This window comes from Pinus tabuliformis, chromosome J, assembly GCF_031772625.1.
Source record: "Pinus tabuliformis cultivar Carrire ecotype Pingquan chromosome J, CPIR1, whole genome shotgun sequence".
Classification (NCBI taxonomy): domain Eukaryota; kingdom Viridiplantae; phylum Streptophyta; class Pinopsida; order Pinales; family Pinaceae; genus Pinus; species Pinus tabuliformis.
In genome coordinates, this window is record NC_142295.1 from 260,451,787 (window position 1) to 260,595,965 (window position 144,179).

General features: G+C 33.9%; 3 pseudogenes; all 3 read right to left on the bottom strand.

The window, feature by feature from the left end:
- Window positions 1-17,467: 17,467 nt before the first annotated feature.
- Window positions 17,468-19,721, bottom strand: LOC149226768 (uncharacterized; annotated as a pseudogene).
- A 1,083-nt stretch (window positions 19,722-20,804) lies between these two features.
- Window positions 20,805-101,545, bottom strand: LOC149226769 (uncharacterized; annotated as a pseudogene).
- LOC149226770 (ubiquitin-conjugating enzyme E2 2-like) lies at window positions 55,655-56,662 on the bottom strand (annotated as a pseudogene).
- Window positions 101,546-144,179: the final 42,634 nt, after the last annotated feature.

The following is a 144,179-nucleotide window of genomic DNA, read 5'->3' on the forward strand; positions in this document are numbered from 1 at the left end:
GTTATATATTTATTATATTGTTATGTTCATGTATATTCTAATATTATAACAGTAAAAAATATTAGTGAATAATTGTGTTAATAAAGTTAAAGCTTTTCTCACATTAGTTAGGCCAGGTATTAAGTTTTATTTTTTCTTTTAATTTATTCAAGACATTAAGACAATGTTTATAGCTAATGGGGAACAAGCAATTGTGACTCAGTTTGTCCAGGTAAAGCATCTATCTGTTATGCACTATAATGATTAATATGTGTGGTATGTGTACCTGCACAGAGACTAGTGATTTATTTTATAGTTAATGGATATATGTTTACCATTACAATAACTCTTTCAAACCATCACATAATGTAAAGCAATATAACATCAACAATTTTGGGGATGAAAAACTGATCAATTTCCAACAAACATAATGTAAAGCAATATAACATCAACAATTTTGGAGATGCAAAACTAATCAATTTCCAACAAACAAACAAAAAAATGACAAATGTGAAACTATTTAATGAGCTTCCACCTCAACCTTTATCTTTAATATCGTCCTCTTATTCTAAGATTAATAGGATAATTTAATAGTATATAGTGGACTTTGGAGCACCCTAACAATTGTGAAGTTTTTGTTGGTTCTCCATGATTTGCTACCCTTTTCAGTGATGTGATTTATACCTTATTTTCTTGGTGATGTGCTCTTTTCTTCCCTTTTTTGTGATGTGCTTTATACCTTATCCATTATTAGGTGCAAATTCCAAGTATATATTCTGGAAATAATAAAAATGACTGATTAATGATATCAATAAATAAAAAGCATGCCTCCCATATCAAAATAGAGAAGAAACCTTCTATATTGGCCTTTCATTAGAAATGAGAAGAAACATCAATAAGGTACAATGTGTCCTACCAAATTGCAGAATCGAAAGACTTTAAGAGTCTTCACATAAGAACAGGCTATAAGAAACTATTAATGCGGTTTACTAAGTAATAACAAGGAGATTGTTTTCCCCTTGAACTTTCAAGTATTTTACAATCATTAGAAGTGAAGAAAAAAATAGCACATCAAATATGGATCTCAAAATAAACTAAAACCTCTTTGATTTCAAGCTCCCATCTCTTTCAAGGGCATGTGTTGGCATGACAATTGGTAATTGTGGTTTTGGGTTATGACCCATGCAAGGATAACCATAGAAATTTGTTGACATAGATTCAATTCTTTTTACAATTATCTACATAGTACTAGAATCCATTAAGTTTGTTTCATGAACATTTCCATTATAATTTTCATTAACAATGTGAGAAAACTTGTCAAGCAATGCCCCACCTTTCCACAGGAACACCTGTCCATCCTTTGCATTGTCTTCCTTAATTTATAATTAATAGGATTGGAGGTCATGAAATCTGCTAGGTAGTGGAGTCTCCATCTCCACTACCCCATCTCCAGTGCTCCTGCAGAGCCTTGAAAATATTTCTTGGTGAAGTAAAAATTTAAATCCTCAATTGTCAATGGGGACATTGATATCTCAAAATATGGAGATAATTAAAAATCTGAATTCTAATAAAGAAAATTGATTAAAAATAATACCAACCCCACAAAACAAATGAATCCAAAATCAAAACCTCAATAAAAAGTGGGAAAAGACCATATTGAACCTTTAAAGCTAAATATGAAAAATGGAAAAGGACCATATTAAACCTTTAAAGCTAAATAACTTAAACCCTTGGAGCGAGTGACATACCTAATTAGTATAGGCTTCTTGCAAGGGAGTGTATTGAGTGTTGCCACATAAATTGGAGGTCCATGGAGAATATTGTATTTGACTTGCATTCACCTCTACACCTTGACTGTAGGAAGAAACTATAAAGTTATCATAAAGTATGGTTGGCCTCAAACTTTTCTTTGCAACTTTATTTTCATTCACAGTGTTAAATTGTGTGAATCCATGAAAATCATCTGAACCAATTATTGATGATTCTTTTAGAATGATCATGTGGCTTGATCAATATGAATATGTGAGTAGATATTTTTTTATTGTCCATTTATTCCATGGCCGTCATATTTTGTTACATTCATAGAGTGTACCATCCTTTAGTGAAATATCTACACTCTCATTCTAAAGTTGCATTTGTTTCAAGACACTAGGGAGGCTACAATTTGCCACTCTACCACAGTCATTATGTGCATCATACTTAATAGATAGAAAAATAGAAGAAACAAAAGAAATAGAAGGGGTATAGGAGACAACATATGATTCTTGCGACCAAAAGTGTGGATTTTTGGAGGAACTACATGAAAATCTCTCTCACTAGAGAGACTTCTTGTTATTTGGGATTTCTGGTTGACAGACAACTCCATTTAAATACTTTTTTATTTCTTTACAAAAGATAATACTAATTAAACCTTTATATAAAGCTATTTTCCAAATAATTCTAATCACTTTAGCAATTTCATCACTAAAATATGGCTCCCTCTCCAAATGTGACCTTTTTGAGTTATGAGCTAAATTAACAATTTTAGAGCTTACAATTTGAGTATCCACAGGTTTCAATAAACAGTTAATCATCTCTACAGAAATTACTAGTGTACACTAGTTCCCTTTAACAACCTCATGTTCCAATATTTCCCTCTCGGACATCCTTTAACACCTGGAGGGGTGTCATCCTCTAACCTCTTCAGATCAGCCATCAGTCTCTTGAGTCTCTTCAGGAACGTAGTAGACTTACTGCCTCTAGCCATCCTAGTTCGCTAGATACCACAATTACTATGATGCAAGCTAAGAAAAGCACACAGTTACTGGGCTTTGGGAGGGAAGAAATGTTAAGAAGAATAATGATTAATGTATCTGGTATGTGCATAGAGACACTAGTGAGTTATAACTAAGGTATATATGGTTACATCAAAAATAAAATAAATTATATATAATACATCACTTATAAATTTATTATTTTACGATATTTTATTAAAAAATTTAATAATTAAATTTAAGGATGCATGATATAGAAATAAATGGTAAAAAAGTTTGAGCGTAAGACTAATATAGGTTAGTCTTACTATCATAATTATTGGTAGCATGCTCTGCTTTATAAAACAAATAAAATGTCATTTTCATAGAAATTTAATATAGACCCTCATAAAATTATTAAGTTATATAGGTTGTCATGTATAGTGTTTAAGAATATGTGCTTCCTCCTAAGAGGCCACAATTTCAATTAAAGAGCATTGTAGAGTATGTTTACTTTTAGACTTTAACAATTAGATTGCTAGAAGTGGGTCTCTTGACACACAAACATGTGTCCCTGCTGACACAAACAAAGGGGTCTCATACACCTATTTGGTATCTCCTTCTATTTTCACCTTAAAGGTTGCTGGTTGTTATTATTAGTATCCCATTAATGTTAAGGATAACATGTTGTGTCAAATAACATAAATAATAGAATATTTTTATGGGAAATTCATATTGTTTAATCTGAATCACTTTTGTTATATAATTCAATTTGATATATCACACTTTTTCAACCTAATTGGATAAATAGACATGAATATTACCACATTTGTGACTCATGGGGTTAGAATTTATTTTATGGTTCCTAGAAAATAAATGGTCAATACAAAAAAATGGGAAAAAAAAATTTGTATGTCAAGCTAAGTTAATTGAACTCTCATCCAAGAAAAAGTCAATAATATTTTCTTACCAAGAGTTAATAGAGTTTTTTCCAGCTAATTCCATGGTTGAAACCTCTTAGAATTAAATAAACTTTCTATCTAAAAGTTTAAGAAAAAAAATCTGAAAAGAAAAATCTTAGCCAAATCCACACATTTGAGTTGAGAAATTATATTCCATTCAAAACACTTGTACTAAAATTTTGCATTCTAATTAATATTTTCTATAAAATAATTGGTAAAAAATAATTTATTTTTTGGACAAACTCTCAATCCAGACTTGAGATTCTAATTTAGATATCTCAACTCAGTTTAAATTCTACTTCAGATCTCTAGAATAAGAATTTATATTTTAATTAAACTCTCTCAGCAGTATGGAATTCTAGTTATACCTCTGGCAAAAAGAATTAAATGATATAAATAAACAAAAATCGAAATATGGGTAGTCATTCGGCATAGCCGGAGAAAACGACAGTGGTTTCTTTTACGCCGCTGAAAACTAGAGTAGTTGCTTTTTCCCGGCCATTGAAAATGACAGTAGTGGCTTCCCCGAGACGGGAGTTTGCATCGTCGTGGAGCAAAAGTGTTGCAGTAACCAGATCCACCATGTTTTTCAAGTCTAATCCCTCACCATAAACAATTTTTTTAACCTTGAACCCTGATTGGATCGCAAACTGAAGACCTAAGCTACATACCTGTTGGCTAATGAATGACGTCGGACTTGCGGTGTTTTTCTGATAGGTCGTCGCTAATTTCTCATCATTAGATTGAATTATATGTCAAGAGGGAATTTTACTCTAGATTAATCACTATTTTAATGGTTTGATGTGTAACCAGCAATTATATTTCCAAAATAAAGAGATATTGTGCATGCCTATTGAGAAATGACGATCTCATTAATTGCTATGGGAAATTATTCTATTTTTTTTTTTTTTATATTAACCATTGTAGATTGACTGCTTGCTTTCTATGGTAATTTACTAAACTTTTTTCCATTCCAATTTATTCAACTTGTAATTGTAAGGTATCTATGTAGAGTAGGATATTTTGTTGTGACTCAATTCTTTAAGTTTTTTTTTACCTTATTTATTAGTTATGGTGGTGAGTGTTTCCACATGAACTTATTTTTTTGTGACCCTTGCTTATAATTTCCATGGTTGGGGTTCCTCCTCGGAGAGATTAATGGGCCTTGTGTCTACATCCAATTCTACCTCTTCTCCTTATTTTTTCACATAAAAGTATAACCCTTATCATGTAAATAATTTTAATACATGTCTCTTGACTTTTTAGATGCCCTTGCAAAGATGGATGTGAAATATTATGTTGATCCTTGTCAAATAACTGTAGTCCCTCTCACTTGTTTAGAAATATTTTATGTTTGTGATTTTCCTTGTAGTTTGTAGGCTGTAAAGGATGTAACACTTGTGTATATAGGTTATAAAAATTTTTATATGATAGAATTTTGTCATGCCTACAATTGTATCTCCTCTTGTAATCTTATTTTATTCAAGTAGCATAATTTGTGTATGGTTTTTTCTTGTGATGGTGATTGAGTTCATGTTATTTTATGCTACTATGGTAACATATATGTATTTCCATGTTTATATAATTGTGATTTTATATAACTATAAATTTTATTATTCATTTAAAAGTATAAATTTTTATATAACTTGATGTGCTTGTCATGATGGGTGAGGGCCAAACAATGTTTTTGCATGAGTGAAACCCCCCACACTATCCACTTGTTGTTGGAGTACTTCTTTTCATGTAGACAAGTGGTTACTCTAACCATGTATGGGCATCAAATAGTACAAATTCCCCAAGTGCTACATATGCCAACATTAGTTTAGCCAAACTTGAATAAATTTATATTATTGTAGAATCTAGTTATAACTTTTTACTTTGTTTGCTTTTTACAAGTAATTGAGCCTTGTTGATAATTTAAAAACACTTGGAATTAAGAGAATCTAAACATGTTGGCTTGAAGATGGTTATTCTACCTCCATAGATGAGTATAAATAGAAGGAGTTTGATATGAAGTGCAAAATTCAACAAGGAAGTCAACGAGAAAATAAGTTGAACCAGAAGGGAGGAAAATATAGATTTTGGTCAAACTTTTCCCTAGCTCTCTCTCACACATGTTGTAGTGGCTGAAGTTGTAGACTTACTGGAAGATCCAAAATATTAAAGCTATGGGTATAAATTGTGAGTTTATGATTAGTCTATTGACTTGGTTTGACTTTGACTTAACTCAAACCAAAAATTATCTTTCCAAAACAAATATATTGTGTATGACTATTGAGAAATAAATATCTAATTAGCTTTTATTGGAAATTATTCTTCTTTTTGCACATTTTCCACTCTAGATTGACTGCTTTCTCTCCCAATTTACTAAACCTTTTTTCCATTTATTCAACTATTGTAAGGCATCTATGTAGAGTAGGATATTTTTTTGTGCCTCAATTCTTTAAGTTCTTTTTACATTATTTATTATCTACGACCTTGGGTGTGTGTCCACATGAACTTGTTTTTTTTGTGACCCTTGCCTATAATTTCCATTGTTCAGGCTCCTCCTTCCAGAGACTAATCGACCTTGTGTCTACATGGAATTCCACATCTTCTCCTTCTTTTGTCACATACAAGTATGACTCATATAGTGTAAATAATTTTAATCATTATTTCATTTACAAGTTGAGGTACTTTGCATGGGGACTTGACTTTTTAGATGCCTTGCTAAACTAGATGTGAAATATCATGGTGCTTCTTGTCAAAGAATTGCAGTCCCTCTCACTTGTTTGGACATATTTTATGTTTGTTATTTTCCTTTTAGTTTGTAGGTTTTAAAGGATTTAACACTTGTGTATATATGTTGTGACCATTGTTATATCATAGAATTTTTGTCATGCTTAGGATTGTATCTCCTCTTGTATTGTTACTTTTTCAAGTAGCATAATCCTTGTATGGTTTTTCCTTGTGACGGTGATTGAGTTCATGTTATTTTCTTCTACTATGGTAGCATGTACATATTTTCTATGTGTATATAACTGTGACTTTATATAGCTATAAATTTTATTATTCATTTATAACTATAAATTTTTATATGTCATGCTGGGTGAGGGCCAATTAATGTTTTTGCATGAGTGGAACCTCCCTCACCATAGACTTGTTGCTCCATTAGCTAATACAAAAGAAAAAAGCAGTACCTAATACATCACATTTCTCTTGGGATTACTTCCTTTTTTGAGGTATCTAAGTTGTTACTCCAATAATGTAGGAACATGAAATAGGAAAAATCCCCCAAGGGCTATATATGACAACATTAGTTTAGCCAAACATGAATAAATTTACATTATTTAGAATCTAGTTATAACTTTTTACAGTGTTTTCTTTCTAGATTGTTGTTTGGGTAAAAAGGGTTATTCAACCTCCATAGATGAGTATAAATAGAAGGTGATATGCCTCCTTTGTAAATAATTTTGATCTACAATCAAGGAGTTTGATAGGAGGTGCAAAATTCAAGAAGTAAGTGAAGAAAGGCAAGGTGAAATTAATTTAAAGCAAGAAGGGAGGAAAATCAAGATTTTGGTGAGGATTTTCCCTAACTCTCTCTCACACATTTTTTAGTGGTAGAAGTTGTAGACTTACTATGGGTCCTAAATATTGAAGCTATGGGTAGAAATTTTGAGTTTATGAAGTTGAAGGGGTTTTTCCCTAGCATTCAACGTAATTTTTGTGCCCATTCTCTTTATTATTTGTCCACTTGATAATTGTTTAATTAAGAATATCTAATAAATAAATAAAAGAAAATAAATAAAGTTAACAAGAAAATATTAAAATTAAGGAACAATTGATTTAGTTTATCTTGCACATTGCATTCTCCAACAATTCCTTGTTTTGTAGGGATTCTTATATATATTCCTCGGATATTAGTCTTCTCAATTAAGTTCTCCTTTCTCTTCTTTACTGTATTGATCTCACATATTAAAACAAATCAATATAAAAGATTATTCAAGGAAAAGACCTCGCATTATAGATATGCTTGATATTTAACATGGGATGAAACATATTTTTTTGTACTTCCATCATTAACCTAAAAATTTATTTAGGCAGAAACAAAGAAGTATACCAAAAATAATGCAAGTACTAGCAATTTTCATAGTTTCCATTTCTACTTTTTCCACATTACCATAGAGCCTAGTTTCCATTTCTACTTTTTCCACATTATCATATAGCCAAGCTAGACCTCTTCCACAAAGGGTCCTGACAAAATACACAAATCAAAACATCACATGAAGTAAGCCTCATTTATATTTTATTTTCAATATCATATTATAGTGACATATATTTATCTATTATTTCATGGTAATTTAAATATGTAATATAACTGTAAAAAATAAGGTATCCAAGGTTTTATTAATATAAAGATTTTAAAACAATATTAATTAAAGGTGAATTTGATTAACTCTAACCATTTTCTAAATAGTTTATAAAGTAATTGTATTCAAAAAAATAAAATAATTTTATTACTTTTTATTTTTAGAGGTGAACTAGAAATGAAAGTAGTTTTTATTTTTCCTTACATGTATATAGTGTCCAAGAATGAGTGTGTGAACAACAATAACAAATATTTCAAACCCTAGATATACTCAACAATTGCCACCTCATCCAAGGTTCACTAATAAGGATATAGACAAGGAATTCATTATGATTGACAAGTATTACACTCATATTTCTAGTATGGTTAGAGAAAGTGATGCATTTTCTATCATGGAACTAGAAAAACATCTAAAGAAAGTTCATTATAATTTATTGCAATGCAATAAATAGAAAAACACATTAATACCACACTAAGTAGAAAAACACATTAAGTAAAGAAATGTTAATACCACATTATTTTTCAAAGATGGCAAACAAGATTTCATATCCCTCCAATATAATCATTTGGTCATAGCAAACTGGGTTGCAGTTGAAAGAAGTGAAGAATAGAAAAAAAATGACAATGGAAGTTATTGATAAAATATCAAGATAATATTCTTGGAAATTTTCCGCTTACACATTATTAAAAGAAAAATTGTTTATATATAGATGTGTAATTATAAGTTATATTAAGTCTATTATGTTCTCCTAGATAGTTACCCAATTGGACGATAAATTAATCTCATAGGTATATATGTTGTCTTGAATTTGAAACAAAGACTTCTTATATTGTGATATTCATGTATATTCTAATATTATAACAATAAAAAAATATTAATGAATAACGTTATAGGTAGTTCATGACATATTAAATTTATAAAAGGGGATGCTATATTTTCAAGAATAGCTGATTGTTAACTATGAAATTCTAGTTTTTGATAAGAAATGTTATTGATCTACAATGTTATATTATTATTCAAATAAAGTATTTTTTTGTTTATATTGTTATGCTTTTACACTGTAATTTTGTTATATCTTTTAAATGTAGCATCATAATTTGACTTCGTGGTTGAGAATTAAACCACATTCTACCTTTTATACAATTGGGCTACTGATTTAGGGCTAAGATGAAATATATTTTTAGATATAGAGTCTCTACCATTTCTAGTTCTAATTTAGATCTCTGAGTCCACAGTTTAAATTCTACTTGGGAACTCTATACTAAGAGTTTATACTTTAGTTAAACATTTTGATCTTCTAGTTAAACCTCTTTGCTAAAAATTTACATGATATAAATAAGGAAAAATTGAAAAACTGAAATATAGGTAGTCATTATGCCTAGCTGTGGCATGCCTCTGTAGGGCACCTTGTATCGTGTACCTGCAAATTATGTGCATGCAACCTTCGGTGCCTTCAATCATATGTTTGCAGTTCGGACACCACTTTCACTTGTTGTTCTCTACAAGCAAATTCAACTCTGCATTTATAACACCCAACTGAAGGGCAGATTCTTCACAAGTCATGTCTGTGTGCCAAGGAATCTTACACTTAATAGAAAACCAGCGGTAGCATTTCTGTCATTTTGTTGCTGTTATTGTTAGAGAAGAATGTGATGCGGAAGAAAAGGGAGACGGAACTTGCGGGCACTTTTTAAATTCTGATAAAGCCATCAAAAACGAGCAATCAGTACATGGGCAATATACTTTCTCTGAATCTGCAAATTTTTTCCTCTTCCAAGCCATTTAGAGGACAAGAATTTCTCACAAACATCTATTGTGAGTTTGGAATTACACATGCGATGTGGGCATTTAGGGACACCACCATAATGAGCCATCATGGCTTTAACGTATAAAGTCAAACATCTAAAACAATATCTATGATGGCAAAACATATTTTTGTGCATCACATTCACATTCACATCGTCAAAGCACATATTGCATCCCTCCTTCACCCCCGATTGATGCTCAGCATTGGTATCGGGCTCGTCACTACCCGTGGCTCGGAGTGTTATATCCATGTCGAAATTCTGCGTTGCTTGTTCATGACCTGTTAGAAGATAATTGTAAAACCCCTCCCTTGTATCTCTACCTGTAGTGGGAAGATTCATGCAAATGACGCTGTTGTTTTCTTTTTGCTATTCCTCACTCTTCTGTTTCTAATATTCCCAGCGAGATTTCAAGTTGGAGATCTTTCATTCACGCGTCTCTCAATTGTCACTTCTCGATATCATTTCTATCACCTGAGATTTGTCCACTCAAGTAATGGTAGGAGCTTGAAAGTTTTATAAACTGAAAACTTTACCAACCCATATAGCTAATTTGATAGTCAAGGGAATATCTAAGCTTAGAAGGCTTGAGCTTGACATTATGTCTATGGCAGCACAACAATGTCCAGAGCAAAGAGAGCTCTTTCGACTAGAAGAACACAAAGTTTGGTATTTGGAAGAACACAAAGTTTGGTATTTGGTATTACAAATTGCAGAGGTATGATTTATGACGAGAATGGTTTTGAATGATTTCCAATTATTTTGAGAACGTGGTATTTTCCAAAAAGAATTGGATCCTTATGTCTACATTTTATTTCTGTATTGTAATTTGTAAATGAACACAAGTGCACATATCTTATGTCTTAAGGTTATGTGACTTTGTGCATATATGCCCACCATACTAGAGAGATGACTAGTTTATTTAGTATATAAGTGGTCAGAAATTAAGCTTTGAAAAGCTTGCTTACAATTTGTCGAGAAGATGAAACTAACATAAGGAGTGTGACTATTCACAAAATTCTCAAGTATCATCATATTTAATATGATATAGCACGTCCTTATGTTTTTAAACACCTGAACAATAAATAAAAATGAAGACCATGTTTGCTTTACCGTATTAAAGGATAGAATCATTGATTTGTTGGTTTAGAATGTGTGATGGTTGCACGATGAGAATTGAGACAATTACGGAGTCTCACATATAATATTGTTGATATGTCACTGCTATCATACAGACTCTTTAGCAAATAGGTTTTGACTATAAGTAATATCAAATGATGTCCAAAGGGGAGCCTATTTAGTATATGGTTACTAGAAGTTGTTTTGGTATGCATAAAATATTGCTAAGTGAAGAAGTACCATGTTATTAAGGTTAATAAGTTACTTTTATTAAGACCCTTTTCAAGATAAGGAGCTTATAATTTTATCATATATCAAGAAAGTTTCAAAACTTAAGCTATAGTTGAACATTCCTATGAGGACACAATGACTATATGTCATGATTGGGAAGTGATGATTGCAGATATTTATAGAGAATAATTAAACAATTGGCAACCATGATAAGGCATGGCCATCATATTAATACATACTAAATCTTGATAACAAACATGAATGAGTATTTAAGTACACAAATACATGGATGCCTTAAATATAGAACTCATTGTGGGGGTGCAATGAGCTGCATGGATATGCTTGCATAAGTGATGTAATTGAGGTCAAATAATAAATTTTGTTTATCTTCAAAATGATTAAATGAACCTCTAAAACGGATGCCTCTCTATAAAGGCAAAGTGGAGATTTAATCATTGCACCGATGTTAATGATATGGTCAACATTTTATTCATATTTCTTCTAAGATGGCATGGATGCTATGCAAGGACAAAGGGTAATACAATACAAATTCATTCAGGTAAATTAGTAATGTCATCACCTCATTCTAATCATATTCAAAATCAAATGATAAGTTGTATGGTTTCTAGTTAAGAACATAACTTAAGGAAAATTAAGTTATGCTTAAAAGATCCCAAGAAGGGATAGAGGATGTGAAAGAAAAGTCTTTTATAAGACTAAATACCTTAAAGTTCTGGCTGCGTTGATCAGCTCACATGCAAAGTAATGATGTAAATTACTCTGGATATGGTTTGTCAATAGATGAATTATTTTAGTAAGAAAATGATCCAATTACACATTGTTTGAGGAAACAAAATCTTATGAGGACATTATGCATAAGAATGCATAGGTTTGAACCTGAGGGGTTCTAGTTAAGTAAGTTAATAACCTAGATATGAAAGAGGCATAAAGATCATATCAATTCATGGGATGATATTGTGAAGTAGGTGTAAAGATGTAATACATATATTGTATATGGAATCATGCATTAATAATGATCAAGATCTTTGTAACCAAGTAAGGTATACTTGGAAATTGAACATGGTCAGGTTGATGCATGACGATAATTCATGGTGGCCTAATGATTGTTGCATAAACCATGAACTCATAACTCATCTTTGTGTTTAAGGGTGATTTAAGGCACTAACGTGTAAATACCCTTGGGTCACACCTCACATAAAAATTTAAAGGGTGTGAAGTGATTAATATTATATATTTCACTTATAACCTCTATATGGGAGATGTATGCAGATGCATATTGTTTATTGAATGATGTATGCATGACAACAAGAAATAGAGGTATAAAAAGGGAAAATGGTCAATCCTATGACATAATTTGTTTAAGTGTGGAATAATTGCTAAGAACTAACAAAATTGTTCTCATTATCACAAGACTTCAAATATCTATGATAGACTGAGGATCATAGTCAATAATTTACCTTATGGTACATTTCATTGTTGTTAAAACCTCGTACAAGTGATAGATTTAATCCCAAAAATGAAAGTTATGGGTATGATTGAGTTATAGTATGTATGATAACTGTTATGGTACTATTGTTACATGACATCTGAAATTGATTTACACATGACATGAAATTTTTCTTAATTACATAGACGAACCATGATAAATGAATGTTGGTAGGATACTAAAATGGTGGAAAAATATGCAGATAAAGTTTATGTCATGCAGGTGATACCATGAGGATGGTATTATAGGCTATACCACAACTGAACAATGTACAACACTACATATAGGACCATATGACTACATATGTTACAAGTTTGAAAAATGAAATGTGTATTGGTGTGTATAACATACATTGTGTGCAGGTATGCAGTAGTCATTAGATGGATGTCTTGCCACGTAAACAAACTTGGAGATTTCCCTTAAGAAGGAAAGTAAGTTTGGTATAGGTAACTATGGTTCATCACAGTTTGGCATACATACAATTATAATGAATATATGTATATGAAAATATATTGTGATATGAAATAATCTGTTATGACCTTGTAGGAATATTAATGTGGAAAATATGCTAACTGATGTATTGTATGCAGAGAGACTACAAGAAGCAGGTGTTCAACAAGAACACAAAGGCTTGAAAGAATGCAAGCAGAGGAAATGCATTCTTCAGATAAAATAAACGATAGGAAATAGTTGCTTTAATAGTAACAGATTATGATATTTATCATAGTTAAACTTTGCATCGATACATTCTCACAAATGATTTGAAAAAAATACGTGACACATAGGTATGGAAAGAGAGATACTGGTATCATTCCTTCAGACTGAGGTAACTATGGAAGGAGAGATGCTTGGAGCACTCCTCATGGCTGATGTACATCGGAAAATTTGCATCAGATGGTAGAGCCATGAAAGCTATTGATTTGGAAACCAGCTACCTATGAATGAGGATATGATGCAACGATACACCGAGGATGGTGTAAAATTTAACAGGGGGAGTATATAACACCCCTCCCTCGTGTATTACATTATTTTATACCTAAGCTAAGTTAAAGCTAGGTATGATATCCGCCCTTGTGTGTTAAGGGTTGTAGACCGAAGTTGAGGAAATCTATGTTTGATACCCTCCTTTGTGGGTTAAACTATTCTACACCTAAGCTGAGGAAAGCTAGGTGATATATAATGTGAAAAGAAAATGTATTATTAAATAAATTAATAAAATAAATCACTTGGAGGGTGGAGCACCAAGAGAGATGAGATGATTGCAAAATCCCATGAGGAATGGGATAGAGATGAATCTTTCATGATAAGCTTCTAGATGTGATTCTAGATAAGCTTGGATGGATTAGATATCCATCACATGGATGGGAGATGAAGATCTATCGGACATTAAATCTTTGTGGGAGATAAATGAAAGATTTTATGTGGAAAAGCATCATGGGAGATAAAGACGAGCTTTTTCAGATAAGACCTAGGAAAATGGAAAAATCCATAAAGCAGGACACCGCTAATGGTAACTAAATCATGAAAGAAGCTATTAAATACCTAGTGCATCAATCAATTGAGGACATTTGATACTTGGCAAGACCTTCAACTTGGGGGGAGTGAGAGGTGATTCATGGCTTGGTGGTGGTGCTCCTCCCTCCAAGTGAGATTCAGTTGGTTTCAAATGTGTGGAATTTGTGTATGATGTTTCTTCCCTTTCTGTCTTAATTTCAATTAGCTTATGAAAGAATTTGTATAAATTTTCTAGCAATGAGAATGATTGAAGGAATTACGTGTGACTATTATAGATGAGTAGATTTACCTATACTCATGGCATTTATGAGATAATGTTATATGATTGCAAGTGACAATTTTGGCATAACAATGAAATTCTAATTTAGGTTGTTAAAGGATCAATGTGTGGACCTTATTTAGTATTGGTATATCTAATCCCTTGTTAAGGTAAATAGTCATGCTTGAGACTCTTATTGCCTCTGAAAGAAGAGGCTTAGTAGGTAGTTGTATTACCTGGGCCATGGAGTTATTTTTACTTATGATTAGAATTTACTTGTGACCATTGTACATAAGAAATGTGGTGGCATTTGTTTGAGTTGATAATGGCACGATGTTTATATTAATGATCTCATTAATGATTCTATGAAATTAACTTCATGATGTGGCCATATATAGATTAATGTGTGGGATAACTAATAGCATGAGATGTGGGTGCATGAAAACCAATTAGGGGACAATTCCCCTAATTGATATAATCAAAGATTTAGTATATTTTAAGCCATGCATGTCAAACAATGGTATCCTAAGGGGCTAGTCTAGAATATTTTGCATGTTACATAAACAAGTATATCACTAAACCATTTGAATATGCATGTGGATTTAGGATCATGATACCTAGCCATGTGGCCAAGCTAGTTACATTAACTTTAAATTATTGTTCATTAATGCATGTGTGAGATCGTCAAAGAGGGTTGCTAATTCCATGTTGTATGACGAAAGATTGAGTGACATAATGTCTTATAGATGAAAAAATCCACATCATAGATCCACCTCATATATGTAATAAAGATTATATATCGACATGCTCAATGTACTCTTTGCAAGAGTCAAATTTTAACTGTAAATGAAGAGATCGTTAATTGAATAGAGCCTAAGGGCGAAATTGCTGGGTAGGCAAAAGAGGTTCATTACATAAATTCGCACAATTTAGATAGGAGAACTATTCATGTTGTTAATTTTCCAGCAACTTTAACATTGAAAGATGAAGGTTAAAAGAGATAATAACTATGAAATACATATCCACCATTAAATTTGAAATGTCCCTTCCAATTGCAAAATATACACACTTAATTACAATGTTTTTATCTTTTGCACCACCAAACCTATTGCCTACACTATATATATATATATATATATATATATATATATATATATATATATATATATATATATATATATATATATATATATATATATATATATATAACTGTTTATTAATGTTTTTTAAAAAATATTAGATCATGTTGTATAGTCACAATATATCATCAAAATAAGGAAACAAATTTTTCATTGTTCAAATTCTAGAAGCGAAAATAAGTTATAGCCTTCTGCATATTTTTTTACCAATGCTATATGAGAGGGTTATAAGTGCTTCAAAAACCAAATGACTAGTAGTAACACCATGTATGTCTAATTTATTTTCAATCTATTTCCTATCCTCGACAACAAGAGAGGTTTGTTAGAAAGAATTTCATATTCAAATTCTTGCTGGGAGAAAAAGTTAAAGCATGTGTTACAGGATTTGAATTGTCAAACTTGAATCCAATTGGAGAGATGAAAGCCACAATGATGCTGAAAGACATGTTCCATAACTGCCCAACCTACTAGATCAACAGATGGACAAAACAGGTAAGGTGAAGCACCTCCAAAGAAACCTAAAATGATACACATATTTTTTCCATTGATTATAGCACAAGTATCCTATTAATTTGGGGAATTTAATGAGGAACATTTTTGTATGGATATTATAATGGAACCAAGGTAGGAGCAAGGTCTTTATTTATATATGTGCACATTTTCATACATCCTAGCCCACAGGCAGGGAACAATGGCATATAACAAAGCAATTTCGCCAAAGGAAAGTTGTGAAAATACTCGAAGGATGACTTAAGTGAATGAAATTTCACAAAAAAAGCATCGGTCAATACATGGATTGATGATTTAATTAAGTAAAATTAAGCACCAGAGTCTATATGGTAGGAGTCGACCTAAATATTTGACAAGTATCTATGTGAAGAATAGAACCTATTACTAAATACATGAACATTTACAACAAAAATCCCTTATCTAGACTAACCAAGTTACAAGGCCTAAAGCCTTTCCTCATATTGTATCTAAGAATTTAAAAAAGAGGCCTTGATGATCTCATTAAATCTTGATTCCTTTTTTTGATTAAATAGTTTCATGGAAGAATGATCTCATTACTCACTAGAAACAAAATAATAAATGGGGTATCAGAGACACCTGTAAGACTCATTATTTTCATGATTAAATCGAAAGCTATGTCGAGAATGTTGTCAATATGATGTATGATATCTTAGAATGTCATCCAATGAATCAGTTAAGTTCAATGTATTTCAAATCAAAATCATGACAACCAATATGGATCAGAGGTAACACGTGTCAAAGAGAAACTCAACTCCATGATTTACTTTCTTTTTTCTATATTACTTACAAAATCTATGCTTATGCAAACTCTACAAATTACAATGACATGGTAAAAGTAATATTGAGAGATATTTTCCCTACCCTTTGAATAATGGAAAGGATAAAAATCATAGGATAAATAATGTATTATGAAAAATGGCACTCAATACAAGGAAAATTATTGCAACTTCCATAAGCATAATTTATATTCCCAACATTTTCTACAAGCTCGAATGCCTCTGAAGGGACAAATTAGATTGCTCCAAGAAGAACACATTTTTGTATATTTCCCTCAAGATTAGGTTGCAACATACCATAACCCATAGAAACCACAAAAAGGAGAAGCTCAGAGACAATTTCCTTAACATACATAAAGGTGATTGCATTAAAACTCGCATATTCAAAATACCACAAGGTCATCTACAACATTCCAAGGGATATCATTGTTGCTATAAAATTTTGAATATGTAATATATCATTTTTGAAGCACATCTATTGGAGAAAATAGATAAGTGCATGCTCAAAATTAAAATACAAAGAAGCTCCAAATCGGGTAAGAAGGAAGTAAAAACTTTCATCAAGAGACAAATGGCAACACAGAATTACCATTCAAGGGGGTGAAGTAATTCACTTCCAAATGGTGTTTAATGTTAGGAAATTTGAGCCTCACATAGTCACCCCTTAGCATGTAAGCATGCTTTTCATAATCCATGCCCACCTCCTCTGCATTATCAAAAGTCCCCAACCATAACCTTAAATCAATTGAACCTTTATTAACTTGATGGAATGGTAGTGGGAGAAGACTCTATGTACCAACGTAAACTTAGGGGGTTCAACGTGCTGGAAATATGGCCACAACACACATTTGTATATACATTTATTTTTCTGAAAATCTTGAAAGCAATGCACCAAGATGCTAACACCCCTTGCTAATAGCTATATGCAAAACAATTCCAAAAAAGGCACATCTGTTTTGAGAGTGCCATTTTTTGGCATATATGACGATCTATACTCATGTCGCATGTATGGTATGTAACATGTTACTTCTATTAATATAATATCAATTAGTGGATAGATGAAGATAGCTTGGAATGTTGGGTGTGGAGCCTGATTATCTTCTGTATTGAAAGGTTTCAACTAGATTTATACCCAAGGAAGATTGTACACCCCTCCATGTGGGGGGGTTTTGGGGGGGGCCATCCTCCCTGGTTGGGGGGTTCTGGGCGAGTGGTCCCCCGGCGAGGGTTTAGGGGCAGTACCCCTGAAGCTAAAAATAGATGTAAAATTGCCTTGTAAAAGTATAGTAATTTCTAGTCAATCTAGGCCGTTTATCTGGTGGATAGTTTGACAGTAGAAGTTATGTTTAATTTAGGGTTTTTTCCCTAGAAGGCAACCCCTCAGTATATATGAGGGAATTGTATTGTGTCTATGTATATCTGTATTCTAAGTGAGGAAGAGAGAGGATATTGAGTGCGAAGAGGGAGTTAGAGTGGATCTGCTATAGGTTGTATCTCTTTAGTTTGCTGGATAATATAAAAAGAAGGTTTGTCTGTTTCTCCGTGGACGTAGCCCAAACAGGGTGAACCATGTATATCTGTGTCTCTCTTGTTTTATGCATTTTTTGTGTTTTTATTTCTACAATATTTTATGTGTTCCATTGCTTTGTAATATATAATTTTCTAACATGGAAAACAAAGCATGACTAACTCACTTGTATCAAAACAACATACCTTATATTGTACAACTCATCCATGTATTCTTGTTGGATCCGAGTGTAGATTTTTTACATATACAAACATAATTTCTAGGTACAAATTTCCATTTAAAATTCAAGCAAATGTTTATAACCTTAAATATAGTATCTTCAAGGATGCTCCCACGTTCAAATCCAAAGTCTTAAAATGGCACCTGTCATATATATTGGAAGAAGAACTTTCTTTAAGATAGGTAGCATATGGATTCCCTTGTTTTACCCTTATCTCAGAACTGCTTAGATTATCTTTCAAATCTAACATGCAAGAAGGAAGTAGAAACTTTTAGCAACACACAAATAGCAGAACAGAATTACCAGTCGAGGGGTGAGGGAATTCGCTTCCAGATGGTGTTTAAGGTGACGAAAATTCAACCTGCCATAGTCACCCCCTAGTGTGTAGTCACCCCTTAAACTCAAAGAAGCCATCGCCATGGCTTCCTCTATAGTATCAAAAGTCCCGAGCCATAACCTGGTTCTATTTCATAGTAGCCTGATCTCTGCAACCCATTTACCCGAGTGGCGCTTCCTCTCACCTCTTTAAATCTGAGCCAAATTTGACAGGTTGCTGCCATGAAGCTTCATGGGTTGAGCTCTGAGACTCAGATGGTTCCGACCCATTGGTGGATTGAAGAAGCTACTGGTGTTTGAAGTTGTTGCAATTGAAGTTGCTGTTGTATTTCTTGAATCTATGATTGATTGAATGGATTCTCCGCTGCACTAGTTATTCCGTTGAAAACAAATTGAGCGCTATACCAGGCCATCAGATCAGTCGAGACCATTTGAAGGTAAATTGGGGAAAGATGATCATGAATAACACAAGACTTTAGAGTTTTCGTACCTCTCGAATTCTTAAGTTGTTCTAGGCATCCAAACCCTCCAACCTCGCATCTCCATTAGAATGATAAGAAAAGATACATAGAGAGTCCTCGAAAACGTCCTGCATGTGAGCATTGAAAACCCCCAAATTCTGGTCTTGATAGACAACATCATTATTCTTTGTATATGCATCCCATACTGACCAAAGAGAGCCCCAATTCTCATATGCATCTAAAATCTCTAATGGAACTAGAGCACCCATTTAGCAAGATGCATAGATGAAGTACTGAATGCGCTTGGGAATGTTTGAGGACTGATCATGGGAGGTTACAAGAGTTACAGAGTTTGATGTGTGGGAGATCTGGAAAGGACATTTTGTCCTACAGCCCATGTTCAACTGAGGTTGAACTAGGTTAGGTTGGCTAGGGAAGGATATTAGGTTATTTAGGCATTGAATGTTTCTATTTGTAATGGAGCTGAGTGAACTTCAATGTAAAACTAGTTATTAGAGTGGCACAACTGAAGCGTGGTGGACCCATAACTCATAGGTCCCAGGATTGAAACCACGCTCTGATACGTTTGGATCTGCGCAAAACAATTTTACAATAGCCCCATAAATTTTTTCTTGTTACTTCTACATAAATGGAAGGAAATTAAAATACAATTTTGAAAACCAAAGACTGATAGATGTGAGATTGAAACACCCTAACCCGTTTACCATGATGAAAAGAAACCTTCTTCATGATTCTCAAATAGGAAACCTTCTTCACGATTCTCGAACATATGCTCCTCACACTTTGTCTTGAACTGATTCTTGCTTTACGTTGATTTTTTCATAATATTGTGAAATGGTCATTATTGTAGTCCCAATAAAATTCCAAACAAATGAGTTGCAGTTCTTTCTCCTACAAAAGTGCGTCACTAGTTGCAGGTCCACATCGAATGGTATTCACAACCTCATCTTGTAGCTCTTTGGCCGTTTTGCAAATGCATTCCCCTCTCGATTTATTGGGTATTTTGATCTTTTGTAGTTGGGTTTTCTCTATGACTCTCCATGACCTACTCTCGCAACTTTTAAAATTTTAGTGCTTTGAGTTGCCTCTATGGATTTTTTGTAAATCCAATAATTTCCTTGCCAAAATCTTGAATTTTAAGCTTCACCTTCATCTTCTGTGAGTCCATGGACTTTGTGTGCGTGTAAGCTTCAACGTGGAAGATATGTACTCGCATCATTGGTTTGCCTCATTTATTCCTTGTCCTCACTCATGCCCTCAAAATGTGATTGATGGTTTTGGGGAAGATTAGAAAGGAAACTTGTAGTGTATGCACATCAAATTTCTTCTCATTATTTATCTTTATACATGTTTTCAAAATGTTGTTTCAAGTTTTGGCAATTTGCTTGTAGCTTGGCATCAACAAATGACGGCAGCATGAAATTACCAATCGAGGAGCGAAGGAATTCACTTCCAAATAGCGTTTAAGGTGAGGAAAATTGAGCATGGCACAATCACCCCTAAGCCCCCTTAGCCTGTAAGCAACATAGTCACCCCTCAACCCCCTTAGTGTGTAAGAAAACTTGTAATAAGCCATGGCTGCCTCTTCTGTAGTATTAAGAGTCCCGAGACATAACCTAGTTTTGTTTCTGGGTAACCTCATATATGCAACCCATTTACCCGAGTGGCACTACCTCACACCTTAGTAAAGCTTAGTCAACTTTGACACGCCACTACCATGGACTGAGCTTTGGCCATTGCCGTGGGCTAAGATTTGGGAGCAAGAGGGTTTCGACCCATATGGTGGATTGAAGCAGCTATTTCTATGAAAACTCGCACACCATACTAAGCTATCAAAGTGGCTGAAGCCATATTATGGTAAGTTGGAATAGTCGAGTGCCATACCATGCCATGAGAGTGGCCAAAACCATTTGATGGTATGACGAATGAATCTGATGGTTCAAACTCTTTTGATTGTCTAACATTTAAATCAAGGGTACAAGAATGTACACGTAATCTACAAGGAGAGTTTTTTTCAGAGGGGAATGCCTTACGACTTAATTAAGACATCAAATATCACATGGGAGTTCATATGAAAGTGGAAGCCTTACTACTTGATAATAAAATATTTTTATGGAAAATTAATAAGGTTTAATAGGAAAAACTTGTGTCATACAATTCAATTTGATATATCACATTTTGTCAACCTAATTAGATAAATGGAGATGAATATTACCACATTTGTGACCTTGAGGTTAGAATTTATTTTATGGTTCCTAGAAAATAAATGGTGAAAACAAATAAATGGCAAACAAAATTTGGTATGTAGAGACAAGTCATGGTATGTTTATTAAACTCTCAACCAATAAAAAGTCATAATATTTTCTGGTTCAAGAGTTAAAATTTTTATATGGTTAGATTTTTTTCTAACTAATTCCATGGTTGAAACCTCTAGGATGAGAGGCAAATAGGCTTCCTACCTAAAGGTTTAGGAAAAAAAGTGAAAACAAAAATCTTAGCCAAAAGTATAGATTCTATCCACAACCCTAGGTTGAGAAATTATATTCCATATTCCGTTCAGAACGCTTATGTTAAAGTTCTAAATTCTAATTAATATATCTATCAAAAAATTGGTAAAAAACAATTGCTAGAATAAACTCGCAACCAAGACTTGAGATTCTAATTTAGATATCTCAGCTGAGAGTTTAAATTCTACTATCCCTAAACTAAGAGTTTATATTTTAGTTAAAATCTCTGAGAAGAATATGGGGTTCTAGTTAAACCTCTTGGCCAAAAGTTTAAATGACGTAAATAAACAAAAATTAAAATATGGGTAGTCATTCTGCATGGCCCGCGAAAACGACACTTGTTTTTACCCTAGCTGTCGAAAACTAGAATAGTTGCTTTTTCCTGGCCATTGAAAATGACAGTAGTGGCTTCCCCACGACAAGAGTTTTCATCATCGTAGTGGGTAAGTAACGAGATCCAACATGCTTTTCGAGTCGACTCCCTCACTATAAATATATTTTTCTTACATTGAACCCTAATTGGAACCCAAACTCAAGACGTAAGCTAATGAATGACGTCTCGCTCTCGGTTGTCTCTCTCGTAGTTTGTCACTAATCTCTCATCATATCTCATCATTAGATTAAATTATATATCGAGAGGGAATTTTACTCTAGATCTATTACTATTTTAATGGTTTGATCTGTAAGGAGCAATTATCTTTTCCAAAAGAAATATATTGTGCATGTTACATTTTATTGCAAATTCTTTTTTCCAGGGGTGGGGTGGGGTGGGGTGGGGTGGGGTGGGGTGATGGGACATTATCCATTCTATATTGACGTGTCTAAATCCTTTCAGTTTTTTAAAGTTATTTATTATTAATTAGCTATGGCTTTAGGTGTGTGTACACATGAACTTGTTTTTATTGTTACCCTTCCCTATAATTTTCATTTTCTAGGCTCTTCCTTGGAGAGATTAATAGGCCTGGTGTCTACATGGAATTTTACTTCTTCTCCTTAATTTCTTAGAGACAAGTATGACTCATATCATGTAAATAATTTTAATCAATTTTTTATTCACAAATTAAGGTACTTTTCTTGTAGACTATACTTTTTTGATGCCCTTGAAAAACTGCATGTGAAATATTATGGTTCTCCTTGTCAAATAATTGTAGTCACTCTCACTTGTTTGAAAATATTTTATGTTTGTGATTTTCCTTGTATTTTGTAGGTTTTTAAAGGATGTAACACTTCTGTATATAGGTTGTAACCATTGTTACCTTATAGATTGTTCATGCCTACAATGGTATCTCCTCTTTTACTCTTATTTTATTCAAGTCGCACAATCTGTGTATGGTTTTTCCCTGTGATGGTGACTCAGTTCATGTTATTTTATGCTATTATGGTAAGATGTATGTATTTAGATGTGTATTAATTGTGATTTTATATAACTATAAATTTTAATATTCATTTATAACTATAAAAAAAAATTATAACTTTATGTGCTTGTCATGTTGGGTGAGGGCCAATCAATTATGATTTTATATAACTATAAATTTTATTATTCATTTATAACTATAATTTTTTATATAACTTTATGTGCTCTTCATTATGGGTGAGGGCCAATCAATGTTTTCGCATGCCTAAAACCTCCTTCACTATCCACTTGTTGCAGGAGTAAGCTAATACAAATGAAAAACTGAGGACCTAATACATCAACTTTCTCATTGGAGTACTTCTTGTTTTGAGGTATCCAAGTGGTTACTCCAACAATGTAGAGACATCAAATACTACAAATCCCCCAAGTGCTACATATGCCAACAAGAGTTTAGCCAAACTTGAATAAATTTAGATTATTGAAGGATCTAGTTATAACTTTTTACTATGTTTGTTTTCTACAAGTATTTGAAACTTGTTGATAATTTCAAAACACTTGGAGCGAAGAGAATAAGAACAAGTTGGTTTGAAGAGGGTTACTTGACCTCCACAGATGAGTATAAATCGAATATCCTCGGCCTCATTTCGAAATAAGTTCAATCTACAATCAAGGAGTTTGATATGAGGTGAAAAATTCAAGAAGGAAATCAAGAAAGGAAAGGAGAAAATAAGTTGAAGAAAGAAGGGAGGAAAATCAAGATTTTGGTCAAGCTTTTCCCTAGCTCTATCTCACACATGATGTACTCGCCAAAGTTGTAGGCTTACTACAGGCTCGAAATATTGAAGCTATGGGTAGAAATTCTACAATTCTGGAAGGGTTTGACTCTATTGACTTGGTTTCACCTTGACCCCTAATTGGTAGAGCTTCTTGAAGGTTTGACTTGTTGGTGTTGGAGTCTTTGGTATTGAGGTTTGGGTCTTTTTTTCCTCATTTCAAAAAGATTCTTTAAGAAAAGAAGAGATTTTCTAGGTTTTCCACTTCAAGGATTTTTCCCTTAGCTTTCATCCTAATTTTTGTGCCCACTCTCTTTATTAGTTTTCCACTTGATAATTGTTTAATTAAGAATATCTAATAAATAAAAAAAAGATAAATAAATTTAACAAGAAAATATTATAATTAAGTAGAAATTGATTTAATTTATCTTCCATATTGCATTCTCCAACAATTCCTTATTTTGTATATATATATATATATATATATATATATATATATATATATATATATCACATTAATTTTCTCACTTCAGTTTTCTCCTCTCTCTTCTTAAATCAAATGAGCTCACATACAAAAACAAACCAATATAAAATCTTATTCAAGTAAAAAAGGTGGCATTATAGATATGAGAATAATAGATATGCTTGATATTTCACATGGGATGAAACATATTTTATGTACTTGCATCATTAACCTAAAAATATATTTAGGACGGAACACAAAAGTATACCAAAGATAAGGCAATTTCGAGCAGTTTTCATAGTCTCCATTTCCACATTTTCCACATTACCATAGAGCCAAACCAAACCTCTTTCACACAGCGTCTTCCTAAAACGAAACAAAGAAAATATACAAAATAAAACATACAAAATAAAACATGACATGACATAAGCCTCATTTATATCCTATTTTCAATATCATATTATAGTGACGTATATTTATCTATTATTTCATAGTAATTTAAATATGTAATATAACTATAAAAAGTAAGGTTAAGTTTTTATTAATATAAATATTTAAATGTAAAATTTTTTAAAACACTCTTAATTAAAAGTGAATTTGATTAACTCTAACCTTTATACAAATAGCTTAAAATGTAATTGTATTCAAAAAATAAAATAATTGTAATATATTTTTTCCAATCTAAATATTTTGATTAAATTAAAGTGAGTAATTTAATTGATATGATAACACTTGAATTTTAACATTGTTAATAATTTTATTATTGTGCTCTTTAATAACGAGTGATTAAACATTTTCCCAAATTTTAATTCGAAGCAATAAGTAAACACTCATCACTCTCGATTTAAAGGAGTACCTACTAAGTATATGATATACATTTATAGTTTGGAAATTTCATATTACTAGATTTTGTGTTTTACATATATTGGTTTTGTGATATACATTACCATATATATATATATATATATATATATATATATATTTGTGTGTAATATACATATTTTACAAGTATATGAATTTTGTATGGAGAAGTTTAGGGAAAAATATATAAATGCATTAATCATTGTCATATACAAAAAGGAAATAGAAATCAAATATTATCATTGAGACTCGCTCTTTATAGTGGTGAGTATTTTGTTTACACAAGTAGAGCTTTGTATTGATGGATGTGATAATAATGAAAATATTTATGAAGTGATTATAGAGTACCATTTTCTACATCACTGATGATCATAAACATGATACATGTTTTTTTATAACATTGTTCTGATATTCTTTATATGGATTTATGGAGAAGAAATATCACTTTTAAAGAAAATTGTATATAGTCAAATGGTTGTGTTGGTCAATTTTGAAACATCATGGTCATTCCTATGGTTTTCTCACCTTCAGAAGAGAACTAAAATTCCTCATAAATTGTAACGACCCTCCTTAGCCTACCTGGGAATTTTGCCCCTAGGCCCCTTAAACTTGGGATTTGATCTCACTACAGTTAGAATTTAATAGCATTCATTAGTACAGTAATCTAAATTAGTTCATGAACACTATTATTGAGCTCCATCATTAAGCACAATTTTATAAATTTGTAGAAAGAAACTATTTCTCTCATGTAATCCCTAACATTCATTGTTTATGTTTGCCACCAATATTAATTAACTTGAGTCTAATGCATTTAGTCCATACATGCATCAGAATCATAATTCGACAATCTTACTCAACTCTTATACAATAGGTAGGAGGCTAAGCCAAGCTCCTTGAGTACACATGTAATAGCAAATTGAACTATCATAGATTATACCATGAAATGCATGCATCTATATATTGTACCCATTATCTGCCTAGAGACGTAATATAACATTATATACAAACTATGTTCCTTTAACATAATGATGATTAGATTTAGGGTCAATGGACATTTTACTCATCCACATGCACAAGAGTGAAATCAAATACATGAACATAGATATTATCTTATACAATATGTGTAAAGAAGTCGAACACCTCAATTGAACCTAAATCATTTATCATGCATTCTTATCATCGCCCTACAGCTAGACATATATGTTGAACAAATTAAAGTAATATCCAGGAGAAGAAACAACATATAGTACATTCCACGCAACTAACACCAACTAAACCTCACTTGGAGGGAGGAGCACCACCACCTAGCCATGAATCACCTCTGATCCCCCCAAGCCAAATATCTTTCCAAGGATCAATTGTCCTCCATTGATCGATGCACTGGGTATTTAATACCCTCCTTCATGATTTAGTTACCATTAACGACATCCCACTTTATGGATTTTTCCATTTGCCTAGGTCTTATCTGAAAAAGCTCGTCTTTATCTCTCGTCTTTATCTCCCACAATGCTTTTCCACATAAAATCTTGGCTTTATCTCCCACAAAGCTTTTATGTCTGATGGATCTTTATCTCCCATCCATCCGATGGATATCCAATCCATCCAAGCTTATCTAGAATCACATCTAGAAGCTTATCATGAAAGATTCATCTTTATCCCATTCCTCATGGGATTTGGCAAGCATCTCATGTCCCTTGGTGCTCCACTCTCCAAGTGATTTATTTTATTAATTTATCTAATAATACATTTTCTTTTCATATTACATATCACCTAGCTTTCCTCAGCTTAGGTGTAGAATATTTTAACCCATAAAGGAGGGTATCAAACCTAGCTTTCCTCAGCTTAGATCTACAACTTTTAACACACAAGGGGGGATATCATACCTAGATTTAACTTAGCTTAGGTATAAAATAATGTAGTACACAAGGGAGGGGTGTTACATACTCCCCCCCTTAAATTTTACACTGTCCTCGGTGTATCACCACATCGTTTCCTCGTTCGTCGGTAGCTGGTTTCTAAATAAACAACTTTCATGGCTTTGCCATCTCATGAAACATTTACGATGTACATCTGCCACAACGAGTGCTTCGAGCATCTCTCCTTTCATAGCTACATCGGTCTCAAGGAGTTCTCCGAGAATCTCTCCTTCCATAGGTGCCTCTCACACATTCTTTCAAACCATTTGTGAGAATTTATCCATGCAAAGTTTAACTATGATAAATATCATAATCTGTTATTATTAAAGTAGTTATTTCTTATCATTTATTTTATCTGAAGAATGCATGTCCTCTACTTGCATTCTATCAAGCCTTTGTGTTCTTGTCGAACACCTACTTCTTGTAGTCTCTCTGCATAAAATACATCAGTTAGCATATTTTCCAGATTAATATGCCTGCAAAGTTATAACAAATTATTTCACATTTCATATACATATATTTATTGAAATTGTATGTACGCCAAAGTGTGATTAACCATAGTTACATCTACTAAACTTACTTTCCTTCATTTGGGTAACCTGGATGTTTGTTTACTTGGCTACACATCCATTCAATGAATACTGCATACATACACACAAGGTATGCTATACACACCAATACACATTTCATTTTTCACCCTTAGCTATTTATTCACATTAAATAGCCCTTTTCCAGAAGCGAAGTTATCTATTTATGAATTTTTTTTTGAATCATGAAACATTTCTTTATGTTGTCTATACACCTTATTATTGCAATGAGGTAGGATATCCTCTCAAAATTTCTTGGTACAAATAAAGATATGAATCTATATTAAGTAGATTGCTAAATATCATTTAATTGACCCAGGGGTCCATACCATTTGTGCTACTTCATCAATTACTATGGTTTGCACTCAAGGATACTTATAAGTTCCATTAGACATATCCTTCAAAAGATGCACATGTTCTGGAAATTAGTTTAAGTTACATTTCCCCTTTAACCATACTTTCTTCCAATCGAACAATGAGTCACATTGTAAGTAAATGCATTAATCAAAGGATTAATTTTACCACAATTTTTACAGTTATATAGTGTTTATACAAGGTCTCACCATTCTTTACTTTTGTATAATACTTTTCTAGCAATTATACCATTTATCAATTATTTTTATAGCATGATGACCTTAGTTTAATCTCTGACCAGAATCATAGTCTAGTTTTGTATGCCACTCAAGTAATGATATCTTCCACCATTTGCATTACTTGTTATTAATTTTAACAAAATCGAACAACCTTACTTTTAAGGTATTTTCTCCTTATTGCATGCTATAACATTTTTGGTTATAATATTTTTCCTGTCAGTAAGATTAATAACTTTCAATTTCTTTGTCCAACATGACTCCTAACATAGTCATGCATACTTTCCTATTTACTATTGGCATATAACCTTCCCAATATATAACTTCAATATAGTTCAATCAATTTCAATCCCCTGCATGTAGGAAAAACAAAATTCCTACATGTTATGCATATATGTAAACATTGATCGCAACATACCATTGATTCTGCAGATCACAACTATTCCCAACATATAAGCAAAAAGACATGCATTTTATCATCAGGTCAATCATGTTCTTTCCTTCTACAAAACGTACTCCCTTTTAATAGGCATTGGTGTAACCAATATCTTTATGATTGTTGAGCACTCACTCAACATGTAAGAGGCTATCAATACCATTCAATAAATACAATACTCTTTCAAGTCTATAATACTGCACACACATGTGCTTGCATGGTAAATTCCTATAACTCATTAACATGCATGGATATTAAGCATGTTTCTCTCCAACATGTTCATCTTAATGACTACTTAACCAACTATGGTAAAAACATGTACAACAATTAGGCTAGTTACAACCATGGATTTCCTCCATTATATAATATTCCTTTCAGGTATTAGGTAATATTTGTTTTTATTCAACAATATTTATTTAAATTTATTACCTAATATAATTTTCCACTATTCTTTAACCGATACATGTTATGGTTTTTGTTAGAGGTTTTAAGAAAAATTTCTCTAATTTCTCTTCATTATGAACAATACCAATTTTTCGCAAGTTTTTCTCTAGTTTCTATCATGCATATATGTATTTTACCTTTGCTTCTGAAATTATAATCCATATGACTAGTTTGGCGATTTACATGTAAAATCATCCTGCGAAGATAAACTAGAATTGACTTTGCTTATTTATAGAAATCATTATACATGGTGATTTAATGTATAAATATTTATCCATTAGAAGCATACTATGTTCCATATTAAACATAGTAATGATCAAGTTTTGAAAAATAGGTCTCACCCATCCATATACATTCAACATAGAATTATTTTTTCTTACACATCATCATCCATGCATGTGTTATCATAAGTAGGATAGTTCTAATGAGTGTGATAGCAATTACTCCCTATTCCACTTACCACTAACTCAACTATTTGATGCATTAAAGACACATGCTCTTTATGGTCATCACAAGCATGTAAGTACAATGACTCTTTAGTTGAGCACAAAATCCCAACTTGGAGAAAGACATGCATCATGGTATGCACCTCACAAATTTCTTCCAGGTCCCTTCTTTTAAGTAACATGTAGGATTAGCCAACTAGTATCAATGTATATCATAGATAACTGGAACCGTAGGTTATACCATACTGATTTTTCATGTACCCTCATCTTAGGCATGAATGTTTTTCAGGTTAACCATAGATATCATTTGTTTTGTAATGATGACTACATTTGGATTTAATAGATGTTTATATACATCCCATTCAAGAGTATCCAACTAGGATAGAATAAGAACATCACTTCTTAACTAAGTTTGGAGATTAATTGGGAAAGAAAACAAAACCATGTCCATGTTCATAATTATTAACCAATTTCTTCTGTTAATTGGCTTCCTTGAGTACACAAGTTGACATTGTAATAAAATCTAGAACGTTGTATAATTTGAAAAATTATTGCCATCCACTATAATAGAAATTGAAGCTCCATCAAGCATAAATTGTCCTACATGAGGCACGAGACCACTAGCTGTCCCTGGCATTCCTGGCAGGTTCTTCATTGCAACCTCGAAAAATATTTCTTTACAATTGAAAAATCTCCTATAACTACACCTCATGATCAAGACCACTATTGCAAGACTTCTACCAATATCACCTAGAATGAAGGTTCATCTGGAGAAGCTAATGTGATATAGTGCAAAATTTTCTGGAATATATGCTTCCAACTAATTATTGTGGCCATCGCAACAAATTCCCCACAAAAATATAAAAAAACTTCAACCTCAAAAATTCCTTGAAAATCACACCCTTAATTGCAGAAATTATTTCATAACATCTCAAAGAATCATGGAGAAAATGACAGGCTTATTTCTATGACTGTAAATTCTTCTCGGTGCTGTTAGTATCCAAATAACCTAATAGCATTGTCAAAATAGGGGCTTCTGCAGTGAAACTCTCCATGCACCTCTATCATAGAACTTGTTTCTTCATTTGACAATATCACATTTCTCTGTTATAGTTACTCCAATCTTGCTACTTTCCCGACAATGGATTTGAACATAAGCGATCACACAGGCCTGCAACACTCGGAGTATAACTTCCTTCAGAAATCCTAGATGAAATATAAATCATCCATTCTGACCTACTTTTCACTGACACTTTCATAATATAGACTCATTTAAAATCAGGCGGAATGCTATGCACTATTTTCACCATAAATGTCACAAAATGTACAAAGTTTTGGCCTAAGTTGTTGGAAATGATTATTTAAACCGCACAAAACTACACTCTTTGATCTATTTTCCACTGGAAGTTAAGAATACGGACATCTTTAACATCAAATGCAAGGTTGTGGACTGTTTTCACCTCAAATTCCACAAAATGTACTAGTTTTCACCCAAATTGTCTGAAAGAATACTTTAAATTACAGAAGGCTGGGCACACTGAACAACTTGGAATGGTTCAAACATAACCTCCATCAATATACTCCCATGCTTTCCAATCAAGACAGAACTCTCGCTTAAATGAAGTCCAATATTTCTGACAACGGCCATTCCAGCATCTAAATCAAATGTTAAAATGCACTTAAGATAATCATTGGAAAAAAAAACATAGAGTAGACCTCAATAACAATGATACTCTAGCTCAAATTTTACCAAAGAAAGTCCACTGAAATCCTTGAAATGCAACAAATTGGATGATGGAGCAGGGTTTGATGTCTGATTCGTCGGCTTCCCATTGAAGTCCTAATCGATAACATCACATTCATGAGTGACAACTGATAAAATAATATCCTTGAATCCCTCCTTTTCTTCCCAGGCTATTATTGAAACTTGGTTGGTGACATCGATGATCACAACACATAGATTCCCCTAGCATAGGAATTGGCTGCTGCAAAATAGTCGATCTGACTAAGAGACCCTTTGCTCAGAAATTTTTCAGTGGTAGTCTACAGTTCATATGAGAATAACAATAAAATTTCATGCATTTCATGCAATGTAAAACGATAATCACTACCCATACACTCTTCAAATCCTCAAAAACTTTACTGCAAGAAATGTTGAGTATTTGATTTTCTGGAACTCCTCGTTGATTTATCTCGGGCAGTTGTAAGCACAAACAGTTGCTGTGCTACGCTACCTCTTCACAAACTGAAAAAAGCAACTGGAAAATTATAGCCAACCCATCTTCGAAGTCTACATTTTCTCTTGTATTTATGTTCATGGGAGAATCAAAATTAGAATACATCATCCACTCACTTGATCAGCGATCACTTTGCCTCAGAGCAACCCGAAAGGCGTGATTTTTTTTTTCTTTCAAAAAGTTAGAAAATCAATATGAAAGCCACTACTTCTATATTGGCAAGGCTTATACGCTGATTTCCTTTATCTCTAAACTTTTTCCCACTTTCACCAGTGCAATCATGGATACATTTCTATATCTGTAAGAAAAATGTTGGCTTTTTACCTCTCCGGATCATTGGATGAGGTCAAGCTCAAGCGTTTCCCAAGCCACAATAAGGTTCAATATGTATTGAACATATACAAGTAACAGAATGAGCCTTTTCTAGCATTCTTGCCTTCTAATTTTTCACCAGATAATAGCTTGCATATGTGGAATAAGGATAACCTTCATTAGCAAGTAGAGAGGCAGTTTACGTTGATTTCATTGAGAAGGTGGAATCCAGTGCCCTATCTACACGTCATGTGTTATAGCTTTTACCCATGCATCCCATTGGGAAAATGAACTTAAAGAGCTTTTCCTCGATCCCACGACACTTGTGATAAACATTCCTAACAGTAGAATTCAAAAAGAAGAAATAGTAGTATTGGTGTACATCCTAAATGAGAAACCTTCTAATCGGTTTCGAAAATAATGGGTACTTTCCCCAGTAGCACATGAGGAATAAAACAACATGGTCAACACATCAAGTTCTTCGTCACTTACTCAAAGCTTGAGCAGTGACTCCTGGAATTTCGTAAAAGTCGTTCGAGTGGTCTTAGGAACTTTCGATGCGTGTGTGTTAAGGTTTGGGTTGATCTCATGTAGTTGTGTGATAATTTTAATGACTGTATGTGCTCTTTGTCCTATTACAACAACTCTGTGAGGGTTCTATCACCTTCAAGATTCGGGGTCCGCCATCTTTGAACTCAACGATATATCTAACACATGGTTCTTTGAATCTGTTCACCATGATCACTTGGTTGTGCTATCCTCACCTATAAAACATTGCCAAGCAACCCACTCACCATGGGCTACTATTTTTGTGTATGAATTCCAGTCTATTGACGGTAATGAGAGTGCATGCAGATAAAATTTCTTCACAGTATATCATAACCAGTACATCAAACACCAAGCTAGAAGAGAGGACCATCCCCACGATGCATCATCCGTCCTCTAGCGACCATGCAAAATGTAAAAAGAATTAATTAATTTAGTTAGACAGGTCTTTTCCTCTAAAACTACCATCTGGCAGTCTTCATAACAAGCACAGAAGCCTCTGTCTTCCTTTGTATTACTTTTTCCCTCAACAGGATAGAGATTTGTCTCACTCCCATAATCACAGCATGCACATTTTTCAATACAACCTCAACCAGTGGATTTTTGATAGGTAACGCAGCCATCACCGTCTTCGAGAGGGCAGAGACAACTCATTTTATTTGCCCAAGGATTTAATGTGATGCGTGAGGGGAAAACATCCATTTCCTACCATAAACCACATACACAGTGTAGTCAAACATTCAAGAATGGCTTGTTAACGACTTACTAGAAGTCAAAGATAAAGTACGCATGAGGAAGGGTTCTACCCAGCGTCTGGGCGAAGTACCCAATCTGTCCTTCGTGGTAGAAATTTAGAGTTCACACATCTAATAATGAAGATTAGTCAAGATCACGAATTTGTCTATATTTTTCTTGACATCCATTTGAACGAATAATGAATTTTTGACCCATGAATATTGACGTTAATATTGGAATCCTAAATTCCCTGACAAGAAATCATGTTCTACGTTTCAGGCTTCACCCTTTAAAAATTTTGGGGTTAGTTTTCTTATAGGAACTTTATAATCAAAATTCATCAATGGAATTCTATGGAGGTGGATGAGTCCATAGGCCTTAGTATTTGATCCTAGGCTCTGATACCATTTGTAATGAACCTCCTTAGCCTACCCACGAATTTCACCCCTAGGCACCTTAAACTTGCGATTTGATCTCGCTACATTAAGAATTTAACCACATTCCTTAGTACATTAATCTAAATCACTTCATGAACACTATTATTGAGCTCCATCACTAAGCAAAATTTTATAAGTTTGTAGAAATAAACTAGTTCTATCATGTAATCCCTAACATTCATTGTTTAGGTTTGCCACCAATATTAATTAACTTAAGTCTAATACAGTTAGCCCAGGCATGCATCAGAATCATAATTCGATAGACTTACTCAACTCTTATACAGTAGGTAGGAGGGCTAAGCCAGCCTCCTTGAGTACACATGTAATAGTTAATTGAACTATCATAGACTATACCATGAAATGCATGCATCTATGTCTTGTACCTATTATGTGCCCAAAGACGTAATATAACATTAAATACAAACTATGTTCCTTTAACATAATGATGATTAGATTTAGGTTCAGTGGACATTTTACTCATCCACATGCATAAGAGTGAAATAAATTACATGAACACAAATAGTATCATCAACATATATCTTATGCAATATGAGTAAATAACTTGAACACCTCAATTGAACCTAAATTATTTATCATGTATAGTTATCATTTCCGTAGAGCTAAATAAATATGCTGAACGAATTGAAGTAATATCGAGGAGAAGAAACATCGTAGAGTACATTCCATGCAACTGACACCAATTAAACCTCGCCTAGAGGGAGGAGCACCACCACCCAGCCGTGAATCACCTCTGATTCCCCCCGAGCCAAATATCTTTCCAAGGATCAGTTGTCCTCCATTGATCGATGCACTTGGTATTTAATACCCTCTTTCATGATTTAGTTACCATTAGTGGCATCCTGCTATATGGATTTTTCCATTTGCCTAGCTCCTATACGGGAAAGATCCCCTTTATCTCCCATGATGCTTTTCCACATAAAAGCTTTCATTTATCTTCCACAAATATTTTATGTCCAATGGATATTTATCTCCCATCCATTCGATGCATATCCAATCCATCCAAGCTTATCTAGAATCACATCTAGAAGATTATCATGAAAGATTCATCTTTATCCCATTCCTCGTGGGATTTGGAAAGCATCTCCTCTCTCTTGGTGCTCCACCCTTAAATTGATTTATTTTATTAATTTATTTTAACAATACATTTTCTTTTCATGTTACATATTACGTAGCTTTCCTCAGCTTAGGTCTATAACCTTTAACACACAAGGAAGGATATCATACATATCTTGAACTTAGCTTAGGTTTACAATAACGTAGTACACAAGGGAGGGGTGTTACATAAATTCAATTTATTTTATATGGGCCATGGAAAACGAGAGAACCATAGTGATTGGGCATGTTTAAAACATGCACTTAGGAGGCATAAATTGTATGGAGAGAGTGATGTACATAGGCAAGTGTGTGCGTGTGTGTATATATATATATATATATATAGAGAGAGAGAGAGAGAGAGAGAAACACATGCTACTTTTACTTACATGAGATTTTTTGTCAAGCAAGTATTTTTAGAACATTTCAATAAGTGATGCTGATAGATCAATGCCATATAATTTTCAACAGTGCTATGGAATAATATGTTCACACTACATTAGAGGTGAGAAAATGAAAAATATATTATCATCTAGAAATGAGAGTAGTTTTTATTTTTCCTTACATGTATACAGAGTCCACTAATGAGTGTGTGAACAATGATAAAAAATATGTCAAACCATGGATACACTAAAACATTTCCCCCACATCCAAGCTTGACTAATAAGGACATAGACAATGAAGCCATTGTGATTGACAAGTATTACAATCATATTTCTTCTATGGTTACACAAGGTGATACATTTTATATCATTGAACTAGAAAATAACAGAGAGAAAGTTCTTTATAATTTATTGCAATGCACTAAGTCAAAAAGCACATTAATGTCACAGTTTCATGTTCCTTCAAATTCTATATATGTAGTTGGTTAAGTGGTGTTAATGAAGCATTTCTTTGAATAAGTAAAGAAATGTTAAGACCACATTCTTTTTCAAGATTACAAAACGGATGTTACATGTGCTCAATATAGTCATTTGGTCATAGCAACGAGGTTGCACTTAAAATAAGTGAAGAATAGAAAAAAGAAATGAGAATGGAAATTAACGATAAAATATTAAGATAATATTATGCAAAATTTTCCACAAGGAAAACTGTTTATATATAGATGTGTAAGTGTAAATGATATTGAATCTATTGTTGTCTCCTAGATAGTTACCGAATTGGACCATAAATTAATTTCATAGGAATATATATGTTGTCTTGCATTTAAGGAAACACAAACTTCTTATATTGTCATATATTTATTATATTGTTATGTTCATGTATATTCTAATATTATCACAGTAAAAAATATTAATGAATAATTGTGTTAATAAAGTTAAAGCCTTTGGCACATTAGTTAGGCTAGTTATTAAGTTTTAAGACATTAAGCCAAAGTTGATAGCTAATGTGGAACAAGCAAGTGTGACTCAAATTTTTCATTGTTTTAATCCAAACCCATTTGGTCTTAATGTATGTAGTTTGTCGAGGTAAAGCATGTATTTGTTTTGCACCATAATGATTAATGTATGTTGTATGTGTACGAGACTAGTGAGCTATTTTATAATTAAGGTATATATGGTTACCATTACAATGCACAGGTGAAATAACTATTTCAAATCATTACATAATGTACAACAATATAACGTCAACAATTTTGGGGATGCAAAAGTGATCAATTTCCAACAAACAAACAAAAAAGTAACAAATGTGAAACTTTGTAATGTGCTTCCACCTCAACCTTTATGTTTAATATTGTCCTATTATTCCGAGATTAATAGGACAATTTAATAATATATAGTGGACTTTGGAGCACCCTAACAATTGTCAAGGTTTTGTTGGTTCTCGGTGATGTCCCCTTTGCTACACTATTCCATGATGTGATTTATACCTTATCTTCTTGGTGATGTGTTCTTTGCTTCCCTTTTCCAGGATGTTCTTTATACCTTATCCATTATTAAGTAGAAATTCCAAGTATGTATTTTAGAAATAATGAAAATGATGGATCAATGATATCAACGAAATAAAAACCATGCCTCCCATATCAGAATAGAGCAAAAACCTTATATATTGGCCTTCAATTAGAAATTAGAAGAAACATCAATAAGGTACAACGTGTGCTACCAAATTGCAGAATCGAAATACTTTAATAGTCTTCAAATAAGAACATGCTATCAAAAAATATTGATGCAGTTTACTAAGTAGGAACAAGGAGATGGTTTTCCCCTGGAACTTTCAAGTACTTTACAATCATCAACAATGCAGAAAAAATAGCACATCAAATATGGATCTCAAAATAAACTAAAACCTCTTTGATTTCAGGTAGGCATCTCTTTCAAGGGCATGTGTTAGCACAAAAATTGGTAATTGTGGTTCTAGGTTATGATCCATGCAAAGGATAACCATAAAAATTTGTTGACATAGATTCAATTCTTTGGACAATTGTCTAGATAGAACTGGTCTCCAGTAGGTTTGTCTCCTGAACATTTCCATTATAGTTTTCATTAACAATGTGAGAAAACTTTTCAAGCATTGCCCCACCTTTCTAGAGGAACACCTACCCTCCTTTTCATTGTCTTCCTTAGTTTATAATTAATACGATTGGAAGTCATGCAATCTTGTTGTGAATAATTCTTAATTTGTTATGTAAATTGTTGACAAATTAGTTAGCATATTTTGTGTTCTCTCTGCAAAATTAGGGCAGTAAATTGTTAGGGTGGTGAGTGCTAGAAATTAACTGTAGTGTGAGTAGATTTGTTTTAGAGTTGATTGATAATAATTTTACTATATAAGAATGTAGTTAATGGTTTAATCAATATATGAGATTTACACTAGTTTTGAGCTCACATAGTAGTTGTGTTTTATTTGTTAATTTCTTTTTAATATATTTATTTTTTCTTCATAGTTATGTTGGCTTATCAGCTGGCTTAAAGAAGCCATTCATATTCTACAAGTTGTATTAGAGTAGGTAAAATTGTTTTTGGTTGAATTTTTATTGTTGGAATTTCACCAAAGTTAATCATGTTGAATTCTAACCAAATGTCAGTTCTAGAATTTGATGGGAATGATTATGATTATTGGTGCATTAGGATGCTAACCTTTTTGTTTGGAAAAGAGTTGTGGGATATTGTTGAATCAAGATATGAGGAGCCAACTGATTGGAATTCCCTTACAACCAATGAAAGAACAACAAGGAAGAAAGGTAGAAGAATGCTCAAGCTTTGTTTCACATTTAGATATCTCTTGATAAGAGATTATTTCCAAGAATATGAGGAGCAAAAACTGTGAAAGATGCCTTAGAGACTCTACAAGAAACTTACCAAGGTAGTGATCAAGTTAAGGTGGTCAAGCTTCAGACATTGAAGCGAGGGTTCAAGAATTTGAAGATGCAAGAAGTCGAAAGTGTGAGTGACTATTGTGTGAGAGCCAAAGATGTGGTCAATAAAATGGCTACACTTGGAGAAACTATAAGTAATGAAGTTTTAATTAAAAAGGTATTGATATCTTTAATGCATAGATGGAATCATGTTGCCATAGTCATGGAAGAACGTAAGGATTTGACAAAACTACAGTTTCATCAATTGGTTGGATCTCTGATGTCTCATGAAGAAAGATTGAAGGACACTTTTTAAGGTGTAGAGAAAGATTTTTCCTCTAAATTACAAATTACAAAGAATGAAGATGCAAGCAGCAACAATACCGAAAGCAATCAAGGTCAAGGTAAATGGAAAAGTGAAAATTATTCAAGATGTAGAGGAAGAGGTGGCTCAAGTGGAAGAGGTAGTTTCAGAGGAAGTGGTACAGGTAGATTTTATAAGAGAAATGTTCAATGTTACTATTGTAAAAAGGTATGGCCACTTTGAAAGAGAATGCAGATTGAAAGAAGGTAAAAATGCTAATTATGCTCAAGAAAGTGGTGAGTATCCTCGAGATCACTTATTTTTATCTTATGCCAAAGGTGAAAATACTGGTAAAGTTGTTTGGTACCTAGATTCTAGATGATCTAACCATATGACACAGAATGAGAAGTTGTTTTCAGCAAAGGATGGAAGTTTCAAATCCATGATCCAACTTGGTGATGATAAATAATTGGAGTTTCCTATCAAAGGAGCCATGGAGGTCCAAACAAAAGAAGGTATAAAGGGTATTCATGACATTTACTATACTCCACAATTGAAGCATAATTTGTTGAGCGTTGGGGAGCTATGTGAGATAAATTATAAAGTAGTCTTTGAAAATAAGACATGTACTATCTATGATAAGAATACGGAAAATACGGTGATCATTGTTGTTCCCATGACAAGAAATATGATGTTTCCCTTGAGGTTTGATGAACATAACAACAATCTTGCAAATATGGCTGATGATGATTCAAGTTGGTTATGGCATATCACGTATGGGCCTTTAAATTTTCAGAGTATGAAGTTTTTAACCTCACATGCATTACTTTCTAGTTTTCCCGAAGTAGAAGAGAATAAGGAGGTTTGTGAAGGATGTGCTAAAGGAAAGCATGCAAGGGAAAGGTTTCCAAAGGGAATTTCATGGAGGGCTCATCACCCACTTCAGCTTGTTGATTCAGACATATGTGGTCCTATGCAGACTAAGAGTTTGGTTAAGTCATCATATTTCGTCACTTTTATTGATGACTACTCACGAAATTGTTGGGTATATCTTTTGAAGGCCAAAAGTGAAGCCCTTGATACATTCAAGAAGTTGAAAGCCCTTGTAGAAAATGAGAGAGGGTGAAAGATAAAATGTTTGCGGATTAACTATGGAGGATAATTCTTCTCAAAAGTTTCGAGAGCTATTTTGATATGAATGGCATAAGGAGGCATCATACTACAACATACACACCCCAACAGAATGACATAGCTGAAAGAAAAAAACGTACTGTGGTTGAAATAGTAAGATGCATGTTACAAACTAAGGGATTGAACAACTCTTACTGGGGAGATGCAGTTGCTACATCAGTGTACATCCTCAACTGTAGCCCCACCAATGCATTGGAAAAGATGACTCCTTATGAAGCTTGGTATGAAAAAAGGCATAATGTTAATCATTTCATAGTTTTTGGTTGTTGGCTTATGTGCATGTACCTGATCAGAATAGAAAAAATTTAGATGCAAAGAGTCAGTTATGTATTTTTATTGGGTATAGTGAGACAATCAAGGCTTATAAATTGTATAATCCTCTAAATAACAAGCTTATTGTCTCAATAGATGTAATTTTTTATGAAGGGGGAGTTTATGATCATCAAAAAGGCCATGTTGAGAAGCAAAATCTGTTTTGAATAATGATATAATTGTTGATAATGATCATGAACAACCAACTAATCTTTCTGTAACTAGTGGCTTAACTCCACCAAGCAACCCTTCATCAATTTCTTCAACATCAAGTTCAAGTCCAACTTATTCTCGAAGTTCTACATGGAAGGTAAGAATATTGAGTGATATTTATCAAAGTAGTGTAAATCAAGCACATGAAGAAAGCCTAATAGATGAGATAGTCAATTTTGCTTTGTTAGCCAAGGCTAATTTTGAACCATCATGTTTTGGAGATGCATGTACTAATGATGTTTGGATGCAAGCCATGCAAGAAGAGATGGATTCAATTCAAAGGAATGACACTTGGAAGTTGATAGAGCTTCCACATTACAAGAAAACGACTGGCACCAAATGGGTCTATAAGGGTGATCCTACCCTTTACTACACACAAGAAGGTATTGATATTCTAATCATAAGTTTGTATGTTGATGATCTATTGTATATGGGTAATACTTCTAAAATGAATGATAAATTCAAATTTTCTATGATGAATGAATTTGTGATGAAAGACCTAGGCATCATGAAATATTTTCTAGGAATGGAGGTTTATCAATGTAAGGATGAGATTTTCATTTGTGAGACAAAGTATGCACATGATATGCTAAATAAATTTGATATTCTTGATTGTAATCCATCCCCTACTCCAAGTGCTCATGGAGAGGCGTTATGTAGAGATGGTGCTCATGAGAAAACTTACAGAAGTATTGTGGGGAGCTTGATATTTTTAACCCACTCAAGGCCTAATATTACATATTCAGTTTCACTTGTTTCAAGGTATATCAAAAATCCATCTAAAATACATATGAAGGCAACCAAGAGGATTTTAAGGTATGTGAAAGGAAGTCTAAATTTTGGTATTCATTACTACTCTTCTGAAATTTTCAATCTTGTTGGATTTAGCGATTCAGATTGGGGATGTAGTGTTGATGTCTGTAAGTACACAATTGGAAATTGTTTCTCTTTTGGTTCTCGTTTGATTACATGGAGCTAAAAAAAAAAAGCATTGTTGTCCTCTCATCAATAGAAGTGGAGTATGTTGTAGTTACCTCAGCATGTATACAAGCTCTTTGGCTCAGAAAATTTTTGGAAGAAATTGAAGAAAAACAAATTCAACCTACGATGATTTATTGTGATAATGTAAGTGCCATCAAGTTAGCAAAGAATCAGGTTCATCACACCATGACAAAGAATTTTGACATGAAATATCACTTCATTCTAGATCTGGTACAAAAGAAGGATATTGAATTGAAGCATATAAATACTCGACATCAACTAGCAGATATCACCAAAGCAGTTGCAAAAGATCAGTTTTTAACACTACAAGGTAAGATAGTAAATCCTCATTAATCATTAAGGGAGAGCATTGGGAATAATGCTTAATTTGTTATATAAATTGGTGACAAATTAATGAGCAGATTTTGTGTTCTCTCTGCAAAATTAGGGCATGGTAAGTGCTGGAAAGTGTAGGAAATTAGTTGTAGATTTGTTTCAGGGTTAATTGATAATCATTTTAGTAATAATTTTACTATATGAGAATGTAGTTAATGGTTTAATCAATATATGAGATTTACACTAGTTTTGAGCTCACAAAGTAGTTATGTTTTATTTGTTAATTTTTTTTTATGTATATTTTCTTCATAGTTATAATGGCTTATAAGCTAGCTTAAAGAATCCATTCCATATTCTACAAATATGCTATGTAGTGGAGTCTCCATCTAGTAAAGTCTCCATCTACAGTGCTCCTTCATCAAAATCTTTCTTGGTGAAGTAAAAATTCAAACCCTCGGTTGCCAATGGGGATGTTGACATCTGAAAATATGGACATCATTAAAACTTTGACTTCTAAAAAAAAATTGCTTAAAAACAATACCAACCCCACCAAGCAAATGAATAGAAAATCAAAACCTCAATAAAAATTGAAAAATTCCAAAGGACCATATTAAACCTTTAAAGCTAAATAACTTAAACCCTTGGAGCAAGTGACATACCTTATTAGTATATGTTTCATGCAAGGGAGTGTATTGAGTGTTGCCACATAAATTGGAGGTTCCTGGAGAATATTGCATTTGACTTGAATTCACCTCTACAGCTTGATTGTATGAATAAAATATACCCTTATTATAAAGTATGGTTGGCCTCCAACTTTTCTTTGCAACTTTATTTTCATTCACAGTGATAAATTGTGTGAATCCACGAAAATCATCTGACCTAATTATTTGTGAATTTTTTCACTGATCATCTGGTATGATCAGTATGAATATGTGAGCAGATCTTTTTGGATTCAACATTTTTTCCATGGGTGTCATATTTTGTTACATTCATAGAGTACACCATCCTTTAGTGAAATATCTACACTTCCATTCTAAAGCTGTATTTGTTTCAGCACACCAGGGACGTTACAATTTGCCATTATGCCACACTCATTATGCGCATCAGGCCTAACAAATAGAAAAATAGAAGAAACAAAAGAAATAGAAAGCATATAGGAGACAACATATGATTCTTTTAACCCAAACTTTGGGATTTTCGGAGAAACTACATGAAAAATCTCTCTCACGAGAGAGACTTCTTCTTCTTTGGGATTTCTGGTTGAGAGACAACTCCTTCTAATCACTTTCTCAATTGCATTCCTAAAATATGGTTACTTGTGCAAATGGCACCTTCCTAAATTTTCAGCTAAATTAGCAATTTTAGAGCTTACAATTTCAGTATCCAATAATTTAGAGCTTACAATTTGAGTATCCACATCTTTCAAATCAAACAGTTAATCATCTCTACAAAAATTACTAGTGTACACTAATTCCCATTAGCAACATCATGTTCCAATATTTCCCTCTCGTAGATATCCTTTAAGACCTACAGGGGCGTCATCCTCCAACCTCTTCAGATCAGCCATCAGTCTCTTCATGCCGCAGTAGACTTACTCACTCCCGCCATCCTCCTTTGCTAGATACCACAACTACTATGATGCAAGCGAAGAAAAGCACACAGTTATTGCGCTTTGGGAGGCAAGAAATGTTCAAGAAGAATAAGCAAAGAACTGTTATGTTTGTTCGTGATAATAACCATGTGAATCCCACAACTCGTTTTCCCTCTATTTATAAACATTTATTTCCCTTGGCGTTAAGTCCTTACATCAATATCGTTTTTTGCATTAATAAAGTGAAAGTCTTTGGTACATTAGTTAGGCTATTTATTAAGTTTTATTTTTTCTTTGAAATGTTAAGCTCCATTGATTTTTCCATTAATTGATGCCTTGATTTATGGAATTGCAGCTTTTCTTAACTTATGGAAACCAACTGCAGTAGTTTCCTTAAGTTAAGAAAATCAACTACAATTACTAAATTTATAATTGGGAGCTACTAAAGTGGTCCATCACTTTGATCTGATCTCTACCTTGATTTGTGGTTTTTCTAACACATAGCTTTTAGAAGCTTGATGGAAGCTTAGCTATATATTCGTCTGTTTGGTCCCCAAGCTCATATCTCAATCCCCTTCAGTTCTACACCATCTAGCTGAGATAGCAGAACTTGGAAGTGCCTTCAGATTAGTTGTCTTCTTTCCTTTTGCATGCGCAACTGGAGCGTGGTGTTTTAGAAGGAAATTGCATCAACATTTTCACCAATGGCTCGAGGTAATTCGTATCCCTGGGCATTAAGATTCAGTGATTCTTTTCAGTTCTTTCCGCATGCAGAATCGCTGTTTATATATTAGTTTTCTAACAGTTGGTATCAGAGCCATTTTATCTCTGCCTTGGATTCGAATACTTTGAAATAGGTTGTTCTTCAGCTCGCAGCTTAGAATCGTATAAAATATTTCCCAACACGGGAACTTCAAATTTTTTTTTAATTAATGGTGCAAATCAGGATTCCGTCTTTATTCTTGCGTGTATGAGGATGTGTTTTTGCGTCTACTGTTAAAGTCAGTAGTAGGCTGAAGAATAACAATAACAACAACGATATATTAATAAATTAGATGGATGCTCGGAAATCAAATCTAAGGGTGTGTTTCAAGGTCAGCCAGTCAAATTGGCATTTAAATTTTTTCATCATCATGATGATCATGAAGAGGCGAACCGAAAGCACAATGTCTCTTATGTTTATACCACCGGACCGGACAGGTTTAGTGTGTACATGATTTTCAAATAAAGCGTAATATAAATATTTGAAAATATGGGTTGCCGTTATTAAAGGTTGAAATCTCTGCATAGTGGGTGATATGTATTTGATTCTTTTTACTGTCTTAAACCTTGTTCTGTCTCATAAAATGTTGGAGGTTGGATCCGTAATTTTGACTTTGCCGTACACATTATCTCAAATGGGCTACGACTTAGGGATCAGATTTCAGATTCTATATGGCGCTGTTTAATTGGGACTGCTTTTGGTGGTATTGACATTCGGAGCATTATTAAACTGAATCTGTGGAATTTTGGAGCCTTACCCATTTTGGTTATCAGGGTTTCGGAAGGCTTTTCCATATTGGGTGATTCTATTTGGGTGCTAGCGTTCATTAATATTTTGAATTTGTTCGCCAAATTGTTTGCCAAATACGTGTTCAATTTCATAATCCCTCCAATTCGGGAAATAACCCCTCAATTTCAATTCCTCTACTAGTATCTCCATATTTAACTTAGTTTAGCACAATAGAAGGCATGACTGCCGTGATCAATTTTCTGGAAGTCCGGAAATCGTCTTCCTTTTCTGTTTTGTGGTTCGGAGGCAGGCCATCTCACTCTATTTCAGTTTTTTATATCACAATAATGTTACTATAACAATAATCTTCAACATATATTCGAAGATTGTGTTTTATTAAGATGGTAACATTTGAGTTTTTTAAATCACAATAATGTTAATATATTGTGTTTATGAAGATTGTGTTTTGTTAACATGGTAATAAATATTTGAAGATGGTGTCTTGTTAAGATGTTAGTTTGACCATAATATTAGTTATGGAAAATAGTAATTGGATTACTAAGATGTAATTTTCTATCGATGTATGCTTAATTAAATATCGAGGGTATAAGAAAATGGTATATGCAGAGACTAGAATTTAATAATACATGAATTACAACATACATATGGTATGAGTATGAATTCAAATCGAATGTGTCTGGTATGTGGAGACACTATATATTTGGAGATAAAAGAAGTGGCTTGTAATTCGAAAGGAGTAATTGAAGCAGAGGGTTTACGGTTGAAAACTGCCTGTAGAGTATGTTTATATAAAACATTGTGGTAACGAAAGTTTTACCTCACATCTCTACAAAATATTTTGCATGCAAAATAGACGGGAATTAAAATAACTTCTACTTCTTTTCCCTTATCCTGAGGGAAAAGGGCTGCCAAATCGCTGCGGTTGACTAATCACTCTCAACAACCGAAAACCTGTCTACAGCCTAAACTTGTATCTGAGTATTTTTCTACTCTTGCCGGAGGGTTTGGATGCCTTTTTTTTTTCTTTCTCCACACTCGCACACTGAGTGCATGTGGTGGGGTCATCATGAGCATATAATTGACATATTTTAATATATCAGACACATGATGGTATAGTCTAGTACTTCTTTTAATGGTTTTGAAACCTGTTATATGCGTGTTTGCAAATTAAAAGAAATAGTTATACATTCTTATATATTTGAATATTTGAAATAATTTAGTTTTGAATATTTCAAATTTGCAGTTTTATTTCCAAATTGTTTAGAGCCCATTTTGTAATTAATTTAAGAATTAGTCTTAAATAAATTATGGGACAGTTAGACTAAGGAATGTAAATTTGATTTTGCTGGAAAAACATTACAGTTATATGGAGTTTATTAAAATGTCATTTTGACTTACTCCTTTCAGTAAACATTATTTTTCTCTCTGGTTAAGTTTTGGTTATACAACATAATAATGTCTAGTGATCCATATAATTTTAATTAATTAAAGAATAGCCACAGCATCTTTAATTAAATAAAATTATATATTTTGTTTGATAAGATCACATAAAGTTTATTTAGACATTAAATTGTAATTAATTACACTGAATATAATAAATTTTATCCCACAGGAATCTTTATTATATTTATGTAATTAATTAGGATAAAATTTCATAACCTACCCACAAGAGTTATGAATTAATAAGTTTTATCATAAAGTTTTATTGAATTTGTTTGAATTAAAAATTTAGCACACAGGCAATTTTTATGTCATTTGATTCAATTCTTTTGAGCATGATTTACATTGGTAAAGCATGAAAGTTTATTAAGCCTCAATTTTGACATAAGCATGTGTTTTTTAATGCAGTAGTACAACCTGCAAATTTCTCTGAAATTCGTTGTGACATTCCTGAACTTAAGGGAGACAACTACAAGATTTGGAAGGAGAGGATTCTCCTTCATTTAGGGTGGATGGACATAGATTATGCTATCAGGAAAGATGAACCATCGGCATTCACTAATACCAGCACTGCAGCGGACATCGCGCTTTATGAACGATGGGAGTGATCCAATCGTCTAAGCATGATGTTCATTAAGACTAAAATTTCAGCTGGTATTCGAGGTTCCGTTGATCAGCATGAAAAGGTCCGAGACTTGTTGAAGGCCATTGATGAACAATTCGTCTCTTCAGAGAAGGCACTGGGAAGCACCCTAATCATGAAATTCTCATCCCTAAGGCTCACTAGTGTGAAAGGTGTGCGCGAGCACATCATGCAGATGAGGGACACTGTGGCTCAATTGAAGAAACTCGAGGTTGAAATATCGGAGTCCTTCCTAGTGCACTACATCCTGAACACCCTTCCGCACCAATATGGACCTTTCAAAATCTCATACAACACACATAAGGATAAATGGTCAATTAATGAACTCATGACTATGTGTGTTCAAGAGGAAGAGAGACTGGTGATGGAACTCGGAGAGAGTGCAATGCTGGCAACGCGTGGAAAGGGCAAATCTCAAGCCAATCGGAAAGGGAAAGGTAAAGCACCTCCCCAAGCTGATATCAAGAAGGTTTCCAAGTGTTTTTTCTGTAAGAAGAAGGGACACATGAAGAAGGAATGCGCCAAATATCAGAAATGGCTTGCAGACAAAGGGTTTGCAGAACCTAAGGAAGCCAGTGGGAAGTGAGCAAAGCATCTTATCAGGAAACAAGATGGGCTCGCATGTGGAAGCTATAGGAACATGTTATTTAGCTTTAAGTAGTGGTTTTGTTTTGGAGTTAGAAAAGACCTTTTATGTTCCAAGTTTTTCTAGAAACTTGATCTCAGTTTCAAGGCTTGTACCTTTTGGATATTCCTTAAACTTTTCAAAAAATAATCTTTCAGTCTATTCTATAAATCTGATTATGTTGGGAATGGTATTTTGTCTAATGGTCTTTACTGCATTAATTTACAAAACAATGTCACATATGATTCAATGCATGTTCACACTGGCACTAAAAGATGATGGTTATTAACACTTCTTCATTAATAACACTTCGTCATTAATGATTGATAACACTTCTTCATTAATAACACATCTTCATTGATTCCCATCTAGTCATGGTGAGCAATTGGTTTGCAAGCTCAAGAAGTCATTATATGGTTTAAAACAAGCATCCCGCCAATGGTATTTGAAATTCCATAATGTAATTTCTTCTTTTGGTTTTGTAGAAAACATTATGGATCAATGTATATACCTGAAGGTTAGTGGGAGTAAAATTTGTTTTCTTGTTTTATATGTGGATGACCTTTTTGCTAGCAACCAGTGATAAGGGTTTGCTACATGAAGTGAAACAATTCCTCTCTAAAAATTTTGATATGAAGGATATGGGTGAGGCATCTTATGTCATTGGCATTAAGATCCATAGAGATAGATTTCGAGGCATCTTGGGTCTGTCACAGGAAACCTATATTAATAAAATTTTAGAGAGATTTCGGATGAAGGATTGTTCACCAAGTGTAGCTCCCATTGTGAAGGGTGATAGGTTCAATTTGAACCAATGCCCGAAGAACGACTTTGAAAGGGAACAAATGAAGAACATTCCATATGCTTCTGCTGTCGGAAGCCTAATGTATGCTCAAGTCTGCACAAGACCTGACATTGCATTTGTTGTGGGAAGGTTGGGACGATGTCAGAGTGATCCAGGTTTAGACCACTGGAGAGCTGCAAAGAAAGTAATGAGGTACCTTCAAGGGACCAAAGACTACATGCTTATGTATAGACGGACGGACAACTTGGAAGTAACTGGCTACTCAGATTCTGACTTTGCTAAATGTGTTGATTCACGCAAATCAACATCAGGATACATTTGCCAAGCAGACCTTGATTGCCACTTCCACTATGGAAGCCAAGTTCGTCTCCTGTTTTGAGACTACTTTTCATGGTGTATGGATTAGGAATTTCATTTCTGGGCTTACAATTATGGATTTTATCTCTAAGCCATTAAGAATATATTGTGATAATTCAGCTGTTGTTTTTATAGCTAAAAAAGTGGGAGTCGAAATAAACACATCGACATTAAGTATTTAGCTATAAGGGAACGTGTTAAAGAAAAGAAAGTGGTCATTGAGCACGTCAGCACTGAGTTAATGATTGCTGATCCTTTGACTAAGGGCATGCCACCGTTTAAATTCAAGGATCATGTATTGAATATGGGACTTGGTTCCATTATGTAGTTTTTCATTGTATGGACAATGTTATTTAATGAAATTCTTAATTATTGTGATGTTTTCTCTCATATTTATGTGCACCTTAAGTTGATTTGAGAAAATTCATTTAAGGACCAAGAATAAACATAAGGTTTATTCATTAAGATATTGTTGCCACATAAATTAGAATAAGAATAAATGCATAGTAATACATGGAAGATAATACTCGTCATTAGAGAACTTATCGCCATGATTCATGTATCTATTACTTAATACAGATTATCAATGGTTTTTAAGTTGAGACAATAAGTTTGGAAGTTTGGAAGTGGGAGAATGTTAAGCTCCATTGATTTTTCCATTAATTGCTGCCTTGATTTATGGAATTGCAGCTTTTCTTAACTTATGGAAACCAACTGCAGTAGTTTCCTTAAGTTAAAAAAATCAACTACAATTACTAAATTTATAATTGGGAGCTACTAAAGTGGTCCATCACTTTGATCTGATCTCTACCTTGATTTGTGGTTTTTCTAACACATAGCTTTTAGAGGCTTGATGGAAGCTTAGCTATATATTCATCTGTTTGGTCCCCAGGCTCATATCTCAATCCCCTTCAGTTCTACACCATCTAGCTGAGATAGCAGAGCTTGGAAGTGCCTTCAGATTAGTTGTCTTCTTTCCTTTTGCATGCACAACTAGAGCGTGGTGTTTCAGAAGGAAATTGCATCAACATTTTCACCAATGGCTCGAGGTAATTCGTATCCCTGGGCATTAAGATTCAGTGATTCTTTTCAGTTCTTTCCGCATGCAGAATCGCTATATATTAGTTTTCTAACATGAAATTATTCAACACATTAAGACAAAGTTATTCAACACGTTAAGACAAAGTTGATAGCTATGTGGAACAAGCAACTGTAACTAAAATTTTTTAATTGTTTAATCTGAAACCATTATTTCCTAATGTTCGTAGTTTGTCCAAATAAAGCATGTATCTGTTTTACACCATAATGATTAATGGATGTGGTATCTTTAAGTGTAGAGAGATTAGTGAGTTATTTCATAATTAAGGTATATATGGTTATATCAAAAATAAAAAATAAATTAAATTATATATAATACATTACTTATAAAAAAATTATTTTACAATATTTTATTAAATTTTTTAGTAATTAAATTTAAGCATGCATAATATAGAATTAAATCGTAAAAAAGTGTGAGTTTAAGGTGAATATAGGTTACTCTTAGGATTATAATTATTGATAGCATGCTCTCCTTTATAAAACAAATAAAATGTCATTTTCAAAGAACTTTAATATAGACCCACAAAATTATTAAGATATATAGTTTGTCATGTATAGTGTTTAAGAATATGTGTTTCTTCATAAGAGGCCACAATTTCAATTAAAGAGTATTGTAGAGTATCTTTACTTTTAGACTTTAACAATTAGATAACTAGAAGTGGGTCTCTTGAGACACAAACAAAAGGGTCTCATACACCTATTTGGTATCTCCTTTTATTTTGACCTTAAAGGTTGATGGTTGTTATTATTAGTATCCCATTAATGTTAAGGATAACATGTTGTGTCAAATAACATAAATAATAGAATAATGGGAAATTCATATAGTTTAATAGGAATCACTTTTCTTATATAATTCAATTTGATATATCACACTTTGTCAACCTAATTAGATAAATAGACATGAACATTACCACATTTGTGACCTTGGGGTTATAATTTATTTTATGGTTCATAGAAAATAAATGGTGAATAAAAGAAAATGGAAAGCAAAATTTTGTAAGTAGGGATAAGTCAAGCTAAGTTTATTGAACTCTCATCAAAGAAAAAGTCAATAATGTTTTCTTGGGGAGGAGTTAAAAATTTTATGTGCTTAGAGTCTTTTCTAGCTAATTGCATGGTTGAAACTTTTTAGAATTAAATAAACTTTCTACTTAGAAGTTGAAGAAAAAAAATGTGAAAAAAAAAATCTTAACCATAGTTATAGATTCTATCCACAACTTTGGGATAAACTCTCACCCCAAACTTAATATTTTAATTTAGATATCGCAACTCATAATTTAAATTCTACTTCAAATCTCCATAATGAGAATTTATATATTAATTAAAATCTCTTATGAAATTCTAGTTAAACCTACTGGAAAAAAAAATAAAAATTAAATGATATAAATAAACAAAAATCGAAATACGGGTAGTCATTCGGCCTAGCCGGAGAAAACGACAGTGGTTTCTTTTACGCTAACCGTTGAAAACTAGAGTAGTTGCTTTTTCCCGGCTATTCAAAATGACAGTAGTGGATTCCGCGCGACAGGAATTTGCATCGTCGTCGAGCAAAAGTGTTAAAGTAACCAGATCCACCATGTTTTTCAAGTCTAATCCCTCATAATAAACATTTTTTTTAACCTTGAACCCTGATTGGATCGCAAACTGAAGACCTAAGCTACATACCTGTTGGCTAACGAATGACGTTGGGCTGGGGTGTTTCTTGGATTGACTGCTTTCTCTCACAATTTAATAAACCTTTATTCACCTTGTAATTGTAAGACATCTAGATAGAGTAGGGTCTTTTGTTGTGGCTCAATTCTTTAAGTATTTGTGTGTCTATATGAAGTTATTTTTTTTTGTGACCTTTGACAATAATTTCCATTATAATTTCCATGGTTGAGGCTCCTCTTTGGAGTGATTAATAGGACTTGTGTATACATGGAATTCCACATTTTCTCCTTATTTTTTCACAAATAAGTTTGACTCATATTATGTAAATAATTTTAATGCATGCATATTTGACTTTTTAGATCCCCTTGCAAGGATGGATGTGAAAGATTATGGTGCTTCTTGTCAAAGAATTGTGGTCCCTCTAACTTGTTTAAAAATATTTTATATTTGTGGTTTTCCTTGTAGTTTGTAGGTTGTAAAGGATTTTATGTTTGTGTTTTTTCTTTTGATCATGTATGAAATAATGTTATTTTATGATACTATGGTAACATGTATGTATTTCTATTTGTATATAATTGTGATTTTCTATAACTATAAATTTTATTATTCATTTAAAAGTATAAATTTTTATATAACTTGATGTGCTTGTCATGGGCCAAACAATGTTTTTGTGCCTCAATGAGTAGGATATTTTGTTGTGCCTCAATTCTTTAAGTTTTTTTTACATTATTTATTATCTACCAGGTTGATGTGTGTCGACATGAACTTGATTTTATTGTGACCCTTGCCTATAATTTCCATTGTTCAGGCTCCTCCTTCCAGAGATTAATGGGCCTTATGTCTACATGGAATTCCACCTCTTTTCTTTATTTTGTCACATACAAGTATGAATCATATCATGTAAATAATTTTAATCAATATTTGATTTACAAGTTGAGGTACTTTGCATGGGGACTTAGATGCCTTGCAAAACTAGATCTGAAATATTATGGTGCTTCTTGTCAAAGAATTGCAGTCCCTCTCACTTGTGTGGACATATTTTATGTTATTTATTTTCCTTGTAGTTTGTATGTTGTAAAGGATGTAACACTTGTGTATATCGGTTGTAAGCATTGTTTTATCAAAGAATGTTTTTCATACTTACAATTGTATCTCTTATTGTACTATTATTGTTACAAGTAGCATAATATGTGTATGGTTTTTCCTTGTGATGGTGATTGAGTTCATGTTATTTTATGCTACTATGATAGCATGTCCATATTTTTTATGTGTATATAGCTATGATTTTATATAACTATAAATTTGATTATTCATTTATAACTATAAATTTTTATATGTCATGTTGAATGAGGGCCAATTATTTTTTTTGCATGAGTGAAACCTCCCTCACTATACACATGTTTTTCGGGCAACTAATACAAAAGAAAAAAGCAATACCTAATACATCACATTTCACATCTACTTCTCGTTTTGAGGTAGCCAAGGGGTTACTCCAAGAATATAGGAACATCAAATAGGACAAATCACCCAAGGGCTACATATGCCAACATTAGTTTAGCCAAACTTGAATAAATTAAGATTATTTAGAATCTAGATATAACCTTTTACAATGTTTGTTTTTTAGATTGTTGTTTGGGTGGAAAGGGTTATTCTACCTCCATAGATGAGTATAAATAGAAGGTGATCGTCCTCCTTTGTAAATAAGTTTGATCTACAATCAAGGAGTTTGATATGAGTGGCAACAATCAAGAAGGAAGTGAAGAAAGGCAAGGAGAAAATAAGTTGATGCAAGAAGGGAGGAAAATCAAGATTTTGGTGGTAGAAGTTCAAGGGGTTTTTCCCTAGCATTCAACCTAACTTTTGTGCCCACTCTCTTTATTATTTTTTGGATTGATAATTGTTTAATTAATAATATCTAATAAATAAATTTAAAAAAAGATAAATAAAGTTAACAAGAACATATTAAAGTTAATGAAAAATTGATTTAATTTATCTTCCACAATTCCTTCTCCAACAATTCCTTGTCTAGTAGGGACTATTATATATAACTCTCATATTAGTCTTCTTAATTAAGCTCTCCTTTCTCTTCTTTACTTTATTGATCTCACATATTAAAACAAATCAATATAAAAGATTTTTTAAGGAAAAACCCTCCCATTATAGATATGCTTGATATTACTTCCATCATTAAAGTAAAAATATATTTATGCCTAAATAAAAAAGTATACCAAGATAAGGCAAGTACTACCAATTTTCATAGTCTCCATTTCTACTTTTTCCACATTACCATAGAGCCAAACAAGTTCTTGAGAAAATACACAAAATAAAACATCACATGTTATAAGCCTCATTTATATTTCATTTTCAATATCATATTATAGTGAGGTATATTTATCTATTATTTCATAATAATTTAAATATGTAATATAACTTTAAAAAGTAAGGTAATCAAGTTTTTATTAATATAAAGATTTTAAAACAATATTAATTAAAAGTGAATTTGATTAACTCTAACATTTTTATAAATAATTTAAAAAGTAATTGTATTAAAAAAAAATATATTTCTTTTTATTTTTATAGGTGAGAATGTGAAAAATATATTATGGACTGAAGTAGTTTTTATTTTTCGTTACATGTATATAGATTCCAAGAATGAGTATGTGAACAGCAATAACAAATATGTCAAACCATGGATATACTAAACAATTGCCCCCACATCCAAGGTTGACTAATAAGGATATAGACAATGAATTCATTATCATTGACAAGTATTACATTCATATTTCTACTATGGTTAGAGGAAGTGATGCATTTCCTATCATGGAGCTATAAAATCATCTCGAGAAAGTTCATTGTAATTTATTACAATGCAATAAATAGAAAAAAACATTAATACCACACTAAGTAGAAAAACACATTAAGTAAAGAAATGTTAATACCACATTTTTTTCAAGATTGCAAACAAGATGTTATATGTTTCCAATATAGCCATTTGGTCATAGAAACAGGGTTGAGTTCAAAGAAGTGAAGAATAGAAAAAAAAATGACAATGGAAGTTATTGATAAAATATCAAGATAATTTTCTTGAAAATTTTCCACTTACACATTGTTAGAACCAAGATGAAATATATTGTTAGATATAGAGACTCTACCATTTCTATTTCTACTTTAAAGTAAATCAATAGTACCAACCAACAAAAATAAATGAAGTGATATAGATGGAAAAGGAAATTTTTTATTCTTGATTTTTAAAATGGAGTTGATAAGAGAATTGACTCCTCGACAAATCTTTAATCAACTTAAAAGATAAGAAATATCATTCCTTCAAACCATGAGAGATATTTCCTATTGTTTATTTAAATGATAAATTATGTAACCTACTTAAAAATGAGTTTACTAACAATATATAAGAATGAAATGTTATTGATATAAAAGAGCCTAATCTCATTGTCATAACTTAACAACCTTAATTAAATTACTAAACATGAAATTTGATACATTATTTAAGGTTATTTTATTATATCTAAATTTATTTATAATAAGTGTTTCCAAACATTTTTCTACATTTTAAAAACACTAACATATTGATTTCATAAAATTACATATTTACTATATAATTTAGAATTTACATATTTACTATATAATTTAGAATTTACAAATTTCCAATTGATACACTATTTAATATTATTTTATTATATTTAAATTTATTTATAATTTTCAATATTTTAAAAAGACAAAGATATTGGTTTCATAAAATTAAACATTTACTCTATAATTTAGAATTTACAAATTTCCAGTAAAACTGTACAATTCATTTTATAATAATATAGGTGCAATTCTACATTCAAGTGAGGATGTAATAGTTAAAACAAAAATATATTATTAAAAATATATATGTTAATATTAAAAATAAGTAAAATAATTTAATATTTATATTAATTTGCATTATTTGAATGCTCATATAGATCTAATTAAGACTTAATTTCTTATCCCATATGTGATTTATTTTATTATTAATTTAACACAAACAGTCGTAATCGAATAATTATGAGCACGTAAATTTTATGTTATACATTAGACAAGCTCTCTTCAACAACCTGGCGGACCCTTCTTTTATATTCTTTGGGATCATTGCTGTATAGCTTAGCAGCGTCTGGATTCGCAGGAGAATTTGGATTTGGGTCACACAATAATGACTGCACCCACATGATAAAAACATTACAGCTAAGAACATTTGTAGCTTAGGTTTCCCTTCTTTTAGAATGCCACATTATACTTCATGAAGAACAGCTTACAACGGAAAAGTTACCTGAATTGATGTCAGAACTGCTGCGACATCGTAGGCTGGGCACCACTGCTTTTGCAAAATGTCCAGGCAAATGGCACCATCATCGTAAACTGCACAGGACGAACCAAAGATCACTTCGTTGATGATCAACAACGACCTCTTTAAACCAAGGATCTGATATGCCCGGTAAGAGTTTGAGAACAAGATGGGTAGATTTCATTGTTCTTACACCATCAAATATTATTAAATAAACATCATGAATAATCAATTTGTATTTACTGACAAGAAAGAAATTTAAGTTCGCGTAGACACAAACCTCACATATTAGACACAAACCTCACATTTGGAGGTGTGTTAGGGTAATCCTCCCTGAACTCGACCGTTAGCTTGAACATGCCTACAAAATTGCGACACAAAACTCATCGGGTTCAGTCAATCGTAATTTCGGAAATAGACAGGAAGACTTGTTCTGGGGAAATACTCACCGCCATCCCATGGAGTGCCTGAAGGACTGCAGACGATTATGGGTACAGGACAGTCATCAAATGTGAAAAAAACGAGTCTATTCAGATAAATCGTAATTTTAGAAGGAGAAAAATAATTATTTTAGAACCGGAAAAAAATTACAGAAACCCTAGTATACATACCCGAAAATAATAGCATCCCAGATCCTAATATTTTCCTCTCGCGGACATCCGCTAACACCTGCAGGGGCGTCATCTTCCAGCTTCTTCAGATCAGCCATCAGTCTCTTCAGGCACGCAGTAGACTTACTGCCTCCCGCCATCGTGGTTCGCGAGATACCACAATTACTATGATGCAAGCGAAGAAAAGCGCACAGTTACGCAGCGTTGGAATGTTCAAGAAGAATAAGAAAAGAGCTTCTATGGCTGTCCGTGATAATAACCATGTGAATACCACAGCTTGTTTTCCTCTCCATTTATAAACATTTATTTCCCTTAAATGTAGGCGTCGCGTCCTTACATCAATATCGTTGTTTGTGTTAATAAAGTTAAAGTCTGGCACCTTAGTTAGGCTAGTTATTCAGTTTTATTTTTTCTTTTAAATTATTCAAGACATTAAACCAAAGTTGATAGTTAATGCGGAACAAGCAACTGTAACTTAAATTTTTAATTGTTTTAATCTGAATCCATTGTTTCTTAATGTTCGTAGTTTGTCGAGGTAAGGCATATATCTGTTTCACACCATCATGATTAATGTATGTGGTATCTGTAAGTGCGAAGAGGCTGTTGAGCTATTTTATAATTAACGTATAGTTTACATCAAAAATATCAAAAATATAAAATAAAATAAATTATGTATAATATATCACTTATAAAATTATTATTTTTTAATATTTTATTAAATTTTTTAAGTAAATTTATATGGGTATAATATAGAATTAATGGTAAAAATGTTTTGGTTTAGGTGAATAGAGGTTAGTCTCACCATCATAATTATTGATAGGATGTTGTCTTTTATAAAACAATTAAAATGTCATTTTCAAAGAAATTTAATATAGACCCAAATAAAATTATTAAGATATATAGTTTGTTATGTATAGTGTCTAAGAATATATGTTTGCTCCTAAGATGTGGCAATTTCAATTAAAAAGTATTGTAGAGCATCTTTACTTTTAGATTTTAGCAATTAGATAGCTAGAACTTGGTCTCTTCTCACACAAACAAAGGGGTCTCACACACCTATTTGGCATCTCCTTTATTTTGACCTTAAAGTTTGATGGTTGTTATTATTAATATCCCATCAACTTTAAGGATAACATGTTGTGTAAAATAACATAAATAAGAGAATATTGATATGGGATATTAATATAGTTTAATAGGAATCACTTGTCTTATACAATTATTTTTATATATCAGAGTTTGTTCTTGGGGTTAGAATTTATTTTATGGTTTCTAGAAAATAAACGGTGAAAAGAAAAAAATGGGAAATAAAATTTGGTATGTATGGATAAGTCATGCCATATTTATTGAACTCTTAGCCAAGGAAACGTCAATAATCTTTTGTTGGCCAAGTGTTAAAAATTTTCAGGGCTTAGAGTTGTTTCTAGTTAACTCCATGGTTGAAACCTCTAGGATGAGAGTTAAATAAACTTTCCACCACATTTAGGAAAAAAAATTGTGAAAAGAAAAATCTTAACAAAAAATATAGATTCTATCCACAGCGCTCTCTTGAGAAATTATATTCTATTCAAAACACTTGTGCTAGAGTTTTAGATTCTAATTAATATTCTCCATCAAAATTTTGGCAAAATACAATTTCTAAAATAAACTCTCAACCAAGACATGAGATTCTAATTTAGGTATAAACTTTCTCACAAGAGGAGTATGGGATTTGATTCTAGTTAAACCTCTTTGCTAAAAATTGAAATGATATAAATAAAGAAAAATTGAAATATGGGTAGTCATTCTGCCTAGCCCACTAAAACTAGAGTAGTTTCTTTTTCCAAATGATAGTAGTGGATTCCCCACATCGTGACCAAAAGTGTTAAGCAAAGTTGTGGGTAAGTAAATTTATGCATGCATGATATAGAATCAAGTGTTAAAAAAATTTGAGTTTAAGGTGAATATAGGTTAGTCATAATATCATAATTATTGATAGCTTGTTGTCCTTTATAAAACAAATAAAAATGTCATTTTCATAGAAATTTATTTTAGAACCACATAAAATTATTAGGATATATATTTTGTCATGTATAGTGTTTAAGAATATGTGTTTCCAGTTGGTAGTTTAGATTAAAGAGTATTGAAGAGTATCTTTAATTTTAGACTTTAGCAATTAGATAGATAGAGGTGGGTCTCTTGAGACACAAACAAAGGGGTCTCATACACCTATTTGGTATCCCCTTTAATTTTCACCTTAAAATTGTATGGCTGTTATTATTAGTATCCCATCAATGTTGAGGATAACATGTTGTGTCAAATAAGATAAACTATAAGTTGCACCGTATGTTGCAAAGGAAACGCAGTAGGGAATCAGAAAGAGTAGCATAGAACAATATGTGATATGTTATGGGATTTAATTGAATATTTAAATGGTAAATATGAATTAAGAATAACAATCAGGGGTTTTCCCAACAAAGCATGTCCAATACTAATTAGATTCGCATGCATCATACAAATAAGTTCAAATCATTTCAAATTCTTAAATCAAATCCACATGCATCATACAAATAATTTGAATCCTTTCAATTTTTTCATGCTTCAACTAATTTACTATTGTATTAATCATATCTTCTTGCATTACACAAACATGTTCCAATCCATTGAAAAATTTTAATCAAATCTTCATACATCATACGGAGAATTTGAATCATTTCAACTAATAATTTTCATTTGGTGGGCCATAGCCATACATTGGGATCCATTATTGATTTTAGCAATGTCAAGAAGCAAAGAAAAGATCTACTTGGTGGGTATTATGGGGTCTGCACTGATTTCCATGATTATTCCTCTAAAAAATGGGAAGATCAATCAAAATATCAAATGGCATACAATGAAGCTTCCAAACTGTAAATATTTTTAGGTAGCTTGGCGCATTGTACCTCCCATATTATTGGTTATTAATGTGCATTAAATACAATATTCATTACCAAGTCTCATTTCAAAATTTGTATATAGTCACCTTTTATTGTTCCCAATCAAGGTTTTTCTTTCCCACTTTATGGTTTCTTGCAAGTCTCTTTCACGCTCTAGGATTGTGCTTGAGAGTTCAAATATAGAGTCCTTAAGATCCTTGGCACTATTTGGAAGAGATGTTTTTAGACTTCATATGGCCAATATGGTATGTATTGTGTTGTATGTTGTAAGGATGATGTACATACCCATTTTTAATAATTGCAAATGAACTGTGAGTAGATATTGGTTGATAATAGTCAAAGTTTTGTCTCTCAACCCCCTCTTTCTCATTTTTCTTCCCCATTATTTATTTTTAAATGGAAATTGTATTAGATATTTTTCATTACAAAGATTGAGCATAAAAAAGACATAGGTATACCCTATCCAGTAAGGAAGGAAAGCATCGAGCAACTCTTTCCTAGCAACCAACTCTCGTCTAGAAGTTGTAAGTTATCCCAAATGGACTGAATTAGTTACCTCATGAAAGGTTGTTGGGCACCAGATTTTCCACTTAGAAGAAATATTAGTCACCTCATTAAATGTTTCTAAACACAATCTTTTCCACTTATAAGGAATGCACGTCACTATGATCATATCTTAGACATTCAAGATTTCTTGTGTGATTGTTCATGCCATTAGCTTTCCATGCAAAAAGCATATCCTAAAAGTAATTACGCTTTCAATCATCTGAAGGGCCATTTCAAATTCAATTTAAATTTGGAATGTGTGTTTATCCTCTATTGCATGTTAGTAAATTTCATTTGAGTGGTAAATATATTTCATCATTAAAGAAACTAAGGAAAAGTCCTCATTTAAAACCCCCTTAAATCACAATCACGATGAAGATAATCATAGTCATGGAAAAAATACTCAAGAGAAATACAAAAAGACCCTCGAGTTAGTGCATGGTTTCAATCATTCATTTGAATGGCCATTGTATTAAACCACAAATCCATGTTTTCAAATGTAATTTGAACTTTTGAAATTGCATTTATATTCGCCATTTGAGTGGAAAATGCATTTTATATTTAAAGTAACCAGGCATAAAGTCCTCATTTCAAAATCCCTTATTTAACTTCACAATTGAAATATTCTTTATCTTTATGCCTGTATAAAAATTACCTCTTCCATTTTATTTCCTAGCTGGATGCTATTAAATATGATCACTTGAACAATCATTTGTTTCGTTTGTCACTCTTGCTTATGTATAAGACAAAGCCATTCAACACTAACTAACATTCAATATTAACTACATTGATCTATGGATGTATGATCTAAGGAAGAATAAGTGGACAAGGATGCATCCATGTCAGCTCTTGATTTTGTTTTCCTTGTAGGAGTAATTGACAAAAGATTGTATATAGTTGGAGGTTCTAGCAGGTGCCCTCTCAAATGCTATTAACTCCCTTGCTTGGAATTTTATGATCCCATCGAAAGCACATGGAGGGATTCAAAAAGTGGACCAGGTGGACATTGTTGACAATCCTTCTGATCTTCTTAAACATGTACCAATGGTACATGGGAATTTATGTGTAACAATACCATAGAGCATTAGAGTTTAGATGAATGGGGAAAGTACTATCTTGTTGCAAATACATGGTCCCAAATAAAGTCAGGCTTACATGAAGGATTGGGGAATCCAAGCATTGTTATGGATCGTAAGCTTTATATTAACCATTTTAGTGGTTATAAGCAATATATAATGACCAGATGATTATTGGGTGACTATACAATGTCATATTGAAGATTTTTGCTTAGGTTGGGATGCAAAATTGATTTTCTTCTAAAGAATGGGAATATGAGTCAAAATATCAAATGTTATACAATGAAGATTAAAAAAGGTATAGTTTTCTTAGGTAGCCTATTGCATTATACCTGTCACAGTCTTGGTTATTAATGTGCATTATTAAATGCAATATTCATTACCAAGTCTCATTTCAAAATTTTTATATCCACGCCTTCTAATGTTCTCAATCAGGGTTCTTATATCATAAAAAAGAATGCAAATTTCCTATGGGACAAATAATTAATCATGATATCGATAGAGTTTTGTAGAGTTTTCCTAAGTGGGTTCCACTCTTGTTCTGTATTAACTAATTTTAATTAAATAGTTACCCATTATACACTTGATTTCCTTCTATGTAAACATTGGTATAGTTTACAAACCCTGCACAAAAGACCTTATATAATAAATGAGAGAGGATGAGAGAGAAGCCATAGAAAAGACCTCGTATGCCATCTATTGGAAAAACTAGACACCATACCATAAGAGTCAACACAGGGAAATGCCACAATATCCAACACAAGGAAATGCCACAGGTGCATCATAAAAAATAAATTTAAAAAGGCAAGAATTTATCGAGCCCTATAAGAGTAATAAGAGAGACCATAGTCGAAAATGCCACAACAAGAAGGAGATCCATATGGTACTAAAAACAAAAACCATGGTAGCATGACTTAATGCACCTAACTCATCCCAATGTCAAACTTTAAGTTATAATTGTTTATGATAGCCTTAAAACAATAAAATGCTATTACTTTTATTAGATGTTATACATTTCATTAAAATGAAAAATAGGTTAATAAAATAAATTTAAACCAACAATTATTATAAATTTATATTTTGTATTAGATTTGCAAAATTCAAGCATCTATTTTTTCTAAATCAATTTATGTCTGAAAAATTAATAATATCATCCATAATTATATTACCTAATTCTTAAAAAAAAAAAAAACCCACTTACCACAAATATTTCAAAATGTTGGAAGTTGAGTAATTCAAGCAATTAGATATCTATCTCAACAAGAAAATGTTATTATTTTTATTTAGTGTTATAGATTTCATTGAAATAAAAAAATAGTTAATAAAATATATTTAATCAACAATTCAATTAATAATTTGTATTACATTTGTAGGTCTAGTTTTTCAGATGAGGGTTTCTTAGAGCTCTACAACACTAATGACCTTATGGCCATGAGATGTGCGGTGTGGAAAACCTTGAAAATAAGCAGACAGGCATGGAAAATGAAGCAGAGAGGAGACACAAAAATGACAAAAGAAGCTAGGAGGGGAGAGATCCCCTCCTACAGAGATGCAATGACGGGAGAGGGGACAAGAAAAAGTAAACTAGAAGACGAGAGAAGGACACTGAGACTAGTCCTTGGAGCAAGATGGAAGGTAGGGAGCAAAGGAAAATGCCTGCCATGTGCAACAGAAAGACCGAGATTTGTTATTCCTATGAACAAACTTGAACGTTATGGAAGTTACATGAAAGAAAATGCATTCATATGCAAGTTTATTGGTGTCTGGCTGTCAGAGAAAGACTTGACAAGATGGATCCAACATAAATGGTAGCCATGTGGTCACATAGAGCTGAAGTTGGGCACAATCAGATTCTTTAGGGTAATCTTCTCAAACCTGCAAGACAAAGAAAAATTATCTGAAAATGGACCATATTTCCATAATAATGCAGGTTTATTTATGAGGTATTCGGAGGAATGCTACAACCCAAACAAAGAGAAATTCCTAGCAGCGCACGTATTGGTCAGACTATTTAGATTACCCATGGATATTTGGGAGCCATAGATCCTGGAAGGAATAGGGAACACCATAGGTAGCTTTGTTAAAATAGCGGAATCAACTAAGAAAGGAAGATATACCTCCTATGCAAGAATCTATGTATACATGAACATTGCGAACCCCATACCAGGAGCAGTAGAACTAGAATACCATGAAGAGGTGTGGCAACAGGCTCTGGATTATGAACACATACCTTTTAGATGCAGAAAATGCCATGAATATGGGCACCTCTACAAGGAATGCCCCTTAAATGCCGAGGAGGAAGAAAGAAAGACTAAGAAACAGAGGAAAAACACAGAAGATAATGAAGGGTTTCAAGAGATCAAAACTAGGAAAAGACCTGCAAAGGAAACCCCTAAGGAAGGAAGAAAAGAATAGCTAGCTAAAGCAAATGAGGTGAACAGGTTTGAAATCTTTTAGGTAGAAGAAGAAGACGAAGAAACTTGAGTCATGGACTACCAAGAGGAAAAGGAACAGGAAGGAAAAATAAATCAAGAAACAAACAACACTAAACAGAAATCCTAAAGAGAAATAGGGGAAAAGGGAAGAAAAGAAAAGGAGGATAAATAGGAAAATGAAGTAATGGAAATAGATATTAGTAAAGGGGAAGACCCAACAATAGAAGAAGAAATTCTGAGGAAACTACTAGACAAGTGGAGGAATCTGGATGAGAGGTTTATCCCAGAAGAGGATAAAAAATTATACAAGGAAATATTCCAAAAATATAAAGAAAAACAGGAGCAAGGAACCACAGGCATGAATGAGCAGTTAGGAATACAACTTGACAATAGCCAAGAACAACAAAGTAAAGGAAGAGGAGGGAAAAAAAGAGGAAGAAAGAATCTCCAAGAGTCAATACAAGTAATGGGAGAAATTCTAGTTAATATGAGAAGAGTAGTACCGCTCTCAACGGTCTTTCACCAAACCACCCCACCTTCTCAATGATAATTACATCATGGAATATTAGGGGGCTTAATAGCAAGGGTAAGCAAAGGTACCTCGCAGAAAGGATTAAAAGAGAAAAACCCCAAATCGTGCTACTTCAAGAAACAAAAATAACGGGGGAGAAAATGGAGGAGATTCTTAAAAAAATCAATCCCTCTTATGAATGCATGACGCTTGATGAAAAAGGGAGTGAAGGGGGCATTGCAATCTTGTGGAACCCTGCAGAAGTTATTGTAGACCATTGGATAGGAATGAAGAGGATCCTCTTAGTGAGATTCAGAATGATAGGACATAGAGAATGGTGCTTAGTATCGGCGGTATATGGGCCTCATATACCGATGGAAAGAGAGGCCTTCCTAACACATCTACAATGGTTGGGAAACCTACACATAGAAAAATTGTGGTTGATAGTGGGAGATTTCAATATGATCACTTCAACCGAGGAACAGAAGGGAGGACTGCAATAGGAGGATGCGGACATGGAAAGATTCAGGGAAACCTAGGCAGCCCTAAAAATGATTGATATAAACACCATTAATGGAAAATATACCTGGAATAACAGAAGAGGAGGTAGCAGGCAAATAGCCTCCAGATTGGATAGGTTCCTCGCAACAGAACACTTTCTTGGGAAAGATATATTCTATGAAGCAACTATCCTACCATGCCAAGTATCAGACGACTTGCCGATAAAACTTGAAATTTCCATGAATAATCAAAACTAGAATAGACCATTCAGGTTTGAAGCCTTTTGGTTCTGAGACCCAACCCTCATAGAAAAAATGGAAAACTGGTGGCAGAGCAGTGAAGAGGAAATAAAAGGAAAGAACAAGATGCACACACTCCAATTAATATTAAAGGAGTTAAAAGGAAAAATTAAGAACTGGAACAGAGAAGAATTTGGTAACATTCAAAAGGACCAAGAAAATCTGCAAACAAACATGAAAAGGATACAACAAAAAATTATAGAATGGAGAACAGAGGAGATAGCGCAAGAAGAAGGAGGGGTGCTAACCAAATTGGAGGAAAGAAGAAAACAGGAGGAAATTCTATGGAGACAAAAGTCAAGTGTACAATGGCTGAAAGAGGGGGAAAGGAACACAAACTTCTTCCACAGAGCCATGCAGTAACATAGTCAGCAGAATAGAATTTTCTCCCTAGAAAATACCTAAGGCAATAGGGTAACTTAGAAAGAGGAAATGGAAGAACTACTGATACAACACTTCAAAGGCATACTGATGGAGACGCAAAGCAATAGAGAAGAGGAGATCGCAAAAATAAGTGAATACACTCCGAATAGGTAAACAGGGAACAAAACATGGCCCTCCTAAGGATAGTCACTCAGAAAGAGGTAGATCATATAGTGAAGACACTGGCCAAGAAAAAAGCCCCAGCCCTCGATGGATTTACGGTATAGTTCTTCCAAGCAACATGGAGCTTTATGAAACAAGACATTATAAATGTAGTGGAAGAATCAAGGTGTAACAAAAGAATGCACCCAGCATGGAATGCAACTTTTCTAGCATTAATACCAAAGGTAAAAAGGGTTGATCAACATCACGGCTTCAGACCAATAGCCCTATGCAATGTAATTTATAAAATTCTAGCCACCATAATGGTTAAAAGATTACAACCAATACTTCCAGAACTGATAGCAAAAGAAAAAACAGGGTTTGTGAAAGCAAGATAGATAGTGCATGGGATCATAGTTTCTCAATAGGCGATACATTCATTGAAGAAGCTGAGAAATAAAGGAATGATGATCAAAATCGACTTAGAAAAAGCCTATGGTAGACTCAGCTAGGAATACCTCTAGAGAATCCTAAAAGCGTATGGGTTTGATGACAGATGGATAGAATGGATAATGTCAATGATATCCACTCCAAGCATGTCCATACTGTTGAATGGAACACCAACAGAAACCTTCAAGCCATCCCGCGGGCTCGGAGAGGGAGACCCACTATCACCATTCATGTTTATCATAACAGCAGATGGTTTAGGTAGATTAATAAAAGAAAGAGTAAGCAGGAGAACTTAAGGGTCGCAGATTATGGGGGAATAACTAACCATTACACATCAACAATTTGTAGATGATGTAATGATGTACAGTCAAGCGAATCTTAAGGAAGTAAAGAAACTAGTAGAAATCCTTGAAGAATTCACAAACGCATCAAGAACAGAGATAAATAAGGATAAAACATAAATATTCTTCTTTAATACCCCAATGTTGGCTAAAGCATTCCTAGCCAGAACAATGGGGTTCAAAATTGGAAAGCTCCCAACTAAATACGTGGGAGTACAGCTGAGTGAAAAGTAGAATAGAATAGCGCATTGGAAAGGCTTGATAGGAAAAATTCAAAAAATAATGGACAATTGGACATTTAGAACGCTAAATATATCGAGTCATGTCATCCTACTAAAGTCAGTGCTCCAAGCTATGCCAAGTTATCAAATGGCCAGTCAAGTGATTCCTAAAACTATATGTCAAAAAATGGTGGATATTTTTAAAAAATTTCTATGGCAAGGAACAAGAAAAACAAAAAAGTGGGCTTTGCTCTCATGGACATGGCTAAGAAAATCTATCACAGAAGGGGGCTTAGGTCTGAGAGACCCTTACATATTAAACCAAGTCATGGGTGCAAAATTATGGTGGAGGTGGATTCAAGGAGGGGAAGATCTATGGAAAACGTTATGGGAAAAGAAATACGAGATGGCAAGGTCACCTGAAGGGAAACTCCAAAACCAATCAGAAAAGAAAGGATCAGCCATCTGGAACCTCGCAAGTCTAAATAGGGACCTGATAAGAGAATACAACTTCTAGGAAATTAGGGAGGGTGACAAAGCAAACTTTTTGCAGGAGGTGTGGCAGCAGAGAGGAACCCTCAATCAGGAACCTCAACTCCAAGACATTCAATAGTACACCACCCAAATGGAGGAAGATGCAGTCAGAAATTACTGGTTACCGGAACAGGATGGTTACTGGAGAAAATGGAAAATGAAGAACGACTGGCACGAAGCACCAGAAATAGAACAATGGATAAATTACCAAAATGAAATGGAAACAAGAAAAATTGCAATCAAAGAAGGACCAGATATAATAAGATGGGGTAAATGCATAAAAGGAATGTTTACTATCTCAGAAGGATATCATATAAAGGCTGGAAGAACCAGAAACCTAGACATAAAAAAATGGGATAGAATATGGCAGTTAAAAACTTGGCCAAAAGTGGCACTTTTTACCTGGATATTGCTGCACAGGCATGCCTTAACCTAGGACCAACTAAGAAGGAAGGGGACACATGGACCCTTGCGCTGTGCCCTGTGCCAAAACCAAGAAGAAACCATGGAGCACGTTGCAAATTCCTGTAGCGTCAGCAACAACCTGTGGAAAAACCACCATCAGCTCTTTGAGATTAATGACAGGAACACAGGTAGCATAAGAACAACAATAGAGAAATGGAGCAGCAAGTCGTACCGCAACACAATATTGAATCGAGCTTGGAATCTATCCATAGGTTTCCTCTTGTGGAACCTATGGAAGGCAAGAAAACATGTGATATTTAAGAAAGATGAAAAAGCCAAAGAGGAAATATGGAGCCAAACCATGAAAAATATAAGAGAGACAGTAATCCTCGAAAATTGGAACGAGGAAGACTGGAAGATGGAAGCAACAGAGACCCGCATTATGAACTGCCTGCAAATCAAAGTAAATAACACAAACATGATAGGAAGGGAACACAAGGCAGGCAATGCAAGAGCCGAAGAATGCTACAGGAACCCACCACAGGGATTCACTAAGCTAAACTTCGATGGCGCGACAAAAGGCAACCTAGGGGAGGCTGGAATAGGAGGGATATTCAGAGATGACAGAGGGGAGATCAGATGGGTCTATGTAATGGACTATGGAATTTCCACCAAAAACGAGGTAGAATTCCACGCGCTAAACAGGGGATTAGCAATAGTGGTTAGGGAAGGATACCAAAGCCTACAGATCGAAGGCGACTCGATGCTAGTGATAGAAACAATTAAACAACTCCAGCAAGGAGTACCAGCCAAAAAACTAAGTAAAAGTTGGTGGACGGCATGGGTAATAACCGAAATAAGCCAACATTTGAGGAAGGTAGCATACACCATACCGTCCCATGCGAAGAAAAAAGGAAATGCTCTAGCAGACCTCCTTGCGAACTAGGGATGCCAGAAAAGAGAGCAGTAACTCGATGTGAGCGCAGAAGAGCCTCACCATAATGAGGAAATGGGACAATTGATTCAGGTAGTAGGAGAAGATAGGCGCCAAAGTGAGCATCTAGAGAATTCGCTCGGAGTTGACAGGAGTGATGAAGGACAAGGGTAGATGCAAGTGGGATAAAATAGGTCAGAAATGGAACAGCAAAGGACAGATGCAAGGACGGAGATGAGTAGGATGATGGAGGGGGGAAAAGGAAGGACAGTCCTAGAGAGATTGGGGGCAGAGATGGAAAGGAAAGGAAGAGGAGAGGGCAGGACAACAAATCCGAGGATGGGAAGCAAATCAGTGCCAAGTGGCAGAGTTGATTCAGCAACCGGATGGCAAGAGTAGCTAGGAGAGGAAAGAAATAAATGAAGGACGAAGGACAGGACAGGTGGGTAGCATCCCAAGGTAGGTGGGAAGGGAGGTGCGCCAAGGAAGGAGGGAAGGGAGGACAACTGGTGGTAAAATTATGAAGGGAAAATGAGAAAGGGATAAATTCTAAGGAAAAGGCAAAACATGCACTTTGCATGCGGACGAGCAAGGAGAAAGGTGGCGAGATTAAAAGAGCAGATAACAAGTAGGAGCTGAAGGTGGCAGCAAAGCGAAGGACGGTAAAAGGGTATGTGACACTTCCTTTCCCACCCTATGAAGAAATAACCAGTCTGAAACATAGAGTAGGAATGAAGAATGTTATGCAGTTCTAGGTTGATAATAGAAATTATGGTAGAAATTGTAGAGATAAGAAAGAATTTTACTGTGAAGAGCCCCTGGGGGCCAAGGCCGGAGAGAAAGATAAAATTAAGGGTAAGGCGAGGGAGAGCAAGGGCTCATAGGGCCCAAATTCATAGGACCCCCACAATAGAATCGATGTCCTGGTAAATAACAGTCCAGGAAGTTTGCATGTCGTGTTGAACAACGACAGAGGGGATGGGAAAACCCAAAAACTAGGGAGGAATGAGTGGCACCTCATGGTGAGTGGCGAAACTGTAATTAGCCATATTTTGGCTAACAGTACTGAGAAAACCATAATTGGGAAAGGGGCATGCAACCAAACCCACGTGAGGAGCGAACTCTTGAGAAAGATGAAGCACTCGACTCAGGAAAGGGATTTTAGCATGCATAGCGCAAGTCGGGGTAAACAAGGGTACCCCAAAACCAAAAGAACTAGAGAGGCCATAGTATTGCCTAAAAGGGAAGGAAACTAGAGGGTGGAACCTCAGAGGGTGGGAAATTGCAGGAGCGGAATCAAGAAGAGGGGCCAAAAATTTCGTGGCTAAAAATGCAAACACAATTGATAAGACTAACAATTGTTCTTATTCTATGACAGGTCTCGCCCCAGAACAAGGTGCAACTATAAACCAGAATTAAAAGCTACAAGCAAAGAGGGCTAAGGATTGGACAAAAAGAAGAATGACTCTGAGGCGTAGCAAGAGGACGGTTAAAAAATAAGAAGGCACCAGTAGCGTAGGGAAGAAAAGGGGCAGGCAACTTGATGAAGAGCAAATGAAAAAAATCATATTCCTATATGGAGGGCAACCCAGAAGGAGGTCAGAGATCAAATCTAGAGCTAGGAGAGAGATTTGAGAAATAACCTCAGGTGCAGAGACTTACCCATGGAAGAATGGGAAGGAATACTGCAGGACCTGGGAACTACAAATGGTAGGCAATTGCTCTTCAAAAAGACACTGCAACAATATTGGATCCTGAAACACATCGTAGCTCGAGCCATGACTCTCCACTAGGAACACATAGAAGGGGAAATTTTGGAAAAGCAGGAAAGGAGTAAGGAGCCAGACCCTGTTCAAGCGGAAATACTAAAAGATCTTGTGATAATATAGATCCAAACCTATAGGAACAATCTTGCATTGGGTCGGATTGAGCAGACTCTGTCAGAGATAAAGTGGAAACTGTCACAGGGACGAGAGCTTCCAGGCCCTGGGGTGAAGGTGCCAAGTTCTGGTGCGAAGGCTTCAGTACAGATAGCATCCTCTGATGAGGATTAGTCTTGGGTTAAAGTCTGTGTTTTGTCTTTGAATGTTTTTAGATGCAGAAAATAAGTAATTTTGTTATGCTCTGTAAAGACAATAGGGATACGATTTCGAGAAGCAGGTGGTTTTTGATGAACTTATTCAAATTTTGGAGTGGGTATAATGCTGACCAGTGGTCACCTGGTTTCCTTCGGGCAGGTGACTAGCCGGGGGACATGGTTGTAATTTTTTTTCTTAAAAAGTAAATATAGACGGCTCTAGAATGTTTACAAAAAAAAATAATTTGTATCACATTTGCAAAATTCAAGGGTCAATTTTTTTAAATTAATTTATGTACTCACAAATAACAATATCATCCAAAATTATATTACCAAGTTATTAAAAAAGAAAAAGAAAACCCCCACTTACTACAAATATTGAAAAGTCTTCGACATTCATTAATTAAAACACTTATATTTGTGTCTCTAAAACAAATATATACTGATATGAAACCTAAGCTATGACATCCATTCCAAATCAGACATGAATCATTGTTTTCAAACAAACTCTTTGCCAGTAATAAGGAATACTTATTAGTCTCTTAGCATCTTTCTTACCAAATTCTACTACAAATATATGTCATTACCAATGTGGATTACCCATAAAACCCAGCAACAACATTTTTTCCAATACAGGTGTGCCCTTGAAACCATGACGCGTGACTATGATTTTTATATAGGTTAGTCATTGTCTTGTATTTGTGCAAGGAAACATTGTTTTCTCAACTCTTCTAATACTCATGTGCTCTCAAAGCTATGAATTATGACCATGGACCAAATTTTCTTGCTTGCTAGGGAAGCCACACGAAATACCTCCTATAATGAGTTGAGCCAAGATGAGAGAGAAGCCACAAAAAATACCTCCCAAGCCATCTATAGGAAAAAGGAGACATCATACCCTAGCAATCAACACATTAGGAAGGAAATGCTACAAGTACTGCATAACAAATAAATTGAGAAAACCCACAACTTGTCCAACCCTACAAGAGTAACCAAAGAGCCCATATTGGAGAAGGCCACAAAAATAAAAATATGCACATGCTACAAAAAAAAAACATGAGAGTTACTATGGTAGCATGAGGTAATGCAACTAACCAATCGAGTTGTCAAAAAATAAGTTATAATTGTTTATGATAATCTTAAAACAATAAAATGTTATTATTTTTATTTGATGTTATACATTTCATTAAAATAAAAAATTACTTAACAAAATAAATTTAAATAATAATTTATAGATTGTATTACATTTGCAAAATTCAAGAACTTTTTTTTTAAATAAATTTATGTATTAAAAAATAATAATATAGTCCCAAATTATATCAAGGTATTCCCCAAAAACACAAACCAAGGCCCCCACTTACTATAATCTTACAAAATGTTGGACTTTGAGTAATTAAACACTTTTACATGTATCTCTACAATAAAATTCTATTATTTTTATTTTATGTCATACATTTCACTAAAATGAAAAATTGGTTGATAAAATCCGTTTAAATCAACAATTTTTAGAAATGAAAAATTATTTAATAAAATAGATTTAAATAAACAATTCAATGTATAGTTTCTATTGCATTTGCAAAAATCAAGCATCCATTTTTTTCAATTCAATTTATGCATTGAAAAATGACAATATCATCCAAAAATATATTACCAAATTCTTTAAAAAAATTAACAAAATCCCCCACATACTACAAATATTGCAAAATATTGGACACTAAGTAATTGAAACAATTATATCTATATATCTACAACACACAAACACATATACATACATACATACATACATACATACATATATATATATATATATATATATATATAGAGAGAGAGAGAGAGAGAGAGAGAGAGAGAGAGATAACCTATGCTTTGACATCCATTTTGAATCGCACATGAATCATTGTTTTCATACTTAAATCCCAACAACAATTTTCCAATTGTTTTGATAGTGGTATGCCCATGAAACCATGACTTGTGACTATGATTTTTATATATGTTGGTCATTGTCTTCTATTTGTACAAGGCAACATTGTTTTCTCAGCTCTTCTAATATTGGTTGGCCCTCAAAACCATGAGCTATGACCATGGACCAAATCTTCTTGCATGATAATGTTATTATACCTAAAGTTGGACCTTGAATCCCTTTTCAATGATAAATCCATCATTTATGATCGTGGTTGAAGCTAAGCTTAAATGAGACATCTTATTCATAAATTCACAATATTGAGTACACACATCATAGAAAAACATATCTAGATTCCTTTTCTACTACTCAAATTCAACAATAATCTTGTCATCTAGAGTTAACAATTGTGGAATTTAAAACCATAATACTAAATCTAAATTTAAAATTTACCCATCATACCAAGCACTACTTCAAAATTTACCACATAATATACCATATCAATTTATGACATTTACAACAAAGCAAAACAACCTACAAATGTTGACTAACATTTATTCTATAAATTTTCTATGAACAAAAAAAATACCAATATCACCCTACAATCAGTAACAAACACTATTACTCTACCTTAAACTCTTTATATACCATACATGGAGAGTACTGAAGTGCATTTATAAGTAAACATATAATTTATGAACAATTGTAAATTATTGTGATTTTCTTAGAAATTTTCTTTTAAACTTGATTATCTACTTTAATAACATTGGTTGAAAAAATGAAAGTGTTAGCATTTTTTATTAAATATCTTTTTATTTTTTAAAATTTTCATTTATAAACCTTTTCTTAATATTATATAATGTATTCTAAGAAGTTTATAACAATATTATATGACATAAACAAATATATTTAATAATTAATATTACATAATATCTTAAGACAAACATATATATATATATATATATATATATATATATATATATATATATATATATATATATATATTATTTTTTAATATATTTGTAGAAATATTTACTATAAATCAATAATATCTCAAAATATTTAGATGCAAAAGGATTATATATATACATATATGTTAAAGAAAAATTTATTTATTGAAAAATATATTTTAAAATTTAAATAATAGATTAATTAATAAACCAAAAATATCTTAAAAATGCCTAAAAATATTTTCCTATTTTCCTAAAACTATATTTGAAGTATTAATCTACATATTAAATAAACTTAAAAGAAAATATATCATTTAATTTAAAATTCATTATTTGTTTTACATTCCTTTGAGATTTAGTTTAATAAACGTTTTGAGGTCACGAAACACCTTTTCGAGGTCCACCCCCAATAATTTAATTTGCCCACTTCTAATCCAGAAATAAATTAACAAAACTCCTAAGAAAATATAAATTTCATTTAAAATGCTTTGTTAGCTTTCATGTTCATCTTAGAAGCAAAAAATGAATCTACTCTCTTGTAATTGCTTTTTTAGGTATTACACTTACAAATATGGAAACCCTAAATTCAACATCAATGACACCTCCGTTTTGAGGCCTTGGAAACATACGAACATGAAACCCTTTTTGCGAACGTGGTCCATGAATTGAATTCAAACAAACATCGTGAAATAATAATAAGATTTGCGAAAGATAGTTGGTATTGTATGAGATCAATCTTTGTGATGACCACAGAAAACCATTATTCCCTACAGAGATAATGTTTGGATATTATGACCATTGTGAGAGAGTTGCAGCGAAAAGCCGCCCCACATGTTACAAAGATAATGTTTGGAGATTATGACCATTGTGAGAGAGTTGCAGCGAAAAGCCACCCCACATGTGTGAGGTATGGTTGGTTTGTTTGATTGAAGGAGGACCAACAACTTAATCCATAAGCATATGAGATCCACATTAGATCCACCTACCTAATATGGCTAACTCATTGGTTTGTTGGCCATTAAGCTACTAACCTCAAGATAGTTGGTATTGTATGATATGATATCAATCATATGAGATCCACCTACCTAATACGGCTAACTCATCGATTTGTTGGCCCTTAAGCTACTAACCTCAAGATAGTTGGTATTATATGAGATCAATCTTTGTGATGACCACAGAAAACCATTATTCCCTAGAGAGATAATGTTTGGAGATTATGACCATTGTGAGAGAGTTGCAGCGAAAAGCCACCCCATATGTGTGAGGTATGGTTGGTTTGTTTTATTGAAGGAGGACCAACAACTTAATCCATAAGCATAAGAGATCCACCTACCTAATATGGCTAACTCATCCGTTTGTTGGCCCTTAAGCTACTAACCTCAATAATGCTGGCTCTGGGGGTATTTGTTCGAGAAGGAAAAGACTTAGGAGGTTGATTGGCATCAATGCTGGGGAAAATACTTGTTATATGAGATAAATTCCCTAAAAGGCTATGTTTTATAGCTAAGAAAATCGTGTTTGAAGTGCCGATGATAGATTCTTCTCATACTCCAAAATAGCATTGTTTCCTATAACCACAATTCTTTCCAACATATGACGGTTAGCTCAAGGAGGTTCCACATTTTTTTTCCTTTCAATCCAAGCATATTCAAGCAATAAACTTATGAAGCTAACTTTGTTCCACCTCCTATTGGTCCCACGTGCAACCAACCCAACAATTTCTGATTATCTATGCATTCACCAATTAGTTAAAACTAAGTAGACTCGAAGGAGGGAGAGTAATTGTGTTTTCTTCCTTTTCGATCCATCTTCTTCACTACTATAAAATCCCAAATTTAAATAGTTCTTCTCTAAAATCCCAAATTTAAATAGTTCTTCTCTTCATCTTCGTTGCTTGAGAGCTTGAAAATCTTAACTAGTGAAACTTTTCTTACCTCAAGACGAGGCATTGTGGCTTAGACATGTAGATCCTTGCAACCATTGGATGTTGAAGCCTCCATCATTGTAATACAATGAGAACACTCATTATTCGGGGAACGATCTTGGTCTGTTCCAATAAACACAACAAATATAATATTGGATGTATGGACATTGAACCCTCCCATGGCAGGAGCTATAACAGATCCTGTTAAGCATGTTCAATTGTAGAAAAGATGGAGCTATGGTCTTCAAAACCTTGCTAACAACCACCTAAGTGATAACAACCTCACACAACTCATTTACCACAGTCTTAACCTCACACAACTGATTTACCATGGTCTTAAATTGAGTTCATTACAAACAGTGACCTCATTGATGATAATCTTTCCCTTCTATCCAATTCACTGTTGTGGACTTCTTACTGCACATAAATTGATCAGTGACAGGCCAAGGCATTAAACAAATATACCAAGATCACAGTTCAGACAAAAATGAAAAATAAAAAAATTATGAAAATCCACAGAGTAAACCAACGGTCCACAAAACCTATTGGCAAAGCGATGACCCAAAACCTAGCTTCTAATCAAAAGCATAAAAAATTTAATTGCATAAAAACACTGAGCAGAAAAACTAAACTAAATTTGAAGTAAATATAAAAATTTTTGCATGAGATTTGACACTACATTCATCCCTATGGCATCTCCAGTGGAACAACAAATTCCCATGTACATATTCCTCCGAGAAAGTGAATATATGGTGATTGTTCAAAATTGGTAAAAATCTTGAAAAGATATTTATCAATGTAAAATAAATCACAAATACATCATTCGAAAGAGTTATATTATATTCTCATAAATACATAAATCATAAATAAACTTTCTATTAAGATAACATCAAACATAGCTACAAATTTTGGGCAAATTTATAAGAGTTGGGTTCCAAAATATAGTAATTTGCTTCCAGTTTGATTTAATAGAAGAAAAAATTGGAGGAAGAGAGTACACAATCTTATTTAATTCATATTTTCTAAAAAGTAATGTTTATTAGTGCAGAGCATTAGAAATTGAAACATTCATGGTATCAAGCGACTAAAGGCTTACAGAAAGTGAAGCTATAAAAATATATAATAACAGTAAAAGAATGCAAGTCATTCTGGAATTCATATACAATATTTTTCTCCATAAATAGACTGGAAAATATTGATAATCTTATGTAGGAATTAAGTAATAAAGGGAGATAACTAGGAAATATTGAGAATTTTTTGTAAGAATTAAGTACTAATTAATAACTAGGGAAAGTTGAGTCCATAAGGTTGTTAAGGTAAGTGAGGCATGACCCATATGGGACACTAATATATGCCTCATTAATGGCTTATGTACTAGGATGGTTTGCATAAGAAAATCTTGTTTGGTAGGAAGTTATGAAATTTATTAATGTGTCGAAAACCATTCTCACCACAAACATTAACCTATGATCAAAATTTACATAGTGTGGAAAAGTTGTGAAAGCGATTTCAAAGTGTCTTTACCCTTGCCCTTCAAGTAAATCGTAAATTTACCTTCTTTAAAATAAATTCATCCATGATATGATTTTAACAAACATTGGAGAAGAACATGACTCCTTTAAGCATACAAAGTGAGAAGGAATATTCATCGGGTGGAAAATTTGTCAAAGTGATTTCAAACGCTCTTTTTTGTCAAAGGGATTTCAAACTGCCTTTGCCCTTCCTCTTCATGTAAATCATACAGTTACCTACTTTAAAATAAATTCATCCATAAATTTACCTAGTTTAGAATAAATTCATCCATAATCTCATTTTAACAACCAATGGAGAAGAATGTGACTCTTTTAAGGATACAAAGTGTGAATGAATGATTTTTGTCACTAAGGTTAGGGCCATGATTTTATGCAGCTATTAAGTTTTATTTCTTAACCTCTACTAAGAGAGACTAGTTATAATCTAGCAAAAGTGAAATGAGTTGAGGGAAGAGCTCATGGCCATTTCCCGTGGGTAACAACTAGAGAGTCATAACTGAATAGTCATTCCCTCTTGTATATAATAATGAACAACCTAAATGAATAACACAATTACATTTGAGGAGATACCTCCTCGCGTCACATGGTATCAGAGCCAGCTTTATTTTTAGTATTCGTGCCCTTGTAATTCCCTTGTAATTCCCTTTCTTTCTGCCTATGTTATCCCTATTTTTTAGAGCTAACACATATACCCCTGCTTCTATGGCTAGACATGATATATCTCTTCCCTCCTACCAGTCTCGCCTGAGCTGCGAGCAAAGAAGACCGAGCTCAAGACACTCGCCCGACAGGTGAGCCAATGTTCATGGCCGCAACCCGAGAAAAGAGGTTCTCGTGTGCCTAAATCATTGTAATGTAGAGGGGAATATATTGATAAATGGTATGGAATGTTGTGTGTTATATAAGCACTGCTTTACAAAAAAGTTGCTCCTCTACTTTACATAAACGTTCGCATATATACATTGTCTCCACAATGTTTTCATATCCCATGGTATAAATGCTATTATAATATATACGCTATCCCAATATCACATATGCGCTGTTATAATATATTTTTTTCCACGCTATTTTCTAAATGCTCCTCCATATCATATATACATTGTCCCAAACTCTCCTCCATACTACTCCGTATATAGTATATATTTATATATAATATATAATATATGACATTGTCGAGTATAACTATATAACCATAATACCTCTGTCTTTTAATATATCACAGTGTAATTTTTAACCACAAGAAGTGCATTTTTATATATTGGCGGCAGGGTAATTTTTTTTTAAATGCATTCACTAATATGTATTGTGGGAGTGGTTCTCACCGGAGAATGGTCATGGAAAATAAAACACACTCTCATTTTTAATGAGCTGTGGAAAGGAGTGTGTGTTGGAAACGGAGACAAAGAGCTAGAACAACCTATGTCAGACAAGGAATTCACCATTTGGGAAAATAAGAACAACAAGGCTTATGCACTGATTGCACCATCAATAAATGAAGAGGTGAGTCACCATGTTTTTCCATTTTCAAATTCTTTCGAAGCCTTACAAAAATTGAAGGAACTTTGTGACTCACACTCTGCACTTGAAGTTGTTCAACTCATGATTAAATTGTTCACCCTTGAATTATAAAATGATTATCCTCTTACTCTTGCATATGAAGTAAAATCTATTATGCATGATATCAACATCACTAATGTTGAAGTGGACATTCCTCTGATAGCTTTTCTCAAGGCACTTTATCCCACTTACTCAGATTATCTTGAGTCATTGCAAGAAAATGGAAACTTCAAAGATATTACCTTTAACTCCCTTGTGAAAAAAATATGTAGAAAGAGAGAAATCTTTTGGGAAGAAGGTAGCTCCTCAGTCTTTTGAAAAGGCTGTGTGCGTTGCGCATAGAGAGAATAATCTTGCTCAAGATTCTTCCAGAGGAAGAGGTGGTAAAAGAAGAAGAGGAAGAAATTTCAGAGGCAGTGGGGGTAGACACTGTCAAGGAGAAAAGATAGATTTGCACTGCATACGCTACAAAAGAGATGGATCACATGATGCAACAACATGCAATTTGCCTTGGGACAGAATTGAGGAGGAAAGAAACCAACCCAAAGGTAAAACTAATGACAAAGAGAAAGGTAAAGCACCTGAATCTGCTCACTATGTTGTGGCACACTATGATATTGGAGTAAATGGAGACTTAATTAATGCTCCACTTGCTTCCTCGAAAACTGATTGGTTGCCTAATTCAGTAGCATTTTGCCACATGACTTTTAGAAAATATTTTTTTGAAGAATTTACTAACAATGTTGATGTAGCAGTATACTTTGTAGACAAATCAAAATTCAGGCGATCAGGGCTTGCCACAATCAAGCTTAAATTCCCTGGTCTGCGAGACTTTCTTCTGCATAATGTTTTATATCTCCCATAGCTGAAGAGAAAGTTGTTGTCCTTGGTCCACATCCGCCATCAATAAAACTCCATTCATATGTTTGATGGCAAGATTGAGGTGAGACAAGCATCAAACCACTCCTTTGTCATGATGGGGATACAAGAATAAAGGCTTGTCAAGTTGTAGGGTACCTCTTCTCGTGCACAAAATTTCTCATACAATTCTCATTAAGAAGAAAGTACATTTCCATCAAGTTTATTATGGCATGCTAGATTTGGACACTTGAACTATGACAACCTCCACTTGTTGAAGAAAAATGGTGTTGCTAGTTTGCCTACAATTCTTAGGAAACTTAAGCAATGTGATTCTTGCATTCTAGGAAAGCATAGCAAGCATTCTTTTCATGATTCACATTACAAAGCTCATAGAAACTTGAACTGAGTCATTCAGATTTATGTGGTCCAATACTTGTTCCTTCTGCAAATGAAATAAATATATGGTGACATTTATTGATGACTACACCAAAATGTGTTGGGTTTATTTATTGAAGAGAAAAATTGATGCTTTTCAAACATTCAAGAACTTTTATACATGGATTGAAAATGATGCACAATGTCATATTGTCTCTATTCACACCGATAATGGAAAATAATACACTTCAAATGAATTTGAAAACTATGGAAAATAATACACTTCAAATGAATTTGAAAACTATCTTCACGAACATGGGATCAAACATCAAACAATTGTGCCTTATAATCCCTAACATAATGGAGTAGTTGAAAGAATGAATAGGACAATCTTAAATATCATGTGCTCCATGATGTTTTTAAAAAATGTAAAATTGATGTTTTGGGCTGATGCAGTTCTATGTGTTGTATATGTAAAGAATAGATATCCATCTAATTCTATTAGAAACAAGACTCCTTATGAAATGTGGTATGGGCACATTCCTTTTGTAAAGCATCTCAGGGTGTTTGGTTCCACATGTTATGCCTTGATACGAAAGGTACATAGAGACAAACTTGGTGCAAGAAGTCATAAGTGTATCTTCCTGGGGTATTCAAACACCTCCAAATCATATCGTCTCTATGATGAAGTCAATAAAAGGTTTGTTGCATCTAGATATGTAATCTTTCTTGAATCATCCAAAACTAACAATGTTGTTGAGCAATAGCTTGATCACTTGGATAGATTTGCCAATGCAAAATCATTTCAAGAATTTGATAATCAGATTCCACATCTTGAAGGGGGGATTCCTATACTAGATCAAGCTATGAAATCTTCTTCTGAAGCACTCTCTCCTGAGCATGAAAATCCAACAACGTATAATACTTTGAGTGATGTGATTGACAGAATTGGGAGGCTCAATCTTGATTCAGTCCCAACTCAATCAACGGAGTAGCCTGTACCATCTCAAAAAGGTCCCCCAAAGTGGCTCACAAAGACACTTGAAAGTGTTCATCCTAATGATGTTGGAAAGACAGGAACTAGAAATTCAACACAATAAAAAGGAGGTGATGTAGATAACTCTGGTTCATGTGTTGATATGGATGTTGATTATTATATTAAATTGAATTTGTCTATATATTTTGTTCAAACCAACTTCCTTCAAAGAAGCTGCTTCTCATGATGAATGGAAAGAAGCAATGAAAAAGGAGTATGATGCCTTGATAAAGAATGGCACTTGGAAGCTGGTTGATCCTCCATTGGGAACTAAACCAATTGGCTGCAAGTGAGTCTACAAGAACAAGTATAAATTTGATGGCTCACTTGACAAGTATAAGGTCACGCTTGTAGAAAAAGGTTTTTCACAGAAGGAAGGGGTCGAGGAGACTTTTTCCTCCACAAAAAAATGGGTTACCATCGAAACACTCTTTGCCCTCGCTGCTCAGAATGGTTGGAAAGTCCATCAAATGGATGTAAAATGTTCTTTCTTGAATGGATATCTAAAAGAGAATGTTTGCATGTCTTGGCCTGAAGGATTTGTTATAAAAGGACATTAACATAAAGTATGCAAACTTGTGAAATCCTTGTATGGCCTCAAACAAGCACCACGAGCCTCGTATGAAAAACTAACTAGGAATCTTCTGAGACTCAATTTCAAACATTATGATCTTGATGATGCAACTTTGTTTGTCAAAAAGGTTGGCAAGACAGTTGTATATCTTGTGGTATATGTAGATGATATTTTGATGATAGGTAACAATGAGAGCTGCATTGCATCCATAAAAGAGGAATTGAGGAAAGGTTTTGAAATGACTAACTTGAGTTATGTTGATTACTATCTTGGTATTGAAGTAACTCAACATCCAAAGTCCATATCCCTTAAAAGAAGTACAATGGAGATCTTTTGAATAGATTTGTCATGACTAAATGCAATCCTCTAACTAATCCAATGGAACAAAACTTAAAGCTCACATCCATTGAAGGAAAATAATTTGAGGATGCAACAAAGTATAGAAAGCTTCTAGGAAGTCTCAACTACCTAACTACTACTAGATTTCGTTTCCTATTGGAATCCTCTTCATGCTTATGTAAAAGCCTTGTGAGGGACATTAGTTTGTTGCAAAAAGAGTTCTAAAGTACTTGAAGGGAACTCAAGACTTTGGAATCTAGTATACACACATGGGAAACTTCAAAAGTTCTAAAATACTTGAAGGGAACTCAAGACTTTGGAATCAAGTATACACACATGGGAAACTTCAGCTTGATTGGATAGTCTGATTCAAACCCCGATGGCAGCAGAGAAACTAGGGTATCTACTTCACGTTTTGCTATGAGCCTTGGATGAGGAGCTGTCTCCTAGATATCATGCAAACAATCAGTTCCAAGAGATTCCAGAAGAGAGGCATAATATGTGGCAGTAGGTGAGGCAAGAAAAGAAATTGTGTGACTTACGAAAATTCTTAAGTATTTGCACGTAGAAAAAGTACAATCGACTCCACTCATGAGTGAAAATTCCTTGGCAATAAAGTTGGCCAAGAACCCAATGTTCCATGATTGAACGAAGCACATCAATATAAAATATCATCAGATTCAACATCATGTTGAGGCCAAAACAATCAATCTTCACCATTGTTCCACTAATGAGAAGATAGTAGACATCTTCACCAAAGGGGGAATGTTGGCACCTAATCATAGGGATTGGGTGAACAAATGTAATTAGTGTAAATAGATAATAGAGGAAATGGAGAGTAATCAGGAGATGAACTGAAAGTCATTCCTTCCTGTATATAATAATGAACAACCTAAATGCATAACACAATTACATTTGAAGAGTTACCTCCTAGACTGACAGAAGATTGGAAAAGAAAACATAACAACATAATCTAAACATAATTGAACAACCAAAAACCAAAGAGTCAAAGAAAGAAACTCATAAAAAATAATACAAGAAACACTAAATTGGTGGGGTTCAATTTTCTTTCTTGTGCTAACAGAGACTGGTCATAATGGGGTAAAAGTGAAATGAGTTGAGGGTAACACTCATGAAAGCCCTAGGACCATTTCATGTGGATAACAAACCTCTCAAATAGAAGCTGAAAAAAAAACATAAGAGAATCTAAAGGAATATAAACATAATTGAACAACCAAAACCAAAGATTCAAAGCAGCAAACCTATACAAAATAAATCAAAAACACTAATTGGTGGGGTATGGGAACTATTACCCTAGCAAGATTGCTTATGGATAAAAAACCTGCGACAAAGAGGCTTGAAAAAAAAACATATGAAGATAATCCAATACAATAGAAACATAATTTAGCAACAAAAGCCAAATAGAGTTGGAGATTACTTGTTTTCTTTCGGTATCCATTTTCTTTTGGTATCTATTCAAATAGCTTTCAGGAATCATTCAAACTACGAATAACTCATAGATCCATTTAAGACTAAATTGGGATAAGCCATGGTCTTCTGCCATTTTCCTCTTGGTTGCAAAGCATATTAACCCCAAGCAAAAAGCCAAATGCAAAGAAATATGAGTTCGAAACAATGGCGGCATACCCTATTCCCTTAGACCCTAAGCCTCCTACAGTTGGACCACTCTAGATGATCCCTAGCGTTGAACCCTACATCACGCGAAGAGGAATGAAGTGGAGGCACGCTTCTAGAATCATATTACGGTTGTCATAAATGGAGTCCGCTAACAATTTAGACGATCATACCATTGGATCACTCTAGAGGATCCGTAGCGTTCAACCCTACATCACTCAATGAGCAGTGAAGTGGAGACATGTGTTTAGGATCATATTAGACTGGTCATAAATGAAGGAGTTAAAAATTTAGACAACCTCTGGATCCAAAGGTGGAGAGGTTTAATCATCTAAGATTAAAGGTGCAGAGGTTTAATCATCTAACATCAAATCAAATGGATAGTAATTAGCAATTGTACTAGATGTTGTAATGGAAATGTTTTAAGGGAAATGTCTTAATAGTATGTAACATTAATTAATGTTTTTTTTAAATTGTTAAAAGACAAAAAAATATCAAGAAAAAGTAACAATTTTTTTATAATGAAATCTAATTGGAATAATGCTTTCTTAGTACTTACAAATCATGAGGCCTGTATTGAAGTTAAAGACCCAAGAACAATGTAAATTATCTTTTTTATTTGGTAACTCTTTTTGAAAATATCCTTAAGGTCTTGAATCCTGGAATTAATTTGTAACATTTGAAAAATTGGTATAATGCAAAGGTTACATTGCACCTGAGTATGCTGTTATGGGATCGTGGTTCTTGAGATAGCAAGCAGGAGAACGTGTGTGGACGCAAGAATGGATGCGCCTCTGCAGCCTCTTCTTGAACGGGTGACTTTCTGTTTTGAAGAATTGTCCACTTGATACTTATTAACGATAAGTTCTAATGAGGTAGGTGGGGATCCTTAATGAGGTAGGTAGGGATTCTTTACTGTTATATTTGGTATCAACTGAAAGTTTAAATCTTGCCTTCTCCTCAAAACCTACCCTGATTTGTAGGTTTCTGGCATATGGGAAAGATGAAAAGAATTAGAATTCTCTTTATTTATTTTTTAAAATTAATTTTTATAATTAAAGTTAAATTTAAATTTAAAAAATAAATAAAAATATAATTATTAATTATTAATTTTTGATTTTAATCATAAATATTTAACAAAACACAAACTCAATAGTTTTTGATATTTAAAAGTTTAATCTATATTTTAAAAAGTCAAATCTATTTATAATTCACTAAATCTTAAATTTATTTATAATATTTTAGAGAGAAAAATAATAATCTCACATATAATCACTTTGGTAAACTCAAATACCCAATTTCAAGAGTTAGCTATTTGTGAAAGGCTATTTGCTTTTCACACAGAAATCAAGAGTAATGTAGAATACCGAATTTTCAACAAAGGTAGGAGTTTAAGTTGATTGAAAATTCTAATATTTACTTTTATTAACTTAGAACTTTCACATCACAATGTGGAAGATGCTTACATGATATTCAAGCTTTTATCAATAATCTCAAATACCCAATTCCAAAATCAGGGTATTTCTTTTCAGAAATCAAGACACTCAACCAAGGAAAAACAACCATAAGTTATTAATATATTCAAACTCTAATCAATATAATTTAAAACTTAAATCTATTTAAAATTAATCAAAACTTAATATTTCTGTAAAGAAAGATACACAAACTCAGATACCCAATTTCAAACATCAACTATTTACTATTTCCCCTGCACTAAGTAAAACCTATTAACTGCTACAATTCTGTCAAAAATCTGAAATGCCCAACTTCAATTACCAGCTATTTATTTTTCAGTTACCTTTAATTACCTCAACAATCTTAAATACCCAATTTCAAACACCAACTATTTACTTTTCCCTTGCACTATGTAGAACCCATTAATTGCTGATCACTTCGATAATCTCAAATACCCAATTTCAAGAACCAGCTATTTACCTGTACCATGTAAAAGCCATTAATTATTACAAGATCTCCATGGCCTACATAATGGCTTCAATTGTGTTAGATAAAAACAATTTCAGGAGCCCACTCTTTTCATCTTACATGTTTATCCTTTAATTCCATTAATTAGTTGACTTTATATAATCACTTCAATAACATAAAAAAAAATACTAATTTTAAATGCTACATCTTTTCTTTTTAAATGTAAAACTCATTAATCATATATTTAGTATTACTAAAAAAATAAATGTATGAAACATCAATAAATATGAAATTTACAAGTTACAGTGAATTGTGTAATTTTAAGTAAAAGTAAAAATTAATAAATTTAAGTAAGAGTAAAAAAGTAAATATACAGCTTTATAAAAATTAGCCTCCACCAAAATTTATGCAAAATTTCTGCTAGTAAATGCACACAATTTAGGTAGGAGAACTATTCATGTTGTTATTTTTCCAGCAACTTTAACATTGAGAGATAAAGATTAAAAGGAATAATAACTATAAACTACATACCCACCATTAAATTTGAAACCTCCCTTAGAATTCCAAAATATACATACTTAATTACAATGTTTCTATCTTCTGCAACCCCAAAACTATTGTTTAAACTATATATAGGTTGACCAGTGATAGTTGTTTTTTATTTTTTTGTGAAAAATATTAAATGATGTTTTATAATCACAGTATATCATCGAAATAAGGTAAGGTCTGAACTTACTAGTCAAAGGAAACAAATTTTACATTGTTCGAATTCTGCAAGCGAAAACAAGTTGTAGTCTTCTCCATCTTCTTTTACCAATGCTATATGAGAGGAATATTTCATTGTTCAAATTCTAGAAGCCAAAACAAGTTATAGTCTTCAGCATTTTTTTTACCAATGCTATATGAGAGGGTTATCACTGTTGCAAAAACCAAATTATCAGTAAGTCAGTCAGACCATGTATGTCTAATTTATTTTCAATCTAGTTCCTATAGTGGGCAATAGGAGAGGCTTGTTAGAAAGAATTTCATTGTTCAAATTCTTACTGCCAGAAAAAGTTAAGGCATGTGTTACACTATTTGAATGGTCAAACTTGAACGCGATAATCCATTACACCCCACGCATCTGAGGTTTATCACTGCTTTAGAGACCAAGTGAATTCATTGCAACTAAATGTGCAGATTCTATGCAATTAGAGTGATCAAAGCCATAATGACGCTGAGAGGCATTACACCCCCTTTATTGTACAAATGCATCTAAGGTTTAGCACTGCTTTAGAGACCAAGTAAATTCATTGCACTTAAATGTGGAAATTCTGTCCGATTAGAGAGATGAAAGCCACAATGACGCTGAAAAGCATGCTTCATATCTGCCCATCCTACCAAATCAACAGACTGACAAAACAAGGAAGCTAAAGTACCTCCAAAGAAACCTAAAATGATACAGTTTATCCATTGATTATAGCACTCGTATCCAATTCATTTGGGGAATTTAATGAGGAACATTGTGGTATGGATATTAGAATGAAACCAAGGTAGGAGTAATGTCTTTATTTATATATATGCAAATTTGCATACATCCTAGCCCACAAGGAAGGGAACAATGGAATATAATGAATCAATTTCCACCAAAGGAAAGTTTTGACAATACTCGAAAGGATGACTTAAGTGAATGAAATTTCATAAAAATAGCATTTTCCAAGACTTGGATTGATGATTTAATGACGGAAAATTAAGCACGAGAGTCTATATATGTTAAGCTCCATTAATTTAACACAAAAGCTACCTTGATTTATGGAGTTGCAGCTTTTCTTAACTTATGGAAACCAACTGCAGTAGTTTCCTTAAGTTAAGAAAATCAACTGCAATTACTAAATTAATAATTGGGAGCTACTAAAGTGGTCCATTACTTTGATCTCATCTCTACCTTGATTTGTGGTTTTTCTAACACATAGCATTTAGAAGCTTGATGGAAGCTTAGCTATATGTTCATCTGTTTGGTCCCCAAGCTCCTCTCTCAACCCCCTTCAGTTCTACACCATCTAGCTGAGATAGCAGAGCTCGGAAGTGCCTTCAGATCTTTTGTGTTCTTTTTCTTTTGCTTGGACAGAAGCTGGAGTACTGAAGGAGAAGCTTGTGGACTGTGGCCTGCATCAATACATCATCGATGGCTGGAGGTAACTCGTATCCCTGGGCAATAAGGTTTAATGATTCTTCGAGTTTATTCCGCATGCAGAATCATTGTTAAAATTGTAGAATGTCTAACAGTTGGTATCAGAGCTATTTATTTATCTCTGCCTTGGTGCGATTCGAATACTTTGAAATGGGGTCTAGGTTTTTATCTTCTCTAGAGCTTTCCCCTCTGCTGCTACTGCGAACCAGGTCTCTGTCACTCTCCCTCAGTGCATGCATCTTGGCATGGTGCTTTTCCTCTATCTCTCTCTCTATGCGGGTTCAATAGCATCCCACAGATCTTCCTTCCAGAGATTCGAACAAACGTGTGCTCTGAAGCCCTTTTGAAAACCAAAGGGCAACAATCTGCCTGCATTCGAATCGCAGTATCCTTTCCTTATACTTATCCAGATTCAAAACCAACGGAGCAAAATCCGGATTGCCTGTCCTTTCCTCTGGTAGCTTTATCGTCTCAAGGCGAGGGGAGTATGATTCCCCTCTTGATTTATGCGATGGCGATGGAGTGTTTTGACTCGACAGGGCCAATCTGAATCTGTTATTTGAAAGCGGAGGGACTAAGGGTTTCATTGTCATTGGGTGTTTCTGGCTAGAGGGAGTTTTTTCTAAACATGCACACTCAAATATGAACAAAGGCGAAGCTCTATCGCCCTTATCAAAGGACTTTTCCTTCTGGTGTGGGTGAAAATAGAAACATCTTCAGGCTCCAAAATAAATAAATATTTATAAATATTTTCTTGAGTGGCGTGAAACAGGTGAAGCACTGCATTTCAGTAGTTAAGTGCCCCGCGGTCCACCGACCTTATTCCTTGCTCTTAAATTCCGTTGATTTTACTGCATCAATTTACCAAAAATCTAGATGAAAAATTAATGTGAGAGCCTTTCACGAGGAATTTTTTATTTTTGGATTATTTGGTGCGAAACTAACGTGAAGGCACGCACACAGGAATAATGCTGCCTTTGACTGCTTGTATTTACGTTATTGTTTGGAAAAAATAATGGGATGCCATGTCCATAGGACCTCCATTAATATTTATGTCAAAATTTTATCCAAAAGACTAAAGTCTTCGCATTATAATAATTAACATTAATATCATTGGATAATGCAAAGTTTTCATTAGTGGTCGCTTTCGTATAGTTGTAACGCAGTGATGGGACTTTAATTAAATATAGTATAAGCAGTTTCCCCGTTGTTTAGATTTTACTATATAAAATAAATAAATAAATAAATAAGGGCTAATTCGCGCCCTGTGTGAAAGATCACAAAAAAATAACTGTGAAGTTTATGTGACTATGAGGAAATTTCTTAGAATCAATGACTACTCTGGAATCTGAAGCATGAAAAATGAACTGATTAATGTTGTCCATAACTATTAAACTCCACGGCTTGAAAACGGTTCAATGGTCTCATTTGATGTAATAAATTATTTCATTTCGAAATTCCATGATGCATCTCGACTCCAATAAAACGCACTCAAACTGAGTATAATTGGTATAATTTGTAATATGGTTATATCATATACCATGCCACGTATTTGTTTAACGTTGGATTTTGTTTATACCACATGGTATTACCCTTTGATTATATACCATAACGGTTTATATGTATGTTAAAGTTTGTTATGGTATATATGTATGTTAAAGTTTGTTATGGTATATGTTATTTTTATTTATATAGTTAATTTGGATAAACTATATAAAATCAACAATGCAAAATGCAAAGTAAATTGATTATATTACATTGAACTTACATTTTTGAACATTTGTAATTAAAGAGAAATAAGAAATGGTTTATTTCTCATTTGGGCATTCAGTTCGCATGAAGTTCAGATTAAGCATTGTTGGAGAATTATTACAGTTATATGGAGTTTATTAAAATGTCATTTTGACTTACTCCTTTCAGTAAACATTATTTTTCTCTCTGGTTAAGTTTTGTTTATGAAACAAAATTAATGTCTAGTGATCCATGTAATTTTAATTAATTAGAGAGTAGCCACAGCATCTTTAATTAAATAAAATTATATATTGATTGGCAAGATCACATAAAGATTATTTAGACATTAAATTGTAATTAATTACACTGAATATAATAAATTTTATCCCACGGGAATTTTTATTATATTTATGTGATTAATTAGGATAAAATTTCATAACCTACCCACAGGAGTTATGAATTAATAAGTTTTATCATAAAGTTTTATTGAATCTGTTTGAATTGAAAATTTAGCCCACAAGCAATTTTCATGTCATTTGATTCAATTCTTTTTAGCATGTTTTACATTGGTAAAACATGGAAGTTTTATCATAAAGTTTTATTGAATCTGTTTGAATTGAAAATTTAGCCCACAGGCAATTTTCATGTCATTTGATTCAATTCTTTTTAGCATGTTTTACATTGGTAAAACATGAAAGTTCATAAAATTTATTGAATCTGTTTGAATTGAAAATTCATCCCACAGGCAATTTTCATGTCATTTGATTCAATTCTTTTTTTTTAGCATGTTTTATATTGGTAAAACATAAAAGTTCATAAAAGTTTTATTCAGTCTGTTTGAATTGAAAATTTAGCCCACAGGCAATTTTCATGTCATTTGATTCAATTCTTTTTTTAGCATGTTTTACATTGGTAAAACATAAAAGTTCATAAAAGTTTTATTGAGTCTGTTTGAATTGAAAATTTAGCCCACAGGCAATTTTCATGTCATTTGATTCAATACTTTTTTGCATGATTTACATTGGTAAAACATGAAAGTTATTAAGCCTCAATTTAACATAAGCATGTGATCCTTTTGATGCAGCAGTACAACCTGCAAATTTCTCTGAAATTCGTTGTGACATTCCTGAACTTAAGGGAGATAACTACAAGATTTGGAAGGAGAGGATTCTCCTTCATTTAGGGTGGATGGACATAGATTATGCTATCATGAAAGATGAACCATCGGCACTCACAAATACCAGCACTGCAGCGGACGTCGCGCTTTATGAACGATGGGAGCGATCCAATCGTCTAAGCATGATGTTCATTAAGACTAAAATTTCAGCTGGTATTCGAGGTTCCGTTGATCAGCATGATAAGGTCCGAGACTTGTTGAAGGCCATTGATGAACAATTCGTCTCTTCAGACAAGGCACTGGCAAGCACCCTAATCATGAAATTCTCATCCCTAAGGCTCACCAGTGTGAAAGGTGTGCGCGAGCACATCATGCAGATAAGGGACATTGTGGCTCAATTGAAGAAACTCGAGGTTGAAATATCGAAGTCCTTCCTAGTGCACTACATCCGGAACACCCTTCCGCACCAATATGGACCTTTCAAAATCTCATACAACACACATAAGGATAAATGGTCAATTAATGAACTCATGACCATGTGTGTTCAAGAAGAAGAGAGACTGGTGATGGAACTAGGAGAGAGTGCAATGCTGGCAACGCGTGGAAAGGGCAAATCTCAAGCCAATCGGAAAGGGAAAGGTAAAGCACTTCCCCAAGCTGATATCAAGAAGGTTTCCAAGTGTTTTTTCTGTAAGAAGAAAGGACACATAAAGAAGGAATGCGCCAAATATCAGAAATGGCTTGCAGACAAAGGTAATTTAATCTCGTTTGTTTGTTATGAATCTAATATGATTAACGTTAATATTAACACATGGTGGATTGATTCTGGATCAACAATTCACATTTTGAATTCCTTGCAGGGTTTGCAGAACCTAAGGAAGCCAGTGGGAAGTGAGCAAAGCATCTTATCAGGAAACAAGATGGGCTCGCATGTGGATGCTATAGGAACATGTTATTTAGCTTTAAGTAGTGGTTTTGTTTTGGAGTTAGAAAAGACCTTTTATGTTCCAAGTTTTCTAGAAACTTGATCTCAGTTTCAAGGCTTGTACCTTTTGGATATTCCTTAAACTTTTCAGAAAAATCTTTCAGTCTATTCTATAAATCTGATTATGTTGGGAATGGTATTTTGTCTAATGGTCTTTACTGCATTAATTTACAAAACAATGTCACATATGATTCAATGCATGTTCACACTGGTACTAAAAGATGATGATTAATAACACTTCTTCATTAATGATTGATAACACTTCTTCATGAATAACACATCTTCATTGATTCCCCTCTAGTCATGGTGAGAAATTGGTTTGCAAGCTCAAGAAGTCATTGTATGGTTTAAAACAAGCATCCCGCCAATGGTATTTGAAATTCCATAGTGTAATTTCTTCTTTTGGTTTTGTAGAAAACATTATGGATCAATGTATATACCTGAAGGTTAGTGGGAGTAAAATTTGTTTTCTTGTTTTATATGTGGATGACCTTTTGCTAGCAACCAATGATAAGGGTTTGCTACATGAGGTGAGACAATTCCTCTCTAAAAGTTTTGATATGAATGATATGGGTGAGGCATCTTATGTCATTGGCATTAAGATCCATAGAGACAGATTTCGAGGCAACTTGGGTCTATCACAGGGAACCTATATTAATAAAATTTTAGAGAGATTCAGGATGAAGGATTGTTCACCAAGTGTAGCTCCCATTGGGAATGTTGGGACGATGTCAGAGTGATCCAGGTTTAGGCCACTCGAGAGTTGCAAAGAAAGTAATGAGGTACCTTTAACGAACCAAAGACTACATGCTTATGTATATCCTGTTTGAGGCTGCTTTACATGGTGTATGGCTTAAGAATTTCATTTCTGGGCTTAGAATTATGGATTCTATATCTAAGCCATTGAGAATATATTGTGATAATTCAGCTGCTGGTTTTATGGCTAAAAAAGTGGGAGTCGAAATAAACACATCGAAATTAAGTTTTTAGCTATAAGGGAACGTGTTAAAGAAAATAAAGTGGTCATTGAGCACGTCAGCATTGAGTTAATGATCAATGATCCTTTGATTAAGGGCATGCCACAGTTAATTTCAAGGATCATGTATTGAATATGGGACTTGGTTCCATTATGCAGTTTTTTCATTGTATGGACAATGTTAATGAAATTCTTAATTATTGTGATGTTTTTTCTCATATTATGTGCACCTTAAGTTGATTTGAGAAAATTCATTTAAGAAGGACCAAGAATAAACATAGGGTTTATTCATTAAGAAATTGTTGCCACATAAATTATAATAAGAATAAATGCATAGTAATACATGGAAGGTAATACTCGTCATTAGAGGACTTATCGCCATGATTCATGTATCTATTACTTAATACAGATTATCAATGGTTTTTAAGTTGAGACATTAAGTTTGGAAGTATGGACCAAGTGGGAGAATGTTAAGCTCCATTAATTTAGCACAAAAGCTACCTTGATTTATGGAGTTGCAGCTTTTCTTAACTTATGGAAACCAACTGCAGTAGTTTCCTTAAGTTAAGAAAATCAACTGCAATTACTAAATTAATAATTGGGAGCTACTAAAGTGGTCCATTACTTTGATCTCATCTCTACCTTGATTTGTGGTTTTTCTAACACATAGCATTTAGAAGCTTGATGGAAGCTTAGCTATATGTTCATCTTTTTGGTCCCCAAGCTCCTCTCTCAACCCCCTTCAGTTCTACACCATCTAGCTGAGATAGCAGAGCTCGGAAGTGCCTTCAGATCTTTTGTGTTCTTTTTCTTTTGCTTGGACAGAAGCTGGAGTGCTGAAGGAGAAGCTTGTGGACTGTGGCCTGCATCAATACATCACCGATGGCTGGAGGTAACTCGTATCCCTGGGCAATAAGGTTTAATGATTCTTTGAATTTATTCCGCATGCAGAATCATTGTTAAAATTGTAGAATGTCTAACATATATATGGTAAGAGTCCACCTAAAAATTTGACAAGTTTCTATGTGAAGACTAGAACCTATTATTAAACGCTGGAACACAAAAATCCCTTGTCGGGACTAACCAAGTTATAGGGCCTAAAGCATTTCCTTATATTGTATCTAAGAATTTAACAAAGAGGTCTTTATGGTCTGATTACATTTGGATTCTTTTTTTTGATTAAATAGTTTCATGTCAGAATGATTTCATTATTCAGTCGAAACAAAATAATAAATGTTTATATTTTCAGGATTAGATGGAAAGCTATGTCCAGAATGATGTCAGTATGATTTATGGGCTTTTAGATAGTCATCTAATGAAGCAGTTAAGTGCAATGTATTTCAAATCAAAATCATGACAACTAATATGGATAAGAAGTAAGATGTGTCAAACAACATCGCTTTTTTCTATATTACTTACAAAATCTATGCTTATGAAAACTATATAAATAAGAGTGACATGGTAAAAGTAATATTGAGAGATATTATCCCTACCCTTTCAATAATAAAAAGGATAAAAATCATATGATAAATAAAGTATAAAGAGCAACTACACTGAATACAAGGAAAGTTCTTGCAACTTCCATAAGCATCATTTATATTCCTAACATTTTCTACCAGCCCCAATGCCTCTGAAGCCACAAAGTAAATTGCTCCAAGAAGAACAACTTCTTATATAATTCCCTCAAGAGTAGGTCGCAGAATACCATAATCCATAGAAACCACAAAAAGGAGAAGTCGAGAGACAATTTCCTTAATAGCCATAAAGGTGATTGCATTAAAACTCACATATTCAAAATACCACAAGGTCATCTCAATCATTCCAAGGCATATCACTGCTGCTATACAGTTTTGAATATGTAATATATAATTTTTGAAGCACACGTATTGGAGAAAATAGATAAGTACATGCTCAAAATTCAAATGCAGAGAAGTTCCAAAACTGGGCAAGAAGGAAGTAGAAACTTTCATCAACAAACAAATGGCAACACAGAACTGTCAGTCCATGTTGGAGATCAGATGCACAGTAGACTATAAAAAAAATACACAGCAGAAATTCAAGCACATAAAGACACACAGAATTAACGTGGTTCACCCAACCAATCTGGGCTACGTCCACACAACTAAGGCATCGGCAATATTTTATTAATCAAACATGAGATTACATAAACTCTCACATTACACCCAGCTATCCGTATGACTACCTATTTTATAGCAAGGAGAATCTAACTGCCTCTCACATCAAATTTAGGATGCATTAATTTTCTCCCAACAACCTGGAGATAATCCAGCAACAAATTTTCTATTGTTGTCACACACTGGGATTTTGCCTATTTTGTCCAAAACAGAAAAATCTCAACAATCTCCACCTTGACAACAATTAGCCTGATGCCCTGTTTGTTTATTATTTTTATTTTTTCTGCAAGCCAAGAGAAGCCAAACACCAACGTAGCTTCTCTAACAAAACTGGTTTCGTGAACATGTCTGCACAGTTTTCCTTTGTATGCACCTTTTCAAGAGAAACTCCCCTTTCAGTGATAACCTGTCTTACAAAATGATACTTGATTGGAATATGCTTTGATTTACTATGATAGGCCGGATTCTTAGCCAAATGTATTGCACTTTGACTGTCACAAAGTAACCTGATGTTGTCCTGTAACCTACCAAACTCACCAAGCAATCCTTTCAACCAAACCGCCTCTTTGCAAGCATGCGAAGCAGCAATATATTCTGCTTCAGTAGTGGATAAAGAAACAATGTTTTGTAGCTTTGACATCCAACTAATAGCTCCACCTGCAAGAGTAAAGACATACCCTGAAGTTGACCTTCTCTTATTCAAGTCACCTGCAAAATCAGAATCAACATATCCGCAAACAGATTCACTACTTTTATTGTAAGTAATACAATAACTACTTGTGCCTCTCATATACCGAAGCACCCATTTTACTGCTGACCAGTGCTCTTTACCAGGATTTGCCATGTACCTGCTGACAACTCCAACTGCATGTGAAATATCTGGTCGCGTACACACCATCGCATACATCAAACATCCTACTACATTGGCATATGGAATTCGAGACATATAATCCTTTTCTTCATCTGTATTAGGACATAAACTGGAAGAAAGCTTGAAATGGGAAGCTAAAGGCACTGACACAGGCTTCACATTATTCATACCAAACCTCAAAAGTATTTTCTCAACATACTTCTGTTGTGATAGCCACAGCTTACCATTACTCCTGTCTCTGAAAATCTCCATGCCCAAAATCTGTCTTGCTGCTCCTAGATCTTTCATATCAAACGTCCTTGCCATCTGAGTCTTCAACCTATTGATTTATTCAATGCTTTTGCTTGCTAATAGCATATCATCAACATACAACACTAAAATAATGAACATGCCATTATTTAACTGCTTAAAGTAAACACAATGATCATATTCACTTCTTACATATTTCTGACTCAACATGAAAGAATCAAACTTCTTATAACACTGCCGAGGCGACTGCTTCAGGCCATATAATGACTTCTTGAGCCTGCAGACAAATTTCTCATTGCGATGCTGAACAAACCCTTCCAGTTGTTCCATATATATTTCCTCATCTAAGTCTCCATGTAGAAATGCAGTCTTAACATCTAATTATTGCAACTCTAAATCAAACAAAGCCACTAATGCTAACACAATTCTAATTGAAACAATTTTAACCACTGGTGAAAATATCTCATGAAAGTCTATGCCAGCTTTCTGAGAAAACCCTTTTGCAACTAGTCTCGCTTTGTATCTGTCTTCCGTATCATTCACACCCCGTTTCACCTTGAACACCCACTTGCATCCCACAGTTTTCCTGCCTTTGGGAAGTTCAACCAGATCCCATGTACCATTCTTACTTAAAGCCATCATTTCGTCCTTCATGGCTGCTTTCCACTTGTCACTATTTGAACCTTCTACAGCTTCCTGATAACACAAAGGTTCATCATCATTAGCGATCAAAGCAACTGAAGTAACATGATCATCATACCTTCTCGGAGGGCGTTTGATCCTTGTAGACCTCCTTAAGAATGTTTCTGGTGCTTCCACAATTGGCTGTCTATCATCTTTAGGAACTTCTTCATGATCGCCATCTGAGACCTGTTCATGACCTCCATCTGAACCCTGTTCATAATCTGATTCTGAAACCTATTCATGACTAGAATCTGAACTATGGTCATTATGACTATCATTAGAAATGCTGTCAAACTGAATATGCTGGAAATCAGATACATCATCCTGTTTCAATCTACTATTTACATCTAACTGTACAAGAGAGGATTCATCAAACTTTACATCTCTGTTGATGATGATTTTGCAGGTAGTAGGATCCCACAATCTAAATCCCTTTATTCCATCACCATACCCAACAAAGACATACCTTTTCGATTTCGGATCTAATTTAGTTCGCTGATGTTTAGGCACTAGAGCATATGCATCACAACCAAACACTCTGAGTTTAGAATAGTCACAAGGGTGTCCTTTCCATACCTCTTGCGGAATCTTGCAGCCTATCGCCGTCGATGGAGATCGGTTTATCACATAACAAGCTGTTGCCACCGCTTCCGTCCACAACTCCTTTTGCAACCCGGCGTTACTCAGCATACACCTTGCTCTCTTTAGAAGAGTCTTGTTCATGCGTTCAGCAACTCCATTCTGCTGAGGAGTATAAACCGTGGTCTTATGTCTCTCGATCCCTGCATCCTTGCAATAGCTGTCAAACTCCTTGGAGGAAAACTCACCACCATTGTCAGTTCTTAAACATTTTATAGTTCTACCAGTGCTGTTTTCTACCAATGCTCTAAACTGCTTGAAAACTGTAAAAACATCAGACTTCCTTTTCAACATGTAGACCCACACTTTTCTAGAAAAGTCATCAATAAACGACACAAAATACGACGAGCCACCATACGACGCTGTAGGGGCTGGACCCTAAACATCTGAATGAATATAATCAAGTATCCCTTTACTAGTATGTTTGCCTGTTTTAAACTTTTGTTTACTTTGTTTTCCAAACAAGCAATGTTTACAGAAATCTAACTTTCCAGATCTTAGATTAGGAAGTAACTTGCGGTCAGCCAAAATTTTCAGCCCTCGTTCGCTCATATGGCCCAACCTTTGATGCCATAGGCGAATGGAACTACTGTCCTGTTCAGACACGGACACATGATCTGACCCAGTTCTACCTTCTAATTGAAAAAGATTTCCTACCTTCTTAGCCTTCATCACTAGTAAGATACCTTTATAGATTTTCATAACTCCACCTTGAATTACAGTTTTATATCCATTCGTATCCAGTGCTCCTAATGAAATTAGATTTTTCCTTAGATCTGGTACATGTCTCACATCAGTTAACATTTTGGTTGTGCCATCAAACATTTGTAGTTGTACACTTCCTATTCCAATAATACTGCAAGTGACATCATTACCCATGTACACGACTTCATCATCAACTGATCTATATGTTTTAAACCAATCTTTATGAATACACATGTGGTTAGATGCCCCGGAATCTAACAACCAATGTTGATCATGTTTTGACATATTAACAGACAATACCTCATCACTCATACCTGAACCAGATACTGAACCTGTATCTGTGGTGTTGGCTTCCTTCTTTTCTATCGAAGAGCCATCTTTAGCAGCCTGCTTTCGCTTCCAGCAATCCTTTTTCAGATGTCCAGCCTTGCCACAATGCCAACACTTTACCTTTGTCTTCTTTCCTTTGGACTTTGAACGAGAGTCGCTATGCTTGCCCCCGGAGTGTCTCTCTCTTGAGCGACCTCTGGCCATCATTACCTCTGACGTAGAGGTGTCTGCATTCGACCTCTTCCTCGTCTCCTCAGACAATAAGGCTCCAACAACATCGTCAAACTCAAGAATTTCTGCTGTACTAAAGCTTATGGAAGTAACAAAGTGATCCCAGGATTCAGGCAATGAACATAATAGAGTTATTGCCTTATCCTCTGAATCAAATTTCACATCTAGACTGTCTAATTGCACCAGTAAGGTATTAAAAACATTCAGGTGATCAGTAATCGAGGTACCTTCTTTCATCCGCAAACCATAAAGCTGCCGCTTCAGGAGAATCCGGTTTGTCAAGGATTTTGTCATATACAGCTTCTCCAACTTCGTCCACAGGCCTGCGGCGATTTTCTCTGACACAATGTTGAACAGAACATCGTCCGCCAGACATAACCGAATTGCGCTCAGAGCTCTATCGTCCATCTCATCCCATTCATCCTCCGTCATGGAAGGAGGCCTTTTGTTTTTCCCCAACAGTGCTTTCGCCACACCTTGTTGAACCAGCAGATCGTGCATCTTTACCTTCCAGATCTCGAAATTATTTTTGCCATTAAATTTCTCAATTTCGAATCGGGCACTCTGAGTTTTCGCCATCTCGTCTAAAACAAAGAATCTCCAATTTCAATTTAACAAAAAACAAAATTGATGTCAATAAATGCCTATGCCTCAGATGATTTTAGCCTTTAAAACAAAAAACAACAACCCCCGGTGCTTTTGCTGTTTAAACCGCAAATTTCAAATTAAAAAACACTTGGCGCTTGCTGATCAGCACCTGGACCGCGCCTTTGAAAAAACGCTTTAAGTAACGACAAATTGGCGCGAGAATCGCACTCAAATGCGCGCCAATCGGCCCATTAGTGCATTGGCGCACATACTTAAATCGTTTTCGCGCTAATTTAATGGTTGGCGCACTTAATTGATTTATTGGCGCGACTGTTATTAATGAAACTCGCGCCAATCAGCAGCCCACCATATACATACAATACACAGCGCATCTATCCGCAGTTTTTAAAAAATATAACTACGCAGTTTTAAAAAAAATATAACAGCGCATCTATCCGCATCTATCTCCACGCCGGTTTCAAAACATATCCATGTTGTTTTTAATCCATATACCCACGCAGGTTTTTGAATGTAAATACGCACCGTTTTCAAAACATATCCATGCTGTTTTTAAACAACATATATCCACGCTGGTTAAAAAACATATATCCACGCTGTTGGTAAAATATATATTAACGCAGGTGTATATTCACACTGTTTGTAAACATAACCACGCATTTAATGTAATTCACACCGTTTTATAACAATTCCACGCCCTTTTTTAAATGTATATACACGATTTGAAGACCAACGCACCACTACGGTGATACATACCAGCAACCTTACACAGGTATTAACACGCACCAGGTTTACTCCACGCTTGTTGGACACACTCCACAGCGCACCAGGTAGCACGTCCAGGCAGCAAATAAACGACCTCAGCTCCACCTCCAGTATGCAAGTCCAATCTTGCCTCCAACATGCTCTGATACCAATTGTTGGAGATCAGATGCACAACAGACTATAAAACAAATACACAGCAGAAATTCAATCACATAAAGACACACAGAATTAACGTGGTTCACCCAACCAATCTGGCTACGTCCACACAACTAAGGCATTAGCATTACATAAACTCTCACATTACACCCAGCTATCCGTATGACTACCTATTTTATAGCAAGGAGAATCTAACTGCCTCTCACATCAAATTTAGGATGCATTAATTTTCTCCCAACAACCTGGAGATAATCCAGCAATAGATTTTCTATTGTTGTCACACACTGGGATTTTGCCTATTTTGTCCAAAACAGAAAAATCTCAACAGTCCACACCGCGAAGGAATTCGCTTCCAAATGGTGTTTAAGGAGAGGAAAATTGAGCCTAGCATAGTCACCCCTTAGCCTATAGTCACCCGTTAGCCTCTAAGCAGCGTTGTCATAAGCCATGGCCGCCTCCTGTGCACTATCAAAAGTCCCTAGCCATAACCTTAAATCAATCAAACCTTTATTAACTTGATGGAATGGTAGCGGAAGAAGACTCTATGTACCAGCAGAAACTTAGGGGGTTCAGCCTGCTGGAAATATGGCCGCAGCAGCGCACGGAGATGCTGACACCACTTGCTAACAGCTATATGCAAAAAAATTCCGAAAAACGCAAAACTCTTTTGACAACGCCCTTTTTTTTTGGCATATATGATCATCTATACTCACGCGGCATGTATGGTATGTAACATGTTACCTCTCTGAATATAATATCAATTAGTGGGTAGATGAAGATCGCTTTGAAAACAAATAAACATGACTAACTCACTTGTATCAAAACAGCATACCTTGTATTGTACAGCTCTTCCATGTGTTCTTATTGGATCCCACTGTAGATTTTTTACATATACAAACATAATTTTTAGGTACAGATTTCCATTTAAAATTCATGAAAATGTTTACAAACCTAAAGATATTATGTTCAAGGACGCTCCCACTTTCAGATCCGAAGTTTTAAAAGGGGTCATGTCATATGTATTGGAAGAAGAACCTGTTTTAAAATAGGTAGCATATCGATTCTCTTGTTTTCCCCTTATCTCAGAACTGCTCGGATTATCCTTCAAATCAAAACTGCAAGAAGGAAGTAGAAACTTTCATCAACACACAAGTGGCAGCACAAACTTACCAGTCCAGTGGTGAAGGAATTGGCCTCCAAATGGTGTTTAAGGTGAGGAAAATTGAGCCTATCATAGTCACCCCTTAAGCAGCCATGGCCATGGCTTCCTCCTCTGCAGTATCAAAAGTCCCCAGCCATAACCTGGTTCTATTTTTGGGTAACCTGATTTCTGCAAACCATTTACCTGAGTTGCGTTGCCCCACACCTCTGTAAATCTTAGCCAGTTTTGACAGGGCACTCACATGAAGCTTCATGGCCTGAGCTCTCAAACTCAGAGGTTTCCGACCCATATGGTTTATTGAAGCAGCTACTCTTGTTAGAAGTTGTTGCAATTGAAGTTGTTGTTGTTTGATGTTGTTGCAAATGAAGTTGTTGTATTTGTTGAATCTGTGGTCGATTCAATGGATTCTCCGCTGCATTAGTTTTGCCCTTGAAAAAAGCTTGAGTTCCATACCAGGCCATCAGAGTGGTCTAAGCCATTTGATGGTAAGTTGGGGAAAATGATGAAGAAGAACACAATACATTGAAGAAGTTTTTCAAAGTCTTTGGTTACAGCAAAAGCCCACAGGTGTTGGTAAGCATTCCAAACCAGTAACTAGGATCCCAAGGTGGAAACCACTGATTTCATAAAGGTGGGGTGATTCTTCCAACACCCCCTTCTAAAGCAACAAGGGGTAATGGAACCTGGGTCCATGAAGAGGTTTTTAGTTACACCTAAACCCAAAGAGGTTGGTAAACTGTTCCAATCCATTAACTAGGATCCCTATGGTAGAAATTACAGATTCCATAAAAGTGAGGTGATTCTTACAAAAAAAACTTCAGCATTTAGAGACCTCTGGATTTCTTAAGTTGTTCCAGGCATCCGAACGCTCCAATATCGCATCTCCCTTGGAAGGGGAAGACAAGTTGCATGCAGAGTCGTCGAACATGTCCTGCACGTGAATATTGAAAACCCCGAAATTCTGGTCTTGATAGACAACATCATTATTCTTCGTATCTGCATCCCATACCGACCCAAGAGAGCCTAAATTGTCATATGCAGCTCAACTTTCTGGTGGAAGTAGGGCACCTATTTGGCACGAAGCATCCATGAAGCACTGAATGCGCTCGGGAATGTTCGAGGTCTGATCATGGGACATTACAGGAATAATGGATTTTGATGTGTGGGAGATCTCGGAAGGATTTTGGGTCCTACAGCCCGCATTCAAATCAGTTTTAACTAGGTTATTCTAGCTAGGGAAGGAGATTAGGTTAGCTAGACATTGAATGTTTCTATTTGTAATTGAACTGAGTGAACATCAATGTAAAACTAGTTATCAGAGTGGCGCATCTGAAGCGTGGTGGACCCATAACTCAGAGGTCCCAGGATTGAAACCTGGCTCTCATACATTTGGATCTGCCCAAAATAATTTTACAACAGCCTGGTAACTTGTTTCTCGTTACCTCTACAGAAATGGAAGGAACTCAAAATACTATTTTTGAAGACCAAATATTTATAGATGTGAGTTTGAAAAGACCCTAGCCTGTTCACCACGATGAAAAGAAACCTTCTTAACGATTCTCGAACAGATGCTCCTCACTCTTTTTCTTGAACCGATTCTTGCTTTACGTAGATTTTTTCACAATATTGTGAAAGGGTCATTATTGTAGTCCAAATAAAATCCCACACAAATGACTTGCAGTTCTCGCTCCTAGAAAAGTGTGTCACTAGTTGCATGTCCACGTTGAAGGGTATCCACAACATGGTCTTGTAGCTCTTTGGCCCTTTTGCAAATGGGTTACCCTCTGGATTTCTTGCCTATTTTGATCTTTTGTATTTGGGTTGGCTCTACGGCTCTCCATGACCTTCTCTTGCAACTTTTAGACTTTTAGTGCTTTGCATTGCCTCTATGGGTTTTGGCTACATGTCTCACAGCACTTTGCGACCTACTGTAAATCCAATACTTTCCATGCCAGAATCTTGAATTTTTAGCTTCAAGTTCATCTTCTATGAGTCCATGGATTTTCAGCTTTAACTTCATCTTCTATGAGTCCATGGAAGATATGTACTCGCATCAATGGTTTGCCTCATTTGTTCGTTGTCCTAACTCATGCGCTGAAAATGCGATTCATGGTTGTGGGGAACATTAGAAGGGAAACTTGTAGTGTATGCTTATGAAATTTCTTCTGATTCTTCAATCTTAGACATGCTTTCCAGTTGTTTCAAGTCTTGGAAAATTCCTTGTAGCTTGGCATCAACAGCTGACGGAAGCATGAAATTACTAGTCTAAGAGTGAAGGAATTCGCTTCCAAATAGCGTTTAAGGTGAGGAAAATTGAGCTTCGCATAGTCACCCTTCAGCGTTTAAGAAACCTTCTCATAAGCCATGGTCACCTCCTCTGCAGTATCAAAAGTCCCGAGCCATAACCTGGTTTTGTTTCTGGGTAACCTGATATATGAAACCCATTTACCCCAGTGGAACTGCCTCACACCTCAGTAAAGCTTAGCCGGCTTTGACAGGCCGCTGCCATAGACTGAGCTTTGGCCACTGCCATGGGCTGAGCTTTGGGACCCAAAGGGTTCCGACCCATATGGTGGATTGAAGCAGCTATTGCTGTGAACACTGGCCGTCCTTACGAGGCTAGGAGAGTGGTCGAAGCCATCTTATACTAAGTTGGAATACTCAGGCGCCATACAAGGCCATCATAGTGGCCGAAACCATTTGATGGTATGACGAAGACAACTCCTTCGTGGACGTTCAGAGTTAACTAATTTAATACTGGTGGAATGAATCCGATGGTTCAAACTGTTTTAATTGTCTACTATTTAAATGAAGGGTACAAGAATGTACACTTAATCTGCCTGTGAGGAAAATTGTTTTTAGAGTGGAACCCTTTACGGCTTAATTAAGAAAGAAAAGATCACAGGAAAGTTCGTCTGAAAGGGAAAGCCTTACTGCTTAATAAAGCCTTACTGCTTAATAATAGAATATTTTTAAAGAAAAATAGTAAGGTTTAATAAGAAACACTTTTGGCATACAATTCAATCTGATATATCACATTTTGTTAATCTAATTATATAAGTAGACATGAACATTACCACACTAGTTACTTTGGGGGTTAGAATTTATTTTATGGTTGTTAGAAAATAAATAGTGAAAACAAAAAATTGGGAAACAAAATTTGGTACTCAGGAATAAGCCAGCGTATGTTTATTGAACTCTCAACCAATAAAAAGTCAATAATACTTTCTTAACTAAGCTTTACAAATTTATTTTTCTTAGTTAATTCCATGGTTGAAACCTCTAGAGCCTGAGTTAGACAAAAATCTTAGCCAACAGTATAGATTCTATCCAAACCTCTAGAATGAGAGTTAAACAAAAATCTTAGCCAAAAGTATAGATTCTATCCACAACTCTAGGTTGGGAAATTATATTGCATTCGGAACACTTAGGTTAAAGTTTTAGGTTCTAATTAATATTCTCTATCAACAATTTTGTAAAAAACAATTTCTAGCATAAACTCTCAACTAAGACTTGAGATTGTAATTTAGATATCTCAGCTCAGTGTTTAAATTCTACTATCCCTAGACTGAGAGTTTATATAGTTAAAATCTCTGATAAGAGTAGATTTTAGTTAAACCTCTTGGCCAAAAATTAAAATGATATAAATAAACAAAAATTTAAATATGGGCACTCATTCTGCCTAGCCCGTGAAAACGACAGTGGTTTCTATTACCCTAGTTGTTGAAAACTAGAGTAGTTCCCTTTTCCTGGCCATTGAAAATGACAGTAGTGGCTTCCCCACGAAAAGAGTTTTCATCATCGTGGAGAAAAAGTGTTAAGCTGAGTAGTGGGTAGGTAACCAGATCCACCATGTTTTTACTATTGAACCCTAATTGGAACCCAAACTGGAGACGTAAGCTACATACATGTAATTAGATTCATGGATGATGAATGATGTCGGGCTCGGGGGTGTTTCTCTCATGGGTCGTTACTAAGCTCTCATCATTAGATTGATTATATATCAAGAGGGAATTTTACTCTAGATCTATCACTATTTTAATGGTTCCATCTGTAAGGAGTAATTATCCTTCCAAAAGAAATATATTGTGCATTTTTAATGAGAAACGACCATTTTTTCTTTTTCTTGGGCATTATACATTCTAGATTGACTCCTTTCTCTTGCAATTTACTATACTTCTTTTCCATGTATTGAGCTTGTAATTGTAAGGCATCTATGTAGAGTAGGATTTTTTTATTGTTCCTGAATTCTTTAAGTTCTCTTTAAGTTGTTTATTATTATTTAGCCATGGTTGTGGGTGTGTACACATAAACTTGTTTTTATTGTGACCCTGCCCTATAATTTCCATTGTCCAGGCTTTTTTTTCGAGAGATAATTTCACCTTTTCTCATTATTTTTTCAAATACAAGTATGACTCATATCATGTAAATAATTTTAATCAATATTTGATTTACAAATTGAGGTATTTTGCATGTAGACTTGACTTTTTAAGTGCCCTTGGAAAAGTGGATGTGAAAGATTATGGTTCTTCTTATCAAAGAATTGTAGTCCCTCTCACTTGTTTGTAAATATTTTATGTTTGTGATTTTCCTAGTATTTTGTATGTTTTTAAAGGATGTAACACTTGTGTATATAGGTTGTAAGATTATTATATGATAGAATTGTTCATGCCTACAATTGTATCTCCTGTCTTAATCTTATTTTCTTCAAGTAGCATAATCTGTGTATGGGTTTTCCTTGTGATGGTGATCGAGTTCATGTTATTTTATGCTAGTAAAGTAACATGTATGTATTTAGATGTGTAATAATTGTGATTTTATATAATTATAAATTTTATTATTCATTTATAACTATAAGAAAAATTATAACTTTATGTGTTTGTCATTTTGGGTGAGGACCAACCAATTCTGATTTTATATAACTATAAATTTTATTATTCATTTATAACTATAAATTTTTATATAATTTTATCTCCTTGTCATTTTGGGCAAGGGCCAATCAATGTTTTTGCATGCCTTAAACCTCCCTCACTATCCACCTGTTGTGGGAGCAACTCATACAAATGAAAAACTGACCTAATACATCAACTTTCTCATTGGAGTACTTCTTGTTTTGAGGTAGCCAAGTGGTTACTCCAACAATTTATGGACATCAAAAAGTACAAATCCCACAAGTGATACATATGCCAAAAATAGTTTAGCTAAACTTGTATAGATTTATATTATTGCAGAATCTAGTTATAACTTTTTATTGTGTACTTTTTTTACAAGTATTTGAACCTTATAGATAATTTCAAAACACTTAGAGTGAAGACAATAAAACAATTTGGTTTGAAGAGGGTTCCTCTACCTCCATAGATGAGTATAAATAAAATCTCCCGAGCCTCATTTGGAAATAAGTTCTATCTACAATCAAGAAGTTTGATATCAGGTGCAAAATTCAAGATGGAAATCAAGAATGGCAAGGAGAAAATAAGTTGAAGCAAGAAGGGAGGAAAATCAAGATTTTGGTCAAGCTTTTCCCTATCTCTCTCACACATGATGTAGTGGCCGGAGTTGTAGACTTACTCTAGCCCCCCAAATATTGAAGCTATGGGTAGAAATTTTGCATTCTAGAAGGGTTTGACTCTATTGACTTGGTTTCAACTTGACCTAATTGGTAGGTCTTCTTGAAGGGATTACTTGGTGTTGGTGGAGGCTTTGTTATTGAGGTTTGGGTCTTATTTTTCTCATTGGAAATAGATGCTATAAGAAAATAAGATATTTTCTAGGTTTTCCACTTCAAGGGGTTTTTCCCTAGCTTTCAGCCTAATTTTTGTTTCCACTCTCTTCATTATTTTTCCACTTGATAATTATTTAATTAGGAATATCTAGTAAAAAAAATATTAAATAAATAAATTTAACAAGGAAATATTATGATTAAGGAGAAATTGATTTAATTTAGCTTCCATATTGCATTCTCCAACAACTACTTCTTTTGTAGAGAGTCTTGTATATATATACCTCTCACATTAATTTTTTCACTTAAGTTTTCTTCTTTCTCTTATTTACTCAAATGAGCTCACATATTAAGACAAACCAATATAAAATATTATTCAAGGAAAAAAATTCACTAAGAATGAAACAAATTTTATGTAGTTGCATCATTAACCTAAAAATATATTTAAACCAAAACATAGAAGTATACCAAAGATAAGAGAAGCACTAGCAATTTTCATAGTCTCCATTTCCACCTTTTTTCACATTGCCATAGAGCCAAACGAGAACTTTCACACAGAGTCTTCATAAAACAAAACAAAGAAAATACAAAAAATAAAACATGACATGACATAAGCCTTATTTATATTATATTTTCAATATCATATTATAGTGACGTATATTTACCTATTATTTCATAAAACAAAACAAAGAAAATACAAAAAATAAAACATGACATGACATAAGCCTTATTTATATTATATTTTCAATATCATATTATAGTGACGTATATTTACCTATTATTTCATAGTAATTTAAATATTTAAGCTTATGTTTTTATTAATATAAAGATTTAAATGTGAATTGTTTTAAAACAATGTTAATTAAAAGTGAATTTGATTAAATCTAACTTTTATAGAAATAGCTTAAAAAGTAATTCTATTCAAAAAATAAAATAATTATGATATATTTTTTTCAATGTAAATATTTAGATTAAACTAAAGTGAGTAATTTAATTGATGTGATAATACTTGAATTTTAACATTGTTAATAATTTTGTTAATATATTTCTTTAAATGGAAATATTTAGTTTAAATGAAAGTGAGTTATTTAATTAGCCCCACGGGGGTAGGCGAGTTGGTAATCACATCGCGGGAAGCCGTTAGAAAGGCGACTCCGCACTGAAGGTCACGAGTTCAAATCCCCCGGACTAAAACGGAGCTGTGGAGAGGGGCGGGCGCATGCTCCCAGTGGTTATATAGGTAGCGGTCAAAACCGACCCCGTGTAACGCGAGTCGCGAGGCTGCCCCTATTGCAGATTCCACTGTAAAAAAAAAAAAAAAAAAAAAAAAAAAAGTGAGTTATTTAATTGATGCGATAATTTTTCCATTACTTGAATTTTAACATTGTTAACAATTTTATTATTGTGTTTTACTTTTCTTTAATAACCAGTAAACATTTTCCCAAATTTTAATTTGAAACAATAAGTAAACACTCATCACTCTAGATTTAAAGGAGCACCTACTATTTATATGATATGCATTTATACTTTGGAAATTTTTCATATTACTAGATTTTTTTGTTTTACATATATTGGTTTTGTGATATACATTACCATATGTGTGTGTAATATACCTATTTTACAAATGTATTAATTTTTTATGGAGAAGTTCAGGGAGAAATATATAAATCTATTAATCATTGTCATATACAAAAAGGAAATAGAAATATAATATTATCTTTGAGACTCTCTCTTTATAGTCATGAATATTTTGTGTAGGTAAGTAAAGCTTTTATTGATGGACGTGATAATAATGAAAATATTTGTGAAGTGGTTAAAGAGTACCATTCTCTACACTAGTGATGATCATAAACATCATAAATTGTTTTGAACATTTTTTGATATCCTTTATAAGGATTTATGAAGAAGAAATATAAATTTAAAAAAAAAATTGTATAGAGTCAAATGGTTGTGTTGGTCAATTTAAAACATCATGGTAATTATTATGGTTGTCTACCCTTCATAAGAGAACTAACATTCCTCATAAATTCAATTTATTTGATATGGGTGATGGAAAATGAGATTACCATAGTGGTTGAGCATGTTTAAAACATGCACTTAGGGGGGATAAATCGTATGGAGAGGCTCATGTGCATAGGTAAGTGTGTGTGTGTATATATATATATATATATATATATATATATAGAGAGAGAGAGAGAGAGAGAGAGAGAGAGAGAGTCTACCCTTCATAAGAGAACTAACATTCCTCATAAATTCAATTTATTTGATATGGGTGATGGAAAATGAGATTACCATAGTGGTTGAGCATGTTTAAAACATGCACTTAGGGGGGATAAATCGTATGGAGAGGCTCAGGTGCATAGGTAAGTGTATAGAGAGAGAGAGAGAGAGAGAGAGAGAGAGAGAGAGAGAGAGAGAGAGAGAGAGAGATGCTATTTTTGCTTACATGAGATTCTTACTTATACATGAGATTTTTACTTACAGAGAGAGAGAGAGAGAGAGAGAGAGAGAGAGAGAGAGAGAGAGAGAGAGAGAGACATGCTACTTTTGCTTACATGAGATTCTTACTTATACATGAGATTTTTACTTACATGAGATTTTTTTTCAAGCAAGTACTTTTAGAACATTTTAATAAGTGATGTTAATAGATCAATGCCATATAATTTTCAAGGGTGCCATGGAATAAGATGTTCAGACTCCATTAGAGGCGAGAATATGTAAAATATATTATCAACTAGAAATGAAAGTAGTTTTTATTTTTAGGTACATGTATATACAGTCCACTAGTGAGTGTTTGAATGCTAATAACGAATATGTAAAACCATGGATAAACTAAAACATTTCCCCCACATCCAACTCTGACTAATAAGGATATATACAATAAAGTTATCGTGATTGACAAGTATTACAATCATTGTTCTATTATGGTTAGAGAAGGTGATGTATTTTATATCTTTGAACTAGAAAATAATCTAGAGAAATTTCTTTATAATTTATTGCAATGCACTAAGTCGAAAAACACATTAATACCATAGTTTCATGTTCCTTTAAATTATATATATGTAGTTTGTTAAGTGGTGTTTATAAATAATTTTTTTGAATATGGTAAAGAAATTTTAAGACCACATTCTTTTTCAAGATTGAAAACACGATGTTATATGTGTTCAATATAGTCATTTGGTCATAGCAACAAGGTTGCACTTGAAATAAGTGAAGAATAGAAAAAAGTAATGGCAATGGAAATTATTGATAAAATATCAACATAATATTATTCAAAATTTTCCACTAACACATTGTTAGAGGAAAAATTGTTTATATATAGATGTGTAAGTGTAAATTATATTAAATCTATTGTTGTCTCCTAGATAGTTACCCAATTGGACCATAAATTAATTTCATAGGCATATATACTTTGTCTTGTATTTAAGGAAACAAAGACTTCTTATATTGTTATCTATTTATTATATTTTTATGTTCATGTATACTCTAATACTCTAACAATAAAAAATATTAATGAATAATTGTGTTAATAAAGTTAAAGCCTTTGGCACATTAGCTAGGCTAGTTATTAAGTTTTTTTTTTTCTTTTAATTTATAACAGACATTAAACCAAAGTTGATAGCTAATGCGAAAAGCAACTCTAACTCAAATATTTAGTCGTTGTAAGCTAAATCCATTTGGTCTTAATGTTTGTAGTTTTTCAAGGTAAAGCAGGTATCTATTTTGCACCATAATGATTAATGTATGTAGTATGTGTACGTACAGAGAGAATAGTGAGTTATTTTATAATTAAGGTATATATGGTTTCTATTACAATGCACAGGTGCAATAATTCTTTCAGACCATTACATAATGTAAAGCAATATAACATCAACAATTTTGGGGATGCAAAAGTCATCAATTTCCAATGAATAAATGAAAAAATGACAAATGTGAAACTTTGTAATGAACTTCCACCTCAACCGTTATGTTTAATATTGTCATCTTATTCCCAGATTAATAGGACCATCTAATAGAATATATTGGACTTTGGAGCACCCCAATAATTGTGAAGGTTTTGTTGGTTCTGAATGATGTCCCCTTTGCTACCCTTTTTCATGATGTGATTTATAACTTATCTTCTAGGTGATGTGCTCTTTGCTTCCATTTACGTGATGTGCTTTATACCTTATCGATTATTAAGTAGAAATTCCAAGTATATATTTTGGAAATAATAAAAATGATGGATCAATGATATCAATGAAATAAAAAGCATGCATCCCATATTAGAATAGAGAAGAAACCTTATATATTGGCCTTTCATTAGAAATGATAAGAAACATCAATAAGGTACAATGTGTCCTACAAAATTGCAGAATCCAAAGACTTTCACAGTCTTCAAATAAGAACAGGTTATGAGAAAATACTGATGCAGTTTACTAAGTAGGAAGAAGGAGATGGTTTTCCCCTTGAACCTTCAAGTACTTTACTATCATCAGCAGTGTAGAAAAAAACATCACAGCAAATATGGATCTCAAAATAAACTAAAACCTCTTTGATTTCAGGTTGGCATCACTAAATTACCTTTATCGAGCATCTTTTTCAAGAGCATGTGTTGGCAAGACAATTGGTAATTGTGGTTCTAGGTTATGATCCATGCAAGGATAACCATAAAAAGTTTTTGACATAGATTCAATTCTTTGGGCAGTTATCCAGATAGAACTGGACTCCAATGAGTTTATCTCCAGAACATTTCCATTAGAGTTTTCATTAACCATGTCAGAAAACTTGTCAGGCAATGCCCCACCTTTCCAGAGGAACACCTACCCTCCTTTGCATTTTCTTCCTCAATTTATAATTAATATGATTGCAAGTCATGCCATATGTTGTGTAGTCAAGTCTCCATCTACAGTGAACCTACAAAGTCCTGAAAATCTTTCTTGGTGAAGTAAAAATTGAAATTCTCAATTGTTAATGGGGACGTTGACATCTGAAAATATGGACATCATTATAACTTTGAATTCTAAAAAAAGAAAAAATTGATTAAAAACAATACCAACGCCAGAAATAGAAAAAAAAAAAAATTCCAAAATCGAAACCTTAATGAAAAATGGAAAAATACATACCTGATTATTATAGGCTTCTTGCAAGGGAGTGTACTAAGTGTTGCCACATAAATTGGAGGTCCATGAAGAATATTGTATTTGACATGGACTCACTTGTACAACTTGATTGTAGGAAGAAAATACACCCTTATCATAAAGTATGGTTGGCCTCCAACTTTTCTTTGCAACTTCATTTTCATTCATAGTGTTAAATTGTGTGAATCCATGAAAATCATTTGACCTAACTATTTGTGATTCTTTTAGACTAATCATCTCACATGATTAGTATGAATATGTGAGAAGATCATTTTGGATTCAGCATTTCTTCCACAGGTTTCATATTTTGTTACATTCATAGAGTATACCATCCTTTAGTGAAATACCTGTACTTCTATTCTAAAACTGCATTTGTTTTAGTACACCACAGACGCTACAATTTGCCACTCTGCCACACTCATTATGTGCACCAGACCTAACAGATAGAAAAAGGGAGGAAACAAAAGAAATAGAAGGGGTATAGGAGACAACATATGATTCTTGTGACCCAAACTATGGAGTTTTGGAGGAACTACATGAAAAATCTCTCTCACGAGAGAGAGTTCTTCTTCTTTGGGATTTGTGGTTGGGAGACAACTCCATGTAAGGACTTTTTATTTCTTTACAAAAGATAATATTAGTTAAACCTTTCTCTAAAGCTATTTTCCCAACAATTCTAGTCACTTTCACAGTTGCATCCCTAAAATATGGCTCCCTCTCCAAATGGCACCTTTCTAAATTATCAGCTAAATTAGCAATTTTAGAGGTTAAAATTTGAGTATCCACAAATTCCAACAAAAGGTTAATCGTCTTTATAGAAATTACTCGTGTACTCTAGTTCCCATTAGCAACTTCATGTTCCAGTATGTGTACCATTGCTTTAATCAATGAGCTCCAATATGTTTCAAGAATCTGACAGTTCAATTTAGAAAGAGAACAAACTAGACTTATATGGGCAATCATTTGCATGAGTTTATCTTTCAATGCACTTTTTACTCTCAGTAAAATCTCATTAACAATATCTACTGAAGAAAATTTACAACTATCAAAGTCTATGAGAGCTTGCAAACATAATATTGTTCATGTTTTTAATGGCTCCACTTTTCCTATGAGTATATCAAGCAAGGGTTTACATAGGTCTCTCATGACATGACCTTGTTGGGCCTACCTGCTAAAAGTATCAATGTCATACCTTGCTATGCTTGCAACATATCTTCTGCAAGCTTGTTGTAGAGTCAATGACCCCTACAACAACTCTTCTACAAGCTTGTTATAGTGGCAATTACCTTACACTTGAAGACAAAGTATTTACAACAATGGTCATAATTTTGCTTGTGTTGGGAATAATGATTTGTGATGCAATTTCATGTGATCAATTGGAAATGATCATATTAGATCATATATCATGTGAGATGGCTCGTCAAAAAGGTGATTCACAAATTATTTCGAAACCTATCTTCGACAGGCACAAGAAAATTCTGGTAAATGTGTTGAATGATATGAATATACGTTTTAGAGTTGTGATAGATATGGAAAAGTTAGAAAAGTAGATGTAGACAGTTTTGAAAAAATACCATACAAAAGTTTAAGTGTGGCTAACTAAAATTTTATCCGATTGTGTTAAAATATGACCAACGTTATAGTCAAGTTCAAATGAAGGATATTTTTGTAGAAAAAGACTTCTAATTAGAAGTGTGGAGGAAACAAACAATTTTTTCAACAATTTAGCCAATTACATATTCAAAGTTGAAAAAATAACAAAAATGAATAATTTTCAACATAACTAAATTGACCAAATTGAAATTTCTAAAGTAGGACATCAGACCAAGTAGTATTTTAGCAGTGCAATAAAGTTATCTTCAACAATCTCCAATATGAATCATTTGGAGTGATCAGGAGAAGGATCTAAAGAAAACCAAGTAGCCTCACTGATGGTTTCAGGTTCTAAAGGGCCTCACCCTCTGCCTCCTCCACCTCATCCTGATAACGATGTTTTCAATGCACTAGTTGACGATGGTCCAAGGTTCTAGTGCTCTTTCATTCTAGAGAGCTCTTGTGGTAGTGCCTCTTGTCTGCTGCATCACAGTGCTTAGGGGTGGCTCAATGTGGACCATTTTCATTGCAGTGCGCTCAGGAGTGGCTTGATGCAAAGCTTCCTCTTACCGCAATGCCTCTTTTTTGTTGCATCAAAGTTATCAGAGTGTAGTTAAGGTCTAAGAAGGAGAGAAAGTAGTAAAATATGAGGATGTTCCCACTATAAATAGGGCTATGATTTCACAAAACCTAGTAATGCAGTCATTTTCTAAATATATACATACATGTATATGTATATATCTATATATACACACACACACACATATATATATACATATATGATTAGAGCTAGAGCTACATACACTAAATAAAAAAGTCTCTTAGGCTTATAGTCCATGCAGCTCTAATGCAATGAATAGAGCTAGTACCTTATAATAAGGCTCTACATGCCCTTAACAACCACGAGACAATATTGATTTATCAATGGCCTTAGGTTCTCAGTCGGGGCACCCACAAAGAAGTTGGAATTTCCAAAAATTTATCTAATTTGATGGAACAATAGAACTTTACCCTCTTGAGCGTAGAGCTTCGCATCTACTGGCCTCAAAATATACCTCGACCCTATATACTCTAGATCAATCTCGATCTATATTGACACAGAGCCTCGGGTGGGAATATTCTTACCTGGGGGGCTTGAAGCCATGGTCTTCTTGATAGTTTTGCTACTAGGCTTGCATAATATCATATATAATGCCAGTTACCTAGCTATGTAGGGGCATTATTCAAGTTGATCCACTTATTTCTACTTCAACACTACCAAGGCATTAATAACTAAATCCTATAAATTGGCTATGGAAGTGGAAAAAATCCTCAACTGGGTAAATTTATTCATAAACACCACAAACCCTAGATTTGAAATACATTCATGTGGTTGGCTAGGGTTACCTAACTAGTTTTTCAAGGGATTTGGAGGCCAACTCAACATCTTGGTCCTACAATTGATCCATACATTTAGAAATATTTAGGTGCTTGACTATGTGCTTGAAGAGGAAAAATGAGACAATGGAGGATTGCATGGGACCTGAGATTTTCACATTTTTGTGTGAGAACTTTGTTCCAAACTGTGCACACCATGGATGCTCAGAGAAAATCTTGCGGTCTCGATAATAGTGTCAATATGAGGAGGGACAAAAATTATTGCGGCTTCTAGCAATCTCCATGCTACTCTCCATTTTTCCCTTTGGTTATGGGCTCCCCTCTATCGAATCAATTGAGCAAGTAGCAAGAATAGCAAATTCACCCTTTGGTTATGGGCTTCCCTCTGCTGAATCAATTGCATGACTAGAAGGAATAGGCAATACAAAGGGGTATGGGAAACTTGTTTGTATTGAAAAAATTATAGTTTTGCTATAGAAAAAGACATTTAGATGATTTGAAAAAGAGATTGAAACGAAACAATATTTTTATCGTACAAAATATATAAAGGGGGTTAGAGTTACAATTGGTTCTCATTTATATAAAGGGAGTTAGAGTTACAATTGGCTCTCCTTTAAAAGAATTATATTACACAAAAATTATTGAACAAATATACAAAAATACATTTACACGATCTGAAATAGAGTTTCAAACAAAACAATTTTTGATAATGAGAAATATATAAAGGGGGTTAGGGTTACAATTGGTTTTCATTTACAAGAATTAGACTTTTCCAGTTGCATTTTTTATATCCATTGTTATTATAGAAAAGGTTAATGCATATTTAATATTAAGATAATACGCACAAATTACTAAAAAACTATAGGAAAATACATTTAGATGACTTGAAAAAAAGTTTGAAACAAAACAAATTTTGATTGTGCAAGATATAGGAAGGGTGTTAGAGTTACAATTGGTTTTCATTTAGAAGAGTTAGATTTTTTCTGGTTGCATTTTTTATATCCATTACTACAATGGAAAAGGTTAATGAATATTTAATATTAAGATAATACACAAAAATTATTAAACAAATACAGGGAAATACATTTAAACGAATTGAAAAAGAGTTTGAAACAAAACAATTTTGATCATGCAAAATATATAAAGGGTGTTAGAGTTACAATTGGTTCTCATTTAGAAGAATTATATCTTTTCGGGTTGCATTTTTTTTATATCCGTTACTATTATCGCAAATATTAATGCATATGTACAATTAATATTTCTATATAGGGAGTGAAAATATTATTAGGAGGATGTATTATGTTTGGGGTGACATAAGATCTATAAGCATCAATAAAGAAAATATATGCAATATCACATAGTACTGTGAGAGATCATGTTGGGATGAAGATACTTTTGACAAAGGGTGTTGTGCTTATTATTTGGGATCATCTTCATTAATGGTTCCTCTAGGGGATATTAACAATATCTTCACCTATGGAATGGTATGTTGATATTTTTGGCACAAGACAAAATAGATAAATCGATGAGTGACATTGATTTTCATCATATATAGTTCATGTACTATATCACAAAAAAGGGTCCTTTGCATGTCAACCCACTTCTCAAATGCTTTTGCATATAAAAACATAAAATATTGATGATTGGTTTCCATAATATATCTAAAGGATCTAATATACATGTAAATATGCAGGTCATTTTTAAAGACCTAACTATATGGAAGAGTCGATTTACCTTCAGGCCTAAGATATTTATTGAAGAAAATGTTGATATGGAGGGCCATAACTATGGACTACTTCCATTTGGTACAAGATATAATATCTAAAATAGTGAAAAATTGGGTGTTAATTTAATTTAGTCTATGTTGGGATACATGTTTCACCATATCATAGGAGAAACTCCTAAGAAAATAAGTGTATAAGGCAAAGATCTCACACCAAGTCCAACATTTTTTAATTTCATTGTCTCTCATTTGGATTCCATTTCCATTCATCAATTGCATGCTCATATTAATAAATTACAACTAATAAAATAATGTGATAATGTATTTGGAATTTCCTTGCAAAAACAAATAACTTCTTGTTTGACCCCTTTCCGTAGTGAAAGTATATTTCTTTCTCTAAACTAGCCCAACTAAACCAAAAAATAAATGTATAATTTCAATGAAAATAAGATAATAAACAACCCCAATTTAATTTTTTCTGTTCATATGGTTTCCCTTGTCTAATTTGAATTGATATATTAAATCTATTGAAGTGCCTTTACTAATCCTAATAGGTGGTACTAGTGGACTGCAATGCCAATATGAACAAATATCATTCAACTATGGAGATTTATATATTTAGAAGTCAATAATAAATTTTAGTTCTTCATATATTTCTCAAGAAAGGAACCTATTGGACTAAATGGAAAGACAAAATGCATTTAGGTATAAAACAATTTCCATGCACTCCATAGAAATAATCTACTTTGATAATATTTGTCCTCGTGCCATTGATGAATTTTCCCTTATTAACTAATTGATATTATGATTGTTAAATTATTTGATAAATTAGAATATATCAACCACTAATTACACATGTTTTTTATCTCAATGTTTTTAATAATAAAGTGCCAAAGGTTCAGTTAAGAGCTAGTAGCAATAAGGATTAGTTCAATTGGTATATTATCTTGCAAAAGATTTCATAGAGCTCTCGGTACAAAATCTTATTAATTCCCTTACAGTTACTAATTGGTATTTGAACTTCCGGTTACTATTGTGCTCCATTTGAAGACAAATAAAGGCAATAATTATGTGGGGATTGACAATGTACCAACAACCTCCCTTAGCACTTTTAATACATTTGTTAGTGAGGGAAAGTTTTTTGAAAAATGAAATGAACAATAGTTAATTTACTAAGTAATAGCCAAATATTAATTATATATAAGATATATATGATAAAATATAATGGAGCCATTTTTAACATCCACTCCCAAACCATTTTATGTTATGATTAGTGATCATCCTACCTACTAAAATATTGATTTCTTGGTAATTTTTTGTTGGTATTAATACTATACATACAAGGTATGTGTATGTTATCTACATATCCATAACTCACATGGATGCGCTAGTATTCTATTGTCTATTATGCTCGATGATTAATTAATGATTAAGCTTATGAATAAGATTAAGATTGATTAAGCTTGATTATGATTCTAAGTATAAATTTATGAATAATTTAATATTAAATTAATTTTGGCCCTCTCATGACTCTTTGACTTTGATTAAATAACTAAAATTGTTTGATTAGTTATCATGTATTAATTCTTATAATTTGGTGGGTTGGGGGGGCAGAGAAAATGTCAGTTATGGGACTCAAAGAATGGGTAGGTTACCCATTAATGGGTAATAAATATTTTCAAGAACGAGAGGGAATAAGTCTTCGAAGGAGAGGATGGCGAGAAGGAACTCTCATCATTTTGTAACATTTGGGTTTGTTGATGTTTTGGGGAGAAAGGAGAGGAATAAAGTTTAAAGAGTTTGGATACTAAGAGTTATCTAAGGAGGCTAAGAGAGGTGATAGGAACTTGATGATTTTGTCACATGGTTTGCAAACATTATGGGTGGGAATTAGGGCTTTGGTACAGAGGGTTAGGGTATTTGTGGAGGTTACCTAGGGCTAGGATGTCAGAAAATTTGTTCCTAGTTGGTTGGATCACAAATTTATTTAGGTGGGCTTGAAGGTAATGGGAAGGAAAGCAACTTCATGGACCTCACTAGTTTCAATCTTGTTCCTTTTCATACTTTCTACATTGAACTAAACATATTCTACAACAAGTGTTATCTCAAACTATGTTATAACAAGTGTTATATAAAAAATTACAAGTACTGGAATTTAATTACAAGTAATAGAATTGAATTAGGGGAAGGAAAAGTCACATTCAATCCTAACATTGTTGGGTCCCTATAATACTAGTGATTACCCCATTACTATTGTAGTTATACCCCTTATTAATATTTTTGTGCCCCTAGTGCACCCATATTGTTATTACTGTGCCCCATAGAATCCCTCTATTGTTATTTTTGTGGCTTTATATTGTTATTGTTATGTCGGCTGGATTATATTGTGACTCCTTAGACTCTTATATATAGAAAGGAGGTTTTGCCATTTGTATCATCCAAGAATTGTTCATTTATGTAATGTAAAGGAGGTTGCCCCCTTGAAGAGGCTGAATTCTAAGGCATTGATCTATCTTTTCTATCTTTTCTTGAGCTGGTTCCATAACATTTGGTATCAGAGCTTTGGATTCTAGGGTTTCGCTGCTCCAAACAGGTCATCGTTGCATTTTCGTTATAACGTTTTTCTGTGACGTTTCAGAAGTCGCAAAAAAACCCTATTTGAGAAGAAATCACGCTGAACCTTGGGTCTAAATTTAAGATCTTTTCGTTCGATATTTGCGGAGATATGATCTCCGGAAGTTGGACTTTTTGTAGACTCCTGAATTACATTCAAAACAGGTGACTTGGGGAAAATCGTCATAACTTTCGCTCTGGGGATCGGATTGAAGTTTTGTAAGAAGGTACAAAAAGAGGATGGACTGCAGTTTCTTGTATGTATTTTTCAGATCCAGGGGTCGAAACAGTGACTCGTGGCACGTTGTACAAGTTCGCTCTACTGAACTAGTCTATAATCAAGTCATTGTGGGAGATTTCACATAACTCTTCCTTGGAGAATCCAATTTGGGTCAGAATTGTGGCATTGGAAAGAGGACACAGAGGGCTACTATAAGTCACAAATTCAGAACTAGATAATCAGAAAGTACAGAGGTACATCAGAGGCAATATCGAGCTCCTACAATGTGAAAAAAGGTGTGTATATTTTCTTTAATTTTTGCTTAAGCTTGGTTTGAAAATTTATTTTGAAGGAATTCAAAGGGAATATTAGAGCATTATTATCGGTAACTGATGCCCCAAGGAAAGAAAATGCAAACACCTAGTAAGGAACCTGAAAGCTCTAGCATGACTCATGAAGAAGAAGAAGAAATGCTATATGATATATCAAAATTACAAGAACAAGTGCAACAAGTGTCACTTGCACAAAAAGCAACAGAATCTAAGATTGATGGTTTAAGGAAAGATGTAGAAGCTAAGATGGATGGTTTAAAGAAGGGAGTAGAAGCTAAGATGGATTGTTTAAAGAAAGGCATAGAAGCTAAGATGGATGGAATGGAAGCTAAGGTGAATGGAATGGATGCTAAAATTGATGGCATGGATGATAAGATGGAAGAATTGAAGATAAATATGAATAAGTTGCTACAAGAAATGGTCACTAAGGGTGAAAGGGTATTAAAGGAAACTCATGATGAGAACAAAAGAAATGCTAATCATGATTCCATAGACTCTAATGTTGGATCTAAGACTCACCATATTCCAAAAATCGATATGAGGAAGTTTGATGGCAAGGATCCCACCACATGGATATTACAGATGGAGCAATTCTTTGATCTCAATAATGTGCAAAACACACAAAAGGTACGTATGGAAACTTTATATTTGGAACCAAATCATTTTGTATGGTATCAATTGTTTTGCTCTCGTAAACAAGTTATCACTTGGGCAATTTTTACGGAAGAATTGATAGCACATTATGAGGATACAAAAAGCAACACTTTTTTTAGCCAATTGATAAGTCTCAAACAAAAGGGTTCAATAATGGAGCACATTGAGGAGTTCCAAAAATTGAACATAAGGGTAAAAGATATTCTAGAGGAGCATAGGATTGATGTGTTCATAGGGTCTTTAAATGATAATATCCAACATGATGTTCGCCTTTGGGAACCTGATTCATTAGAGAAGGCATTCAGGTTAGCAAGAAAAATGGAAAGCAAAATTATGGCAACCAGGAAGCATACCACTCACAACTATAAAGACGGAAGTGTTGTTGCCACTAGTCTTCCACAACCTATAAGGTTGACACCACAAAAATTGGAAGAAAAGAGAGAAAAAGGGCTTTGTTACAGTTGTGATAGCAAATACACTAAAGGTCATAAGTGTGCTGAGAAGAAATTATTCTACATAGATTGTGAAGAGGAAGAAGAAAAGGAGCAAGAAAGGTCAAAAGAAGAGGATATACTCCAGGAACAAAGCCTAGATAAAGAAGAAATGAATCCAACCATATCTTGTAATGCATTGGCGGGAATTACCACTCCTCAAACCATCAAGATAGAAGGACAAATCAATAAGAAAAAGGTAATAGTGTTGATTGATTCAGGAAGTACCCACAATTTTATTCATTGTAAGGTAGCAAGAGAATTGAATTGCTTCTTATCTCCAGCACCAGAGTGTCAAGTGATGGTTGCAAATGGAGGAACAATAAATTGCTCGAGAAAGTGCCATAATATCAAGCTATCCATGGGAGAATATGTATTGACTAGCCCAATGCTTTCCATTCCAATGGGAGGTGCTGATGTTGTACTAGGAGTCCAATGGCTACAATCCTTGGGTACAATAGCTTTTAATTTTCAAGAACTTTTCATGAAATTTTCTATGGAAGGAAAGGAAGTTGAAATAAGGGGTATTGCAGGGAAACCGGGAAAGATAATCAGCTCTAATGGTATGACAAAGCTTCTAAAAAAGGAACAAAGAGGTGTAATTGCACAATTATGTTCGCTAGATGTGTCCACAGTGGAATCATCTATTTCTCCATATCGCTAAAAAGTCTTGGATAGTCATTCCAAGGTATTGGAGACTCTCAAAGGTCTCCCACCTATTCGTGATCATGATCATGCTATTCATATGATTCCAGGAAGTGTTCCTCCAAACATCAGGCTGTACAGATATCCCTATGCCCAACGGAGTGAAATTGAACATATGGTTGCAGAAATGCTAGAGGCTGGTATAATTCAACCAAGTCAAAGTTCTTTCTCTGCTCCAGTCGTATTGGTGCACAAGAATGATGGATCATGGCACATGTGTCCCGATTATAGGGAGCTCAACAAGCTCACTATTAAAGATAAGTTTCCCATTCTTGTCATTGATGAATTACTGGATGAATTGCATGGATCAATTTACTTCACCAAGTTGGATCTTCATTCGGGATATCATCAAATCAGAATGAAGATTGAAGACATTCCGAAAACAACATTTAGAACTCATGAGGGTCATTATGAATTTTTGGTCATGCCTTTTGGCCTTACCAATGCACCTTCAACATTTCAAGGTTTGATGAATTCAATTTTCAAACCATTCCTTAGAAAATTTGTGTTAGTATTTTTTGATGATATACTAATCTACAACAAGTCTTGGAAGGATCATGTTGAACATGTTGACAGGGTGTTACAACTATTGGAGGAGAAACAATTATATGCAAAAGGATCCAAATGTTTCTTTGGAGTACAAGAGGTGGAATATATGGGTCATATTGTATCTCATGAAGGAGTTAAGGTAGACCCTAGCAAAATTAAAGCCATTAAGGAATGGAAAATTCCCACATCCATAAAGCATCTGCGAGGATTTCTCGGGTTGACAGGGTATTATCGCAAGTTTGTTAAGAATTATGGGAGAATAGCAACACCTCTAACAACATTATTGAAGAAAGATGCATTTTCATGGACCCCAGAAGCAACAAAGGCATTCGAACATCTTAAAGAGGTAATGTGCCAAGCACCGGTCTTAGCTACACCGGACTTCACAAAAACCTTTATTGTGGAATGTGATGCTCTAGTAAATGGAATTGGTGTTGTCTTAATGCAAGATGAAAGACCCATTGCTTTTGAAAGTCGTCCAATCAAGGGAAAGTTTTTACACAAAGCTATTTATGATAAGGAAATGTTGGCACTCCATGCACTTAAGAAATGGTGACCCTACCTAATGGGAAGACACTTCAAGGTAAAAACGGATCATGATAGCCTTAAATACTTTTTAGAACAAAGATTATCCTCTGAAGAGCAACAGAAGTGGGTCACAATGATGTTGGGCTATGAATTTGAAATCATCTACAAAAAAGGGAAGCAAAATGTTGTGGCAGATGCACTCTCAAGAAAGGATGAGGATGTGGAAGCATTGTTGTGCGCCATTTCTATTATCCAACCAGATTGGATAAACGAAGCAAGGGAGGAATGGAAGAATGACAAAGAAGTGTGGGTACTTATTCAAAAGTTACAACAAGATTCCAGTATGTCTGATACATTTAGCTGGCAAAATGATTCGTTATGGTACAAAGGTCGCTTATACCTCTATAAGAATTCCCATCTAAAACAAAAGATTCTTATGGAATTGCAGACTTCTCCCTTAGGAGGGCACTGTAGTGTCCTATCTAGGGTGCTAGATTAGGCTATATTTATTGTCGACCAGGATCAGTAAACTTCGAGGCATGCGTCTACAATCTATAGACATAAAGGATTCCTAACTAAGTGTTCATGATGGTAGGTTACAGAACTTCCTTACCGAAGGTTGAGGTATGCTCCCTATCACCTGGACACTCAGGTCACTCAATTCATCTACCTATTCTAAAAACATTGTGTATTACTTAAACCAAGATTTCAATCCCCTTACGAGGATGTTGTGCATAAAACCCCTGTTCAGTGAACACTCAGCATTCAATGGTTATCATTCATGAAAGATTGAAACATACTGAAATCATAAGCACACTTAAAATTCAAATACATGAGAAACAGGGTTCATGAAGATGCTCTTAAAAATAACGAAAGATCAGATCCCTTACAGGATACAGTTCAACGATCTCAGCGATGAATCTTTCAAGCCACCATCATAAACATTACTCATACGAATTGCTAATTAAATCAACGAAAGCATAAACCAAACTCTAATCACTGTGCATACTATTGAATATTCAGAAGTTGCAAATGAAATGAAATGACAGTATACCTGTTCCACGCAGGGCCCGTCCGTGTTTCAAAGGTATACTGGACAACGCTCAAGCAACTATAGAATCAACACAATAAAAAAATCGTGACTGCAACTGAGTTCTGGTATTAAGTTCAAAAGATCTGTTTTTCAAAACGATACACTGATAACAACGAACCAACAACATGTAACTGTGTTTACATATGTCTTTTTAAAAACTAACACCGTTTACATTTTGGAACGAATGTACATTCGTTATGCGGCTGTTGCCGCTTCTGTTATGGAACAGTTTTTAAGTTGTTTCCATTCTGAACCGATTTAAAAAAGGAACAAAACTAAATTGGTTTAGAACCCTATGCTGTTGCTGCTTTTGTCGCCAACATGCTGTGCTTTGACCATCATTGACCGCGCATTTAGGAGTGTTGGTCCTGCTGTAGGATAGGTGTTCTTCCATGCTTGTACATTCTATTTTTCGTCCCTACCCTTTGCTTTAGCTTAGCTGTCATGCCATATGCCAAACAATAAACCAATTACAGGATGTTGCAACTTCCTGTAGCCTTTTATTAAAAATCCATAATTCTTTAACATAAAACTCACAAATCAATTCTAATGCATTTAACAACTATAATACTATTAACTAATCAATTTCAAGGGGTCTAAGAGATGTATGAAGGAAAAAGGTAGGCAAACGATGTGTTTAAAGAGGTAAAAGGAGGTCAAGGAATGGTACCAACATCTCTCCCCAACTTAATGAATTAGCATGACCTCATGCGAACCCTGATGTGCTTCCTCTGAGCTCTGTCCCTGCCTGTACCTCTGCTGCCTTCAATAATGTATCCACATTCTTCTTCACCTGGGCATCTTTCTGACCATGGAGCTCATGCTTTAAACTTTTGTACTTTTCCTTGAGGACCTTCTTTTGGTTGTACCATTTAGTGGCCCACTTACAAATATTTGTTTGTTCAGCTTCAAGTTCCTTGATTTGTTCCCTTAACTTTTCATTTTTCTGTTGAGTCTCTTTACTCTGTGCTCTGAGCATTTCATTTTCTTTCTTGATAACTTTTTCCAGCATATTGGCCTCCATTAGTTCTTCCTTTAACTTCTCAATTTGCTTCTCCAATTTCTTCTGTTTCTTAATGGCGGGTTGTGAATCTTTTTCTTGCCTATTATTGCTTTCAACCTCCATCTCAGCTCCTAGTCCAGCTTGTGAGCGGGCACTACTTTCAATATCCATCGGTATAGGTGCATTTGATTCGGGCTAGTCTTCTTGTAGCTGGGCCTTTGATGCTCTCCTGGTTCTTCTTGTATAGGTGGTAAAAATTTTATCTTGCTCTGCTTCCTGAGCATCTTGTTTTCTCATTTTCCTTGTCCTCACATTGCTAACAGGTGGAGGTACCTTTCTTGCTTTGTGTATAGGAATCTCTTCATCGATATCATTCATAAATCCTGAGTTCTCCTGTGGTTCTTCCTTGTCCTCTTCGTCTTTAATTTGGTTAGTAGCCAAGAATTCCTTCCACGTTTTCCCTCTTCTCTATAACTCATACTCAATAAGAATTTTAACTAGCCCAAAGTGATATAAGCTCTTGTCTTTGTTACCTTTCTGCTTTTGGATGGTCTTCGACATTTTGGTTAGGCTTTGCAAGAGGAAGTATGGCAGACTGATAACACACTTCCCTTTCAAATGTAACAGTAATTTGATATGGTACAAGTAAACAATATTGTAGCGGCCTTCACAAGTTACAAATTTTTGGATGATATAAACCATCTCGTCCCAGGGATGCAGCAGCCAACTCCTTGGGACGCCTTTCTTCCAATTAACGGATAAAACCCTGGATCTGGACATAAATTGAGTCCACGATTTCTCTTTAAATTGCTTTGTCTTGAAGTACTTCTCCCATTCTGGGCTGGTCCCTAGGGACTGAGCTATGGTGTCTTCCGAAACACTGAATGCAAAATTACCTATCAGAGCTTTCTCTCCGTTGAATGTAAAAGCGAATTGTTTGGTGACCTCTTCATTACTTCCACGAAATTTCTCTAAAAAGGGCAGCCACTGTATTTCTTTAAGAATTTAAATGCAATCTTCGTGATACTGGGAGTTTTTGAATATGCTTGGCTCGACCCTATTGGTCATTTTGGTAGAGAGTTTTGCTCTAACTCTTCTTTGTTTATGTTTTGCAAATTCAACAAAGAAGTTTTGATTTGTTACCTTTTGTCTTCCACCCCAATACTGCTGACCTGGTGGTGTCCTCGGATTTTTAACACTAGCTCCTTTAGTAACCCAAGCGATGCTCGATTGACTGTCTTGTAATTATGGTGGAGGTCAAACCCAATTAACTACATTTTCCTTTCGTGGCACTTGCTACTTTCATTCCTTACTGTTGAAGTCACAGGAGTCGAATGCTAACATAGAATAACTAAGAATGATAATGAAATAACCAGCTTACTCAATTCATAACATAATCATCTTTTGGAATAGAGGAAGGGTTGTACTGGTCGTATGGATGCTATCATAGAAGCGCTAGAAGCATATATGAAGTACTGGGATATGATTTCAGGTAGTCGTTTGCATCATTTGGCTTCGTCGGGTGGTTAAATCATAATTCAGCCATCTCAAACATAATGAACAAGCCCGCATAACATTTTGTTTTCAAACAATTCACCACGTGTCCTGCTTCTGTTGGTACCCGACCAAATAGAAATGTTGGAATGGCTGTAGGGTTTGATTGGTTGGTAACAGAGATTGAAAAGGTGATATGAGAGGGGATAACAAAATCATATAAGTATGAGATAGGTTGGAGTATTAGAAGATGATAGGGATTAACAATAGGATAAGGAGTGATAGGTATGGAGATGTCTCTGAAATTGATCATAACAGTCACAATTATTAAATTTAACATTAAAAATTAATCTAAGAATTTAAATATTAAGAATAAGGAATACATTACACTTTTGTTGGTTGTTCAATCATTGCATTGGCATGCTAGGTAGGACTAGTCTCTTTTGACTACTCTTTGCTGAATAGGTCCCCCTGGAATAGATTTGACTGCAACAGGTCCCTCTGAGATCTGGAAAATGTTGATGCAGCTTCTTTGAAATCCGAAAAAGAACTATATGTACACAGGTTCCTTGATCTTTGGTATTTGATGAAGTCTTGGTGACCAGCAACCTGTAGATGAAGCTTTGTTGAAGTAATCTTGAAGTAACAGTCTCTTAACAGGTCCCTTTTATGTGTCTTGAACAGGTCCCATTACTGCTGGTGTTGGTAACATGGTCTTCTGGACAGAACAGGTCCCCCTCCATAATGTTTTTAACCAGGTCCCTCTGAGATAAAACAATGAGAAAACAACTTCTTTATTGAAATCTAGAGTGCTGAAACAAACTCTTCGGAAATTTAAAGTGAGGAGATGAGATAAGAAATCTTTGAGAATTTACAATGAGGAGATAAGAAAACAAAATGTTGATGCTTCTCCCCCTACTAAAGTTTTAACTTGTCCTCAAGTCATTATTCAGTTGATGAATCAAACAGGAAACAAAAGAAAAGGAATTCTTACTCGCCAACGAATTGGTTTTCAAGTAAGAATTCTGGGTTAGCGTGTGCCAGAGTCTGGTTTTCACATCTAACCCATTTTTATTATATATATATATATATATATATATATATATATATATATATATATATATATATATATATATATATATATATATATATATATATATTTATGTGTTTTTTTTTTTTTTTTTAGATTTTGTTTTGTTTTGTTTTTTTTTTTTTTATTTCTTTTGAATTTCTAAATTGAAATGAAATGAACTAAGGCAGAGATACTGTAGCTGGAGGCTGCAGTATCTCAACCTCTCTTTGTTGAGATATTGTTTGGAGAAAATTTTGCTTGCTGATGGGCTTAGTGTAGAGTTTCAGGCGATGACCATTGACAATAAAGGAATGACCTTCTCCATCAATAGTTTTGAGCTTGACTGAACCATTGTCGTAAGCTTGAATAATTTGGTATGGGCCCATCCAATGTGTGGTAAACTTGGCCTTATGATCTCTGAATTTAGAGTCAAAAAGTAAAGCCCAGTCTCCTTCCTTGAACTGCTTCTTCTTGATATGTGCATCATGCCACTGCTTCCTTTTTTTTTGCATGAGGATTGTGGTTTCCTCTGCTTGCTGCCTCATTTCATCCAGTTGGTTCAACTGCTGAATTCTTTCTTGTTGTGCTTGGTCCAGGTCAATTTGCAAATCTACAACCAGTTTAAAAGTATGTATTTGAAACTCAATAGGAAGAATTACCTCTTTGCCATACACCAACTGATATGGTGTAAATCCTGTAGTATTCTTCCACGTAATTTTGTAAGCCCAGAGTGCATCTTTGAGCTTCTCTTCCCAATTCTTTCTGTTCATTGCCACAGTTTTAGTGATGATCCCTTCCAAAGTTTTGTTTGTGGATTCCACCTGCCCATTAGCCTGTGGATGGTAAGGTGTACTTCTTCTGTGCTTGTTTTGGTATTTTTCTGTGATGTCCTTCACTAACTTTGAAGTAAATTGAGTACCTTGATCAGTCACTATCTCCCTTGGTACCCCATACCTTACAAAAATCTCTTCAAAAAGGAAGTTTACCACTGTTTGTTCGGTGGCTCTAACTAGTGCTTTTGCTTCAGCCCACTTTGTTACGTAATCAATACATACTAAGATGTACTTCTTACCACTGCAGGTTGGGTTAATGGGTCCTATAAAGTCTAGAGCCCATTTTCCAAATGGCTCTAGGTGAACATGGGGCTGAAGTGGCATCTCATTTGTAGTTGTTGGCCTGCCCATTCTTTGGCAGCTGTCACAAATCTTCACATACTTCTTGGAATCCTTAAAAATGGATGGCCAGTAGTATCTGAGACTAAGAATTTTGAATGTTTTTCGCTTAGCTGCAAAATGGCCACCACACGGCTCATCATGGCAAGATTTTAAAATATCAATTATCTCATCATTTCTTACACATCGTCTAATAATCATATCATAACTAGTGTAAAATAAATCGCCATTAATCCATGAGTATCGAGCACTTTGTTTGACTAGTCTCTTCTTTTCCTTTGGAGTAAAGTATGGAGGTGTCGTTCCTGTATACAAATAATTGTCCAAGTCATCATACCAAGGATTCACTATGGAAATTGCAAATAAATTTTCATCTGGGAAAGAATCTTCAACCGAAACAGTCTCACCTGGATTTTGCAGTCTAGAAAGAAAATCTGCCACCTGATTCTCTTTACCTGGTCTATCTAACATTGTGATGTTGAATTCCTGTAACAATAATAACCATCTGGTAACTCTGCCACTAGTTATTGGTTTATTCATTAAATGTCTAATGGCGGAATGGTCAGTATGTACAAAGACTTCATAACCAGTTATATAATGTCGGAATTTATTCACAGCATATATGATGGCAAGTGTTTCCTTTTCTGTGACTGTGTAGTTTAATTCTGCAGGTGTTAGATTTTTGCTAATGAAATAAATGGCATAATTACAAGATTCCTCTTTTTGGCCTAATGAGACACCTACTGCAGTGTCATATGCATCTGTAAAGATATGAAATGGTAGGCTCCAGTTAGGCCCTCTTAAGACTGGTGCGGTTGATAACTTCTTTTCGAGTGCTTCAAATGCTTGCTGGCAGTTCTCATTCTAGTTGAAAAGTACATCTTTTGTTAGAAGCTTAAACAAAGGTAAAGCTATTTTACTAAAATGTTCAATAAACCTTCTGTAATAGCTTGCATACCCAAGGAAACTTCTTACCTCTCTTTGATTCTTTGGAATTGGCAAATCAACAATGATCTGGATTTTTGTTGGATCAACTTTAATGCCTTGAAAAGAAATATAGTGGCCTAATACTATCCCTTTGTTTAACATCATAAAGCACTTTTCATTGCTCAGGGATATATTAGCTTCAATACATCTTTTCAAAAGTCTTTCAAGGTTCTCTAATGCATCTTCAAATGAATTGCCATACACTGAAAAATCATCCATGTAAACTTCAACACAATCATGAACTAAATCAACGAAAATAGCTAATACAGCTCTCTGAAATGTAGTTGGAGCATTGCAAAGTCCAAATGGCAAAACATTATAAGCATAAGTGCCCCAAGGACAAGTGAATGTGGTTTTGTGTTGGTCCTCTAAGGCTATCCTGATCTCGTTGTAGCCACTGAAACCATCAAGAAAAGAGAATGATGATTTCCCAGCTAATGTGTCTAACACTTGGTCAATAAATGGTAGTGGGAAATAATCTTTGAGCGTTGCTTTGTTCAATTGTATGTAATCAACACAAATGCGCCACTTACCATTTTTCTTGGGCACTATAACCAATGGGGATACCCACCGACTATCAGAAATAGGATATATAAAATTAACTCTCAACAGTTTTTGCAATTCTTCTCTGACAATATCCTGGAGCATGGGGTTCATTCTTCTCTGCGGTTGCCTCACTGGTTTGATAGTACTATCTGTATAAATATGGTGAGTGCATGTGTCGGGGTGAATCCCATGCATATCGGTGTAGTCCCAAGCAAATGCTTCCTGGTATTTTCTCAATAGTCGAATCAATTTCTCTTGCTGAGATGAGTCTAGGTGATTGCCAATGTTCAGAGTTTTCCCTGGACTAATCTCTATGATTTGACTCTGTGTGTTTGTGATGGATTGAACTGGAAAAATATCGTGAAATGTGGTTTGCAAAGATTGAATGGTGCATGTTTCCTGAAAATTTTGGCCTAAAAGCACATCTGCAGCATGCTATTGGTCGTTTCTCAAATTTTTGGAAATATCAGGTTGAGAAAGGAACAATTCTACCAAATCATTATTATTTGTTCTTGGAAGTCATAGATTTGGTCAATGCTAAAAACATATTGTACTTCTTCTTTATCATTGTATCTATCATCAAGCCATAAATTGTGTGTTATTGCTGGTGATTGTGCCGATGGATAAAGAGTGAGTTGTTTTCTTTTAGTTCCTCTTGAAATGATCATGTTTCCCGATCGACATCCTATGAATGCATGAGAAGTCACTAACCATGGTCTGCCGAGGATGATAGGGTGCCCTCCTAAATTGGATTTGGGTTGAAGAACTAAAAAGTCCACTGGATACTCCCAAGAGTCTAGTGAAACAATTATGTCCTCCAAAATCCCTTCAGGAATCACTTTAGACCTATCAGCTAGTTCTAGAACAATCGTTGTGTGTTGCAAATTTATGAGTTGGAGTTTTCTTATGGTTTCAAGAGTCATGACATTTATTGCGGCCCTAAGATCTATTAAAGTGTTTGGAATAGGTATGTTGTTAATGATTGTAGTAACTCTGGGGATACTAGGATCAACATACTTTTCCATTGAGATGGTATTTGTCATAAGGCCAGCTAAATGTCCTATAACATGAATGGCTTGTGGATCAATCCTTTTCCTAGTGGGCTTCTTAAGGCACATTTATTTGATTGCTTTAGTATATATGGGAATGTATTTTATGGCTTGCAGTAGCGAAATTTTTATATAGACATTCTTGAGCTCATCTAAAACATCAAACTGTGGTATAGACATTGGAAGTTTCATTGGGACCAATCGGTCTGGAAAAGGTGGATGCAATGGTTGCATTTGCTTATCTTTGATATCATCGTTTAGTCTTCTTTGATTTGTCATTTCGTTTTCATTTTCTGTGTTTTCTTCTTGTTTATCAGTTGTTGGAGAATCTTTGTGGAGTACCTTACCAGACCTCAAGTTGATATTTTGCAAGGGTAGTGTGGGATATGAGGTTCCCTCTTCTACATTGTAGGCTGGCCTCTCTGCTCTGTTATTTGGATTTGGGACAGTCTGAGCAGGAATTTGAGTAGGTCTGGGAGGTTGTGAGTTAGATGGAAATTGCAGTTGTGGTGGATTTATTGGTGGAGGAGCAGGCAGTGCTTGTTGAGTAGGTTGAGGTTGGTAAACAACTTGCTACTGAGGAAACTGCTGATATGGTTGAGGATGTGATGAGTATGGCTGATGATATTGTTGATATGGCTGCGAATATGGTTGGTATGATTGAGGATATGTATGATATGATTGAGAGTATTGTTGAGATGGTATCCATTGTTGTTGTGGGTGATTTTGGTGCTGCCATGGCATGGGTACATTCCATGAATTCTGAGCATACATTTGATCATTTACAGGAAATTGCAAATTTTGATTTGGAAACATACCTTGAGGTGCTAGTCTTGGCTGCCATGGTCTCTTTGTGCCCATGTAATACACATTTTCCATCTCTGCATTAGCTGCCATATTACAGTTCTGCAAAACCTCAACTTTAGGACAATTAAATATATCATGATTTTCAGTACAGAAGGCACAAACTTGGATGTTTTCTAATGGGTAGTCTTTTAAGGCATGTTTCTTCTGTCATTTTGGGCAGAAGATAGCCATTATCTGATCTTCATATTCTTGTTTCTTCTTAGCTTTTAAAGTGTCAATTTGGTTCCCTAAGGTGCTTAACAGATCTGTTTTAAATTCTTCTAACAGATTCCCTATTTCAACCCTTGTGATCTTGCTGAAGCAGATTTTGTGGCTTTGGATGACAAGGTTCTTTTTCCAATTTTAGCTTTGCTCCTTGAATACTTTTTGCATAATTCAGTGATTTCTTCAAAAGGTAAGGTAGAAATGTCACCTTTTCCCATCAAATTAAGATCATACATGTATTCCTCTCGGATGCCTTTCAAGAATATTGTGCGAATCAAATCAAGAGGCATAGTTCGGTGTTTGGATTTTTGTAAATTATAGACAAATCATTCTAAGTATTCCTCTAAGGTTTCATCCTATTGCTGATTCATTCTAAAGGTATCATCTTTGGAATCTTTGGATCTACAATAAGGTTGATATTTCTTTAGAAATATTCTTCTCATGCAATCCCAGTCAATTATCGCATGCTCACCAAGCCCCATGAACCATCTTAAGGTTGATGCCTTTAATGTCACTGGGAAGAGTCTAAGCCTATGAGCATCATTTGTGTAACCATATGTTCGACATACAATGTTAAACTCGAACAAGAATGAGTCTGGGTCTTCTGAAGCCATGCCATAAAAGTTTGGTAGCACAGATGGAGATATGTTTTTCATTTTGATCTCATCATCTTCTTATGGTTCTTGAATAGGAAACTTAAAGGTTGACTCTTCTTCATCTCTTCATCCTTGATTTGGTACTGATCCATCTCCTTCCTCAGCCATTTTAATAGGTTCCTCTGTGTCAGTGTCACTTGTTTTTAAGAGAAGAGTAAAGAAATATTGTTCGGTCACTGTGCTACTTTCTCCTTGTGTAGAGGATCTAGGAAAGTGTTTCTTCTGCGATTTGTGTGCTAATAAAGTTTTCCTCTCGATGAGATTAAGTATTTGCCCTGACTTTTGTTTATCCTCTAATGCTTGTATGGTGACTTCGTTAGCTGGTGTTGTATTTCTTAAAAGGTCTGCTCCTGATGATAGGTTAGTTTTTGGATGGGGGGTTTTTATGAATCTACCTTGATTATCTCTAGATCTAGGCATTAGTGAACATGATTTCTAAATCTATGTTTTTGCTCATTTCTGTTTATTGAATTTTTTTTTTCTTTTTAAATCCTTTAACTACGCCTCCCCGTCAACGGCGCCAAAATGTAGTGTCCTATCTAGGGTGCTAGATTAGGCTATATTCATTATCGACCAGGATCAGTAAACTTCGAGGCATGCGTCTACAATCTATAGACATAAAGTATTCCTAACTAAGTGTTCGTGATGGTAGGTTACAGAACTTCCTTACGGAAGGTTGAGGTATGCTCCCTATCACCTGGACACTCAGGTCACTCAATTCATCTACCTATTCTAAAAACATTGTGTATTACTTAAACCAAGATTTCAATCCCCTTACGAGGATTCTGTGCATAAAACCCCTGTTCAGTGAACACTTAGCATTCAATGGTTATCATTCATGAAATATTGAAACATACTGAAATCATAAGCACACTTAAAATTCAAATACATGAGAAACAGGGTTCATGAAGATGCTCTTAAAAATAACGAAAGATCAGATCCCTTACAGGATACAGTTCAACGATCTCAGCAATGAATCTTTCAAGCCACCATCATAAACATTACTTGTACGAATTGCTAATTAAATCAACGAAAACATAAACTAAACTCTAATCACTGTGCATACTATTGAATATTCAGAAGTTTCAAATGAAATGAAATGACAGTATACCCGTTCCACCCAGGGCCCGTCCGCATTTCAAAGGTATACTGGACAGCTCTCAAGCAACTATAGAATCAACACAATAACAAAATCATGACTGCAACTGAGTTCTGGTATTAAGTTCAAAAGCTCTATTTTTCAAAACGATACACTGATAATAACGAACCAACAACACGTAACTGTGTTTACATATATCTTTTTAAAAACTAACACCGTTTACATTTTGGAACGAATGTACATTCGTTATGCGACTGTTGCCGCTTTTGTTATGGAATAGCTTTTAAGTTGTTTCCATTCTGAACCGATTCAAAAAGGAACAAAACTAAATCGGTTTAGAACCCTATGCTATTGCTGCTTTTCTCGCCAACATGCTATGCTTTGACCATCATTGACCGCGCATTCAGGAGTGTTGGTTCTGCTGTAGGATAGGTGTTCTTCCATGCTTGTACATTCTATTTTTTGTCCCTACCCTTTGCTTTAGCTTAGCTGTCATGCCATATGCCAAACAATAAACCAATTACAGGATGTTGCAACTTCCTGTAGCCTTTTATCAAAAATCCCTAACTCTTTAACATAAAACTCATAAATCAATTCTAATGCATTTAACAACTATAATACTGTTAACTAATCAATTTCAAGGGGTCTAAGAGATGTATGAAGGAAAAAGGTAGGCAAACGATGTGTTTCAAGAGGAAAAAGGAGGTCAAGGAATGGTACCAACAGGCACTCAGGGTTTTTAAAAACTTACCACAGGGTTAAGAAGGAATTTTTTTGGGATGGCCTTAAATCAGATATTCAAAAGTTTGTGGCGGAATGTTTGGTTTGCCAACAAAGTAAAGTTGAAACAATTAAGACACCAGGTCTGTTACAACCTTTATCCATTCCAAGCCAACGTTGGGAGGAGGTTTCAATGGATTTTATCACAGGTTTACCAAAGTCTGAGGGAAAGAGTGTCATCATGGTGGTAGTTGACAGACTTACCAAGTATGCACACTTTTGTGCATTATCACATCCATTTAAAGCCAGTACAGTTTCTACTGCATTTATGGAAACAATCCAAAAGCTACATGGAAACCCAAAGATTATTGTAAGTGACAGAGATCCCATTTTCACTGGAAATTTTTGGACAGAATTATTTTCTTGTCTTGGTACTCAGTTAGCTCATAGCTCATCTTATCATCCTCAATCTCATGGGCAAACTGAGATAGTAAACAAATGTTTGGAAGGATATCTTCGTTGATTTGTATCTAATAAACAGACACAATGGGTCAAATGGTTGCCTTTGAGTGAATGGTGGTATAACACTTCCTTCCATACAACAACAAAAATGACACCATTTATGGCACTTTATGGGTATCAACCACCATCCATCACATCATATTTAAGAGTAAATTCTAAGGTTCAGGCAGTGGAACATCACATCGAACATCAACAACAAGTCCTCCAACTCTTAAAGGATAACCTCGTGTTGGCACAAAATAGAATGAAACAACAGGTATATCAACATCGCAGTGAAAGAAGTTTTGATTTAGGTGATTGGGTATTCCTATGGCTACAACCATATAAGCAAATGTCCCTCAAGAAAGCTAAGAAGGATAATAAATTGTTACCAAAGTATTATGGTCCGTACAAGGTGTTGCAAAAGATTGGTACTATGGCATACAAATTGGAGTTTCCTGCAGCTTCTCGATTGCACCCAGTTTTCAATGTTTCATGTTTAAAGAAGGTTATAGGCGACAAGCTCCCAGTTCAAACAATATTGCCAGAACTTTACGAGGAAGGAAAAATTATATTGGAACAGGAAGCAGTCACAGAAACAAGAACTCAACAGCTACGAAATCGATCAATTTCAGAGTATCTTATCAAGTGGAAGAACTTATCTGTTGAAGATTCCACATGGGAGGATGAGAATTTTATGCAGAAGTATCCATAGCTACTCAAGCGTTGAGGAAAACACTTTTTTGGAGAGGGGCATGTTGGGTCCCTATAATACTAGTGATTACCCCATTACTATTGTAGTTATACCCTTTATTAATATTGTTGTGCCCCTAGTGCCCCCATATTGTTATTACGGTGCCCCATAGAATCCCTCTATTGTTATTTTTGTGGCTTTATATTGTTATTGTTAGGTCGGCTGGATTATATTGTGACTCCTTAGACTCCTATATATAGAAAGGAGGTTTTGTCATTTGTATCATCCAAGAATTATTCATTTATGTAATGTAAAGGAGGTTTCCCCCTCGAAGAGGCTGAATTCTAAGGCGTTGATCTATCTTTTCTATCTTTTCTTGAGCTGGTTCCATAACAAACACACCAATAGGATTGGTATTGAGGGACAAGTTTAGAAACATCTGATTGTAGAAAAGAGAAATCATTTCACATTATTGCCTAGGTTCATACAGTGTTAATATGAGCTTGGAGGAGTTGGAGAAAATATTACCTCTAGAAAAGTAGTGATCCTAGCCCTCATAGGTATTCCAAAATTTGAAGATAGCTATTGGCAATTTGTAAATGGAAGGGAAAAATTACCAAATTGAGAGATACTTCGGTTTGATTTTGGATAGGAAGAAATTCGACGAAATACTAGAGATGGAATAACGTCCAAATCTGAGGGGGAGGAGAATTTTCCCTTGGCTGGAAATGGAAATAAGGGCAAGGGAAAGAAGGCCCAAATAAAATGAGAGACTAGTCAGAACAATGGCAAGTAGAAGGACTTAAGCAAGATAAAATGTTTTTGCTACCATGAATTTTGGCACTATGCAAGAAAGTTTTCACACAAGAAGTATAAGATGAAGCCTTAAAGAGGAGAAAGAGGTGAAGCACTTGCCTCAAAATTCGAATTAAGCTTCACTCTGATTGCATCTATGGACACAAATATAAGGGGGAGTGTGTGGTATCTATATTAAGATGCCTCGCTCCATATGACATGATGTAAAGAATTCTTTAGTAGCCTAGAGGAGAAGAATCTCGAGATGCACATAGAAATTGGGGATGATGGGTGGTTCAATACTAAAGGAATTGGTATTGTAACCTTTACAAGGGAGTCAGACTCCCATCTTCATCTAAAAGATGTCATGTATGTACATGGGATGAAGAGGAACTTTCTCTCTATAGCTGTATTGGAGGATCATGGCTATGATGTTGTTTTCAGTAAGGGGAAATCATTTCTGAGACATGTAGCTATCGGGAAAGTAAAACAGATTCAAGTTTGGGTGAATAGCCTATACAAACTTGAGGTTGAAGCTTATGCTGCACTAAATAGCAAGGTAGGAGAAGTGAAAAGTTGGGATGTTGGATAACTCTAGCATAGACACATGGGACACTTACACCATGGGGCGTTAAAAATCATGCAACATATTACCACTGGCCTCCCAAAATGCAACCTTGACCAACATGATGTCTGCAAGGGATGCACATTCGGGAAATATGTCACATATACCTTCCAGAGCCAAGATAACAAAGCTGGAGTAATCTTGTAGCGAGTCCACTCTAATGTATGTGTACCATTTTCTACAACCTCTGCAACAAAGCAAAAGCATTATATTATTTTTGTTGATGAATTTTCAAGAAAATGTTGGATCTTCTTCATGCAGAAGAAGGATGAAGTTTTCTCAAAATTTGTTGAACTCAAAATTTGTCACAATTTATAAAAAAAATTATGTTTATTATATAGACAAGCAAGAAGAACAAAAACATTTATCAAACGAATGTGAAACAAATCTTTAATCAAGGACAAAATATAATATCAGGTACTTATTATTTTTCCACTTTCTTTCCTTATTATTTAATGATTTTATTCATTTTAAAAATTCAAAATATTTTATATGTTTAATTTAGAGGCAATTAAAGGTAACAAAGATGATGATGAGGTGCAAAGTTACAAATATGAAGATAATATCATATCAGATACTTAAGGTTTGTGTGTGTGTGTGTTTCTTTTTAGAGGCTGCATTACTAACGTTTTTCTTCGTATCGGTATTCGATTGAATGTTTAATAAGAAGTACTATTGGTATTTTATGGAAGGTTTAATATGTTTACTCCAGGTTCTATCAAGATGATAAAAGAAATTATTATTTCAACTATAAATAGTGAAAAATCCACTCAAGGTAAGTGTATTGTTTCAACATTTCTTTAGTAATTTTTGTAATATGAATAAAATGGATTGACTATATTATTTGTCATTTTGTTACAACAAGAATAATTGAAAATAAATTATTTATTTTTCAATTAAAGGACATTTTTTATCATAACATTGATGATGAATAAACAAACAAACGGGATATTGAGAAAATGGATTGTGATGCTAATTACACAATACATTAAAATTTATTTTGGATTCATTCACATGCAAAAATATTTTTTGAAATGTGCTTCAAAAATGAGTCCCTTGAGATTGCAATTTGGATGACAACTTTGAAACAAAGCACAACAAGAGTTTTTAAAAAGTTGGTTGTAGAAAAATTACAAGATAAACCTGTGTTTGTCTGAACTGCTTGAGATTGTAAACCACAAAAGGGACATATGGTCATTAACAATCCAACCAAAGTTATACACACTAAATAACTAAAAAATGTGTGGGAAATGCATACCCAAGATGATGCAACGAATACCATTATAGTGGATTTTTCACTTGAGAGAGTGTAAGAGAATCCCAAAGAAAATGTGATTTTTGCCCCTCCATTCATTGGAACAAATCAAGAGGATAATTGGTTGATCGATGATTTATGGAGAATGTTGCATAAACTCAAGAAGGCTAGAGATGTGTGAGGTACTTCAAAGGATTTTCAATTAAATTTAGAAGTACCTTAATATGAGTGATGTCTATTTCATTCTATTATATGTATGAAATCATGAATTATTTCTTTTATTTAACAAAACTAATAAAATAATTGTTGATTTGGTTTGTAGTTATTAAAAAATAAAATATTTTTATTTTATTTATTGTTAGTGAGATATTGTGTTGATAAAAATTACTGATTTGAATGGTCATTTAATGTTTTCGTATTAAAATTTCCCACTCTATAGGAATTTTACAATGAAGTACATTAAACGTAAAAATTAATAGATAACTCGTCTATTTGTTTGAATTAGATCATTATAATTATTTGTTTCAAATGTGGTTTAAGTTATCATTATACCTCTTAGAAATTAGTAATGTGAAGGATGACACATTGCATTCTTAAAACCAACACCAACAATAAGCATATAATTTGTACTAAAAGAAGCACCAAAAGTAACTAAGGTAGAGACTCTAGAAATTAGCATATAATTAATTAGGTTTGAAATTTAAAAATTGTATTCTATTGTGTGTGGAAGTTAATATATAATTAGTTTGTTTACTTGGAATAGACCACTGTAATTTTATTTTTCAATTGTAATTAAAGAAATCATTATAAGTATTAGAATGAATGATTTAAATGGCGGGTCAATGCGTTCTTAGAAGAATTGTATTCCATAAATATTAAATAAAGGTACTAGGTTGTATGTATATATTAATCATATCATTAGTTTGTTCATTTTAATGGGGCCATTGTTTTTGTATTTTTGATTACTATTAACTCGTAAAATTCTCTTTCCATATAAATGGAAATAATTCATAGTAAATGTTAACATCATTTATAATTTGCTAGGTGTTTATGTCCTCAAGCAATGAAGTGTAGATATTTTAATATCATACATGTGGTTGTAGTGCAGATGCAGATGGGAATTACTATAACTCAACAGATGGTGATATTTGAAATGGGATGAGTATTCTTCAAATCATACACCAAAGATGAACACAATTTTCATATTCAGAGAGAACTAGATTGATAGTTTAGTGGTAGGTGCTATCTTTTAAGGCTTTTTCAGTGAGATGTATTAAAATGTTGCTTAAAAAAGTATGATGTCACAATATGGAAATTAAATTTCAGTGACAAGTACATTCTTAAAGCACTTGAAAAGTCAATTATTGATATAGAGGACTTTAAATTTTCATGGGACAAGTCTCATTGTTATTTGTAAACAAAATTGGAAGCAGGGAGGACATGACAATTTTATGAGAAAAAATCCATTGATGTGTGCTCCCAATATGGAGCTAATTATGAAGAATCAAATGTATTTATAATAGATAAAACAAAGCATACTTTTCAATTCATTGGATATCGATCAAACCGCATCTTGATAAAAGCCTATACAGGAAAAGAGCAAGATACTTGACTTATGCAAGATTTATTCCCCTTTCTTAAGACACTTCATTGTATCAAACAAAAACATTAGTACATTCGAATGTTAAATAGAACATGTACTTCATTGTAGTTGATGGAGATAATTTCCTATATAAATTTGTTGAGAAGTACATTCCAATTTTTAAATATATTTTCGACATAGTTTTTGTTGTATCAATTTGTATGATTTTACGAGAATTTCCAATTATATTAATATGTATATTTCTTATTATTTGTAATTTCTTTTGCAATGAATTTGTTATATCAATTTTTTTTTAATCTAAAATGTGTGTGTGTGTGCGTGTGTTTTTAAATGAATTATTTGCCTTTTAAATTATTTTACATGAACCATCGAGATATGTTATTTTTCATGAATTTTTTTCCTTATATGCATTAATAATCATATATAAATGTGAAATATAAGTTTTAGAAATATATAGTTTTGCAAACAAAAGGTCTAATTTACTAAAGAAATTATAATAATTTACTTGATAAATGGTATGTGCACTGTTCAATATTAAGGCTAATAGGAAATGTGTCATAGGTGAATGATTTGAACCTTTTGAAGCATAAGATATGTGATTTATAAATTCATATTTTTCCTAAATTGATAAGCTGAAATAAATTAATGGTTGTAGTTGCAATCATATCATAATGAAAATCAACAAGGCATAAAGTTAGTTATTCATTGTTTATATATAAAATGCACTAATATGAGTGGATAAATATGATTTGTAACTTTTGAGATAAAAATCTATTGTAAATAATTTTGCATTTCTTAAAAAAACATATATTTTATGATAATGATTTCTAGGTGGACTATCAAGGTTTGGTTAGACACTATCATGGATGAATTATATCTTTGGACTTTAAGGCATTTAATTCCATTACTTAAAGTTAATTTTTTGTAAATTTTTATTTTAAGAAAAATTAAATCATATCATTTGAGCTATAATTATATTATCTACTTGTACTTAGTTAGGTCCATTAATATGAGTCTATAAAGGTGATATATAATAGCCATATACTATGATGCATTTCCTCCAAAAACAAGTCTTATAATTTCTTGATAATAAGTATTAAGTGGACACTTTAGGCTAGTGGGTGATGGATCATCACTGAATACTACTCGCTAAATTGTAGGGAATTCAATTTTGAATCCATAATTCTATCACTTAATTTATTAACAGTACTATTTTCATATTGTATTTTTTTGAAACAGAACTCTATGTAAAACAAAATTATCTTCTTAATAAAACATGGAATAATTAATTAACAATGTGTTAAGTGGACCATCTAGATTCATTAAAGAGATGGGTCAAAAATTGTTGTATTTAAACTTTTTGAACCATAAGACATTAATTTTCCCATCGAGATTAAAAAAAAGTTCATTATCAATTCTTAAATAGTGTATTTGTGGTTTAAATAATTTCATACAATCCAATAGGACTTGCACAATTCTATTTGGTTATATGCATTGGTAGAAGCTTATAAATGTGATGTAATTTTGAAATGTAGCTCTTAATATATATATATATATGTGTGTGTGTGTGTGTGTGATAATGAGTTCTAATTTATCTATACAAAATCATTTATCAAATTTTATTTTCCTATCATGAGGTTTAATATAAATATGACATTTGTTTTTGAAGTAAAACTCCATGTAAACTTAAATGTTTTTCCTAACACATGGAATAATTAATTGGTAATGAATGTTAAGTAGATTGTTCATTTTCATTCAAGATACAAGTCATAGATAAATGCAATTAAACTTTTTGTAACATACGATATTTGATTTACCTGCCCCTAACATTTGGTAAATTTCAATTCCTAAATAAATTATTTGTAATTGGAATAATCACATAGAAGCCAATAAGACAAGTATGTATTAAGTTCTATTTAGTATATATGTATGTATACATGGAATTTGTTTTTGAAATAAAGTTCGTAGTGTAAGGAAAAAAATATTTTTTAGAAAATGAATAATTTAAAATCAATTGTTGATGAGTTCTAACAAATTGATTCTATTTTGAATTGACAATTTTTTCTAACTATACATTATTAAATCAATTATTTCTATATGTAATCATGTCATATAAGTCAATAAGTCAAGAAATGATTAATTGATTTTTATTTATCATGTGGTTTAATATGAATGTATAAATGTGACATTGTTATTTCTAGAATACAAATCCATGTAAAAAATGCATTTTCTAATAAAACATGGATTAATGAATTCACATTGAGCATTAAGTAGATTGTCTAAGCTCATTCAACACATGAGCCCTAAATCAATGTCTTTAGACTTTTGCACCATATGACATGATTTTCCCATCAAGATAAACATTTTGTAAATTTCAATTCTTAAGGAAACTATTTGTACATAAAATAATATCATAGAATCCAACAAGACTTGGAAGTTATTTATTAAATTCCATTTACTTATACGTATTGATGTAAGTTTATAAATGTAATTTATTTTTAAAATAAAGCTCTTAATGTAAGTAAATATATATATTTTACAAAACTAATTAGGACTAATTGATAATGAACTTTAAGTGGTTTATTCAGACTATATGAAAAAACAAGTGTCATAGATGAATGCCTTTTAATACATATTTAATCTTCAAAATCGGTATCTTAATGATAATTTATTTGTATTTACATTAAGTATTTAATAATTAAAGAACATGAGGACTTATATAAATTTCAACTAAAATCCATGAGTTATGTTTCACAATTATTTCTTCCCCATTAAAAATTATTATCATTTTCTCCTCCTAGTGAAAGTCAATCATGGTTTTCCATACAATTGAGACTATTATTTACATACATTTAGACTATTATTGGTTTTGTCAATGTTTAAAATAATATATTAATGTCCACACTACCATCAACTTTACTAATGTTTGTAAACCTTGCCTCCACTACTTACAAGAAGACCACTAATTCTTGATTAATTCAATTTGTGACACTGTCCATCACAATGGAACAACTTGAATACCCATTTAAGAAATCTCATTTGATGTACTTGGATTTTTAGTGGAGATAGATCAAGGGTCCCTAACCTTCTTAAAATACCTAGATCAATAATGCCTAACTTTTATAATGGATGCCTTGATGCTATGAAGATGAATGATCACCTCCTCATTAGTGATTCATAAAGGCATGAAGGGACAATAGGAAATTGAGCAAAAAAACATTTTACTAATTTTTTTGTAGAACAGTTTCAATGCAACACAAGGGACACACATCCTTTCCATTTACACTAAGATCCTCATATCACCATCATTCAATCAATAAATCCCTTGTAGGTTGTGGGAAATGGGGTTAGTGTCATCAGACAAAAAATTCAAACATCGAGGAATCTAGTATGTTATCCACAACTATAATATCTTTATTGAATATTAGAGATACTAATATGATTTAGCTGAAATCAATTGTTTATAAGAGTTTGATTTCACACTCCTATTGTGTATTGATACCATTGTACATAAAACTCCATTTTTGACCTATTCATGATCTCTACTTGGTTTGAAATTACTATAATTATTTTTATGTTGAATTAAGTTAATATAGAGATTTACAAAACAATGAATGATGTTGAAGGCCTTGTAACAAAAAACTTCCAAATTTAATGAAATATTTGTTTTCCCCATACATCACTATAAGAAAAAATGTCATTGGTGAGGATCATTCCCATAACAGACCTTTAAGGTCCATCACCAATGCCGCATATGGTGACGGTCTTTAAAAAATCATTGTTGTAAGTGTATATAGTGATGGTCATTTAAGGTTTGTCACCAAAGCCATTTTTAATGACACTTTTGGTGAGGCTCATTAAATGATCGTCACTAATTCTCTCTTTGGTGACACTTTTGGTGAGGGTCATTAAAGGCCCATCGCTAATTCTCTCTTTGGTGACATTACTAGTGACGATATTTTATTGACCATCACCAATGCTAATTTTGGTTACTTTTGGTGACGGTCAGTAAATTTTTGTCATCATTGATCGTTCCAATGAGTTTTTGATGACGCTTCATGTCTGTGATGGACCTTTAAGGTCTATCACCAATGTCGCATATGGTGACAGTCTTTAAAAAATTGTTGTTGTAAGTGTATATAGTGATGGTATTTTAAGGTTTGTCACAAAATCCATTTTCAACGACACTTTTGGTGAGGGTCGTTAAAGGCATGTCACTAATTCTCTCTTTGGTGACACTTTTGGTGAGGGTCGTTAAAGGCCCATCACTAATTCTCTCTTTGGTGACACTTCTAGTGATGATATTTTATTGACCCTTAACAATTCTCTTTTCGGTTACTTTTGTTGACGGTCAAAAAATGTTTGTCATCATTGATCATTCCAATGCATTTTTTATAACACTATGTACCTGTTAATATATTTTTTGTAAAAAAAAATGATATAAGACCATTGTTGTGGAGTATTTTTCATTATGTGTCCAAGGTCATAGTGGTTATAATAGTAAGTCAATTTGTTAAGAAGTAATTAGTGTGTGTAATTTGTTAAGAAGTAAGAAGTAATGTATTATCTAGAAAATTTCCTTTAAATAAAGTTCCACTAGTGTGTGTAGGAACTATATTATTTAATACATAATCAAGCTCTATAAATTCTATTAATAAGAGAGACCTAGCACTCTTGAACACTCATGGCACACCTTAACATGCTTTAGAACAG